Below are 134932 nucleotides of genomic sequence, written 5' to 3'. Positions count from 1 at the left end.
TCTTAGAACTTACTTATATATACAAAGCTCTACGCCTTATGGCTGGGCATGCGTATACAATTTGGGGAATGGTCTCAAAAGGTCTGATGGTCATTTGTGGGATGGCCCCCACCTCACTTCATCCTTTCATGGCCACAAGTTCACCTGAGGACATGACTTCCGAGTTGGCTGATGGCCTGCTGTCTTGGTTGAGCAACTCCTTAGTAAGAAAACTTTTTTATGGTTTATGAAACTTTAAACAGTGTGTCTCAGTTTTTCTTGTCACAACTGAGATACTGTAAACAATATGCTTTTTGAGTATTTATGTCATCAGTTTCCCCTTGTCCCCTCGGTGTCCCCAGCCCACACCCTAATGCCCTCAGTGCTCTGCCCTTGCTATCCCTTTAGCCCTCCAGCCTCTGCCATCACCCTCAGCTACCTCAGCCCCCTCAGCCCCACCATCCCCTCAGCTGCCCCCAGCCCCCTCAGCCTCTTCTCCCTTCGGCAGATCTCCAGTTCCTTCAGCCCTGACGTCCCTGAGGAGGACAGTGCCCCAGTGCCACCAGCACATCTTTCCTTTGAGTGACCTGCCTGAGAAGGTAATGCAGAGTGTATGGGGGGCCCTGGCAGGAACGGATTCAGAGCTGATGGGACATGGAGAACAATCCTGGTGCCGGTAAGAGGAAATCCCTGCCTGGCCGTGGGCATGACAGACTGGCTGTGCTCACTCTGGAGAGGCACTGGGCACTGCCTGGATCGATGGTAGCACAGACCATCAACCACTCCTCAGACCCAAAGGTCACCTCTGCCAGGTGCATCAGAGCATCGCCTCTGTCTTGGGAGCCAGTAATGAACAGTGCAGGTCAGTGACTCCAGATCTTCAGTAGAAGCAGGAAAAAAACCCAATGAGGAATGTTCTGTGGCAGAACAAAGGGAATAGGAGTGATGTAGGCACCGTAAAATGGGGTAAGGGACTTTCACAAAAGCCTCAAAGACACTGATGCTCCTAACTCAGAATGTGAAAGGGAAGTGGTGAAACATAAATCAGCAGCTGGTTGCAATGTCCTGGGCAGTTATCTTAATAACATGCAAAACAGTTGCTGGGATGTGATATGGATGACTAATTGCCTCTGTTACCATGTGATATCTACTTGCTAGGTGTTGCATATTTATCTATCAAATATTACTCAGGGCCCACAATTATGAAATGCTAAAGAAAGGCTCATAGACCCACATTTTAATGCAATTGCTGTGGGTTGATAATCAGAATCTGTTTTTATGCCTTGATAGTCCAGAAGGTCCTTAAATGGTTGTCTTCTGTAGTTGGTTTTTTGGGTTTTTTTTGCATGCATGCATGCTGACTAATTTGGGGATCAAAGGTAAATTCCTTCTATAATATGGAGTAAGAAGGAGACTGGTTTTGAGTCAGCAGTATGTCAGGGAGAGACAGATCAGCTATTATTAGTCAAAAGAGAAACAGTCTTGTAGTATGTGGGCAATCTCTGGCTGAAGTTCAATAGAACCAGATTAGCCAGCCAAGAAGGTACTGAAGAGTAAAGAGGTTAATCCTTTGGTGCAGTATTGTATGGACTTTGGAATCACTGTCATTGCAAAGTGGTTGCCTTTCCAGCAAAAGAGGCCTACGTGCAAAATAGAATGAGTGGTGGAGACAGCACTCCCACTGTCACCTGCAAATACTGTGGTTGTCTGCTCCATTTAACCTTAGCTGTGGATACTTGTGTTGGCTGTGTGATTAAAGCTTACAAAAAGATACCTACCAAACAGTCTGCCTGGGCCAGCACTTTTGCTCCTACCCTGAAAAAACTAATTGTTCTCTGGATTCACAGCAGGAAAATCACACAAACCTGAAAAAACACTACTGACTGCTGACTTTGGTCAAGGTTGCAGCCAGAGAGAAGGTGGAGGCTGCATAAACTCACAGACCGATGTTGGGCCAATTGTGTATTATGATTTTTCCTGCACATGTGGAGCAGGAGGTACAGTGGCTCTGCAGCTGGCAGGAGTGAAGTAGAGCAGCAGCCAAGATCAGCTCTGGCAATTAAATTTTACTAGAAATAGTTGTTCTTAGTTTACAAAGCAGGTGGCCTGGCACTGGGCCAGTACAGATAGAGCTTTGCTGTCCTCCCCCCCTGAGCCACATTGCACAGCTGCTTGCAATTCAGAGCCCAGCCAGTGATCTCTGTGAAGCTGATCAAAGGGTTCAACTTGCTTTTTAAGAAATAGGCCCAACAAATTGTCAGAGGTCACAAACACTATTTCATCATGCTGGAGTCCTCACATAGGAGGCGCTTTTCATCTTTAACAAAATACTTCCTTAAATAAAATAAGTGAACCAAGCAAGCTCAGTCTGCTCTGGCACAACCTCACATCTTCAAAGGCATTGAAGCATCCAATGCAATAGTCTGGAAGCAATGTCTGAGACTTTTTCTAATGGCTAATCAAAAATACCTGATTTGCAAACTGTCTCAAACAAATTGCTGCTTGCTCAGGCAAAAGCTTGAAAACTGATTCCACATTCCTATGGTATAGCTATATTTAGATTTAGCTGTGGGGGTCATTTATCATCTCAACTAAAGCAGCAGAATCAGACAGATGTCTGGAATGCTAAAGTCAGATTAACTTTACTTATACCGTAGTTCACAGACTTTCGACAGTTCTTTCTTCCCACATGCCCTGCTGCCCCTTCTTTATCATTTCACAAGCAAAATCAGAGTCACTGGTCTAGTGGCAGAAGGGTCCCAAAACCAACCTTCTTATTATAATGAGTAGTAAGCCATAGCTGTGCCATCCCTCAGTTTCTTCTATAAGACAGGGTTGGTGGCATTTTCTTATTTATTAAGGCAGTTGAGTACAGGAAGAGGTGGAAATACTCAGATGTTGTTACAAGACTGTACAAGACAAATATTTCCTTGCTGCTGTACCAGACAGAGTCTACATTTCAGGAGTCTGCAAACCTCTGAAAATCCCTTACTTCCATGAAGAACTTCCACTTTGAAGGTCTTTGCGATCAGCCACATTTGCTCTAGATGAGATAAAACCTGATAAAGATATGGTATCAACAAACTTTAACAGGTCATGTTAATGCCTAGAGGAATCTAGAGGATCTAGATAAGGCTTTGATCTATCTAACTTTCATTATGGATTGCAAGATGTGATTACTCACAAGCCTTGCAATGAGCTAGTCCTTGGTGCAGTTAGCCCAAGCCGTGCTCAGAGCATGTGCAAGAGCTGCATGCTCATCCTGCTGCTCTGCCTGCACTGCTCCCACATCTCGTCTGACCCCTGCTCAGCCTTATCAGATCCACATTTCCCCACTGCCTTCTGGCGAGAAATGGACAGGTTCATCTGTACTGGAAATGGTATAAAATTGATTATGACAGAAGGAAAAGCAAGAATCGAGTCCCTTATCTCTCCTATACTTTTGTCATTCTCTCTTTGTCCCACATCAGGTCAGTGCCTGTGGTAAGGACAGTAACGAAGCCAAGGTGCTGCCTAAGGTGTCGTGCAGTGCGATGCTCCTGAAACACCTCTGCTGGACTTGCAGGCCTCTGCCAGACAATGGTCTGGACAAAAAAAAAGCTCTGGACATCTAAGGACAAGTGACAGGGATTGCCAAAAACAAAGGCACCCCTAAAGCTTTCAGTGTTCCTGAATTAAGTACTTGAGCTGATTACAGAGCAGGTATTTGTCAGTCTAGATTGCTGTTTGCTGTGAGAAATTAAATCCTCCTGAGATGTCAGCTCTGGCCTTTTTTGCATCCTTCAGAAACTTTTTTGTTTTACGTAATTAAACACCAGTACTTTCACACTGTTCTTACTATGCTTCTGTATGAGTAGCCTTGGTCCTCTAAGTGCATGAGCTACTGAGATAACACATTCACTATTATTTCAGCACTTACATGGTCCTGGTGCCATGTCCTCGATTCTTCATAAATTCCCTCTCAAATTGCCCATCAGTGCATGCTCTATTCCTCATCAATACTGCTTTTTTTCGAAACCTCCCAGTGTCCACAGTTTTCCACAGGCAGTTAAAAAATCTCCAGATAACCAGATTCAAGTTTCATACTAAAGTGGTATCATCTGGCCCACTTTGAGAGCAAAGCAAGCAAACCTTATATATATTCCCTGGTAGGTCAAAAGGCAAATGCCACAGTGTCTGTGATAAGGGTAGTCATTTATCTGAAACACAGTTTTGGAAGAGCTAGAAATAGCCCAAAAGACTCAAGCATCTGATCCTTGAATAGAAAAGAAGCAACCAGAATTCTATCTAGCTGCTTTGGTGAGCAGCATCCGGTTTTAAAAGCCTTTTTTTCAGGCCACAATAAGAGAGGAGACCAATTAATGAGAAGATTCCTGGTGTATTTCCATTGGGAGAATCTGATTCATTGTACAGCTAGCAATGCTTCACTGAGCACCAGAAGATGTATTTCTGAAGGCAGTGGAAGGGCAGTATCTACTGTCAAAGATATAATTTCAAGTACCACCTATTCCAGCTACATGCACTAGAAATACTTCCTTGTGGTGCTGGAAGAGGGCCTTTATCTTTCAGTGATCATTCTAATGTGATATAGAGCAGGATTTTTCCTTTTCTTCTATTTTGAATAACTTGTTTTCTATGCAGTATGCTTACTTGCCTTGCTTCCTTCTTGGTAAAATTAGAAATCTTGCTCTTTCAGTGATTTTTAGTATTGAGACACCTCCGAAGCACAACATAACCTAAAACACAACAACCAGTAGCTATGCTCCTCAGCCACTTTATAGTACCCAGTCATAGTTCCTGCAAAACCTCATATTGCTATTTGTAAATTGATTGCACACTGCTGCTGTCTACTCAACTCAATGAGTCAGTGCACCTGCTTCTTTATACAAAAAAATGTTGGAGGGGAAGAGCCTGGTTAAAGTTACCAGATTTGCAGAAAGGGAAGGCCACACTCCTTTTCTAATTACAGATATATTTCTTTTTACTTTATTTTTGTTAATTCTATGTCCACACTCTTCTGAGAATATAATTACATTTCAACTATAGTTTTATGTAAATAAGACTCAGAGAAGGAGCTACCATAAAACTACCAAGAAAAGGTTGTGATGATATATGACTTCTGATCCTTTAGATTTCAACCAGAGCAAAACTGAAATGATCAGATCATCATAACATCAGCATAGATGGTTTGCTTTCCAGATATCTAAATTAAACAGCTGCAATTTGCTTTCAGCATAAAAGAACCTAATCCTATAAACACATGCATGTGTAATGCCACCCATGATACTTCCAGGTATATGCCAACTGAAGCCAATGGCAATAAATCACAGCAGAACAATTATTGGTATACATTTTTGGATGAGGATTTGTGCCTGACTCATTCAAAATTATAAAGCTCAGAGAGGCAACTCTCAAGGAAGATGTGAAAAACCTTAAAGAAATATAGGAGGATGTGAAGGATCTTAAACAAATAGAAGTAATAATATGTGGTAAAATACAACAGACTTTCCCTGAGGTTTTCACTAATTATACTCTTACAAAATTCATGGCCTTGCATAAATGAAGACACTAACAGTCTAAAAAAGATAGCATTTATCTACTAGTCTTTCCTGCATATGTAATGCCCAAGTTTTACTCCCTGTCTTGACTTGACCTAACACATATAAGGACCAAACCACAAATTTATTGCAGAATTCCTAACCTTTTTATAACTGCAAACAGATAAGAGAAAAACTAATCTGCTGCCCTTTTAGCTTTTATGTCTGTCATTTACAACTAACAAGACTTCTGCAGATACTCATACATGGAAGGTAAGGGGAAAGAAAAAAAAAAGAGGATTTCAAAAAAGAGTATTTGTTCATTTTTTAAAAACAAAAATAAGGACTACTCTTCCAGTTTCATCTAAACCATCCTGTCCATGTCCTTTTAATAAAAAGACAGTTTGCAAAAGCAGCTTACCTAGGCATTGGTGAGTTTACTCTGTATTTAACTAGACAGAAAAATTACATTATCTTCTAGGCTGCTGTTGAATTTTGTCAAAATATCTGCTGTGTCAGAAAAATATTACTTTCTCTCCCCCTCACTCATTCCAAACTACTAATAACAGCTAATAACTCTTTCTTAAAAAGGTATCGGGGATTTTGTTTTTCCTATTAACCTCAGGCAAAACAAATAATGAGTGAACAGCTGGTGTAATACGCTTTGTACACAACTTGCACTTTAATGCACAAATACATGGGTTCTGCAGCTGTTAGCTAAGAGGTCCTTCTTTTCAGCTTCAACAGCTGTAAACTTTGTTTCCTATTAAAAGCACCATGACTGAGCACAATGTTACCTACTTCTGCTAGGTACAGCGAAGCTGGATATATTTTTTTCTTTGGAAGCTTAAGTCCTGTCTGTGTTTATATCCTTGATACTTGTAAGGAGCAAAGAAATTACAGTAAAAAATCAACAGAAGAAACCAAAATCATTACAAGATTCCGAGCATTCTACAGTATGTTTTTAAAAGTATTCAAGAAAGCTTCTTTAGTCAGATAAAGTGGAAAAAAAAATACTTCCGACAAACTGTAGCTAATGGTCTTTCAGAGCAATTAAGCAACACTAAACTGAATTAGAGCTGCTGTGCTGAAGTTTGAACATTTCAATAATTTCAATAGCCTCAGTTTAAGATCACTGAGATCTGTTTACATATCAATTTACACAGGATAGGTAATCCAAGAGGCCTAGCAGCCCTAGAGAAGCCACCACACTGCTATATTTGCATCTTAGGACACTCTGCTATCTGCTCTTAAGCTTCCTTAGATCCGAGTAGGTTGCAGCCCTGGATTTTCTTGTGGCCTTCTGGGAACACTCCCTGCACAACAATTTTCTACTTTCTTCTGAGAAGTTCTCACTATTTTTACCAGAACTTTTGCAATTCTGTTATGATCATTCCATAAACCAGATATAAATTACATTTTTAATATCACATCCCAAAGCAATGCACTGTGTCAGACAGCAGGATTTCTTCTGTTCAGCACCCATAAAAATATTTTTCCTGAAGGTCAGAGTCCTCTCAGCAGCAGCAGCCTACCTTTCAAGAGTCACTTTGCAGATTACATTTTCATTTCCAAATCAGCAGTGATGAACTGTCCCAGATAATAATTTGGACCAAGTGATCATCTGTCTTATTGACAATGTCTCTGCTCCACAAGAAGCCTCAAGAAGCACAAGAGTCTGCAGCTTTCCTTGGGTTCATAGCTCATCAGAAACTACGGTCTCCCTGATGGATGCTCCTCCCAAACCGCTGCAGCTCCAGCTCAGAGCTGGCTCCTCTGCACCGCACTCGGAAGTATTCTCACCTGCTGCCTGTGGCACCTGTACTTGAGAAAGTCCAGTGTTCCTTCTTTCTCCACATACATGAATACTGCATTGTGGAGATTCTTGCTTTCCACTGTCCCACACCTGAAACAGGTCCATTGCCTGATAAAGTATAATGATACCTTTTTCCTTGTTTTAACATCCTGTATTTATTTGTCAGTTTTTGCAGTAGCCAGTTGTTCCACTTAAGGAGAAATTCTATTGCTTCAGGGTTCCTTTCTGGGTAACAAAGTGGATGTATTTATATCCCTTGACTTTAGACGCTGTATTGCCCCAGCATGCATCCACATGAAGGGTAAATGTTTAAGGCCTGAGCTGGTGGAATTCTTACAGACAACTTCAAGTAAGGAGCATGAAGTCCAGCAGTCAATCACCCACAGTATAACCCACTCATTTGTTTGACTTTAAAATCACTCTTAGTACCAGTAATAAACTATATACTGTACACTATGCTATGCAATATAGTCTATATTCTTAGTTAGCTCTATACTTAATTACTATTATTAAATTACAGACAGTAACAGAAAATGCAGACATGCAGCAGTGATACATGAAATATAAAAACTACAGATAAACCGAGTGCTGTAACAACACCCAGTCCCGATGGATCTGAACTTGGATTAATTTTTGACCAGATAGTTTGACCCAGAAGTCTTTTATCACTTGAAAATACACATAAAAAGTGCATGCTTCATTCTCTATAAAAATACTTTGCAAAAAATATTATCTTGGTGGTAAAGGAAGTAGATGGTTTTGAAAGCTAGAATTTTTTCATTTTGTTGTTTATTTTTGTTACTTAAATTACAAAATAATTTAGGTTGGAAAAGAGCTCTAAGATAATTCTATTAGTTTCTTTCCAGGCTTACCCAATACGTAGTTTGGGGACATATATTTAGGTAGGAATTTTGAAAAGAAAGTAGTTTTCATCACTTCAGTGTGAAGCAGGGAAGGGAAAAAAAAAGTCAAGATTTTAAATTATGTCAATTTCCTTTATTGCTTAAATAACATATAGCGTACCACCAACAACATAAGGCACTAGAGTATGATCAATTCTGTTCAACATTTGTAAGAGAAGTTCTTCTTTTCACAGCAAAATTGTCCATCTTAGGTGAGACACTACAAATATTAGTAAGATCATTCTAATAAGCAGATACTAGTGCTAGAAAAACACACTACATTAGCAGTACTAATAATAGGCTGTACCATCTAGCTGTTTGCAGACTTCTTCTCTTGCCCAACACACAAAGTATTCAAGCATCAAGTTGCTGAACTACCAGATACCATTAAAAAGTTTCGCATTACCCATAGGGTGTGATAGGGCTTAGCTTGAACATCTTCATATGAAAGGAGAAGAAGAAAGAAGACAGCCTGCACCTCAAAACAGGTTTGCAACATTCCCCTCTTTTAGCAACAATGACACACCACTGCACCCTCATCCAAAACTTTCATATGTGGTGTTATTAAACTAAAGCCCAGTGTTGTTGGACACAAAAAACACAATATACCCACACTATAGCATCAAAGTTTTCAGTTGTGTCCTATGTGAACTGTTCCATTAATATAAAAAAATCCCTGAACCAACAAACTATTAATTTTGAATTTCCCTCTGCTTCCAGCAGGCCTTTCTTTCACATGCAAGAATATGTGTGTATAAAAGAAAAGACCAAGAGAACATTAACTACAGATCAGTCTTCTAAGTAATACAGTGTAAGACAGAAGCCCGTATCAGCTGTGATTAGTGGTCAGTTTATGTCACTCATGCCTTCTTAAATGACATTAGATGACTGAAAACACAAGTTCATATGCCAGTACTAATACTGATTCATTTACATTGCTGACCAAAAACCAAGCACAACTGTAAAACATCTATTCCATCAATCCTTTCAGAAGTTACTGAGATCAATTTTGAAAAACCAAAGCCACAACAAGCACTGCATGTCTAGAACAGCTCCAGATTGGTCTCATTCATCTACCTCACTGAAGGGCATTTCTAATTACTTTCTATACATACACCTATTTCAGGTGGGGTTTTTTTCACCATCTTCTCAGATTCAAGCAGTTCGTTTTATTTTAAAATGTCAGCTGTGCTATTACTCTGTAAAGACACGAATTTGAAAGAAAGATTGCTTTCAAGAAAGTCAGTAAACGTGTGCATGCAGACATCACTCGTGCATCTTAAGCCAGTCTACCTACAAATAGCAGAGCCAGAGAGAATTGCTTCAGGGGTAAGCACTACCCTTCTGAACCAGTCTGGACTTTCCCAGCAGCACACTGCGTCCCAAGGCACTCTTGTGCTCTGCTGCCCTCTCAGCACAGCAGTCTAACAAGCAGCAGCAGCAGAAAAACAAACGTAGTTACGTTCATACAATTACAGATTGGCTTCCATTACTTCCTTTCCTTTCCAGCTGGTTATTTTGTCTCTCCCACTTAGCTCCATAGGAAGTGGACTCTGTCCTTCAGGTAAGGAGGAAAGACCTCTTCCGACCATCCCTGCCTGAAGTTACAAACTCAAGAACACGGAGGAGAAACGATCCTGACATGCCAGTCTGTACCCTTCCCCAACGGAGCAGCTTCCGACAGCCGAGAAGCGCTTCCCCGCTGCCGGGACAGCTGTGCCGGGGCAGCGCCCCGCGGGGTCGCGCTCCCAGCGGCTGCCGGCCTAACCTTCCTCCGAGTGCCAGCTGGATCTTCTTCACCAGCACCAACGCCCGCCCCGAGGAAAGCCCCTCGCACAGCCACAAGGGCTGCTCCAAGGGCTGAAGTGACGCCGGCCTGGCCCGGGCTGCCGCTGCCGACCCCGGCGTTCCCCGGCGCCCGCGCCGAGCCCCAAGCCACCGCACACCGGGAGAGACGCGGTCCAGGTGCCCCTCGGCCCCGCTCACGGCCGCAGCCGGCACTTGGGGAAGGCGAGGGAAGGCGGCGGGAGTCTCTCGCACAGCACAGGGGCTGCGTGCGGTGCGGACAGCCCGTGACCCACAGCACCTCTTCCCGCCGAGCCGTCAGCAAGAAGTGCCCAATGCCCTTTAGGGGCCAGCTGCTTCCCGGCGGAGCGGGCTGCGGAGCCCGCCCTGGGCGGCGATGCGCGGGAGAAGAAGACGAGGGGCTTCGATACCTACCCGAGTGTCACAGTCACGTCCGCGCCCTCCTCTCTCCAGCTGCAGGACGTTCTGGCCGGGGCTGCGAACTGCAGTCCCGCCGGCAGCTCCCCCCTAGCGAGAAGCATCTCCACGCTTCAACGCTGCGGCTGCGGGGACAATACGGCCGTGAGCCCGCGCCTCCTGCCTGTCCCCTCTGTCCGTGTCGCTGTGCCCAGGGGAGGCAGCGGCGCACGCGAGGCCAGGAGGCGGTGACACCGTGAGGCCCTTTCTCCCTCCGTCCTTCTCTCCTTGCTGAAAGACCACGGCGTCTGGGGGCAGCCCGGTGTTGAGACCGGAACCTGAGGTTCTTGGCAGCGATGCAGGGAGAAGGTTCGCGAACCCCTTAGAAATTTGGCTTCTCCCCTCCCTGGCGTTTTCCCTTTCACTTTATTTTCGAGCGTAACGGCGTTACTGTGATATCCAGCAGTGGGTGTCGCTGTTTTGCTATAAAAGTTTTTCCTGGATTGTGTGGTTTTTGTTGGAGTTAGGTAGTGCCACCCCCGCCCCGTCGTGGTAAAAGGAAAAAGAAAACCACCCAAACCCTGTTAATTACTTTCGTATGCACTCCTTTGTGTCAAAAATACACTAGGAAGGTTAATTAATATTTGAGAAGTGTTCTTGAGTTTAAAAGTACCGTGGCCTCAGCTCACTGGGTTTCCAGACTTTTTTGTGTAGGTATGTCAGTACTGTCTGGACCCAAATAATTTTTTGGGCTATCCTGCCTGGAAAGGAAGCAGATGTACCCACACTGACTGCATTCAAAGTACCATGTAGTTGTACAAAGCGGTGATCTCCATCTACATAGAGAATTCTTTGTCAGAGAATTGTTCCTCTGAGCAAGGCTTTAGCCACAAAATGTACAGAAGTGGCACACATGTTGCCTGAACCTCTGTTTGCACTAATGACTGAGAGAGGTCATCTATGACAATAAGTTCCTCATTCTTATGAGGGAATTTGATGTTACCCCTGTATGAAGGAGGAGCAAGGCTGTCTGCATGTGCCGTCAGGTGCATAGCTTACTGCACACAGTAAGTGCTTAGGCACTCAACAGGATTACTTACAGCCAAAGCGAATTCCACAGGCTCTTAATTAACATCTAGTCCAAATAGCAGAGATTTCTGGACTGTCAAATTCATTATTGCAGTGAAAGGTTGAATAAATACAGATGTGGCAACACTGCATTTGTTTAGCACAGAAGACGGTAACCATAAGTAGCTGAATACAGGGCAAATGCCAGCTAAGAGTTGCAGAAGTCTAGTGGATAAGCAGGAGAGTGACATGCAGATAGATTTTACCTCTCCTAGATGAGAGAACCTGATGACACACCAGTAATAAAATGGAGCAACAGGCAAGATTGTGCCGTTGCTCACAATGCTCTGATGGTGGCAAGGGTACTTTGGAGGGGTAAGTTTTTTTCGCACATACAAGGCAAAAGAGTATCTTTTCTTTACCAGGAGCTTTGCTGGATAACTACCTCATCTCAGTAGAAGTGTGACACTGACCACCTAGTCCTCAGCAACTTCTCACACCCATAAAAGACAAACAGTGTGTCCCACAGAAGAGGCCAACTTCAGGCGATGGCCATTGCTGCTTTTACCACCTCAGCTTCGATTTGCAGCCTTGGTTCCAGCTTCAGGCAGCACCACTAAACCACTGAACAGCTCTATGCCTGTGGCTCCGGTACAGTAATTTTTAGCTGCAACAGTGAGTGTAATGTAGCAAGCTTGCTTCCTGAACCAAATATGTGTGGTTTTGAGGAGGGAAGCGGAGAACAGGGTACATGCGGGGAAGAGGTCTGAAATAATTTCTGCATTGCTGCCCTTTATAAAATGTGTACTGGGCAAGTGTATTTTCTGAAGGCATTAATTATCAAACCAAATAAGAAGACAATGTGTCTGAAAAAACCCACCTGTGTCCCTATAAATTTGAACAACAGCTAGTGTGAACTTGGACTACTGAAGACAGGAAATTTTGATCATTCCTTTTAGCCTTTAATGCACACCTTGAATTGTTAGGTGAATCAGCAAAAAAAACCAAGTGAGTATCAATTTATGTTCTGCCATTGTAATTTCTGATCCATTTCCTATCCTGATCTCCATCAGTCTCTTTAAACTATGATATTATTCAAGAATCTGAGGAAATAACTTCAAGGATTATTGCTCAAACAAGTCGTTACCATATCCCTCATATGGTGAATTCCATCAAAATTTGACACTAAACACTATACAAGATGTTGGTCACCTGAAACTGCTACCTTGTTGTGAATGCTTTATTGTGTGTGCACCATTTTTGTTTCAAAACTGATCTGTGGAAGTAATAGGAAAACAGTTTTTAATTCCGTTTTGTCTTTCATTGGCCATCAACAAAGGCAGCAGTATCAGTAACATCAAGTTAATGCTACCAACTAGCTTGCCACTAATGCTATAAACACTAGATTTTCAGTATCTCTTGCTAAAGCAAATATTTTATAGTTAGAACCAAGTTTAAGTCTAGAGGTGCAACAGTATGTTCTATTAAACGTTATTGTTGAGCTGCTGCTTTGACGTTGAAGGCTAGAACAGATCAACCAGTGTTTGTTCTACAGGCATACCCTGTGCTGTAACACAGAATTAGGTTTGAATTTCACAGTCATTCCCAGCTGGACTGCTGTCTCTGCAGCGCCTCATTCCTTTTAAAGTCGAGAGCAAGTACAGTCACAATCCTGCTAAGTGGCTTTAATGGTATCAGATCTGGTGGTGTTAAAGGAGACCAGTTCTTTCCCCTTCAGGCATCACAACAGAATTTCGCTATAATGAATTACCTATTTGACCACTTTTTTATTTTTAACAAAAATCCAAGTCCACCCACACTTTAAGGAAATTTAAATCAACTAAATTCTCTTTAATAGGAAAAAGACAAAAAAAGCTTGTTTGGGATACATTATTCAGCATAGATATGGTTGGTTATTCTGGCAAGTTTGTCAGCAGAAACATCCAAAACCAAGGCTTTTTTTTTGTCTACTTGTTGGTGTATTCATGGATACACCAACATTCAAATCCAAATTCATGGATTTGAATTTGCCATAATAAGTAGATGGAGGTAAAGTGTACAGATAGAAGAATTTATGCTTCCCAGAGAGACACAAAATGGTCCACCAAGAAGTACGCAGGAAGGGAATGCTGTCATTTATGTGGTGATGATTAGGGCTGTCCCATTTTTTTGCATTGTTAATTATTGAACCTTTTGATTTTGGCTGTATGACTTCTTGGGTGAAACTGGAGGAAGAAGAGAAGTCTAAATTTTTCTTCAGCATTAGGAACCATTGAAGACCAGGGAAATAAATTGATGAAGTGTTTGCTACTGTTCTGAGAAACAGTCACCATGTCACTCACATGGACCAGTAAATTCAATGCCTGTGTTGCAAGGACACAATTTGTGATCCTAACTTCAGCATGTGCTATAGCAGCTTCTTCAGCTGTTTCTGACACACTCTGCCAGGACATCATCTGTTTTGGGGAAGGGTAACATCCAGCTGCAGAGCTTGAGACAGCAGTTTTTTGATACCTCTTCCATCTAGATCTCTGAAAATATGTCTGTTTTATTAACAACTAAGTTACTAAATAAGTACTGACCTACAACATCTACCATGAACTCTGATCATAAAAGCAGCAGCAGACCTTGTGCGCAGTGTGCCCGTGGCAAATGCCTATACACAGAGTTACTCATTTCTAGAACAGTTCTGCTTATAAAACATTCAGAATAAAATGTCAGCACTAGAACATTCCGGTCAAGAAGGGGTTGTTCTGTTTTTTGAACCAGAAAGTCCTACATGTTAGGTTAGCTAATGTATTGGGGAAGTACATGTACAATGGGATTTAGCAAAATTTTGAATGAGACCAGCAGAATCAAGTCAGAATAAAAACTCTCTCTAGCATAATGTTAATAGTGCCAAAAATAGATCAAGGTTTCTTCCTTGCCTTGGTCAGATGCTTTTGTGGAAAAATAACCGGCTTATATTTCATGTGGTTTTTGGCATAGACCTTGATACAGAATTAAGCAACTGATGCACTCTGGATTACTGCAGGCTCTATGTGATTTTACATAATTAAAGTGAATGCTTTAGGTAAGTCAAATTAAATACACTTAAAATAACTTGATGTAGAATGTATCTTACTTATTTGACGTTAACATTGTGCAGATAATTATCTTACAGAAGTAATAAAAGTAATTTATTACCTTTCTTACACTCCTGTTTTTTTACAATACCCAGTATTTTCAAGTTTCTCCTACATTTTAGCTGTACTACATGCTTTGAGGTCTGGATCTGTGGATCTGTGTTACTGTGAACAAAACTTTCATAATTAAATCAGTTCAATTAATATGAACAGCAACAGAGGTTGAATTTTGCAGGGTTTTCCTGGTAACACTGTCAGTGTAAAAGAGCTGAGCAATGCAGGCTGTTGGCTTTATCAAGAGTTGGTTGGTGTGAGATCTCTCTAGGGACAATGTCCCTCTACAGATTGTTTTCCCATGTATGTGTCTCAGCAAGGCACCTGCTAGAAAATGAAGCCTCATCTCAATTAGCAAACCAATTAGGAGTATTCTGTAAACATAGAATAGCATGGGGTAGCACTGTTAGGGAGTGATTGTATTGAAATTGATGATTATGATGAAGACGACAAGGCTGAGTGCCTATGGTAAGGATAGGGGGAAGATCAGCAGGGCAAAGTCATAGTGGGAGTCTGTTACAGACCACCCAACCAGGCTGAACAGGCAGATAAGCCATTCTTCAAGTGGCTGGCAGAAGTCTCATGGTTGCCCTTTTATTTGTGTATGACTGCAGCTTGCCAAATGTCTGCTGGAAATACAATATAGCAGAGAGGAAGCAGACCAGGGGGTTCTTGGAGTGTGTGGAAGGTAACTTCTTGACAGAGCTGGTGAAAGAGCCTACCAGAGGAGATGCCCTGCTGGACCTGGTTTTTTTGTGTCTGTGCTGGTTTTGGCGAGAGTAGAGTTAACTTTCTTCATATTGGCTGGCATTGGGCTGTGTTTTGGATTTGTGCTGAACTCAGGGCTGATAATAACAGAGATGTTTTTGTTATTGCTGAGCAGGGCTTGCACAGAGCCAAGGCCTTTTCTGCTTTCGGTACTGCCACACTGGGGAGGGGACTGGGGGTGCATGGGAGATTGGGGAGGTTGGGAGGAGACACAGCTGGGACAGGTGACCCAAACTGACCAAAGAGATATTCCAGACCATATGGCATCATGCTTAGAATATAAGTGATTCTGCTTGGCTTGTGTGCATGGCTTTTGCTTTCCCGATTAAACTGTCTTTATTTCAGCCCTCAAGTTTTCTCCATTTGCCCTTCCAGTTCTCTCCCCGATCCCGCTGGTGGGGGAATGAACAAGTGGCTGTGTGGGGCTTGGCTGCTGGCTGGGCCTAAACCATGACAGTGAGCAAAGAAAGACTAGTGGGTGCTGTGGTGGCTGGTGGCTTTCTTGGGCAGAGAGACCACAAAATATTAAGTTTTCAGTACTGGGTGGAGTAAGGACGGGCACCAGCAGAACTTCCACCTTGAATTCCATCTAGCAGACTTCGGCCTGTTTAGGACATTGATTGACAGAGCCTCTTTGGAGTCAGTCCTGAAGGACAAAAGAGTCCAGGAAGGCTGGATGTGCTTTAGAAAGGAATTGTTAAATATTCAGGATCAGGCTGTCTCCTTGTATAGAGAGACAAGTCATCAGGGAAGAAGATCAGTTTGGTTAAACAGAAGACTTAGGGAAAAAAAGAGAATCTATTATCTCTGGAAGAAGGGTCAAATTAACTTGGGAGGACTGTACGGATGTTGCAAGATCATGTAGGGAAAAGATTAGAGGGGTCAAAGCCCTGCTAGAACTTGATTTGGCAGCAACAGTTACAAGACAAGAAAAAAAGTTTGTGTAAATACAGTGATAGCAAAAGGACAGTTAAGGAGTGTCTTCATCATTTGTTGAATGCAGAGGGTAGTGTAGTGACAGGGCATGAGGAAAAGGCAGAGGTACTTAATGTCTTCTTTGCCTTGGTCTTTAATATCATTCCCACTTGTCCTTGGGATACACAGCTCGAGAATTTACCAGAGCTGGAAATTGGTGATGGGAAGATGAGTGAAGCCCCCGTAATGCAGGAGGAAATGGTTAGTGACCGGCTGTGCCAATTAGACACTCACAAGTCTATGGGCCCCAATGAGATCCACCCCAGAGTAATGAGGGAACTGGTAAAACAACTTGCCAAACCACTCTCAAACATCTGTCATCAGTTCTGGTTACTGTAAAAGTTCCAGCTGACTGGGAATTAGCAAATGTAATGCCCATCTGCAAGAAGGGTTGGAAGGATGATCCCGGCCACTACAGGGCTGTTACTGTCAGTCTTACCTCAGTTCTGGGCAAGCCTATGGAAGAGATCCATGAACCCCATTACGTGGCACATGCAGGGCAACCTGGGGATCAAGCCCAGAAAACATCAATTTACAAAAGGCAGGTCCTGCTTGACCAACCTGATCTCCTTCGATGACAAAGTGACCTGCTTAGTAGATGAGGGGAAGGCTGTGGGTGTTGTCTATCTAGACTTGAGTAAAACCATTTTATACCGTCTCCCACAGGATCCTCCTAGAAAAACTGCTTGTGGCTTGGATGAGTGGACTCTTCGATGGGTAAAAAACTGCCAGGATGGCCAGGCCCACAGTGGTGGTGAATAGAACTAAATCAAGTTGGTGCCCAGTCACCAATGGTGTTCCCCAGGGCTCTTTTTGGGAATGGTCAGGTTTAACATCTTTATCAATGATCTGGCTGTTGCAGTTGAGTGTCCCCCCAGTCAGTTTGCAGATAACACCAAGATGGGTGGGAGTGTTGACCTGCTGGAGGGTAGGAGGCTCTGCAGAGGGATCTGGACAGGCTGGATCATGGGCCAAGGCCAATGGTGTGAGGTTCAACAAGGCCCCATGCCGGGTCCTGCCCTTGGTTCACAACAACCCCAGGCAGTGCCACAGGCTGGGGCAGAGTGGCTGCAAAGCTGCCCACAGGAAAAGGACCTGGGGGTGCTGGTGCCAGCAGCTGAACATGAGCCAGGGTGTGCCCAGGTGGCCAAGAAGGCCAATGGCATCCTGGCCTGTACCAGCAACAGTGTGGCCAGCAGGACCAGGGCAGGGATTGTCCCCCTGTACTCAGCACTGGTGAGGCCACACCTCAAATCCTGTGTTCACTTCTGGGCCCCTCAGTTTAAAAAGAACATTGAGGTGCTGAAGTGTGTCCACAGAAGGACAACACAACTCGTGAAAGCTTTAGAACATGTCATATGAAGAACAATTGTGAGAGCTGGGTTTATTAATCTTGAGGAGGCTCAGGGTGCACCTCATCGCTCTCTACAATTGCCTGAAAGGAGGCTGCAGTGAGGTGAGGGTTGATCTCTTCTGCTGTGCTTGCAGTGAGAGGACAAGAGGAAATGACCTTAAGCTGAGTCAGGGGAGATTCAGATACTAGAAAAACTTTTTTACTGTTAGGGTGGTCAGAGATTGGAACAGTTTGCCCACAGAGATGATGGAGTCACTGTCCCTGTTCAAGAGGCATCTGGATCTGGTGATGTGGTTTAGTAGTTTAGGGGTAACAAGGGTAGTGCTGAGTGGATGGTTAGACTGGGTGATCTTGAAGGTCTTTTCCAACCTTGACAATTCCATGACTCTTCAGTTGCAACTAGTCACTGGTGTAGTTGTAGTCTTGTTTGGTAAGATGCAATGCAGGGACCAGTATTGTACTATACTGAGCTTTTAGTCTTTATTTGAAATTAAAGAATAGGCAACGAGTGGACCATAATTTACAGCTGAACATCCTGAGCAAAGTAAGCTTCAGGATGCAACTCTTCTACCTTTACCACACTTTTGTGTGAAATACCTGTTTTAATCTTGGTATCCAATTTTTATTTTAATGTTCTAGCATCTGTTACTTGGTGGGTCCTCCCCCATTAAAATAAAATTCAGCATTTCTTTATTTGAAACATAATATGAAACATACATTGAGCCTGCAACACATACTAGAGACCACATGAACTGGTAAGATTAGGCCTTCAACTATGTTTTGTGAAATTGTCAAAACATCTAACACATTAGCATATTGCAGAATATTTAGAGCAAAAATTGCAGAAGTAGGTTCTGCTGGTACCAAACTGACACCACTAATTCCTGGAGGCCAAAGTCTGCACGCCCCCTCACTGTTAGCTGCTAACTACCTAAGTCTGTAATGGAAAATTACTGTTAACACTGAAATGAATAAGTATATTACAGTCTCTATTTACTGGGAATATGACAGCAAATCAGTTGAACAGACACTTCTTAGGTGACGGTCGTCTGGACTAGATGATCTCCAGAGGTCCCTTCCAACCCTAACAGTTCTGTGATTCAATATACTTGGGGTTTTTTGCTATCTGAGGCACACGTGTTACTTAGTTCTGTTTTCAAATAAAAAAATGTGGTCTTATTTCAAAGGTGTAAATGCAGTAATTTTTCTCTCAAAATCATCGGTACCACAGTCCAAAATATCTAGTTATATAAAAACTGAAGCAATTCAGATATGTTTGTAACAAGAAAACAAATTTATTGATTTTAAAAGACAAGACACAATTTTGTTTTGAAAAACACAAGAAAGCTAGCCTGAGTTCAAGTCTGAAATATTCAGAAAAATCCTACTGTCTTTAGTATGTTCCAGTCATTTTTTATACAACACACTAAAAGTTAATATATATTTTTATAATTATAAAAGGTCCCCAGTTATTGTACAGTACACAATACAAATTGCCAACAAACTATTATTTAGCTCCTGCCAGTTTTGAGAGGACATTATATACTAAAAGATTTAGCATTTGTCACAAAAATCACATCAGGAAATACGTATTTACAAAATCAAATACATTATACAAAAAAAACCATCACGTTATTCTGTAAAGATGTCTTCTTTAAATAATTAAAAAGTATATTCAACTGTAGCCCAAAAACTGGAAAAGAACATTACATTATCTCACACATACAATCTACAAAAAGTTGCTTACCTCATTTACATAATATATTCAGTCAACTGCAAAATAAGAGTTTGAATATGTCCTAGTGTTATGATGTTTCTGTGCTGTGGGACTGGATAATGTGATCTGCCACTTACTAAGTGAAATTTAAATGATGGCACTTAAAAAAAATACAGTATAAAATAAATGCAACAAAGGAAGTTTCCTAGAAGGTAAGAAAGCCCTGAGTGATGATAAAATTACTGATTGGTAGCTCTAGAATTAACCTAATTAAAGTTTACCACCTCAGGCACAATTTTCCAAGTTTTTGAAAGGCACTCGAAGTTTCTTTAACAGCCTCATTGGTTATTAACTGTAAATCCAAATTTTCAGTGGCTATGAGTGGAGATGGGCAACTTGCTTTGGTACAAAGTGATATTTTCCCAACATACTTTAAATTGCTTAACTGGGTTACTTTAAGATGGGTATCTAATGTTCAAATACAAGGCAGTCACTTTAATATTGTATGGAAGGAAACTTTACTTGGGGAACCCATTAAATATTCTTTGTGTAAAAAGCTTTTGCTGGTATCAGTGAGTCAGAAAGAATTGAACTGAGTTCCTGCTAAAAACCAATCCATTCAAGGTTGTTCCTCTGAAGTCTAAATTCCTCCTAAAAAGACATTTATTATTTCAGAGTAAAATTAATCTAGAACTGAAAATTCCTGTAAGATGTTTGCACCATAACCAAGAAAGTGCTTAGGAACATACAAAGAACATCTTCCTGAATTAGTGTTAAGTGAGGCTCATTTGATGCCCACAGGCTTTTTCTGGGCCTTGTTTTCTACAGTGTATTTCAGCCTTAATGAGCAATCTCCAAGAACAATTCTTACCAAATATTTAACTACTCAGGGCTTCCAATCCCAAAATGCCAATTTATTTTTTTCAACAGGAGAAGGAGAAAAAAATTGGAATAAAACAAGAGTTAAAATGATCATTTTCAAACTAAGGCATATTTTACTTCAAACAAACACTAGGCAGTCACTTTGTAAGTGGCTTTTACTATTTCTTAGTTAAACTTGTAAATTAAACTCAGGTCTACTGGCACATAAAATCACTAGCAGCAATGATCAAGGCATGCAAACTCAGAAGCATTTACAGTAAATTATGAATAAAAAAAGTTGTTAAATAAAAACCCTTTGAGTATTGCATTTATGTTAATTAATTATGCATTAATTTGCATTAACTGACTAAAAATGTTTACAACTTACTTGCACTATACTACTGACGTAATTCCCTTAAATAACTTTAAATGATACCCTTTTTCTTTGCCCTCAGCTAGACTTAAATAAGTACAGCTGCTTTAGTGTTTGCTGACTGATATTGCAAGAAACCAGTAGAAAATGTACTGTATTCTCACTTAGTAAGGTGGCATCAGTATCTCTAAGTTAAAAGAATCTTTACTTGCTGCTACACTCGTTCCCTTGTTCCTGTAAGCAGTAATTGTAAGAACAAAAGGGGTTTTTAAAAATATTTGCTTGTGCAATTTCTAGGTTGCTTTTAAAATTCTGACATTCAGTAAGGGCCATCCAAACTGTACCCTTGTATGTGAAATTTAATAAAATACCTTCATCTTCTAGCTAGTCATTATTGCAGTGACTGAGTTTTAAAAGGAATATCAACATAATTGTGCACTTTTTGTTCCTGTTTCTCACAAACACTGCCAAAAATTTCAATGCAAACACATCAAATATTCTGCAAAATTTATTATTACTAAACCTTCTTTTAATCCTAAAGATTTCTCTTTTACAGTACCAGAGTATTCCAATACTAATCTATCTCAGGAGATTTTCAAAATAGCTGAATATATTTTCTAAACCTTTATCTTCTAAAGGCATCTTAAAGTAGACAACTTCCTATCTGTAGAATCATGTTTGATTTTCTTTGTATATATATGCAATTATGAAAACCAGGGAGCTGAAGTACTGTTTTCTATTACACAGTACATATCAATGGCAATGAATATTTTGCCTACATCTACTGAGCCCCCTATTAATAAAAAAACATCCCCATATAGTATGCAAGTATTTACTTTAGACATAATTAAAAAAAATTTACAACACTATAAGCTATTTCAAAGTATATGCTCAGTGGACTAGGTAAATTATCTAAAAATCTTTGTTCCCATCATGTTACTTACAATGCTCAAAGGGTTAATGCAAGGCATTATATCAAATTAATTTCCTAATACTAGAACTAAGCACTGTGTGTTTATGCTTCTATTCCAGTTTTTATTGTCAGTGTTAAATCACCAAACAAATTAGCAGAGATACTAGAATTCCATGTATCAATTTGCTTTAAACCGTATACAAAGAGCATGTCCTGTTAGTGTGACAAGGGCCCAATTTTCAGAAATTCACCTTACTCTCTCAAATTTGTATTTTAAACTCTAAAATTATTGTCGTATACTTATATTACTAATAAACCTGGGGTTTTTGTCAGCACGTTTATGGCTCTCAGTGGTTGGTTTTGTTTTGTAAAAGCATTCTGAATTAAATTGGATTGCAGAGCATCTCTAACATGAATTTTTTTCTAAACAGTGCAGATGTCAGTTGGTGAGAATGACAAAGATATCAGATCATTTCTCCTAGGAAAAACAAGATAAAAAAAAAGTGTTTCAGATATTTAAAAATACCTCGCTTTAAATTAAATTTGTATATAGACCTATGCATTCCTGAATGACAGAACATTATTTTCTTTTTTTTTTTTTGAACTAAAGGCAGTAATGCTGTAAATCATCATTTTATAGGCAAATAATTTAACATCTATTTTCCAAATTTTTATGGAACTTTTTAAAAATGAAGGTGCTTAGAGCATGCTACAGTACAAGAGAAAAAAAACTGAAAAAAAGAAAAAAGATGCTTCAAAACTGATTCACCACAAGAAAGATGAAAATGTAACAAAAAATTTTAACAAATATAAAACTTTTGAAAATTGGGCCCTGTGCTTTGAAAAGGTAGTTCAACAAGACCTCTTCCCCCACACTGCTCACTGTGCTATTCTGTGCTAATGGGGGAAATGCCTCTAAAATAACTATTCTTGATTCCATTTCAAGATTAGATAGAACACATAAATCATGTCAACTCTCATAATGTCTACCCTGTGGACACACGCTACACCTCTCCATAGCATTGACAACAGACTCCAGAGCTGGTGTGGCAATGCAGCCGCACGCTACACATTACAGAATACACACTGAGGTATCCGCATCTCTCTACTTCAATGATTACTAAAACCCAACTATTAAACAGCAAGAGTGTGCAAAATGTTTTATCTAAGTGTTTGATTAAAACTTCAGGAAAAACAAAACAAAAGACCCCCAAATCTGTAAGTTTACAACACAGTAAGATGCTCTAAAAAAATCTGGTAAAATCTTTAGAATGTAAGCATAAGAATACAGACTCCAGTCAGTTTTCTGAATGTGTGAAAGTTCCAATTTGGCTTGATAATTCATTGTTTTTAGAAGCTATGAAATACATTCCATTTCTTGTATTCAGATTTTTGTTCAGTTTTGGTTTTTACTTTGTGACAACTGAGTGGAGTGGAGAGCTAAATAATGAAAGATACTCAAGTCCCACCATATTTAGCAATCTAGATTTACCTTTTACAATTGTACTCTTTTCTCAGCAACAACAAATTCAGCATTAAACCAAGAAAGGATAAGAAAACACAAACCAACACAAAAATTGAAACAAGTACTACAGTATTAAAAAAAAAAGCTGAAAATGAAAAAAAAGTTGAATTATTTCACTTTATTTTACTTGTAAACATCTTATAATGCACAATGAAGGGGAGTAAATATTTATCACAGCTTAGTTTTAGCATTTTTGGTGAAGGGTACAGATGTGCTGATTTCTAAGGAAAAATCAGGACACACTGAGCGATATATGTGACAACAAAATCTATAATGAGATTCAGTGCATTTATGAGTTTAGAAATAATGAATATAAACCTCACTTTTACTTTTTACTGAGGCAAAAGCCATCTACTGACATTAGTAGGAATTATGCCTACACAGAATGAGCTGGATGGGTTCACAATTCTGCAAAGGAATTAAAATTTATTTTTGTGCACCAATAGTGTTAGGACATTTTAGTTTATGTGCAGCTGTATTTGGAGCATATGTAAACTCTAGCAACAAACTTGTTTGCTATAAATACACTTCCATTTTACATGCTCTTCTCCCATTTGGTATATATGACTTTAAAGTCATTTGCAGACACACGAGATAAACCAGAATAAAAAAATCCTAACTTTTTTACAGTCTTTTCTGTAAAGTCAATCTTTTTGTGTTCTCCTTCATTTTTTGGCTTTTTTTTTTCTTATTTAATTCCACTACTTTAGTGTAGCAAATTCGTGTGTCTGCATAATGAAATGTTTGTGAAGAAAAACTTGAGTTCTTTAATGTCAATTAATATGGTCTCTATAAACTGATATTATTTAACCATTAAAATGTAATATCTGGCTGATACACCACAAAATATAGAAATTGAAAACATGCACTGCATTATGTACCTGCTCATTTATTTCTTTTTAGTTTTTAAAATTAAAAGTAGGCAAGGGTTTAGAAAATATATAGTCATGCTTGGGACTATGGTCAATCTATTTTGACATTTGAAGTTGGTATTAAAGCTAGTTTTGCTTTCCAAATTCCCAAGCAAATTTTATTTGTATTAAAGTGAAATCCAGCTAGAAACGAGAAAAAATAGGTCTATTGTCATTCTAAGAGGGATATTAAAATCATTTAATAATAAAAAAATCCTTTTATTCTTTTGAAGGCTATGTAACCTGTCCTTACTTCTTAGGGAATTTGAAAATGACAGGCACACCTTGTTGAATTAATTTAAGAGTTAATAATAACAAAAAGTACTAAGTCTTAGCTTCAGTTCTGTTTAAGGCACCATGTAATAGCCGAGGTACAATGATCCCTGATGTACATTCTTAAATGGCAATGGTCCATCTAGCCACCTATTCAAATTCTACACAATTGGGAATAAGTACAAGTGAGGTGTGCCAGTTACACTGCCTTGTCTAATTTTTGTAAAAATTTAAATCCACTTTACCAACAAGGAAATGTTTTTGAAAGGAAAATGATGCAGGTTGCTACATTCCTTGCATTCTATAAATCATCTTTTCTAAGAGCAGCAGATTGAACCACTAGTAGGAAAAGACCTGGAATAGAAGAAAGTCATTCAAATGGAATGTTTTCCTGTATGTCCAGTTCAGCATAAGTAGCACATACACTTAAAATTAAGAATAATCAAGTCACTTTTTTTTTAGCTTCAGTTTCTAACAACTACAGTGCCACTGAACAATCAAAAGCATCTGTTCAGTGGCCTGACACAGAATCAGTAGTCTTCAAAACAGAGGAACTGGTATGCAAATAATATCTGAAACTGTTGATTTTAAACGAAGCTTGCATTGTTTACATCATGTTCAGATTATTAGGTACATTTATGCCATACAGATTACCACATTCTGATACAATTCTGTCACTTAAACAGCTTCTTCCTTACAGAAAGAAACTAGGAGATCTTCTCAACCCTCCAGCATTATTACAAAAAAATCCCCCTGAATACTCACAATTTTATCAAAATAGTGTCTTCTCGTAGTACGATGAAAAGCACCTTTTATAACAAATTTGATACATCTGCTGTCAAATAAGTATGCCTCCAGTGTAAATCAAAGAAAATAGTTCTTTTGATATTTCACAGAAGTGCATCTAATTAAAAACCTATCTATACGAAATCAGCATAATAACTAATAATTAACATTAAAATATTTTTAAACTATGAAAAAAATTAAATTATTTTAAGAGGACGAAACATTAACATTAAACTTTGCAAAGATCTTCCTTGCATTTGATACAAAGAAACCTCTTCATATTGAGTGGCCAATGTAAAATGATTTTGTTTACAAAAAAAATTTTTTTTTAAACAGACCTGGCAAAATACATACATCCATTCCATTGAACAACTCCAACAAAATTATGATCAGAACAGTTACATTTGACAACAGTCAACCTTCGGACTTATTCTTTTTTTTTTTTTTTCTTTTTTTCATATTAAACCTAAAAGGCTAATGCAATGGGGCATGTGTTGGAGGCCAGGGGAGGTTTCATGTTAGACTGCAGTGTATGTATTTCCAGTAGCACTGCATTGCCTGATAGTCTGAGTAGTTGCAACAATGTGCTCATTATGAATTGGGTTCAGGAGGTTCTGCTGTACTCCACTCTCAAGCACTGGCTGCATGCAGCCCACCTGGAATGCCTGGTTTAGCTCAGTTTTCTCCCTCTTGGCTTGTGGTTCTCCACTTTCATCCAGCTCTTCATCTATTTCACTTTCAACTTCGCTGCCCTCATCTGCACAAACATACCAGCATGTAACTACCACAAAGGAAAAAAGCTTCTAATACAAAGCTCTTTATTTTGCAAGTAATAGTTGAAATACAAGGGAGCAATCTGATAAAGCACAAACTGAAAATTAACATTTTAATGGCAAAAAGTCAACTATTATCTCAAATAGATAAACAGACTCAGGTTTGATCCCTTGAGCTATGCACTGTTGTTGTGGAAAAAACAATTCCAATCTCAAAAGGTCTAACAATCAATGTTAACTTCGTATTGGAAAATGCCTAATTTCCTAAACATGATGAACAAGAGTTGTTACTTTTAGTTACAGATAGGGAAACAGGGGCAAGAAGAGTTGGGGTGACTTGATCCAAATTTTGACAAACATTCTTATACTCACTAGTTGAATGTTCTGAGGTCAAATCACCTCAAATCACTCAGGCAATCAGTATAAGAAAGCATGTCAAAATATGGCATGAAGGGATTGTAAGGAACTAACTTCTCCCTGACTACTTGCATACAATTCTGCTTCTTGACATAGCAAAACATTCACTACAGTTAAACATCCATAAGTATACTCTTGTTTTAATTCACACAGCTGCTACCCTCCTCTGTCCTATTAGATAATACAAAATTTGCATTAAAATTGGATATTCCTTTGTGACAATAATAAACATCTTTTAAATATTCTTATTTTAAAACAAACCTACAATATTCCAGTCATTATTATGTGTGATATTACATACATAGCTATTGTATTATATCAATGTATCCATACAACATATACATGCTCTTTAAAGGATGATACGACTCTAAATTCTGTTTGACTGTGTTTTTAAAACATAAAGATTTATTTTGCTCAGAGACACATTAGCTCTACATAGAATTAGACCCTGGAGATACTAAAATGCTTACCTTTATCCATATTTCCAGGGGACACAGCATTTAAATCACCAAACTGCAAAATAAACAATAAGAGAAATGGACACAGTCTTAAGCAAATGTGATCTTAGAATATCTATGATGTAGGAAATCTGTCCCCCACTGGTTTGACAGTTGCATTCATTCAAATGAATAATCTTAGCTGCAGCCACATCCATAGCAGAGCAATTTCCCATTCCATTTCAGTCTTGTGCTTATTAAGACAATTATCACTAAGTAAACCCTCAAAAATTAGAATGGAGAAGAACAACCTTTTTTAAAGATTGCTTCATCAGGGCCTTTGTTGTTTGAAGTGAGCTATTTCTGAGTTTTATAAAGCCATAAATTATAATTGATATTCATTCTGAACTGCCAATATTTTAACAAAAAGCTCTTTTTAAAATTTCCCAGGCACCATTTTAATTGTGCTGGAACAAAAATGAAGGTGTGCCGCAGTGTTGCTAATCTACCTGTAAGGTAGATGAAAGGCACTGCTGAGAAAGGGTTTATAACCTGATAACTGATTTACATCAAAATCCAGACCTTTTAAAAGAAGTTGCGTGTAAGTTAGAAACCTTCTTCCCTTTCCTTTCTCCATTTCTCTTGTGTGAAATTTGGAAGAGTAAAATGCCACCAACGGATATCAAATGAAAGGAGCACATTGTTTAGACAGATACATTTCTAACCATAAATGATGGTACCAGTCTTTTCCAGAAGAATTTTGCCAATACCTATGTCCAAGGGTGGAAGAAGAGGAAGGGAGAAGTATGAGAATGCTTTTCTCAGCTGCAACCAGTTTATACTGTCTTACAGTGCTTGTTGCACTGTAATCTTCCTCATTTTATTTCAGTCACAGCCATTGAATACACAGAAACATAAGAAAACACACATTTAATGCATCTAACTTCTATTCTGCCTCTCACCTCCAAATGTTTTGCAATACTTACTTCCTCATAGTATTTCCATCTTCAGTCTCGTAAACTTTTTAGAAAACCCTATGCTACATTTATGTCTAAGATATAAAGTCTGCAGAGACAAGAAGAATGTAGTACCTATACTTGTGTAATACTTTCTGCAAATGTAAGGCAAGAAATATAACAGCATGTATACTGATGGTGGGCCTTTCTACTAAGTAGAAATACTATTTAATTTTTCTGAAACATGTCATGACACATGATATAGAATAATTTGACAAAGAAAGCTGAGACATTTTCCAATTTCTCTTGAAAGTGTATTATCTCTTTATAATATTTAATAAATCTATCAATATATCTTGTGGGAAGAATGACAACCGATGCCAAATCAACTAGCAAAATTACCTGCAATTTATAGGTAACACAGAACATGATAGAGTGACTCACAAGTGTAAAAATGCAACAAATCCATCCTATTAACAATTTAGCATATTTTCAAATATATCCATTTTCCAGCAACTTTGAAGCATAATTCTTTGGGAACAATTCATGCTTTCCTTACTGTGTCACTCAAAATTAAAGGTCAGATGAACTACTGAAGAGGGATAAGAAAGACTTCGCTTTGTAGATGCCGTAGCTGAGTATAAAGTTATTGTTATGAATTAAGACTCTAGATGTGCTTTTTAAACCAATAGTCTTTGAAACAATTGTATGAAAATCAAATGTGTTGCAAACCTCTATGTATGTCTGCACTGGTATGTGAACAGTACTGTACAAGCCAAAATTCTGCATGTAAACCAGCCTTCTAATGTCAAAGAGGGTATACATTTTGTGTGGGAATTATGTGTGCAAACGCATGTAAATGGATCCACAAAAGTAACATTTTCCTATTACTATGCTCTTTTATTTACACATAAAATATTCAGGTCTCAAAGAGTGGAAAATGGTTGTAGGTTGATCAACATTTTTCAAACTATGCACATGAATCTGTGTGCAGATTTGTAAAAGAGTAAGTTATTTTAGAAATAATTGATTTTAAGAATTCAGTGTGATTTTAGTACTCTGACAATGAACCAGTGAATCAAGTTTGAAACCACTGTATATATTTGTAACTCAGTCTACTGTTATACTGCAGAACATCCTACCATTCTATGTACATGCTTAAAAAACACTTTTTCCAAATCATCACTAAATCTATCACTCTAGTCTCTTACATATTATCTTACCTCTCCCATAACTGCAATAGGTGTCTCTCCTGTTGCCTGAGCAACACGATGCTCTACTAAGTAAAACATGTATTCATCGTAAAGCAAGCGGATCAGATGAAAAGAGCCAAAGCTAGCAGCACTGCGCAAGGTTAAATCCCGAATCACCATTGAGCTATTCAAAAATAAAAAATATATATATGTTTATGTATTATATGTCACAGCCATTTTAACATTTATCCGTGTAGACAGACATTTCACTTCAAAACCAATATTCTCAAAAGCAACAGTGTCCACAAACGTCTGATTTATGGTGTCTTTGGAAAGGGATGACCGGAAAGGGCAATCATTTGCTTCTCTCCTTTCTCTGAAGGTACTGTTGGACGCCACATAAGAAATAACCAGACTTGTTTGGTTTTGGTTTTGACCTATGCATAACAACCAATAATTGAGCAAGTGTAAAACTTAACTTGAAAGAAACTTTGTTGAAAACATAAACAACTAAAATGGTAAGAAAACTATTTGGTTCTTTAAGAAACTATTCCTTAAATGGTGTCTGTTGTGTCAATCTTTCCAGGACAAAGCTTTTAATTGCCAGAATTTAAATAGCTTTGAAACTTAAAATTCAGAAATGATAGAATTGTGTGTTCATATTATATCAACAAATTCTGGCATCTTTAGCAAGCAGTTGCTACAGTCAGGTTCAAAGAACAAGGTTTACTCTGATAACTGTTTCAATAAGCAGCTAACATGGAATGCTTGTCTTAATGTTCTTTCCATATATTAAAAACAGCTTTTGTCTTTCTTATCTCATAAACATTGATGCCACAATGTTTTAGTAAGTAATGCTAAAAATAGTGGCTTAATAATTGCATAGTTATTTAACCAAAAAAAATCATAGTATGTTTCTAACTCTGGACAAAACGACACCTGCATTCATTTTCAGATGCTTTTTAAAGCAATAAACAAGGGTCATTTAGGTCCCTGTTCATTTGCCGATAGCCCTGAGTTCAAGGTTAATAGCAGAGGTACTCTGGAAAAAACCCGTATTTTTCATGATGTACCAAGCCACTGTTTGATATTAGATTTGCCAACTTCAGTACAATGCACAGTTCAGCAAATAATAGAAGAGTCAGAATGTTTTAAAGTCTATTAAATACTACCTGTAGAAAGACCATTTTAACAGAAATTGCCGTGCTGCTTTAGGAAAGCTGGGTCTTCCTTCATACGGTTTCAATGCTTGCATCATTACATTATCAAGCCAGGCAGCCCACTGCTCCAGAGTGCTCTGCTGTTGAAGAGTCATCTTGAAATCTGTTTCTAGTCTCTGAACCATGTTGTCATCACACTGGCACACCCAGGAAGCCTGCTCCTGTTATAGCACATGGCAGATCTTGAATTGACAATACATAAGCCAAAGCACAGAATGTAGTTGTATCTCAAAGATTAGGCTGTTCAATGGATGAAAGAGACTGGACCCACTTACTAGACACACTAAGAAGTAGTTGTTATTTACAGCTATTGTAGTTTTGTTGAAAGCAAATAGGTGGGGAAAGCATAGCATAAAAGAACAGACATCAAATAAAGGAATTAGAACAAGCAATGTAAGCAACAAAAGTTTGTTGTAGTTTCCTACATTCATTTGTGAAAAAAGGCTTCCACTTTTGTCATTTTTCTACTGAAATACTTATAACTTGTCATTTTTTTCTGGGATGTCAGGCAGGGCAAGCAGGAAGAGTCAAATGCAGGGGACTAAAGTAATAAAACAAGTAGCGAGAAATCAAGTGCAACATTCCTTTTGCTCTGAAGAAGTTAAGCTTAAAGACAAATCCTGTTATATCATCTTATAAAAGAAGCTTTGTACACAAACAAGGATTGTTGTTTGCTGATTCTAGGCAGTAATAGATGACACATTACATAAACATAAGCTGCACACAAGTGGAGAAACACAGTATGCATACAATAATCAGCAATTTAGTCAGTGTTACCAAGTTTAAATAAAGCTAACTGTTCAATTCAGAAAATGAGAAAAAAATGACAGCTCACTAACTGCAAGCCATTTCCATTTAAACTCTAGCTGTCATGTGCCAAGTTAACACCTCATTCACAGACTCTGTATCCATGTCAACATATTACTGTACTTAATATATTGTATCTTTGGTCCAGAACTCTTGACTAGATTTCTGTTAAGAGTATTAACATGTATATTAAAACACTCGTTCACAAAGAAGACAAACACAGAACTACCAAGAATCTGAAACCTTTGACTTTGCTGGCCAAAAGGACAGCAGTATTTTTCCTCAGACAAGCAGAAACATATAGAGAAATTATTCTTAGTAAAAACATAATTTATGCTCTATAGGTTCTAATCATACTAATCTAATCCATTATTCAGGAGATCTTGTAAATTTTAGCACAGGCACTTAGATAAAACATACTCGTGTATGGGGTTTTAAATAATGGAGACAGTCTCTACTGAAAATGCTGGCATTTAATAACTTTAAGAGACATTCAGAAGATATGCTACTGAGATCTAATCCTAAAATATCATTTTTGCTATTAGTAAGACACGATTCATGGTACCCATTCTAAGAAAGTATTTGCTCTACATTTGCACAGAACTTGGAAGAATACGTGCACTTCAAGAGAGTAAATGGAATCAGGTAATGGTTCTGAGCTCTTATTTTCCTAAAGCAATGTCACTTTTGGACTGAATCACTACATATATGAATGAGTGAAATATTAGCACTTTACTTTCTTCATAGAATGACACCTAACAATAATGTTCAAAATCACAGAGGAAATAACACTTAAAAACCTCTGCTATTCAAAACTAAATTTTACCTGAACATTGGCAAAATCAACACGGTTGAGATCATTGAGCATCTGGTTGATTTGAGAAGTATTTTGAAGCACAGCACGAGCTGCTTGAGCCAGGTGATTAAGAGATGTGTATCTTCGCAGAGTCTGGGCAAAGGCACTTACAGCGGCAACCTATGAAGAAATTTAGTATTTTTAAATATTGTACTCTATAGATTAACTCCACAGATTGAGTATTTACTTTCATTTTAACAGTTTATATTAATGAGTCCTCATATTTGAATTATACCATGTAGCAGATCAAATAATGTTATTTCCTCTCCCACTATCTGAAGCTTGATGCTAAACATGAAATTCAGCATTAAAGTGAAAATGCTGCTTCTTTTAGATGCTACTGCCCACTTGGTTTGCCACTTGCAAGAATAATACTTCAATAGTTTCATCTACCTTGGTTTGTATCATCCTCTGTGGAATATTGTTCATGGCATTTGAAAGCCAACCTTCAAGGCTTTTTGCAAAATTGCGAATGGCTTGGGTCAAGGCACCTATAGATTGGAGAATAAAAAGAGAATGAAAAGAAAGGAGTGCACCTGTTTTGAAATGTTTTGCATCCTCAGAACTCTTGTACTCAACTTTCAGGCCTGCTGCATTTACTTACTAGACAAATTTAGTCTGGGTTCAAAATGCCTCACTGAGATAAAGATTACACAAAAATTATTTTAGTTTTGGTTTAATAAGCATTTCTGACTTCTTCACCAGACAATCTTCCAAAGAAGTTTGTGACTTAGCAGTATTGTTTTGGGCACTCCTATAGGAGAACAACACTAAATTTCCATCACAAACTTCCACTTTCCATTTTACCTAAGCACCTCTTTTAAAAAGCAAAAGTCTGGGGAAAAATCCACTTATAGGAACACTGCAGTTTCCTCAAGTAAGTCCATAGTAATCTTAAACCATGTCATAGTGCTGCTTAAATCAGTTTTAAAGAACAAATTCCATTCACATGCAGTGCTTAAGGATGTCATCAATAAGCAAGATATAGGAGTGTTTCACTGACAGAAAGTGAAATTATTCAAATGACTGTGAAATCTGTGTGCATTTTGTTTCTTTTCTATACCATCCACAGAAATGCTGAGTGGCTAACAGAGACTTAGAGAGACACTGAAGAAGTTCCTACAGTATTCTGCATTACTAAATACAGAAGTTTTAATTTTTCAAAAGAGGAAGACAGGAAGTATTGTCCCAAGGAACTGTACCTGGAAAAAATAAAATCATGTCTTCTGAGTGATAAAAACCCAGCTTTCCCACACCTAACCCTTGCACATTGACATAACAATGCAACAGTGCAACACTCAAACTGCTGCAAAAAGTAGGAGACAAAAAGAAAAAACTACAGGTTTCTGAAGACTACCAGAGAATGAATGCAACTACAAAAGTGAAGAGGAAAAAACCTAAGGAAATAATACCTTTTTTTAAATAATACCTTTTTAAAATAAAGCTTTCTACCAGAAATGTAAATTTACTAAAAAAGAAATTGTATTCTTTGTGATATCTTTTTCACATGTCTTCAAACTTGCAGTCATAAGCAGTAGAACCCATACTGGCAATTTATATAACTCACCATGCATTTGGATGCTTAGCTGACCACAATTTGATCTTACAAAGTATCTGTGTTAGCTCAGCCCTGTTATCTTTTTTTTTTTTTTTTGTCCTTTAGGGTTTACTCATGAAGAACAAGCTTTTTTCCTCAACCCTGTCAATCCTCTAGCTCACTTGTGCTGCTTTGCAAATTATTTCTGTGCACTTACTAATTGACTATGTATTCACTCATCTTTTCTTACCTACAGGACAAGATGGAAGCAATAATGTAAATACTGTATGAATGGTACTTAGACATTTAAGAAGAATATTACTGCTTTTTCACCTCTAATGTTCTCATTACTCTTTTTTACCCAAGTATATATATTACAAAATTATTTGCATCACTGTAATGCTGATCTCCTTTAAAAATAAATATAGAAAAGCAGCTCAGGCCTTTCAAGAAAGACCTTTAACTAGTAAGAAAAGGGAACAAATAAAAGGAATTCTAAGTTCTGAAGAAATAAAATAGCTAAAGTAGCTGATCAGGCATCACTATTGTATAGAACAACCATGAATTTCTAATGAGCTTTGGAGATACATTAAATACAGATTTTTTCTCATATCCTTAAGTACACATCTAGCCACTACCAAAACCTTACGTACCTACATCCTTGAACTGTTAAGTTCATCTGAACCCTTTCAAAGGATCTTTGCATGATAAGCATGGTGCAAAGTAAATGGCCTAAATCATTAAGTGTTACTACTCATACACTACATAATGTGGCAATGGCAGTTAGTGAAAGTTTGATTTGAATAAGCACCTAAAAAGCTTGACTTCTGAACCAAAACCCCTCTGACTTGTACAAAACTGAGCTTTACAGCCTTTCCAGTACTCTAATTTTTTGCCTGTCTGGAATTGTATAATATGGTGTGGAAGTGTATTTTGCATAAATTCTCCACCAATCATGGAAACTAACTCAACACCAAATTTGTTACTGTCCATTCTGCCTCTTGTGAAGATGTAAGATGCCCATTCTAAAACATAATAGCTCTGGTCTATTGTCAAAGACACTACATAATGATGGGCTTTATTCCTGACTTCAATGGACAGCATTTTGCTTTTCTTAGGAAAAGGAATTTTGTTGTTTTATACACAGCAATTCTTCACTCATTCTGTGGGTGCTAAACATTTCAGCTGACAAATTTAATACAGAGGTTAAAAATAAAACCATTTTTTCCTCAACAGTCTTTTTTTTCTACTCCAGTAGTATGTATCAACAATATGACTTGTCTAAAAGAAAAAACACTGAAGATCTAGACAAAAAAACCCAAACTTGAAAAAATTATGCTTTCTTCAAGCCCCTTTCAAATTAGTATTTTTCCCTATTTTGAGCAGCAGCTGCTGCTCTCTTCCCATTTACTCAAGAAAAAAATCATAAACATGCCTTTAATGAAGCATTTACAGTCCCAGCTCCTCTACAGAGTCCAAACTTCCCTACAAATTGCTATTTTCCTACAGAGGATGATGAATTTGTCTGCTTCACCTAGCTGCATTTTTGTTATATTCAACCTTTAGCCATTATCTCAGTCTCTTGTAATGACTGGAGATGCTTTTATTCAAAAGCAGGAGTTAAAAAAATCACAAGATTTTAACCATTTAACAGTGAAGAAGAAACCTGGATGGCCCATCATTAAAGGAAAGCTGCTAAAAAAGGCCATTTAGTTAGCTGGTTCTAAAGGATAAAGTAAGAAAATATGTTAGCTGTCTTCCAAAGGTAGCTCAGTGAGTGCAATTCTGAGCAGAAAACCACTGGACTGTTCACAAAAAGGAGGCAGAAGTCTCTTAGGATGAATTTGTCCTGGGATTAGATGACGTGTTTGAATCCAACAGTCTGATGACCATCCCCAAAACAGGAATGTCAAACACAGTAGGTATCAATTATTCAAATATGATTGGTAATTCTAGAAAGAAAGAAATAGTGTGAAAAGGACATGTTGCCTCTAATTATTGATATTAATTGATTTTGCCCCATTCCTTGAAATCTTGTATTGGCAATGCCCAATGCATCTCATGAAGCAAGGCAGGAAGACACCATGAGCTGTATAGCTGTCATCTGAACACTCCTCTAGAGACTACCAGGCTTTGCAGGAAAAGCAACTGAAAAGGAGAGGTGCGGGTTTGATGAAAAACTGTGTCTGCACTACCTTTCTATTCAGAAATTAACTTGCTTTTGCAATTGAGAGTTTTCATTCAGCCTATTAAATGTTATAATTAAATTTGTGGGGGTTTTTATCACTGCCTAATTTTTTGTGATACGCTATATTACTCTAAAATCCTACCTAATGGTATTGTCATGAGAGAAGTAAAACATTAAATATAAACCAATGCAAAATAATTTACACAAGTAATAGCTGTCAATAATTACATGCATTTGAGAAAACATTTTTCCTTTATTTTCACATATAGATGCCCAAATGATGTCAATTGCTAACAAGCACTTACTCGTTCCTTAAAAAAAAAGGTAAAACGCACTCTGTAAATGGCAAACCTTCAGATTTTGTACATTTCCAGTTTCAATTTTTTTTTTTTTTTGCATTATACATAATTTGCTAAAACCTGATTTTATTCCACTGGCAAGCAAGAAGTCAATAAAACTTTTCTGCAAGGCACTACCACCAAATATTCTTATGAAGTGCTTATTACTGCTGGAGTCACCATACCAGAAGAGGTGTTCACAGCATGACAATATAGCTTTGTTACCTGCAAAACTACTTTTTGGATTAATATTTTTTAAAATATTTTTAAACTTTCTAAAGTGAATACTGGTTTTTTTTTCATGGGAAGGAGATAATATGTAGGAGGTATGAGGTTTTTAGTGGGTTGCTAACATGATTTCTTTATTATATTTAGGACAGTGTATGTGAGACAATAAATACTTCATGAAGGAGTTCAACTTTCTTCACATAAATTTGTTTTCTACCAAAGATAGCCATAAAAATACACTGCTAGAGCAATGACAGATTCTAGTAAAATTAAATTTGAAAAGAAATCTCTGCTCCTGGTTATGGTGGCATGACTGGACAATTACTCACTCTTTCATGTAGATGTATGACAGAAAAAACAGTAGATTGGAATAATAAATTGGACTAGGAATTCTTCACTGCCTTAACAGTCATTAGAATTTATTTCAGCAGTCAGGAACAAAGGACCAACACTTCAAACATGGAATCACAAAGACCATATTTCTTTTTCAGACTAATCAAAGATTAATATGTGATGTTTAAACAGAAAACTACTGAATTTAGTGGAAGGATTGACTGATACTAGTGCACAGGGCCACAGGACTTCTTTCCATCAGGTACCCTAGAGCCAGGGTAAGGGGCAAACATTTTTACCTGAAGATATAACAGATATAGAGAAAGAAGAAATTTTAATATGACACTGTATCTTAAAAACTAGATCTTCCAACTTTTAGAGTTCAAAGCATATGTCAATTCCCAGCACAACTCCTTACACAACAAAACTGAGGATAAATTATACACAGTTACTTGTGTAACTTTCAAACTTTTTTCTTAAGCTGTCCTGTGAGGCACAAGTACACCTCCACCATATACATGCTTGCAGAAAAATCGTTACAAATGTTTCAGGTGTTCAACTTACTAGGAATAGGTCTAAGGACGTCAGGAATGAGAATCTCCACCAAAGCCTGGTACATCACGTGGTCACAGTTACACATCCATTTCAGAATTGACTCATTCTTGCACAGAGTAATCAGCTTTGCTTTAGGAAGTCGACTTTCTATTTCACTCAGATTGCTGGTGTTAAAAAAACCCGTAGCAAATTAATAAACAATAATGCATTTATGGCACCTGGGGGCATGGTTTAGCAGTTAACATGGCAGTGGTAGGTTAACAGTTGAATTTAACTTTTCTGACCTAAAGTTTCTATGATTCCATGATTTACAGCAGGTAAAAACATGCAATGGGTGTTAAAATGTATTTTTTTATACAAGCATCATAGATGTCTCAGCTCTACCCAATACAACTTATTTACACATTGTCTCACACAGAAATGGATTTAAGAAATATCTCCATAATTCTCCTACAGCTCATAAGTAGTGCAGACATATGAATGATCCTTTTGGCTTAAAAGAAGTGGATAAAATATTGGTAAGTGTCACCTTCACCATATTTGTCCATGCAAAATACCCCAATGGATGACACAACTGTTTTTAGACTGCTCTTTGGCATAAACCCAGGCTATACAAAACTGCCAGACAACATAAATTTAACTTGGGAAATAATCATAGGAGAAAAAATTATTACTGTTAAGTTAAAACTAATATAATTTTTTTTATTTCACATTCGAATTATCACGAGACACATTAAGCAAAGAGAAACATTTACTGACCTTGGTTCATTAACAGGAGTGCCATCAGGTGGAGCAGAAGGAGAATAGCGCCAGAAAGTTTGCCACAATTTTTCTATCAGGCTGAATTGAAGATTAACAACAACATCCAGTATTGCCTGAAAAAATAAAACATGAGATCATATTGTCTTTTACCCAGCTTCCCTCCACTCCCAACGCCAATTAGATCTATAGCTTTTTTCCTTCATCATGTAGTGGAACCAAGGCAAACTGTAAATTCTCAAGTTATAAATGGTATCTGTTTTAATACCTTTGATATCCATAAATTTTCCAGCACCATAAACTGTTGTGCACAGAGACTTGCATAAGGCTTGCATGGAAGCCTCCAGGAACTAGTATGGCCTATGTAAACATATCAGAGGAATTTAAGCATAGAAAATATTTACTGCTACTGCAAATAAAAGAGTAAATCTGACATTTTACTCATTTTCATAATTCCTTGTAAGTTGGAACCACCTTCAAAAATAATTTTAAAAGACATATTGTTCAGTATCAAATGTGGTTTAAATGTCTCAATATCTCTTTGATATGAGAAAAAGTTACTGCTTTTAATGTGCTTTTAATCTAACCTGATTTACATTTCCTGTTGACTAAACCAAGTATCTGCATGCACTATCTAAAGTATAACATTCTGAAAAACATACATGTGACATTTCATTCTCAGTATCTATTACATATTATTCTTTTCCCCTGTAAAGGGGATCCTCCAGAAAACCCTTTTTGCTATCCTTTTCAATGAAATAAGTAAATATCCTGGGGCAAAGTCACATACCACAATCATGGCTGCAATATATTTGGCACTATTCTCTTGTACTGGCCTTCACTAAAAGTCATGAACTTTCAAAAATAAATGTTTTTTAGGAAATACCTCACAGTGCTCTCGATAAAGACTCTGTAGTGATTTGATGTCCTCAAAGGTAGTACCATCTGGCAGAGAAGATATTTCAACTTCTCCAAACTCTGGCAGTACTCGAGATGCATCTGTTGTCATGACAACATAATGAAAGAGGTGCCAGTTACAGTATGGTTAAGAAAAAAATTTAAGGATTATACGAAGAAATTAATTCCGAACGGTCATAATATTCAAAGCGGAATGTTATTTCATACCTGTTGTATGCCAAAATAGTAAATAAATTATTACTTTTAATACAAATAAGTACAAAATTATACTTGAATAGAATAAAATGCTATCATGTACATACTACACCTATACAGAGAAGCTAACACACACTTTTTCAGACTATTACAGGGTGCAAGGAACTATCTAAGTCAGTGCAGGAGAGACTAATCCCTGAATAATTTTTTTGTTGTTCAGCTGAAGAGTTTCTATGCAGCCAGGTGTGATGGGGCTTAATAAACTCATTATATGTTTTTACTTGACATTTACTAGACTTTCAAGTAGAGCCAATGTGTGCTTTTACTATTTGTCACAAATGTTTCTGTGAGACAAGCTGATTAAGATAAAAATGCTGGATGGAAACATACCTGGAAAAGAAGATTCAAAACATTTTAATGCTACCCTTATGCTACAAACGGTTTTAGTAACAGCAAAATTAGGCCAAAGGATTTGGTGGTTGAAAATCCCAACCAAATCAACCTACACTAATAGCACACTCTATCAGCACAGCCAAGGACTCTTTTTACATAAACAATTAACTAAATTACAGTTTGTTTCCATGACTGGAATACATGCTTAACTGGACCAACAAATCCACAATTTGGATATTTTCAAACATGACCTTTGGGATTTCAGTTGAAACTCTTCGTCTCTTTCCACTTACAACACTAGAACACCCTTTCAAAACAGCCCAGGGAGTGGCTAACCTGCCTAGTAGTGCAATGCCATCCTCCTACCCTGGCTTTTATGAAATAAAAATCAATGTAATGCACATGAAGGAAACAACTTTCATGGTAGGAATTTCAATATGCACACTTAATATAATTATGAAAAGCAAATTCATTTATGTAATATGAAGTATATCTCACCCTATTTTTACTTTTATACTTACATGATGCATATTAAATATTACATAAAGCTCACGTGTAATTTAAGTGCCTTTCTGTTCTTTTGTGAGTAAGGATTTTAAAGAGGGCACGATAACTTCAGAAGAAACTATTGCACTTGTGTGGCTTGATATTCAGAGTGATAACAAAGTTCCTCTTATTTATATAGCAGTATAAAACCTGCTTTCATACCTAGAAACTGTTGATGGTGTTGACTTTGGGCAATTACGGTTTGTTCAACAGATGTGCCTGTCTGTTGACCACTTCCTGTGAAGCCATCTGCAACTCCATCCACTTTCTGCATAGGCTTATACCTGCAAAAATATCAAGTACAAAATTATCCTTTCTGTTTACTTCTTCATAAATGGAACACAGAGTTTGGTTTTTCCATCTCAAAATAAAATTTTCAGGACAAGTGACAAAAGAATCTAGTGATTCTTACTTATTTTTGTAAATAACAGAAGAAACAACCACTAAGGAAAGCTAGGGTATTAACAATGCATTACAGAATTCACAAAGGTGGTATTCCAGCAGCACTCCCAAATTTCTGGTAGAATTTAGCTTAGTAACAGCATAATACAAAACCACCAAATTTATACCAAAAAGAATCAAATATATCCCTTTCCAAACAGCTTGACATAATTTTGTAATACAAAGATAATGTTTCATTACTTTAAGAAGAAACAACATTACTGTTTGAGGATAATGAAGACTTCAAAACAAGCACTTTGGGATACTGAAGTTATGCAAATAAAAAAGGTTCCCAAATTAAGAAAAGGAAAGAAGAAAAATGATGTGTGGCACACATTCTGTCTACAGCCTTTGCTGAGGAGGACTAGAAGTGTTTATCCAATTAGATGTGTCTAATAGAGATGGTAGAATTGGTATAACTACCAAGAAAAAAGTATATTGACTGCAATTTACCACTAATTTAAAAGACAAAAGAACCACTAGAAATATTAATAAGCTGACAAAAGAGCAACATTACCATCATTCTGAAAATTACAATATTCAGTCTTTTAGTTCTCTCTTAATCATGCTAAAACTTTCGAATATGTTGCAGTGGGGACCACACGAATACACTTGGATAACAATGATAAGAACACATACAGACACATATGAAACACTGAAGTTAAATACTAAGCCTCCTACAGCACAGTATTTTTCATGTAACAGCTACCTATTGAGCATAATGATACCTTGCAGTTCCCACCCCTCATCAACACCTTCACAGATTCTCACAGCAGAGCTTAGGATTGGTGTGAATTCAGCCTGAACAGGTGCATGCTGGTGCAGGTACATGTGTGCAAGTGCAAAACATGGGGCACAGGAGAAGTGGGCACTAACTGCACATGGTGCTGTATGTGTGATTTTGTTCTGATATAATCAAGGAACATACTGACATGAAGTTAAGAAAATGACACCAAACATACCTAGGTAAGGAAAATAAGGGAACTATATAAGACATATGGTGTTACTAACTAAAATAATAAAGCAAATAATACAAAAAGAAATATCCACTCCTAACAGTTATATAATGAAATTCTAAAATCACTTTGTCATTGTGAATCAAGAAGATAAGAGATATGACAATGTTTAGCTGACTGGCACCATTTTTCCAGAAATAATTCTAGTTAGACCATTGTGGAATATGTTTTGGTGCATGTAGGAACCCAGAGTGTCGAGATTATTTCTCTGCCTGTTCTTAAGGGTTTTTACCCCCCTGGACACCACTGTTTTAGCTTTAAACCTTGGAAAAAATTACCAACAGTCAGACAACAGCTAGAAAATACAGTGGTGTGAATTAGGTTATAGACTACTATGTAAGATTGCCACAGGGTGCAAAATTTAGAGGTTTTAGGCTTCTCTTTATAGTGTACAGATAAGAGTAAAAAAATATCAAAATGGAGGATTGTTGTTGTTCTCTAAACCTTCTTCTCCTTCTTCTACCACTCCATATTTTGCAGTAAAAGTAGTTTGGATTGATTGGATAGAAAATTCTGCAGTTCCTAGTCATGTTACTGAATAATTGGTAAGAAAGTAAAAATAATGTACATTTTTAGTAACTATTGGTTAAAATGTCTTTAAAAGGCTGTGTAAATCTTGATAAGCAGTCCTTCTCGCTCTCACTCCTGCTTTTCCTCCCTCCATGCTGTACCTGGGTCATGCTAGTGGCTCAAGTTTCTCTGATAAGACTTAATAAACAACTATCTAGAAGCATTGAAACTACAGAAGACATCTCGTTTTATCTTTTAAGCGCCTTGCAAGGACTCTCAGCAAATCCTCTCCCATCAGGAGAGACTCAATTTATGGCACGCTAAAGTGTCAGGTGCACATATGTAATTTTGAGTTCAAGTGAATGAAACCTCTAAGTGAATGAGATTGAGCTTGCTGGGAGATTTTGTAAATATCTATCTCCTTACTATATAATCCTGCCATGATTTTCGTAACAAGAATTTTCTACGTGACGTATTATGAGACATCTCATGCTCCTGTATTATGCTCAGCAAAAGATAGTTAAGACCATGTATCTTAGCATGAACTTCCATTTACTGCTGTAACTAATCTGTACTGTCTGGAAATGACAGTAGAATAATTTCAGATCAAAGTGATCTTTGCATTCGAAGTTAAAGTTTGAAGTTGTGTTTTCCATATCTCAGTTGTGTCCAAGGAGACAAAATATGCTTGGTACACTATACCAAACTGTTCATTTGACTGAACTTTTTTGGAGAGGAATAATTGCTCTAAAGGTGACTTGCTTGATATGCTGCTCTTCTAATCTATCAGTGGCATGAAATTATGCATCTAATGTATTTTACTTTAAGGTAATATGGGAGGCTAGCGACACCACTCAAATAAAAATCAATTTCAAAGAAATTTACTCATTTCCATCTTTTTCACCTAAAATTTTCTGTTTAACATAGTTTTTAATATGCATATTCAGACATTCTTTCACCACCAGTACAGTCCCGTGCCACTGCTTTCAACTACTTCTGAGCTTTCACAGGTTTGTCAGGAATAACAGATACTAAGGGAACATACTTACACGTACTTAGAGGCAAACCATTGTGTTCACATTAATTCTTCACAGGGAGATGAAATAAGTATCAAGCAACTTAATAGTACGTTCTCTGATAAGAAGTGTGTACATGAAACAATACAGCAATGAAAAGAAATAGGAATATTTGAAATTAAAGCTCTTAATTTCAATTTTAGCTGCTTTTATTCAGCTTGTGAGACAAGAATTCAATATAGTTAAGAGTCTGTTCATATTACAGGTAATTCTATTATTATTTATTTTTTGCAAATTTCTAGGTAAATATTCTTCCACATTGTACCTAATGTCATTGACATCAACTGCACATATCCAGCACATTTTATTTTCACAGCAGAAAAGCTGAACTAGAATTTCAACTTGTCCATATAAGGAAAAGTAAGACTTGATGAACTAGAACTATTAGCACGTAGTTATGTTTCACACTTTACCTCTGTTTCTGCTGCATGGGCTGTTGTCTCATGGCCATATATTGCATGTCCTCTTGTAGTCGATTAAGAGGAGAGTCTGGCTTGACACGAATCCCATAGTAATGATATTTGGAGTTCCCCCTTTATGAAAAAGCAAGAATTAAAAGAGCAGTAACAGTAGTTTTACATATTTACATTACATTTACTTTACAATTTACATTGACTGGAAAATAATACACCCAAATCAGGTCTGGCTCTCCCATCATACTGGTTTTACATGAGTGTCATTTTACTACCTTTGAGAAATTAATTCACTCTCTTAAACAAATACTATCAGCATATTAACTTGCACTTCACTTGAGTAAGAAAAATAAAATGGAAATAAATACAACTTATCTAGTTATAGGCAAACAGCATTATTAGTGATTTCCAAATGGCAAGCTATAATTTATTTGTAATGATAAAAATCTGAAGTATAGTTACCAACACATAAACACATAAACTGTCAAAAGCAGAAGAAATAAAACCATAATATAATTTTGAAAAAATATAAAACTGTTCAACATGACGAAATAGAACTGACAGAAAAACACTGTAATATTTAAATGCAGGTCTTATGTATTATTTTGCCTAGCAGACAAGTTTCTTATGCATAATTATTACCTTTATTTTTTATTATAATTCAGGATTTCAATTGCACAAACCTAGTTCCCAGTCTTCTAGTCCGTAGTCCCATGAAGATTGACCGTATGAGTTTTCCAAAGGAGGCAGCATTGACTGGATCCAACTTGTGCTCCTGACAATGTCGCAAGTAATGGTTGTAAAGGGTACTTCTTGGAAGGCTCACTCCTTCTGCAGTTTCATAGTTGTCTAAAAGCCACTGAAGCTGTATCACATACAAAACAGAAAAAAACCCCTGTTATATACTTTATTAAAAATATTGTAGCCATACAGCATTAACATCTGACAGTTGGAACCACTCCTCAGGTCTATTGAAAAATTACATCCTTCCTCAGAGAGTCTTTAAACGTTAGTTATACAAAAATGCTTTAGTATCTTCAGAATTACCAGGAAATAGCAAAACTCATTGAACTTGTGACCTCAGGAAAGTGTCCTTTTCATAAAATATTTTTGATTCAGTATCACACATCAGTACGTGATAAAGGTATCTAAGCTTTGGAGACAAATTGTTAGTATCACAAAGAAATAAAGTAATTATGAATGTAATACACATAAATTGCAGAAAACAAACTCCTTGGACAAAATAGTTAATGCGTTTGTAAACCTGGAATATTACACTGTTTCTCTTTGCCTGTTATTAAAAAACATTAAGATACACATAAGAAAAAAGCTACTGCGTGACATTGGAAAATAACTGGTACATCTATAAATCATTACAGATACAAACCCTTTCAGCTGTAGCCTGCTTGACTTTGACTTCCAGAAGGAACAGAATGAGTTTCTTGGAAAAATAGTAACCCTTTCATGTAATGTGGTAGATAATTAGAAACATGCAAGAAGAGGCTTTATGTAACATCACTGGATGTTCTAAGTAGAGCACACTCATGAAACACCTCTAGCTGTTGCTAATATCCAGAAAAAGTAAAAGGGACAATTTAATAGTCCTAAATTTAATATCACAGGAAAATGACAAAATAGATCAAAACTAATATAGTCTGAGAATACATTAAAATTTGGTTGGTTTAGTTTTTTTTATAAGTCAACATTTTCCTTATTTTTCTCAGTACTTGTCATGGAACCCTAGAATTTTCTAAGCTCTAGAAAAATACAGATGAAAGATGAAAATGCTTCCAAGACATAACATTTTTAGCTTCTTTTGCAGGTAATTTTGCATTTCAAATAAACAAAATGAAAAAGTACAGTTAATCATCACTTATCATATCATTATTTTATATGTACTAACATTCACAAGTGCTTCCAAACTGAGCATCTGTCGTTTTGAAATAAAGCTGAAGAAAAGGTATAATTGCAAACATTTGATTTTTATGTGAATGTATTAAACTAATTTCACTAGTGACCTGACCTAAGCCTGTCTTGGCTTACAAACAGAGGTAATTATAATTTTCAACGGCTGCAATCTATCCATATTGAAAATCTGTTATTACATCTGTATTTTTACTAATACATTTATATAACATTTGTCATATATTATTATATCTAGAATTGAATCACAACAATACAGAATGTGAAGTACTTCTGCTTTCACCAAAAGGAAAAACTCTGTCAATCCCAAAAGACTGACAAACAAAAAATAATTATTTTGTAATTAAGTTCTGTATGTAGCATTAAAGATATTTTCCTCCAGATGGTTTCTAATCTATTATTAATCACTTCAAGTGCACTTCATTAATTATATGAATTTCTAACAGATGTTATTTCAAACATAACTTGCATTATTCAACACACAAAAAAACCAAATCGAAAGTTAAGTGCAATATAAGAATTTTTGCTCTTGGAAGGAGTTACTTAGTAGCAAGGGCTTGAAATCCTTACTTGATAGGTTATAGCCTGGAAGAAAAAATGCAGTTAATTCATGATTTTAAGAGAAAATTGAATGCAAACATTTTTGTAAGCAACTTTTTAAAGAACCCAAACATTTTTCTACCCAGCTGAAATACAACTCTAAAACTATTCAGGTTTGAGTCCTGGCTTATAAATTTGTAGTACTGACCATAATGTATTGGTAAGACGGGGAAAGGTATGAAATATTTACAGAGCCAGATCTGTTAAATTGAGTATGACTTCAATTAAGCTGCAAAGTTCATAAAGCAGTCAACTATCAATTAATTAAGTTGATCTCATGCAGAAATACATCAAGAAACAAAAGAAAACAGAGGAGAAATTACAAACTCTTTAAAATGAGAACGCATGTATTTAGGAAAAAAAAAATCCTACAAAACCTCATTGAGGTATCAAAGGGTGAAAATTTAAATCCCAAACTAAAATTTTCCCACAAATTAATTTATCATCTGCAAAGTGTATGCTAACTAAAAACACAATTTCGAATTCTATTTTAAAATCCACTATTATTTTAATAAAGGCCAAACCAAATCATTAGAAGGCAAAGTCAAGAAAAGTAAAGAGACAAAGACTACATCCACACCTGAACTTCCTCCATACTGTCCTTGAGTTTAAAGACAATAAGCATTGCTTTAAAAACAGGCAAAACATCCAGTAGGCTTGATCTATGTTTTAAATTTCTTTCAAAATGACCAAAACTAGGAAAGATTTATTGCCACAAAAATTTGTACAAGGGTTGTCAAAGGTCAAAGATATATCTCTAACACAATACTTTTCACAAAGTATTCACAGTCAAGAAAGAAATACTGTAAGCCTTAACAGCTGGAAAGACTGTGATCTTCTGTGCAAATCTCGTTATTAGGAAGACACTGTGAATAGTGCCTAGAACAAGGAACGAGTGAAACACAGTTTACCGAGGCACTCCAGCTTATCTTGTAATCTTTCTTGGTTTTATACCAAGACTATGGACTTCCTAAGAGGTTTAAGCAGAAACTTCTAGTGTTCTAAGTCTTTCCACAGATTTCTAAAGCCAAAAAAAGTTACAGTCTGTTAAAAATTACATTTAAACAATGATTTTGATATTATCGGTCTAATACTATCTATTATTATTTAAATGGTAGTTTTGATACTGTCTTATCTTCAAAGTAATTATTTTATAAACACACAAGGTGGAATCTAAATGTCCTCCTGTATATAATTTTCTGTAACTTTTTATATTACAGCTTTCCTCTTCCAATTTCAGATCTTTTTAAGAAAAAAAAAGCTTGCCTAAATTCTCCACAAAACACTTTTCATTTTAACTTTGACAAAACCAAACCCTACAGGAAAAAAAATCCAAAATCCAAACCCAAATCTTCTAAAGCATACACTTTTAATTTGATTTCCAAAAGACAATCTCTACCATCATATTCTACATTCAGACTGCAAACTAAATTTCAATTTCTTCTGTAAAGCAATAAAGGAATTTGAATTTATATCGTAAGTAAAGCTGAGAAGGAAAAAAAAAGTAAGATGAATACAAACCAATCAACATGGCAAAAATACAAAATGCAAAACCATAAATATCAACAGAAAACATTTCAGAAAAGACTAACAACTTACAAAGTAATAATATTACCTATATAATAAGTTTAAAATTATCTTGGGCTTTTTCCCTTATTTTAAAGTTACATATAGTGAACTTATCACTATATTTGGAGATCATGTTTTTGCTGAAATATCTTTTAGCTTTGTTTATGAAAAGTTCTTAACTGTAAGACTTGCAGGGTAAGAACAAAGTAAACGGCAGATGAATAAGACATTTCTGTGCACTTCAAATTAAGACAATACTTTCAATTTCTACCAGGCCATTGTAAGGATCCTTAGGATTCTTAAATAAGTAATTTCAAAATAAACACTCTAGTCAGAAAAAATGAAGAAACACCTAGGAATAACCTAAGTATATTATCTAGGTGTGCTCTTTGTTTCTTCTCCTCCTCTTCACACGCCCCAGAATTAGTAAATGGTACACACTTCTTATGATGTAGACAACTTTGTTTAAAATGTCAAAAGCCAGCTAATTTAGAATTAATTGAACCTTAGCTTGACATTTACACTGTAACCCGCAAAACAGTCAAATGTGTTAACTTGTTCTAACACAGGTGTAGAGCATAGGAAACAGGTAACACTCTGCAATATACCATAAAGACATTTAATCTGACAAAATAAAGCCATGGGAGGTGTAGTAGAAGATTACAAGCAACTAAGATGGGAAGATTAAGAGCAAAAAGTAATAATAAAATAAAACAAACATTTAGAGGCAGGCTAAGCATGCAGAACAAGCAAGAGAGAGTGTATGTGAAGAAGAGACAACTTACATGGCTGTTGAGAAGAGAGCTTCTGTGAGTGGACAGACCATCAGACTTTTGCAGTGTCTCAATCGCCATTTCAATCTGATAATAGATGTCATTAAAAAAAGGACTCAAGATGGGATAGTAAAAAAGCCTGATCAGAGAAGTTTTGACAGATTCCTTATAGATCAACAGAAATGCCTGCTTTATTCCTGGCTAGGGCATATATTTTATTAAAAGGCCTCATTCTAGAGTCCCAGTGAACACAAGCCTCCTCAATGAGGTCAGAAAGTCATTTTGCTTGTATGTATACTGCAGGATCACAGCCTCAAAGTTCATTTTACCTTCCAAGATGCTCAGAATGAGCTCAAAGGAGTAGAATTACTGGTGAGCTGCATTGAAATAAAAATAACCCAGACTGAACAAAAATATAATCACTAAAGTAAAAAAAAAGTTAAATAAAAAAATCCCTACATGATTTTGAGAAAGGCCTCCATATGTTTTCCCTTCAACTAGATCAGGAAGAGACATGCAGAGCTTGCAATAAGAATTGAATTAGAAACAAAACTTTAACTATCTGAAATCACAGATTCAAGTCCCAAACCAAAGTAATTCAATAGGTTTTTACACCATTAGCTTCACTGGCAATAGGTTTTACACCACTATTAGTTTCACTGGGACAGGACATCAACCCTTACTGCTGCCAGCACCCTTTGAAGATCCCCAGCTGTCAAAGTAAATGGAAAGTCAGGAGTTACACAGACTGCAGGATCCAGCCTTTGGAAAAGCAGATTTGTTCACAATAATTTTGCTTTTAAAAAGGAAAAGAAAACACAGTATTACTAAAATACAAAGTAGAATTTTTTCAAATGCAAAGGTATGATTACTCTCACATCCATTTTCTTTCTTTTATTTTTTAATAACAATGGATATTTTGATTTTGATCAGTTTGGTAACAACAATATTAAAGAAAAAACCTAAGTGTAATTTATCTCGGGGGCCAGAAGAGCAAAAACCAACAATGAAAATGACAGAGACAATGGAATGCACAGTAAGAAAAGGCACACAATTATTAGCTACAATGAATGGCCAAAATGAAAGCAATGGAAACCACCACTTACACTTTTTAAAAACACTTGTAATTATCTCTGTAAACATTTTTAATGAGCCCTCTCTATCCTACTTCAAATATCACAGTACTAATCATAATTTTAGTGACATAATTTATCAATTTTGGCTGAATTTACTCTCTGTATAATAGAAACTGAAAATTACTACAGCTGATATTTGAATTTACCTGTAAAATTAGTTTCTCCTTTTTTTCCAGGGCAATTGACAAGTATTTTAATGTATCTGCTGTGAGGAGTAATTTCTTTTAACTGTGTAATATTAGCTTTTCAAGTCTTTAAAAAAAGGTAAATTATTAACTATACACAATTCTTACGTAAGGAAACATTCTTGCTTGGCAATAATATTTTTCTTTTAACAGCGTGACTTCTTCACCAACTTGCTTCAGTGGCAAATACTATGAGGTCAAAGTATTCAGTCACACAGCAAATTTTAAAAGCATGCTGCAAGATAAAAACTACAAGCTGAAAAGATCATCATATGGTCAGTTTACTATATATTGTTGCCAGAGAGTTTCTCTTCCTAACAAAATGCTACAATCAAACAATGAAGACTGTACCAACATTTAAATCCTGTATCTGACTGTTACGTCACATGTACCACAGTGTTTTATCCACAGCAGTACTGTACACTGGGGTTACAACACCTTCTGCTCATTCCCACTACTGCCCTACTTTCATTTTGTTGCTGCAACTTGTGGCCTTCTTTGTTCAGAGAACCAGTATGTTAAAAAGAAGTCATTTCACTTAAAAAGAAAAGTGGCATTACAGATGACGCTCATTCCTCACTGCCATATTGATTCCATGACTTTTGGTGCTAACTGTTGGGCTTTTTGTCATTTGGGGTTTTTTTGTTGCTGGAGTTTCTTTTAGTAGATTTCATCAGTATGACCACTGAAGGCAAAAATCTGTATTCACTTTTACTGCATAACACAAGCCAAGCGACATTGGTTACCACTAAAACATGTTATTTATCACACTCAAAAATGGGATCTATATTTAAAATGAGTCTCCACCATATTCTACTAGGACAAGCTTAAAGAGAAATGGCTTTCACTACTAATTATTTTCTTCACCATTTTTAGACTTCATTTTGATAAAATGAACTTTCACCTTTATCTGACAGATGTCTCTACAATGCCAGAAACCCTCTTTGCATGTAGGTTATGAAATTACTTCTTAACTATTTCTAAGCATAAAATACGATTGATTTGAAGACAGATTTTCTAGACACGAAATGATTCACTTGCCCTTTCTGAAAACTTATGGCTACTTCTTGTTTCACTCTATTGGTACCCTGCAGGGCTCAATTCTAGGGCCAGTTGTGTTTGTATTTTTACCAATGATCTGCATATAGGAGTTGAATTCACCATTAGTAAGTTCGCTGATAATATCAAACTGGAAGGTGCTGTTGACTCTCTTGAGGGACAAGGGTCCTTGCAGAGAGAGGGATCTGGATACAGTGGAGCACTGGGCCATCACCAGTGACATGCAAATGACAAGTCAAAAAGCCAGATTCTGCACCTGGGATAGAGAAATGCCAGACACGAGGCTAAACTGGGAGAGGGGCAGCTCTGGGGCTGCAGAGAGGGCTCTGGGGGTGCTGGCTGGCAGCAGGCTCCGCGGCAGCCAGCAGCGTGCCCTGGCAGCCAGGAGGGCAGCAAACCCATCCTGGGTGCACCAAACTCGGCGTCACCGGCCGTCCAAAGAGGTGACCGGCCCTCCGTGCCCAGCGCTGGGGCAGGGCCTCCCCCTGAGTGCTGGCTGCAGGTCTGGGCTCCACCATTTCAGAATGATGGGAAGGTCCTTGAAGGTGTCTGCAGAAGGCAAGACAGATGGTGGAAGGACTGGACACTGTGAGGAGCTGCTAAAGGCTTTGGGCTTGTCTAGGTTGGAGAAAAGGAGGCTGAGGGGCAACGTCCTTGCTCTCTACAGCTTCCTGAGGAGGAGAAGTGGAGAGGGAGGTGCTGATCTCTCCTCCCTGGGATCCAGTGATAGATGTGTGGCAATGGCTCAAAGCTGTGCCAGGGGAGGTTTGGATTCACCATCAGGAAGCATTTCTTTATAGAGAGCCTGGTCAAGCCTGATGATACTCTGAGCCTGTCAGTGTGTAAGGGGCATCTGTACAGTGCCCCCAACCTGCTTTACCTTTGGGTCAGTCCTGAAGTGCTCAGGCAGCTGGGCTAAACGATTCTTGTAGGTCCCCCACAGCTGAAATATTTTATTTTCTTCTACTCTCTTATTCCAAGCTTTTGGGTTTTCAAGAGGTTTTATGTGACACAGAGTACCACATGTACAGGAAATAGAAGCTACCCAAGTAAAAAGTTCCTTATGTGAAGGATCTGTTCTTTCAAGCTTTGAAGTTCTAAGTTCTGGCCAGGGACTTTTATTTAGGCTCTAGAAAAACTGAACATTACATCTCTATTCAGAACAGCACTTAAGCACAAACACAGAATAACTACACAGGTAATACAGTGTGTATTATTATGATATTTTGTGGAAAGATGAAAGTAATTTTAACATTTAAAATTATATTCTGTGTAAACACAAAAGGAAGACTGATACCCAGGCATTTTTAACAATAAGCAGTGAGATATTCCAGGCATAACTTACTACATATATATCTGATAAGTTAAATAACAAGAATTTCACTTATCTGAATATGTGCTCAGTCATACTTCCCCCATTTTTCTCTTAATAAGGCTAAGACATTAATTTAAAAGTTCTGATAACTGAAATGTACATTATCGCTTCCACTGCAATTCCAACTAAACCATGTTAAATGTTACACTACATGTAGGAACGCTAATCAGTTTGCACAGTTACAAACATGGGCAGTCACTAAATTAAGAGCATTACAGATGAGAAAACTATGATTGTGAATTTTTTCAATTTACTTTGTTTGACAGATAAAATACTGCCTTATACTCTGACATAATCATTAAGGAACAAGGATATTCTCCTGGGGTCAAAAAATTCAGAAGTTTGAGCCCAGTATATGCATCTATAATGTAATCCTTACATGATCTATTGATTTGGAAGTTATTGACTGTTTTTCCTAGGTTATATCTTAGTACTCATTAACATGTTACTAGATAAACAAATTATACCTAATAGTCTAAGATGCATATAGCACAGACATAGCAAACACCTATCCCAAACCCACTTCAAAAAAAACTCCCTTCCTCTTAGGAAGAAGAAAGAAATAGTGCTTTTCCATATGATTCAATTAACCATTTCCACGACCAACTAACAATTTAACACTTAGTACAAAATATTTATAGTAAGTTGCTCTGAGGAGGTCAGGACAAAAAAAAAGAAAACAATTTGCAGAAATTGAAGTCCTGGTATAGTGATTATCTGGGTATCCTACAATTAATTTTCTTCATCTGTTTGCATTTGCAAACCGCCCTCCACCAGCGGCAGGGAAGGCAGGTGGTATCTTAGAATTCAATATATTGTTGCAACATGATGAAAAAAGATAGCTCCTGTCTCTTTTTCCACAGGCACCTCTCATTCACAATGCCCTTTATCCACTTCCAAAGGTTCACCCTTTTAGGCTTTAAAGGAAGTGAAATTCTAAAGCAGCTATCATCACAATGCTCCATTATGAAGGAATTACTAATTCATCGTATGTATGCAAGAAAGACTGATTTGGTACAGCTAGCTAAGTCCTGGGTACTTGTGGCAATTGTGCCTACCTAAATAAGGCAGAACTAATCTGAAAATACAGGATAAATGGACACAGGGCTTTTGAAAATGTGACACTTTCACCCTTTTAGGACGCCACAAACATGCATGATTTATGGCGCCTTTCAGTTCTATTTCAGAACAGAGTATTCATGTATGTCATACTGTTTTCTGAAACCTGTTCCAGAGAGTTGTGTTAGGCAGACAAGCTTCCCCAAGAAAGAGAAGCTTGAAAATGAAATTGTATTGACCACATGAGGAGAACTCCAATCCAGCCCACACAGATGGGAGACTTAAATCTAAAAGATTTGCATTCCTGTCAATAGAAAAAGCTGTAGCGACACCTACAAACAGGTTCTATGAAATTTTGCTCAACATATTGAAACAATACTATGAAGACAGACAGAAAGATACTTCCTTAAGTCTGTGGAATGAGAGAAATGTAAATATGCAGAAAAAGAAGAGCAAAAAAAAGATGTAAAATAAGTGCAGTATTTTACATAAAACTGACCTTAAAAGAATGCTGATAAACCTTAGAAACTTAGAAAAATATATGCTTTTTTTTTTCCTAAAAAAACCCCTTATTAATTGTAAATATGAAACTCTAATATACATAACAGATGCTGGTCCAAACACCTGCTGCAAATGCACACCCACCAGTAGTCTGTAGGTACATAAGGCCTGCATACTGACTAATGAATACAGCATGCTCTCTAGTGATTACAAAAGAATATATAGAGTCATTTGGGAGAAAAAGCACACCTAGCAGTCATAGACTGGAGAAATAAAAAATGCCTGGAGTTAAGTCAGATTACCTTTTCCTTCCCAAATTTTCAATTGAAACACTGCTGCCCACGTCCCAAGGGACCTTGACTCATTTGAGATGGGCTGATGCAAACCTCACGGTTGGGTGAAGTGTGTGAGAGTAGCCCTGCAGAGAAAACTTTGGGGGTGATGGTTGATGAAAATTCAATATGAGCTGGCAATGTGCACTGGCAGCCCAGAAAGCCAAAGGTGTCCTGCATCCAAAGCAGCGTAGGCAGCAGGGCCAGGGAGGGGATTCTGTCCCTCTGCTCTGCTCTGGTGAGATCCCACCTGCAGTGCTGCATCCAGCTCTGGGGTCCCAACACAGGAGGAACATGGAGCAAGTCCAGAGAAGGGCATGAGGTTGATAAAAGGACTGGAGCACCTGCCCTACAAAGACAGGCTCAGAAAGCTGGGTCTGTTCTGCCTGGAGAAGGTTGCATGGAGACCTCACAGCAACTTTCCAGTATCTGAAGGGGGCCTGCAGGGAAGGTGGAGAGGGACTCTTGCAGGAACTGCAGTGATAGGGCAATGGGTACAAATGGGTACAGTAATGGGTACAAACTGAAAGGGGAGAAATATAGGTTGGATATTAGGAAGAAATTCTTTACTGTGAAGGTACTTAGATACTGGAACAGACTGCCCAGAGAGGTTGTGGATTCCCCATCCCTGGGGGTGTTCAAGGCCAAGTTGGATAAGGCCTTGAGCAATCTGGTCTAGTGGAGGTGTTCCTGCCCATGGCAGGGGGGATTGGACTTTTGGATCCAGATTGGATCTTTAAGGCCCCTTCCAAACCTTTTTCAACATTCTATGACTCTATGTTAATCTTCTTTGCTAGAAGTTCTCAAACATAGGGTCAAACAGACCAATTTACCATCTTTTCCCCAGATCATCCAGTTATTTGTATACCTAATGTCTATTATATACATCTTTAAATATATTCTAAACCTTTTTCTCTGTGGTCATTTCCCTCACATTTGGAAAACAAAACAAAAAAATCCCTTGTCAATCTCATCGTAAGGACTTTTAAAATATATACATTCCACCTAACATTGAAAAACACATGTAAACACATCAGAATTACTCACACCGGAGAACCAAAATAGAGAAACTAAAAAGAAAATTCAATTCAGATTGCTATTAAACTTGAAAACATTTACAGCATGACAGCCTTAGATAGAGAGAGTGGCCATATTAGGACCAATGTGTATTTAATCAGTCGCAAAGAAAAGCAGTAGTCCTTTAGAAAGGTGATGCATCTATGCCATTGATAACTAGACTGTTTTGAGAGCATCATGTCAAGTCTTCTGGCATCCAGTTTAAAAGGCATTTTTAAATAAAAAGAATTAACAGAAATTCTTCCCATGGATTGAAAGATACCTATTTTTGACATCTTATTATTAAAAAATTGTGTTTCTTAAAATCTTTTAAAATCAGTAACTGGAATATTACATTGCAATAAAGTGAGTTTCCAACAACTTGGTTTTTTGATAAACAAATACCAGAATAAACATTAAACTGCCAAAAGTGGAAACACTATAGCTGCTACAGGGCTTTTATGCAGAAAACGAGGCTGGCTTGTATCAGAGGAGAAGCAAGGAGCATAGACAGATGAAGCCAGAATGCAGTTGGAGTAGGTGTGGCTGACCTCAGTAGCGTCATTCTCCCTTTCCCCCCACATTCCTTGTCTTGTGAAGATGACATAGTCTCAATGGAAGATTTTACAGTGGAGCAGCAAGGCAATCAAAGGGACAGAGAGAAACATAAATTGTTTTGGTGACATTGCTGCACTCAAACCTCTGGAAGAGAGGGGGAGAAGCCATGATGCTTCACAGCTCTGAAGCAAAAAACAGAGCAGAAGAAGGCAGAGGTTTATCAAGGCACAAGATCCACCTGATACCTTTTTTACACAAAAGAAGTCACTGTGCTCAGTTGCAGAAATGATAAGTAAATATCTTGCCTTTATATGATGTCAGACCAAATGATCTAATAATCCTTTTTGTATAAAAGTCTGTGCATCTTTGATTTGATCAGCAATGTTTTATTTTATGCTAAAATGGATTTAGCTAAATCAAAATTATCAGAAAAGTTGAGGAATGGAGGAGGAAAAAGCTCCTGTACCAAGAAAGAAATTAATAAATAAAACCTCATCTCAAATTTAAATCCAAATTACAACCCTTCTGCCTTTAATGGAAGATTTGATCGTTTTTCTGAAATAGTTATAATACTTCCACTAGAACTGCATTATCAGGATATAGTATTTACATTGGGCCTTCTTACTTCTTCTTGTTCTCTCTCCAATAATTACAACATATTTTTGGCAGGTACCATCCTTTCTTTAAAGTTAATATCAACTTTTGCACGCTGTGCTTACTAGCAGAACTAATAGTTTGTGGTGCTACATTATATCCATATTAATTTTGATTCTATTTTCACGCAGATTTGCACTGAAATACGATGAATTTCTGTAACAGCGTGAGTGAAGACCTCCTATGGTTGGTGATGACTGGTGAATGACAACTGGAAATTGAGGATCAGTCATAAAGCTTGTTAGAGAACAAGACTAATAGATGGGAGCCTCTCACTGACTGACAAGCATAACAACACATTTATTACTAGAAACTGTATGAATTTTTTAACCTCGTGATATTACAAAATATGGTGATTAGATCACCTTCTTTCATCACAAGAACAATCTTGGGTGTTTACATTTGGGAAAAAAAAAGGAAGGTGATTTATATTTCATTATTAACATGGAAATCCAATTTTTTGGAGAGTCCCTTCAATATAGCAGCTTCTTCTTTAATGAGAGCTACCAGTTAACCAAACAGATGACTCTTTCATACAAGTTTCAACATGCAAATTCATTTCAAATAGACATCCAGCTAGGCTAAATCACTTCTTCTTCAATGCAATCACAATATGTTCTTCACCAATCCACAAACATACTCACATGAAAATGATAATTTTGGAAAGCTGCTTATCTACTGAGCATCTTATACAGAAGTTCTTGTAATCTGAATGCCTTTCTGTTTTAGTAAAAAAAATCCTTTTTAGCATGTAGAGAAGTAGTTTAATAGGCCAGTAAGGGATATAATGGGAAGAAGCAGTGAAATCAATGGAAATGAAAAAAGTAAAGAAAAAGCCAACAAATGTTCTTAATGCATACCAACATAAACCACTACCATATATATGTTGGAATAGTTTTGACAGATCACAAGTCTTGATATTTTGGCTATAAAAGCAGTACTACTACATGCTATAGTTTAGTAAGGACAGCTTTTTTGTATGAATGTTTGACAGAAAATTAAAACAAATTAAATATTACAACCAAAATATTAGCTCTTTATTAAAATCCTGAAGCAGAACTCAGAATTACATTAAACCATAAAGAAAAAAGTGAAAATAAACTTAAGTTAAAAAGCCTTTTACTGAATTCTGCATAAAACCAATCGCATACCTGCTGAAGAGTCAATTAGATTCTTAATTTATCTGAAAGACAGTTAATAAAATTTTCCTATTTTATACATTTGACTTTTAACCTGAAACTCTTTTGTTTCTTTCTTTCTTTTAACTTAAGCTAGATGTATCAGAAAGAGATAAGCTCATTCATACAATTAATTTGCTTATTACAGAATGTAATGATTTGATCAGTGAGGGTGATAAATGACAAAACAAGTAAAGTTATCAGCTGAAAAGAGTAAACAGAAGTCATACCTCTAAGGCAAAATAAAGAGAACTTGTGATGACCACATATATTAATAAATAAATTTTTATTAATTTCTATATCCTTTTTCTCTACATGAAAATTCTCCAAACTAATTCAAAATTTGGAAAAATTTTCTGTGTATTATGCTGGCAAACCAGTCTGGATACAAGTTGTTTTGATGGCTCCAATAAATTCTCTATACAAGAATGAAAAAAGTTATGATGGTAAAGATCAAATGAGGATCACAAGTGAAACAAGCTCTACCTATCTAAGGTGCAATCCAATTAAAGTACTACATTGCTTTATTTAACTCAGTTTAATTATGCCCCCTAGTAAAATTAAAACAGACTTAGTGCTTTCAAGTGAGTTTAAACTGAACCTTTAGTGTTTCAATTAATTCTTGAATATTTCAGCTGAGACACATGAAGCCTAAAATTATGATCTAAAATCATGTTATGTCCCACATCCTTAGCAAGAAATGTACTTCTGATGTACTCTAATATATCATACCTATAGAACTATATTTTACAGAAGAAATAACACTCTAAGAAACAGAGGAAATTATTTTAGTGCCAAAATGCAATTTAGTAATTGTCATTTAACTAGCAGTATTTTTTTCTATTCTTAACACTGAATTGATACAGCAGCATAGAATTTATTTTGAGCAACTAAAACAGGCTATTTTATTGACATATAGAGCAAGAGAAAGTTGCTGCTGAAGGCATGAACTTTAGCTTTTGTTCAATATTGGCAAATTCTACTTTTAATTTTTCAAAAAAAATCAAACCAGATTTTAATTTGCGAAATATAGTGTGGAGTTCTGATATTCAAATAATTCTAGGATTTTCAACTTCAGCGTAACTCTACTACTCCTCATTTGTTTTTACTGGATACATTTAAGCCTCACTTGTTTTCACAGTCAGTTAAGCATCTGAAATCTGAAAGAGGAATGACACTTTTTTCGGAAACTCTGTTCTTCTATTAAGTCATGTAAAATACAGGCAAATGTTAATATACATTGGTTTTTGTAACTCAAGTATAAAATTCTCTTTTGCTGTGAAAGCTCCTGCTAGGTTCCAGCAAGACAGTTATATTATTCATGAACTATGACTCTTTACAATTTTTGTTTTCAGAAAATAATACTGCATGGGTTTTTTGGATAAAGTAATAATTTCTTGCATGGTACCAAAAATTTTATTTATTCATACTAACCACCTTAAGAATCAAAAGGAGAGAATTTTCAGATCATCTGAATTATCCAGTATTTTTACATCAGTTCCTAAAAATTAAGTCCCCTAACTTTATTAACTTTTTGAATACTGATGAATCTGTATTATTACTGATGCTTTATCTCCTTTCCATATTTTAAAACTGCTGCTACCCTATGTTTCACAATTCTCTTCCCCATTACTGCCAAACCTCTACATCCAGACCAGAGAACTCAGAAGAATGAGGTAAAAGTACTCCTTAGGGCTATGCAGCAAAGGTAGATTAGTATAAACCCATTTTCCTAACTGAAATACAGAGTAAGCTCTTAGGTAAGGTTCTGTGTGCTCATGTTTATGTATCCACAATATTCTATACCACAATAGTAACAGAATGCGTCTTCCCATAGTCAGATATTCCCACAATGAGCTTTTAATCTGGAACAGAATTTGGAGATACACCATAGATAAGTAAGAATAAAGCATTAAAACATAGGATCTCAGTATTCTGAACAATTAGAATTTTTTTTGAAATAACCTACCAAAACTAAACTAAATCAGGCAGAAAAACTCACTAAATGCAGGGAAGTTACAGATACTGATCTGTAACTCACATTATTTAACATTTACATCTAACATAGTTACACTCAACAACACTGTATTTTTCTTATGCATTCAGAAAAATTATAAACTGTTAAAATTTAACATACGAGATTTAATTATTTGCAAGCTGTCAAGGAAAAGGTATGCCTTCATGATTAAGTTTTCACAGCATTCTTACTCCTGTATCTTATACATATATAGTGCTTTTTTTACAAAAAGTACTATGTAGTCCTTATTCTGACAACATAATACTGCAATGCATTCTGTCACAAAAACTGTGTCAGTCTGCAAGAACATCTGAGTGACTAAGAGCCTAGTCTCAAAGGTTTGGGATCAGTCTGAAATACTTACTGTCGCTGGGGAGGCCCGCGTTGTGTGAGTCACTGTATGACCAGAATTTTCCATTGAATTGCCAATCAGATAGGTCCCTCCTGAGCTGCTAATGAGTTGTCCTCCTGTTACGCCCATCTGAATCCCTCCAGTGCCCACCATGCTATGAGACGAGACCACTGTTGTCACCTGTGCAGAACTTCCTTGAGTATCAAAATAATTTCCCCCAGTGTTTTGACTGTACATCTGGGTTTCTGTGTAAGGATAAGTTGTTGATCGGCTTCAAGAAAAGAAAATAAAAGAAAAGGAAAATACATTATTTGTATTTCATTTATCTGAGGGTGATGTTATAACTCTAGAAATTTATTTACAATAACTAAAATAAAATCAAATAAAGTTGGCAAACAGTCCCTGTCTCCTCAGAGAATATTTAATCAAATCAAAGCATTAAGTAACTAACTCAGTGTCAATGTTAAACCAAGTATCTACCATATATTATAGAAAAACTGTCAGTCTTATACAAAGAGGAAGAGAGAAAGGAATAACAAAAATTGAAGGCAGGCACATAGAGCTAATCCAATTATTAATATATTGCAAAGCAATTTACAAAGCTCTGCCTGTATCAACATTTTTTAAAATTTGACAATAGGATTTTGATTTCTAGTCAGATGTTGTATGTTTTGCATAATGTGCAGTTTACAAAATTACAAATAATTCATACAAATATCAGCTAACAGAGTCCAATGCTCAAGAATCCTACATTGTCTATTGTTTTTAAATTCACTGAAGCTATTGACTGAAGCTTGAAATTCTGAGTTTGCTGGTATTTTGGGAAATGCAGTCATTTTTACAGGGCAAATTCAAAATTAGACATGAATTCATGTAATGATAAAAAACTGCGCTTAAGAAATAAAACCAAACAGAACTACGACTTGTAAAACAGTCGCAAAGATTAAAGAAGTTACAGGAATGCAACAGTAACATTTTAAAATAATTACCAAGTGTGAAACATTCACATGTCATTAACCAGTTTACCCTAACAAACTACTCAGCTACTGAAATCTTCTATCATGTGTTTCATATTCTTATTTACTTATCTTGAATCATTATTTTTCATGCATTATAACCTATTTATAATTTTTCAATTTGTATTTGCTTCCATGTACTAAATTTGATATTAAACTCAACCTATTTCAAAACTATAAAATAAATGTAATTCATTATTTCAAAGACTAGATCATATGTTGTCAAGCATGACAACAAGTAAAAACCAGTCTGTTTACCCAACCATTAATTCTCTTATTGAAGCATAAAAATCTACATAAATCCAAAGGGAATATCGATTTGTACAGCATGTAACTAAACAAGTTAAAACAACCAGTAACCAAACAACAAAACCCCAGACACTTTTGTACAGAAACACAAGAGGTGGATGCAGCACTCACGTTTTATGCAGTAAGCTGATGATTAAGATACCTATGCAAGAACCTGATGGCAGGCTTTTCTTCTCCTTTATCTCTACAATATTTTTTTATTAATATGGAGAAAAATTCAAGGCAATTTATTGTCTGTTATTTTTTTGAATTATGAAAGCTTATATAAGACTACTTTACTAGTAAACAACAGACTCAGAAATTATAATTTCTTCTTTACCTTCAGAAAACCGTTACTTCTAAATAACTGAGGAATGTAACAGCACCCCATCAACAACCGAAGTCAGAAATTTTGCTTTATTAACTATGGCCACAACAGTTTCTCCTTTTGCCTTCAGAGACTTCCACAAACTCCAAAACTTATGTTTTAAAATTTGAAATGTTTCATAAGCCTCATACTATATTATTCGCTCTTACCCCTCTTTAAGTTACTTAAACACTTTCCATTTTATTTTGAGTATTTCAAAAGCCTCAAGATCAGCTGCAAAAAACCTTGAAGCTAATGTAGAAGAAATGCCTTGCAGTCTGCTGAAAACAAAGCAAAATAGTTCTTTTAGGGACTAATGCTCAAACAGACATGTAATCTATTAACCTTTCTTTTGGAAGTGAAAATCAGTTGATCTTTGCCTTGCAATAATCTATGTATGCACTTAGGTACTGTGCAAGTCCTGATTAATCTGCTCTCTCGAACCAAGGTATCATAGAGATATCTTGTGATACCTTAGGGATATTGTTTATTTTAGAACCGTAGAAAAGAACTACTGAGTTGTTAAGGTTTGAAAAAAATACTGAGTCCAACCATTAACTGAACACTGCCATCTTCATCCCTAAATCATGTCCCTATGTGCCACATCTAGATGTTTTATGAACATTTCCAGGGATGGTGACTCCACCACTTCCCCAAACAGCCTGCTCCACTTCTTCATCATCCTTTGCAGTGAAGAAATTTTTTCTTAATATCTAACCTAACTCTCCCTTGGTACACCTTGAGGTGATTTATCTTGTGATGAGCACAATAACCACTACCAGACTGGATGTTGCCTCTGTCTTACATCTGTGAACACTGTTACGCAGCAGAGGACAAATGTAGGGAAATGTTGTGATGTAGGCTCAGGGGAAACAGCTCATGGAAATGATCACCAAGTCACTGAACACTGTAATTTCTCCCAAAAGAGGAAAGAAAAATCTTGGTATCAGCTGTCAGTAAGGAAAGGAATGAAAGGATAAGATCATTGTTGACAGCAAAAGCAGACAAGGCTAGAGGAAATGCACTGTACAAAAGATGCAAGGAGAACAAATCTCACTTGCAAAAGTGGAATTGAATTTTGGAAGCAATGCAAATCCAAGAGAATGCTCCAAATTCTGAAGAAAATTAAGTCACAGGCTTGGTGTGGAATAGGAGATGAATTATTTGTTTGCTTTTACCTTGTTTAGGTGTATCTGTACATCATACGTATCACCTGTAGACCTGTATATCACACATAGGCTTTAAGTAAGGACTGATTGTAACAGAGCACCTATTTCTGCTTATAATAGTACTCTGTATCACTGTATCAATGAGACACATCAATGCATCAGACTCCAAAATAAACACACTCGTCCATTTGGCCCAACAACCAGCAGGTTTTTCTAGACCTGATCATTGGAGATGATTTAGCAAACCTTTCACAAGAGAGATCAACTAGGTACTTAAAATTGAGATGAAACTATTATTATTACATGCAACAGTAATTGCAACTTAGCAAAGAGATGTTTAATTTAACCAAAACTATTCCATCTGGAAATTAAAAATGCACTTGGATAAGATGATGTTATAGAAAGAAGTTTTGAGAAATGATGTTTTTAGAAAGCAGACTTGAATGTTTTAAGGTCATTGCACATGGTAACATGACCCTTTAAAATAAAGTTGTAGCAAAGAGGAAAGTAATTTCAAATAAGGAAGTGATTATCTATTTCTCCACAGCACTTGTAGAAAAATATGTAATACTTTCTCAAATAGCCTGACATATATCATAGTCAGCTCTTTTCCACTGTAAAGGTTGTAGAAACATTTTTAGGTCTTCTCTCCTTTTAACAGCTGGATATAAAGATTGCACAGGGACTGATCTCAAAGTTTTCTTGCTCTTTATGAAAACACATTGATGATTAGCTCTTGCTTGAGATAGAAGGAAGGCAACAGAACCTGACAGTTACTACTACTGAAACACTGTGAAGTTTGGTGTTTACTAGAATGTGGCATTAGAAAGTTTATCAGTTACAAGTAAATTTAAAGTCTAAGTAGATAGGCTCCAGAATCCCAGTTTCCAGAAGGCTGTGCAAACTAGATCATGTTCACCCTGAGAGCAAGTGACACAAAGTCAGGCACAGTGTGAATACAATTTAGATTAAGCAAGCCCAGAACAGGTATCTGATGTTAAGATCCCACACTAGAAATTAACGATACCAGCAAGAGTCAGACTAGCATTACAAGATACAATAATTCAAGGCATTTCCTATTATGCCTCATTGCTTGCTTACATAAATTTTATAATTATTTACAAAATATAATATATTATATTGCTAGAAATAAAAGTGACAGAGTTGTGGTAAAAAGTAGTTTAAAACACTATTTTTTTGCACATGAAAACAGAAAATAATTAATTTCTACATTCAGTAAGCCCCAGAATTACCACACAGATTAAGTGCGATGTCTTGCCCTATATTACAAACTCTAATATAATGTTACTGAGCCCAGCTTTTACAGACATTTTTGTCTCTTCAAAGACACTGACATTCTGAAAAAAGGAGACAAATAAAAGCAGTGGCTCAGAAAGAGTAAACTTGTTCTTGTCCTCCCTGTGTTTTCAGTGTGCACGTGCACATTTGGGAAACAGTTTATTCCCAGATGCACCTGTGATCAGATTCTATGTAAATACCTGATCCATTGACTACTATGTATCAGTGTTAAAGCCATCCCATCATGTTTCAGTGATTTACATTGGCTGATCATGGTCCCAGATTTTCTTCAAAATATATTCCAATAATTTCTGTATCTTGCAAAGTAAGTAATTAACTACAAAATTTTTATCACAAGCTCCATCTTGGAAAATTCAGGTGTTGGCCAAAATGCATATAAATCTAATTTTTTACTTGAAGATGCATAGCTTTTACAGTTTAGCTTGAAATACCAGCGTTCCTGCACAGTGGCCGTACACAAACAGCCTCGTAATTCAAACAAGAAAACCATTCTTTATTTGTTTTTCTGTAATTCTAATTCAAACAGACAAGTAACCCAATAACTACTATCTTACTCAGCAACTAATAGATGCAGAATTACTCCTGTGGGTTTTGGTATGGATTACTGACACAGCTTAGCAGGTAGGCATGCAAGTATTTTTTTCACTGTCATCTCTGTAATGAAAGTGAGGCTTTTATGATACTTAATTAACTAAGGTATTATTTTGTGGGATACAAATATGATAAACATTGGATGAAAATAAATATTTCAAGATACAGTTATTTGTGTGCAGAGCAGCTAAGGCTCATGATAATGCTATGGAATTGCAACATTTTAGAAAACCTCCAAACCAAGAAATTCTTTCATGCCAGAAGCATATCCTCAAACTCCTTTAAGTTTTTAGGATAATCTTGTGGTCCTTAAGCTAATAGTGAGCTTCACAGAAACTACAGAGAACAGAAACCTTCGTCTAATACTGAGGGAAGGCCTTATCACAGCCAGATTCTGCGTGTATCCTGAGCAAAGGGAAGAAAAGGTAGTGCCATACACCCTGAGACTGTTGCAAGAGAACATGATACAGCCATTAAATTATAACAGAGAGGCATTTATTAGCCATAAGAAAGAACTGAGATCTTTAACACTCAGTCCAAGACCATTTTCCACATGGAAACAAAGCAATAAAAGCACACACTATGCACAGCTACAGAAAACGCTGCAAACTGGGAAAGACAGTAAATGAAAACAAAGGTGCAATTCTATAAATTTTATTTGCAGGATCTGTACATTACACAGGTAAGGAAACATTAATTACAGATCTATGAAATTCTGATTAAGCACAGCAGACCTAAAGTCCAAGAAATATGGTATTGCCACTGTTAGGAACATGTCAAAGGGTACGTACTAAATCTGCAAGACGTCAGGAGTTGGGCTTGTCAGGCTCTCTTTGTCTAGACTTCTCTGTCTTAGCCTAGGGGTTTGTTCTAGCAGTGATTGCTGAACAATTAGATAAATGTTACTTATTCTGCTTCCATTTTAGCTTAGCTTTCTATGACTGTGTGGTATGAAATCTATAATTAAAATGCTGAGGCATTGTTCTGTGTAACAGACAATAATATCAAATAGCTATTCCGTAGAGAATAAACAATCCATGATCCTAGATTAAAACTGTAGCAAAGAGGACCATAAGCTGGCATTACAGTATTCAAGAAGTATCCACTCTAGCAGAAACAGATCACATAAAACAAATTCAGATATACTATAGAAATGGAAACCAATGAAGAACAAATAAGGTAGAGACTGTGCTAGAACACATTAAAAATAGCTGCAAGTGGACACACTGTGGATTGGCCCTCACCACCCATCATACATTGTCCACACATAACACCTGTGCTAGTGGTAAATTGCTGTAACTCTCTGTAGCTCAGACTGGAGCCATTCATCTTAGTATGCATAAGGGTAGTAAAAGGAAAAGGATAATGCCAGAGAAAAAGGGATAGATACTAGTAACTACTAGGAAGATAACAACTTTACCTATATTGGTAATAATTACTTTATTTAACAGTTAAGATTTTGATTAGGGTAAAAGTAAATTCTTGGGTCTGCATAAATGGTGTGTTTTGCCAACATAAACCCCACAAATTGCTGTACAAAAAGTTGCTGAAGAATGTGGTTTAGATCCACCAGCAATAGCAATTCTTGTACAATCCCAGCAATTAAAGCCCTTTTTGCCCCATCAGAACGACCAGGTAAATGGCTACATTTGATTCATATGTTACAATTTGTACAAAGAAAGTTCATGTCTAGTATGCGGATCCAATTGACTTCTTAACATAAGTGCAGCAATAATAGTCTTAATAGATTCTGAACAGCCAGGTAAGCCCGTACATGCTACTGCAACAACAATGCACTTTAGTTTCAGGATAGAGCGACATGCTTGACAAGCAAAACTGTTGTTAACTAGAGACAAATGTAGATAACATAGTTCAAATATTCTCGTATCATACATAACGTGTGTGACAAGTTGTGGGCTACACCCCTTGTGTTATTATATTGCCTCCAATTATAATAAAACCAAATAACTTCTAAGCATAGACAAATCATGACATAAAATGCATGGAAAGGATTGTGTTACAAGAATACAACAGTTACACCTGACAAAGACTGTGAAATCTGACAAACTTCTTACTTTTATAGTGCAAAGAATCAGGTAAGTTTTTCTTGATATATATTGTAACTGCATCCTTCATTGCTATTGTATATGGATTTAAATCAATGCTAGTTTGCAAGTGCTGTGTTTTAAAATAAAGGATAATTCTTTTGCAGAATTGTAGAATGGCTTGGGTCAGAAGAGACCTTAAGGATCATCTAGTTCAATTCCCCCCGCCACGGGCAGGGACACCTTCTATTAGTCCAGGTTACTCAAAGCTCCATCCAGCTTGGTTGTGAACACTGACAGCGATGGGGCATCCACAACTTCTCTGGATGACCTGTGCCAGTGCCTCACCACCCTCTGAGCCAAGAATTTCTTCATATATTTGATCTAATCTAATCTAAAGCTCTCCTCTTTAGTTTAAAACCATTCCCCCTTTAGCCTACCACTACCTACATAAGAAGGCCCTCTCCCACCTTTTTTTAGGCTTTTAATTACTGGTAGGTCACAATAAGGCTTTTCAGCCTGACCTCATAAGAGAGGTGCTCCAGCCCTCTGGTCATCTTCATAGCCCTCCTCTGGACCTGCTCTAAGAGGTCCATGTCTTTCTAATTGCTGAGGACCCCACAACTGGACACAGCACTGCAGGTGGGGTCTCATGAGAGCAGAGTGGAAGGGGGAGTCTTTTATCAGGCATGCTGTGACAATTTATTCCAGAGATTCCCATATGAATTAATATCTTCACCCTAACTATGGGTTGCAGACTTCTTATGCTATTGCTAGAGCAGTACTGTTGCTTGATAGATTATGGAAGAATCCTGTATTTGATTCTGAGTTAGAATTAAAATTTTGATTTATCATGATCATAAAATACGTCAAACATACAATCATAGAAAGACTACCCAAAATCTGGGGTATAAAAGCATATGGGAAATCTGCTTCACTATATATAGTTTTCAAAAAGTCTGAATAGAAACACAGACCGGTCCATTCTCCATCAATGAAATTACTATCTTTAGAAAGGCTAATCTTCCTGTAAGTATTGAACAACAAATTGCCCATCTACTACATTGCTGGTCACAACAACATGGATAAAATCTTCTTTGTAGGAGGACAAAACAATCTAGATTTGGCTCACATGCTAAGAAGAGCTTTCTTCTTTTATATCCTATTTACTGATTTTGCAGAAACTGACAGAGGGATTCAGATATAGAAACACAATAAAATAATGGAAACCTGAAGGTTTATAAGCAGTCAGTCACATCTGCTTCTGTTTTTCCCCAGGACTGTAATAAGTAGTGTATTACACTTTTTATACACTGCCAAAAGTCCCAACAGCACATGTAAGAAGTTAAAAGTAATAAAAGAAAAGAGAAACTTGAAAAATAGCTTATTCAAGAATGACCTCTTTTGGAAGTTAACAGCAGACTATCATGATCACAATGACGTTATGCTGCTGTATGTGTGGGCTGGCTTTTCCTTCAGAGTAGATAGTATCACTGCCATTTGTAGCACAAGTCCAAAACACAGCCCTGTACTAGCTACTAGGAAGAAAATTAACCTATCCCAGACAAAATCAGTATAATAGGGAAGTCTAATGCATATTTAAAATACATTGTTTAGGATTTACAAGTGGGGAAAAAAGCAGAGAAGACAGTACATGAAAAATTAATAAATCAAAATGTGCTAGTAGAAATGACCAAAGAACACTGTCAAGTGTTAGCATCATATGTCTCTGATCCAAATAATATTACTCTTTTGAACTGCTTTTGGATTACCATCAATAAATAAGTACCTTTAGACAATCAAAAAGCTTTCTAAATTGTAATTCTTTGTAAAGCCAATTACAAAGCAAAAATGGTAAATGAAAAAAAACATGTTGAGAAGATCCTTTCCAACCAACAGTCTACTTTGAGGTTTGAGCCAGTTTCAAAGCTGGTGGTGCTCCAAGCCTGATATTTGACTAGATTATGTCCAGAAGCCACATGAAATCTGTATTTTTTCTTTAATCTTTCTTAGCTTGTGTATTGAAGAAAGAGACTTGATGATGGAAAAGCATGTTCAGGAAAGCAGGAAATGCACAATCATGTGCAAAAAAGGTGTTAAAGAAGCAGCAAAAAGAGACTGTTAATTTCCTTCCTCTGCCCTTCCTCATTCCTTTGGAAAAATAAACTGATCTCATTTTATGAAATACAGGCATGAAATTGCATTACTACTTTCTTTAGAGAATAACTACAGCTGCTGCACTTTTCTATCATTTGCCACTAGGATTGCAGCAAGGAAGACAGAAGGCCCTGCCTTTTGTCCTAAGGACAGAAGTTTTACAGTATGTCTTTCAGACAGAACTTACCCATGAACTAGAAGATACTTTTTCAAACAACACTATGCCATACAGGGTGGAACAAAAACAACCACATGAATTCTACTTACACAAAAGTTCTGCCTTAATAAAAACAGTGTGAATTCACAATTTCATCCAAAAAACCTATTCTGACACTAGAAGAACTGTAATCGAATATTTTTTCTTTCCAATTTTTAATATAAAGTAGTTGATAGAATCTAGTTGAAAATATACATTTAACTTCTCATTTTAATGAACATTAAAATTCAGATCATTTTCCAACTTACATAGCTCCATTAGTGTAGACTGTGTCACTTCCCTCCACATACTGAACCTGGGCTGGGTAGACATGCTGTACCTGTTGCACAGTCTGCACTTGCTGTACCTGAAAACAAGAAATCCAGAAGTTTGGGATATCATAAAGAAGTACCAATGCTCCAGTGCACCCAGTGGCTTCTAAACAACACAGAGTGTCTCTGTTCTCAAAATTACTAAAGGTATATCACAGCACTGGCAAAGAAAATTACTGTTCTGACACAATATTTGTGCTGTAAGTTTGGTAAACAGAGCCCTAATACTGAAGATGCACGCTCACGAAGCATACATATCTTCAGTGCCAAAGACATAACTAACTGGAAAGCATAAGGATGAGATGAAGTGTAACTTTGCTTTGCACCAAGCTGCAGAATTACATTTACTACAGAAGAAAGTATCATTTGATTATATTTATGCTTTTTCTTATTCCACTTAAGTCCTAAATAGTACAAGCCTTAAAATCATAGCTCAGATATGTTCCAGTAAGTTTAGAAATAAACATTCACAGTAACATGCTTTAGCTCTTGTTTAACTGGAGTTAAATTACACTGATACAAGATCTTTTTTTGCAGTAGTGCTTTGACCCAGTGTACAATTATGGGCCAAACCCCATAGTTTGAGTAACCGCTTTCCCAGAATATTATCAGCTATTAAAAACTTCACCACAACCCGGTTTTACTTCCATGATCAAAACAACAAGAGGCAGTAAGGCATTAATTATCTTCACATATATTGCTAAGGACAGTTACTCATCAATTCCTTTGATTCATACACTATTGTAGGAATGTTTCAGGTTATGCAAATTTTCTCTCCAGTCTTAATTTTTTGTCTTCTGCCACAGTAAAGATGAAGACTTTCATCTTTTACACTTTCCATCTTTCAGAGAAGCCGTATTTTGGTCCAAGAGCAGTCTAGAACCTAAAACATGCAAAAGGGACTTACAGAGACTTCACAGATTGACGCAATTTTACCCAAGGAATTGAATCAAGAAAGTATCAATGCACTTATTTAGTAAATAGATATAACATTAAGTGACAATAATTTTTCTCATATTTATTGTTATAATGCTACTCCAATCTAATCCAGTTCGTTCTAAGGACTGAAAACACTATAATCCCAGATCAGTCTGGGTTTCATGCACTTGATGAACCCCCTTCAAGAGCTCTTTAAAAATATCCTAATCTAATACTTTCACCTGTGTTGTGTTTTAAGAAGTTCTGCAAATAAGCACGTTTCCTACTTTTTCATAATATTGACTCTGACTGTGAAACAAATAACCTAGATTTTCACAGAAACCTTCCCTTAGGTTGACATTAAAACCTAAAGTCTGAAAAAGAGACAAAACAGCCAAAGTTTAGAATGCAGCTATACTACCATGATGAAAAATCAGATGCTTCTGTCCATTAACAGCAACGAGACAGAACATGATGACTAAAATATCTATTACAATCCAAATTATTCTGACTTCCCACATGAATCATTACATGAATTGAGAAATACACCTAAAATACAATTTCTCACTTCAAAAAGTATACTTTGAAGATGTTTGCTTAATTATTAAGGTAAGGTGCAACTGTGTACATTTCATCTCCCAGCAATAATTAGTTATTTTACAGAAAGATTCAGTTCTCAAAGTCAACACAAAAAACTCTGATCAAAATTATGCACATTACTAATACCTTAGAAAATTCTTTGAATTAAAAAACATAAATAGCTGTATTGTGCAAACATCTCCAAAATTAAACTATTTCTATTTCCATCACTTTTGACTTCATAACTTAAATTAATTAAAGTTTCATGGAATGGGCTTGGATCCAAATCCACTGTAAGAAAGAAAGACCTGTAAGCTTGTCAGTAATTTGTACCTCTCAATATTCAGATCTGCCAAACTCTGACAAATGACCCATTCATGCAGTAATTGGCCAAAATATGTATGTGCTTTATTGTGAAACATATATGCAACTTACTGTGATATTTTTTAAGTTTAACTCTAGGCGTATTTCTTCCTTTTGGGTGAGTCAATTCTACAATCTTCAATCAATGGGAGAAGGGGAGTCATTGTTGATCAGTCTATTACAGAACACCAAACTGATCTACTTGACCTCTACTGCGAGAAAACATCTTGAAAACAGGCTTTGTTCTTAAAACCAGTAGCTTGTCACCTGACATGTAATGGATATGCCCCATTTTCTCTCAGTAGCACAGCTGGGGAAACACTGTGGAAATGATGCTGTTGTCAGTATGAATTCCATGTTCTCATCCAATTACTCCCAAAATGCACTTTGTTCCCTATTCACACACATTGAATATGGCTTAGTTCCTATTAAAAATAACCCACACTATTTTTCTATTAATAAAGGAGATGTGATTTTCTCCCTGTAACCTGCATATACTGATAAAATGGAACTCTGTATTGTGTACAAACACAGCATTAAAACAGAGAGGTCACATTCCCGTTCTATACAAGGCATTACATTCTCCCATTATTCTTGAATACAAGCTGCTGCCCTTCTCAAAAACATCAGATTCTGCACAGTGCAAGACCTTTCCCGCAGAACTGAAATGATACTGCAGGGACAAGGTGTGTACAGTGCATCAACGTTTGCTGTCTATTGGACAGGAAACTGTAAAATTTCAATATGTGCTTATCTTCTAATTTGGAGTGAGAACAACGAAAAATTAATTTACCATGAAACAAAATACTAAGATCTCTTAAAATTAAAATTTTCATCGCTTAATTTCAATTTTCCAGCAGTTTTTATGAAAGTTCTTTACTAGCCTAATATGTAGTACTACTAGAAACTTCAAGACTGTTTATGCATAGAAAGTAACTTTTTAAAACCAACATTTAAGAATGGATATGCTACACTGCTATTAAAACATTTTATCTAGTTTTGAAAATCAAAATGTTCTTCCTTTAACACTGAAGTTCAATAAAAGAGGGCCACTGAATTAGTTTAATTTCTTTCCAATACAGTAATGAAAAAAGTTTACAAAAAAACTTACTTTGCTTCAGCTTCTCTGAAACTCAGTACTGCTACAGTTAAATTCAATATCCTGCCAAAGGAAGCTGTAGTCACCACATGGTATTGCAATGTACTAACAACTTTAGGGTGGAGAAGGTAAGAGGCAAATATTTTTCCTGTCAAGCTATGATAAATAAAATAAATAAGGAGCCTTTGGGATAGCCTTCTATTTGAAAATACTGCCATGCTGAAAATCTTTGTTATATGATATTTCCACTACTTTTATTTCCTATTTTACTTCCTTTTAAATATTTTCATGAGAATTAAATCTAGTGCCTCTGAAATTTCTTTTTAATCTTCAACAGAAAGAAATGAAATGTGTATATTTACTCTCTATGACCACAAAATTATTTGAGAGAAGCTGGTTATGAGGAAACAGAACACCAGGAAAATCTGTGGAAAATATGAAAAAATTCTTTCTCTTCACTTCCGTTTCATTTGTCATTATCCTTTCACCATTTATTATGCTGTTTAAGGAGTGATATCAGCTAAGTCATGTAGTTTTTGAGGCAGAGCAGAAATTGTTGACTACTCTCCCAGTGTTTTCCAGAGACCTAAACCCAAATGGCCTTCCTGTATTAAAAAATACTTCATTAATTAATTGAAGTGGGCTGAAAATAGAAAACACAATAAAATATTTAGTAAAGAGCAAGTTCAAAGTACGCAAGTTCAAAATTTGTATGTTGTAGGGTGGACTGGTGAACTAGCCATGGTAATTTTCATTATTGTCTGGCTGGAAAACAGAAAATTAACAAACTCTTATAGGAATTTTTGACTTAAATAAGGTCAGACAGTAGATCTTTCAACTCTCTTGCTTCCATGACTCTAACCTGAAATAAAAAGCTGGAATAGGATTAGAATCAAGCAGCTGAAATGTTGCAGGACAACAAGGGGAAAATTTACGAGCTGAAGAAGAAGAAAAAAGCAAAAATAAATTATATTCTTAATCATACTACCTCAGAGGAACAAATGAGGGACTAAGCTATATTTTATCTATGAAACTTTGTCAACAAAAATAAAGTGCATAAAAGCATACTGAAATGCTGAAATTACACTGAAGCACAAAACAAAGTATAAAAAGTGAACTTTGATTTCCAATAAAAAGTGCTTCTGTTCAAAGTACTACTAAGCAAAGACTAGAACAACAGAGCAAGATATATATATATAAGGATTTTTAAATTCCATTTTAAAAAGAACATATAATTATCCACTGTGTCTTTGCAAACAGCTTGGATGTACAACATTTTCTCTCCTTGGAGATAAAAATAATTTTTTTCCTTCATTAGTATGTATTACTTTTGGCAAGTAACATATAAATAGCACATGCTGTAATATTCTAAGCACATTCATATTTATATAATGGTTAATGTCAGCTCATGATTATGTGTTTCATATGCTAAACATGATTTTGCATTAAGAGCAATTTTGATTAGCAGAAGTCTGCAGCTCCAGTTAATGAATGATAGAATGCTTTGTGAAAGCAACGGCCACTGAGTACACTGACTATGAGGAAATGCTTTGCCCAACTTCAGACGTATGAATACATTTTTATAAAATAGCCTATTTTTAGTTTTATTTCTCCAATTCTTCCATATTACATGGCATAAACTACAAAGTGAGTTTAATTTTGAGTCCTTAGAAGCTTACTGCACTGTGCTGAAGACTGCCTCTTGAAAAAGCACTGATATATGAATGAAAAATCCCTGTATTCAAGGAAACAAAAGACTAAGATAATTCTTCAGGCTATTTAAACAGAATTTAATTACACTCCCACATTTTTGGTTTTACTGTTGTTGCTTTTTGCTTATTATTGCCCTCTATCCCATCTCAACAGTGACTTCTGATATGTTGCATGAAACCAGCTGCCACTAGTGCCACTTTTACAAGAGGAAAAATCCAGGTTTTCATAAATGGTACCTGTATTGTTCCTATTCTTGGAGCATTAAAGCAGACTTTTAAGAGATTCCATATCAATAACAGCTATATGGAAATTAGGGATTTGTTTAGCTGAAAATATTAAAAGTTAGTATTTTGTTGTTTGTTCAAAAGACAGGATGCCTGAGTACTAACACAGCTGAAGAGAGAAGGCTCTTAGTCTACCCTTCCACTTATTCAGCTTGCTCTTCTTCAGGGCAAAAATATTTCATTTTGAAAAAAATGTATGTTTTGTGTTCATAAAAGAAACATGATGTCATGAAATCAATCCCAAATTAATGCATTCACAAAATGTCATTTAAATATGGTGTATATACAGGAACAGAAACACAGCAAACAGAGACCTCCCCAGAAAAATGAAATTCTATACATTGCTTTAATATTCACTAAAAACAAATTCATCTAAAATTGCATTATTCACTAGAAAGCACTAATAAATTACAGCAAATCATAATATGGAAGTTTCAGCTTACATCAAATTGTTCTATGTACATGGATACTCATGCTACAGTATCCTTGAATTTAACAAAATCCCAGAAGTGTCCCACTGTTTTTAGCAACGTATATTCACAAGATAATATAATAAAATTTTGAATATTCACACATAATCTGGATACAGCTGAAATTAAGCACGTCCCTTATAAACCATAGGGAAAAAAAGAAACCATACTATTGCCTAAAACCTTCTCTCCAGCTTTCAACATTGGTAACTTTGAATGTGCAGAAATAGTAAGGCCTCCCTCTGCCATCAAAAGAATGTCTTTACTAAAATAACCAGTATAATGGCTCTTTCTCCTAATTTTTTTTAGGCAAATTGGCCCATTCCTACCAAATGCACATAGTGACAGTATTAACTTTAGTCCAATGCAATCTATACACAGATAATTCCTCAGCACAGATCATCATCACACCTGCAATTTCCTCAACACAGCAATTGTTTTTATATTTGCTATTCCTTTTTTTTTTTTAAACCCTACAATTGAAATTACCTATCCCACCTACATTCTTCATCACGTTTCCTGCTGGCATACCATTTTCACATCTTCACTCTTCCCTTCATCCTCAGTACTTCCATAATCTAATTATCTCTCTACACATATCTCCCATAGTGTTTCAATCACTGCAGTACTGTCTGCATTGGATTTCCCAATATTCTTATTGGATCTTCAATCTCTGATCCTTTCGATTTCCTTTCTCAAACATTATGCCAATTATACAGTCGGTGTTAAGAGTCAGCCAGAAAAGTATAATTTAGTATGTACACAGGGAAAAATAATCCAATATAATGATGGTGTATTCAATGCAAGGTGATACTCAGAAGTAGCAGTACTAAAGGAACATATGTAAAGGTGTTCAGGAACAGTTTTACACACTCAGGGCAACAAAAAGTACTGTTTGCTGTTCTCAATAAGGTATAATCAAAGAAAAAAACCAATCTGGTCCTTGGCTTCTATGTTTTGACACAAGTGTAACATTATTAAAGGACAACTACCATAAATTCAGAAAAGATATAGACAGTTGGTGACAAAGATTAATGCATTATTTATGTGGGAAAATATGTTAAGGAAACTTCCCAGTCTGACCATTCATGAGACTCTCTGTCAGTGACACTCCCAATGCAGAGATTTCAACTGCTGGGCCTGAGGCCCCTTCACAGTGGGCAGCTCCAGTCAACGAACAAGGAGCCTATTCTATCCTAGAAGTTTTCAAAAAGGTAGAAACTTTGCACAAACAAAGTTTACAAATGCCAAAGTCCTGGTCATTCTTCATTTTGCTCTAAGAATAGAACACAAATGCATAGAACCTAACCTTACAGTTCAATTAATACAATTACTAGAACTGCTATAAAGTGTCCTATATGGCACTAATTGGTTTCCAGTTTTCAGTCCCTCACACTGACCAGTACTTCACAAATTCAGTATGCAATATTAGCCCATTGGATGTATATCTGATATGCTGAAAACAAGCAACCATGTAGCCCTAACAAACTGCCATCTTGTATCTGAAAAAGTGAAATACAGGAATAGCAAAGAACAAGTCATATAAACTACGTCTATTAAACATCTGTCATGAAAGAAGATAAAAATCAAACAAATTATCCAGATTGTATTTCACAAAGAAAAAAAGTCTTTTACTCACAAACTTTACAAAAGTTATAGACAAAATCTCCTAGAAAGGTTAGCTAAGTTCAAGCATCATACTATAGAGCAATAGAACTACGAGGCATTACAAACTGAGTCTACACAGCAAGAAAAAAATATTAGTGAAATGTATGAGACTGTGAGACACATATAAAAATGCACTGGAATTTAAGAACTCAACAAATGCTGAAGAGTTTAATTTAGAGAAAAGTGCTCCACCAGCACAGAAACAAATGGCACTATTTAATAAAATATGTCTAGTTCTCATATTACTGATTAGGAAAATGTGAAGTCAGTTTTGATGAAAAACAACATCAGATGTCATCCAGAATACCCATCACATGGACAGCTAATTTCCGTGTTTTCTGGAAAAATCCTGGACAGCCATCATGACTTTCACATTGAGTCCCCATTTTCTACCTCCACACTTTTCCTTTTTAGCACCCCATTTTCTTCTGCCACCATTTCCTCTAAAGCCCATGGGTGCTGCACAGGACTAACCACCTCATGTAACAGAAGAGTGCACTGTGCTGACTGCTACACAAGTCTTCTTCCTTCCCTGGCAAATGTACATTATGAATTATTGATTGTCATACCATAAAAATCTTCATGACATTGTGCAGCAAGTGACACTCTGCGGGGAGTCAAGCCTAGAGGTGCAAAGGACAGTGCTTTTCATATTTACATTTGTATTGCACTTACTTGGACATCCAAATGGATGAAGAAATTATGTAGTCAATAACTTCAGAAACATATGCATTTTTTAAAGGAAAAAATGTAAATAGTAACATAAAGCAAACTTCTGTGAGCTACTGCATGAATTATATAATAAATAACAGTTAGAATCATGTATGAGTACTACCAGAGCTTGTCAGATGTTCTAGTTAAGGAACAGATCCTGAAAATAGCTTGCTTTTCTCTGGTTATTTTAATTTCAGCAAACTAAAATTGCTAAAAGTAGAGCAAAAGTTCCTTTAGCAGTCTTGCACAAAACCAAGTTCCTCATTATATTGCAAAGAACTATTATTTGGAATTTTTTTAAATCTCAAAATTAACAGCCACGTACCTGTTGCTGAACTGGTACTTGCTGTACTACCTGTGTGGGCACTGCTGCCTGGCCAGCCACAGATGTCTGTAAAGTCACAGTCGAACCTGTATCTGCCCCAGTCTCTGATGTCTGCATGGTGATCTCTGAGTAAAATTAAGACATAAAATCAAAAGGTTAGTGCATAAATGTTTTTATTTTGTCACTTACATTAGCATACTATTTTGTCCTTTATCTCTGTTAATATTTTAAAATTAGCTAATACCAACCTTGTTATGAGCCCAAAGATTTTTTTCCCCCTACTAGCACACGAGTTTGTATAAACAGGGTTTTATATTACTTTTATCTTACTTATATTTGAAATATCTTTTGTTTACATATGAAGAAACGTCACTTATCTGAGCTTTGTCACTTTAGGAATAATTCAGAAAAATCAGCAGCAGATCTTCTCTCAGCTCATAAATAACTGCTCAGCGTTCAAAACCATTTTTTTTTCTGGCTTACTGAATTACACTAAAGTCTCTATACAATAAAATTCAAAGCTGAACTTGAAGCAGGCCACAGAATGAAGGGCTCTACTCTGGAAAGCAAACTCTGAAAAGCATCTAATGAGTCATAGTGAAAAAACAACTCAAATAACATTCTTTAGTAGAAAGCATTAAAGCAATCACTGTATTTAAAATCTAATAAGAAACTTTTTGACACTAAAACCACATAGAAATACATAAACGGTAGAAAAGTACCTATGATCATGGCCCTGACATTCAAATGGAATGACAAAATTTGGGTAGAATAAAGAAATGGTTCAAGAATCAAGGAAAATGCCTGACATTAAGAAAACTTATCAGAAAGACAACCAAGAGTGACATCCCTTCATAGGAAACACATATTCTGAGTTGCAGAGTCCTCAATTTTGCACAGCCAAAATGACAATACAATTGACTGGTGACAAACCAAAATGAATTCAAAATTGTGAATCAGCCTTTTATTCCCCCCTTAAATTTCTTTTAAGCAGTGGATGATTAACCAGTGAAAATAATAAACAGAAGAGGCAGGTTCTTTTTCATCTTCAAAACAGAAGGCTGTATGTTTCTGTGAAGAACTACAGTGAACAAACGCAAATTACTAGTCTGTAAACCAAATGTTCTGTGAGAAATTTCACTGCCTTTAGTCACTATTAATCTGTATTAGCTACAGAATACTTTGGCAATCTGAGAACCACAGTCACTAAAAATGAGTAGCTTTATCATGCACAATAAGAGAGATTTATATGAAAAAAAATCTAATAGGTACTTTGAATGACCTATGCAAGTGATTTTTTTTCAATTTAACTCATGAGACCCAGATGGCTGACAGTGAAGAAACTGGACTTTAATGCCTACCACCACCACCACCACCAAATAACAAGCTCCCCTAAAAATCCTACAATATTTTTTGAAACAAAACCATAATAAAAAATTCAGGGACATGCCACTAGATAGCAGGAGAAATTAATTACTGTACCAAAAAAATTTCAGTGTTCTCCTTGTTTGACAACAGAACCAGCTGTCAACAGCAAACTTTCCTTTCAAGGCTGGGTTCCACAGCAGTTTAAGCTGATTTAAGGCTGGGTTTCTGCAGTTCCTCCCTCCAACTATCTCTAATTCACTTTGAATTCAAACGTAGCCACTGCAGAGCAGAAAACAGGTATATAAATATGGTATGAGGTCAGGCAATAGGGCCAGGACCTCACCAGTTGGGACCATTCTTGGTTTAAACTCCAGGAAACCATGCCTATGGCACACCTGATTGATTTAAATGCTTCTTCCGAAATATTCAGAAAGACTGATAAATCCTTGAAATTTAAATTCTGATAAAGTCTGATTAATCAACAGACTCTCAAGAGTTTCATGTTAACTGAACCCTCTACTTTTAAGCAGTGGATGCACTTCAGGATCCAGCACACCTGACAAAAATCAGGATACAAAAGAAAATAATTCCCCTCTGCAGCTGGAAGGGAGGAGGTAGAGAATCAGGAATAAAGTTAAGCCTGGGAGGAAGTGGAGGGTGAGGGGAAAGTGTTTCGAAGATTTAGGCTTATTTCTTACTATCCTACCCTGATCTGATTGGCAATAAATTAAAATAATTTTCCTCAAGTCGCGTCTGTTTTGCCTGTTGTGGTAATTGGTGAGTGATCTTTCCCTGTTGTTATCTGAGCTTTTAGTTGTATTTTCTCTCCCTTGTCCAGCTGAGGACTGGAGTGATAGTGCTTTTGGTGAGCACCTGGCATTCAACCAGGACTGCTTCCATTGTTCTGGTTTAGGTCTCCATCCTAAATGCAAAGTTTTATTATAGTTCAGTACACTGTACAGATTTTTCTGCCTAGGTACCATACAATATGGTTTGATGGTTAACCTTAAGTATATTCCTATTTACTGGAAGTTTTTCTAGCATCACATCCGTGATGCAGTCAGTGTTATTCTTTTACACTGCATCAATACGGAGAACACAATTTTATAATAGTACTGGTTTTGGCTGGGGTAGAATTAACCTTCATTACAGTGGCTGGCATTGGGCTGTGTTTTGGATTTGTGCTGAACTCAGGGTTGATAATACAGAGATGTTTTTGCTGTTGCTGAGCAGGGCTTGCACAGAGCCGAGGCTGTTTCTGCTTTTGGTACTGCCACTGGGGAGGGGACTGGGGGTGCTTAGGAGCTTGGGAGGAGACAGAGCCAGGACAGGTGACCCCAACTGGCCAAAGGGATATTCCAGACCCTGTGGCACCATGCTCAGTGTATAAAGTGGGAAGAAGAAGGAGAAAGGGGGGGGGACATTTGGAGGGATGTTGTTTGTCTTCCCAAGTCACTGTTACGTGTGATGGGGCCCTGCTCTCCTGGAGATGGCCGAACACCTGCCGGCTCACGGGAAGCACTGAATTAATTCCATGTTTTTTCCCTTGCTTGTGCGTGTGGCTTTTGCTTTCCCTATTAAACTTTTTTTTATCTCAACCCCTGAGCTCTCCAGCTTTTTATCCTTCTGACTCTCTCCTCAGTCTCGCTGGTGGGAGAGTGAGTGAGTGGCTATGGGGGCTCGGCTGCTGTCTGGGATTAAAGCCACAAAAATAATCTAAATGAAGACTCTCCCATTTTTTCACTGACAGTCTATGTAAGTAAAGGAAGTGAATATTACACCAGAAAAGACGTCATCCTTGCCTAATTGGACCGTCAGGTGTATGACAAGCAACAGATCAATGTTTGACAAGGCCCTTTTTATTCTGCCTAATTAAGCAGTTGGACACACCCGTCTGCTAATGGTATTGCTTTGTATAGCCAGCGCTTGTTGGACGATGTGACTGTAACAAGCTAAACAGGCCACATTCTGAAAGAAGACTAATTAACCCCTCCAAGTGGGAAAAGATACTGTCGGGACCCAGCTGCTGAACGGAACAAGGTTAGTATTTCCTCAGTGTAATGGGCAGAATTTAGGCAAAGCTGCTATGCTGAAAATTACTCCTCTCCTATATATTCTGTGGAGTTTAATGTTGTCTGTTAAATTCCTAAAGATTTTTTTTTAATATAACCGAATTCTCAGTTGGAATCCTTCTGTTTTCTAGACTTGAAATATGAAGACAGAATGATTTAAGAGTCTAACTTGCTCTATTACTTATCAAATGAGATTGTTAAAATGTGTCAGATTACTGTTTATTTTGTTCCTGGACTACTTCACACTGAACTAATTTACTTTTTTAAGCAACCAGAGTTTGCAAAGTTTTGTTCAGCTACATATGCCTTATTGTCTAGATCAAATAATGTAGCAGGCTTTAATTCAATGCAGAAAATGAAAGCCTGTAATTTACTTTCAAGTGCAGCAGGAAATTTCTTTTTTCTCCTCCAGAAGCCTAAACAAAACATCACAGAAGGTAAACTGAACTAGATCTCGTAATCACATGCAGTAATGGCAGGCTTTTAATAGTCAGAATAAAAGGCTAATCTTAAGATCTTATCTATTTATAATGATGAATAGCCAATATACTAATTAAGAATTTGCAGCAACATAATGTGTTTCACAATAAAGGAAAACTTCTCAGAACATTAAGTTTCAACAATTAATACAGAATCCTTGGTTCCTGAACAAGAGTATAAATGGAAATAATTTTCAGTAATACACTAGTTTCACATAAGCATTCCTTTTCAATTTTTGTATAAACAAAAATTTTACGAATAATTGCCTTCATAATTGTGCGGTGTTAGCTACAAAGCAGAAAACAGATTACACAAGCTATTCACAGAGGAAGAACAGAATATTACAAATAGTTTCTAGATACTAACGTATTTTCATGTTAGAACCCCAGTTTCTTACTAAACACTGCTTGATTGTTTGTCATCTCCCAAGGTTTTTTGCAATACCAAAGTAGGCAGCTGAACTCTGCCTGATATTAGTACTAGATGCTAAATATTGCAGTTAGTAGTACAAATGTCTTTACTCTTTTTTTCAGCTTTTCACAGATTTATGGAGGAGTAATAGTTAACTGAGTGGCACAGATAGAAGCAGTCTCTCGGGATTTAGGTATATACTTTCCAGTAATAAAACCCTGTAAAAGAGTAACAAACAGAAGGGTGAAATATAGAGATACACACTGGAAGGGACCTGTTCAAGTAGAAACTCCTGGCAATTCCTTCAAAAAAGTTCATAACATAAAAAGCATTGTCTTGACAATCAGTTTACTAAGTACCTAGGAACAGTACTAGTCAACAACAGTCATAATGAAATTCCGTATTACCAGCAGACCACAGCACATGGCTGCTTAGACTGAATGACTACTTCATGACTCTCTCACTTTGATCTACCTAATTTTACCTTCAAAATCATCAAAATTGTATTCACTCTTGCAGGAAAATTAGTCAGTATTACACAGGAGCCCTACCCACCAGTACACACCAGCAACAAGATTACATTCACAAACAGGATAAAGCTTCTCAAAATTTTTGTTGTGAGAAAACTAGCAAACCATCAAACAATTACATTTATGTTATTCTAAAACTAAATTAGTTTGTCCACTAGAGATTCTGTGAGTAGAAGAGTCCAAGTGGTGTTTTCCTTCATCCTGGGTGAAAGGGTGTGAGGAAGAGGGCACTGATACTGCACATCAACACTTGGTTGTAGAACCGGAATTGGCAAACACGGCTTTGGTTTTTATGACCACAGGGCTTTCTCTGAGGTCAACAACAGCTTAGGAGGGATGGGATGCACCTCATTAATTGGGGCAGAGATATTTTTGCCAGCAGGATGTGATATGGGGAGGGAAAGAGTTTCCAGCAGCCCTATGAAGGTTGGACAAGCAAAGGCCTGGGGTGACATGAATGAAAGGCAACACATAATCAAAAAGGGAGGCTTAAGCAGGGTCACCTCAAGCATGTGCATGTGAACAAGGAAGCAACCACAGAGCATGTTTATGAGGAAGCCACACAGACCTTCCTTCAGAAATCAGCATGCTGAAGTGCCTTTCTGAAGAGCTCATATGCGAAGGGGTGTACAATGGCCTCACACTCAGCATGGTGAATAAACGTGAGGAAGAGAGACCTCTGTGCACTTGCAGGACTATCGTCTTGTTGGGATGACAGTGATGTGCTGGGATAGCAAACATAACTGAGTGACAGCAATGGAGGGACATAAGCGATCTGACCTTAGTTTGTTCTTTCAGAAATAAAAATGTCTTTAGGAAACAATCTAGGATGAAATTCACAGGACCTTCTTGTTGGCATGGTGTTTTGTAGTGTTTAACCAGAAACAAGTTTAGATAAAGAATTAAATAAATTACAGAACACTTCTACAAGTTTACTGTGCTTTCTAAGCTGATATTTACACTGCTAAGTCTAGTATATTATGGCTTTTAATTCACAGTTAGTTGAGTATTATCCATCTTTAATAGTACTCAGATACTTTTCAGATACTGAGGCATTTGTTTTTATTATATTAGCATAACTGTCATCGGCTGGAATGAGCATGTTCACAATCTCCCAAAAATATCTGTATGCAGCATTATACTTACAATATCAAATGAAATTTCTAGCTTGAGCCAAGATCTTATTCTAAGGCACTAACGATAGCAGCAGAATTAATTATAAAGTCTAACATATATAATGCTACTTCTTCACACCTTTCAGAATTATTGACAACAAAATGTATTTTGATTACTTTCTGAGGAAGAATATGAAAGCAGGAGAACTACCTGAACAAACCAGCTTTTTTTGCTTCTGTATCGTTTATACAGTTATGAAAGGAGATCTCTAGGTTGCTTCAGAAGTGAGTTATGGGTATTTGGGTGGGGTTTTTTCTCTGAGTATGATATTGTGCTGCAGTCCTTTCATCGAAAGACTGAATGTGCAACTGATAATAATGAAATAAAGGGAGGAAAAAGTGATGTCAAAATGGAGATTATATTTATTTTGACCACTCAGTAGATCAAAACATAAAATTTAAAAGTTAAAACATTATATCTGGAAAAATCTACTTTATTAACAGAATGAGCAGTATTAAAGGAAACGGCTTATGCTCTCCATGTGTCACCTCTGTGTTACAAATTTTGTGATTCTTACTGTTGGACTTTTGCCAAATGACAGTACAGTCCCAGAGACTGGAAGGGATCTGCTCAAGCAGTGCTACCTACAGGCTTCTACCCATCTGCCCAGGACCACATCCAGGTGATTTTTGAATATAGCCGAGAAAAGGAACTCCACAGCCTCTATGGACAACCTATGCCCATTCTTGGACAGCCTCACAGTAAAAACCTTTGGTTCAGGTTGAGAGAGGACCACCTGTTATTGCCTCTTTTACCTACACTTGGCACCACTGAAAAGAGTCAGCTCTGCCTTAGTCCACATCATAACTTAACACTTAAAATGTTGTGATATTAGTAATACACTGACACGTTTCCAATGCTTCATTTAGCCATTTCATCACCAGGTACAAGAAGAAGGAAACAATTCATGCCTGAATTATTGCCCCAATGGCTGTGTTATTAATTTTCTTCCTTTGCCCATCACCTCAGCAGAAGTTAAACAGAGAGACATGTGACAATCCACAGTTCCCCTATGAATAGGGATGGGGGAAGCCAAGTAAGAAAAAGAAAAAAAAAGGAGAGAAAAAAAAGAGAGAATGGTACAAATGGAGGGAAACACATAGGTTTCACCCAGTAGCAACCTTACCACATCATATTCAGGTTACCATCTGTTGGGGTCCCTCCCCTGCCGTGTAGCCCTGGGAGAGGGGCCCTGAGGGCACAGACACGGGGTTTCCCTGCCCCTGCTCAGCCTCGTTCCCATTGGTTGGTTTGTGTTCCCTGCGCGGGCAGAAGGACCCTTGGTCTCGTGACTGGGACAGTTCCTGGGCAGAGCCCCGGCCATGCGGCTGGAGAAATAAACATCTCTCTGAAACATCTACCAAGAATCGGTCCATATATATTTCCTTTCCACGGGACTCCTGGTTTGATATAGGCATGTTACAGTATCCACACTGCAGCAAATGGTGGAGAATTGAGAGCAGAACATCCCCAATCCCTAAGCGACTGATTTGTGTGAGTAAACCCTAGAAACTCTGGATTCCTCTTCTTGGTTTTGTTTTGCTATTCCATATCTAAACTATGGAAGAACCGTGGGAAGACTCTTGGCTCTCAGAGCCGCATATGGACATTTATCTTAAAATGATTCTTGAACAATGATTTGTAAATTTTAGCTTGATTCAAGCTCAAAAAGAACTGAAACACTTCCTGGCATGGTTGTTTAAGAACTTTTTCTATGTTTCTTGGGATTCAATTCTTACCAAGGACTTTTGGAAAACCGTTTGGACACAGTTAATATTGGAGTCAAAATATATGCCGATGGAAGAATATTTTCGTGAATATTATTTAATTACCGAGACTGTTGAGCAATGTCAGCTGTGTCCTGGCGAAGGGAAGCCTGGCGCAGGGACCGTGCGGCCCAGGCCACGTGCGCCGAGCGCTCTGCGAGCAGCAGCGAGGCAGTTCCCGCGCGCGGGCGGAGCCACGCGAGCCGCAGTGTCGGTGGCGGAGCGAGGCGCGGCGGGACCCGGCGGTGCCCGAATGGCCCCGTGCAGCGCGTGGTGGAGCGAGCCCCGTGAACGCCCGGCCGAGAGGGGCGGCGCGCGGGCGGCGGCTGGCGGCGGTGGCGGTGGAACAGAGCCGCGCCCAGCCAAGACGCGCGCTGGAGCAGGGCACGGGGGGGTCGTCGCTCGGGGGCCCGGCCGAGACGTGGGTGCAGCGCCCGGCAGCGGCAGCGAAGCTGCGACCAGAGGAGGCGACGCACGGAGAACTGAGCGGCACGGCCGGGCCCGGCCCGCGCAGCCCCGAACGCGACCCCGGGAAGAGCGCGCAGGCACCAGCAGCCCCGACAATTCCAACACGGGAGCGACTGAAAGAGAGAGCAAAGACGCAGCGAGACAGAAAACAGCAGCCACTTGGAAAAAGGAAAAGATCATAGTAGCTAAGATCTTAGGGATAGTAAAATGGTATAATGTTAAGCAAAATTATGGGTTTATAACAAGGTGTGACAACCAGCAAGACATATTCGTGCATGGAACTGCTATTAAAAAGAATAACCCTGAAAAATGCATCCCAAGCTTGGGAGATGGAGAGGTAGTGGAATTCAAAATTATACAAGGTAGAAAAGGGTTACAAGCATCGCAGGTCACTGGGCCTGATGGTGTTCCTGTAAAAGGCAGTATATATGCAAAAAACCGTAGTCATGTTAGACAATATCTCCATTGTAAGTCCCCCCTACAGTCTCCCTTTCCTAATCCCACCTTTCCCTTTTACCCTATGTCCTATTACCCCCAGTGTATTCCCAATCTGTTTTTTCATCCATGGTTTCCCTCACAAAACCATGCTTTTGCCAATTGTTTCCCCAAAAATCCCTTTCCAATGCCGAGTGGGGGATGAAAAGGGGGAGGAAAGAAATTAATCCCTCTCCTGCCTCAGTTTCCCCATAAAGCATGCTCAGAGAGTTCTGTCTCCCTTCTGTCAGCCCTAAGATGTTCCACAGAATCTGTTTGGACATTTAAAGACTCAGGAGGGTGGCTTGTTTTGTTTTGAAACTGTTCTTGTTATGTTTATCCAGTAGTTTTCATTCTCCTTTTATTAAAATAAAACGGGTGAGGTGTTGGGGTCCCTCCCCTGCCGTGTAGCCCTGGGAGAGGGGCCCTGAGGGCACAGACACGGGGCTTCCCTGCCCCTGCTCAGCCTCGTTCCCATTGGTTGGTTTGTGTTCCCTGCGCGGGCAGAAGGACCCTTGGTCCCGTGACTGGGACAGTTCCTCGGCAGAGCCCCGGCCATGCGGCTGGAGAAATAAACATCTCTCTGAAACAGCTAGCAAGAATCTGTCTGTCCATATATATTTCCTTTCCACGGGACTCCTGGTTTGATATAGGCGTGTTACAGTATCCACACTGTAGCAACCATCAATATTTGCCAAACTAGAATTTACAGTCACTGGATAGGAAAGAGAGCTTAGGATAAAAGCGGATGAAAGCTCTTAAAGGGCTATTTACACCTCTCTAGAAACTAAAAGTGGTCCAATATTAATATATCTTTCAATTTTGGAACATGTACAGAATACAAGGTTAAACAGCATGGTCCTGTCTTGCTACATCATATTAGAGAACAACAGTTCTAATGCAGGATTGTGCATCTAAGGGAAAAAGAAAAGGAAGAGAGACATCTTTTCTCTTATTCTGAACTACAGCAAAGTTTGCATCAAAATCCATACATCACAAAATTATCAGATTCCAATGACTGACATTTTGGGTTGTTTTAGTTAGGATGCATAAATCTTAATATTTAAGTTTATGAGAAGTTGAAGCAGCTCAAAACATTGGAAGCAATGTTATAGGCCCACAAATATTTCACATTATTTTCAATGCAAGACAGCATTGATACTGATATATAATCCTAATCCCCACAATATTTAACTGAAGTGGCTAGTGTACATACTATAGTAACTGGATAACTATGTGATGGCACCCTGTGTATACAACACCTTTGAGTTAGATTAAATTCTATTTTTGCTGGAAGAATTGCATTATAGTACAATTAAAATTTTACATTCTTTTGAAAGAAAGTGTTTTGGTAGTAGCACACAACAAAACTAAGTTTGTGCTAGAAAAATTTACTAATGTGTATATGTTAAGCAGAAGTTTAAATTTAAAAGTATTACATTTTCTGACAGTATTATACCAGGTTTTGGACATCAACTCTCCACAGCTTCTGTTTCTACCACATGATACTCTTCCTTGACTAAGATACAGAATACTGCTCTGAGATTTGAGAATTCTAATAAAAAATATTGTTAGCACACTGAAAATTATTTGGAGAAGTATGTTCTAAGCATCTCAGGCTTAGGCTCTGAAAAATGATGATAAATTATCACAGAATCATAGAACCATTAATACTGGAAAATACCTCCAAGATCAAGTCTGACCTTTGACCAAACACCACCACAGCCACTAAACCATAGCACAAAGTGCCGTATCTGCTCATTGTTTGAACACTCCCAGGGATAGTGACAACTTCCCTGGGCAGCCCATTCCAATGCTGAAACACAGTCAAAAATTTTTCCTAATATCCAACGTGAACCTCTCTAGGTGCAAGTTGAGGCCATTTCCCCTTGTCCTGTCTGTTGTTGCCTGGGAGAAAATGCTGACCTCCATCCTGCTACACCCTCCTTTCAGGCAGCTGCAGAGAGTGGTAAGATCCCCCTGAGCCTCCTTTCCTCCAGCCTAAACAACCTCAACTCCATCAGCTGCCCCTCATGAGACTTGTATTCCAGACCCTTCCCCAGCTCCATTGCTCTTCTCTGGACACCCTCCAGCACCTCCATGTCCTTCTTGTAGTGGGGCCCAAAACTGAACACAGGATTTAAGGTGTGGCCTCACCAGTGCCGAGTACAGGGGGACAATCCCATCCCTGGTCCTGCTGGCCACACTGCTGCTGATTCAAGTCAGCATGGCTTTCTTGGCTAAATGTGAAATCCATTCGGTTACTAAATACAGAAGATACAGCTGTCTTTTATCTATGAAAGTACAAGGAAGGAGATTTCAACAAGAATATAGTAACTCTGACACCAGTAAAGAACTATACTGGCTTAAAACAAAGAAGCAAACTAAGACAAATGCTTTCCCTATTGACCTGGGAAACATGCTAATAGGCTTACAGCTGGGATATCTGCAGGCTTACTTCAGGGATAACTATATGTAATCTACTTAAACAATGAATGGAGTGGATAAAATCTCATCAGTTTCTCCCACTCCTGTCTTCCTCAACCTGCAATTTTATTTTGTAAGAGAAGGATGTATATCGTGCATGTCAAGAGACAAGCTAGTGACTATTTTACTTTGCTAATGACTGAGGCACCAGCTATACCTTTCCTTGGAGCTTTCCTTCCCTATTTGTGAAAACATGTAATTTTATTCTTTATACTACACTGCTTGTTTAAAACAGAAAAATTAAATAAATTCTTGTTCACCTTATACCCAGACACCTAAAAGAATGAATTAGAATCAGAAGTACAGTATTTTATCATATTGGATTGTGTGCCAGTCTGTAACTATTTGCAGGAAACAGACAAATAGAAAGATGTCTGAAAATAGATATTAACCCTCTGAAGAAACCCGAAGACCTATGTCTTTGATTAATGCTTGACTCTTAGCTTGTAACAGACTAATCAACTAGGAGTAGATGCGTGCCTGAAATTTGGAGATTTGATCAGTGTCTCTCAGAATATTCCCATTACAACAGTCCCCAATTACCCAGTAATAATAGCTGTAATAATTCACACCTTAGCTGCAACTGGGACTCTGCTTGGTATCGTGTCAACTCACTTGAAAATGAAGAAGAAAGCACTGGGAATTCAAGATAATTCTGAAATACAATGCAATTAGAAAAGAATTAAGATCTCAACAGGCAGGGAATGTAGAAGATGATAAGGACACACAGTGTCCAGATGAACTTCATCATACTACTTACATCTGTCATTCTGCACCTAGCAGCTGTGTAGCCAAACAAGCCTTGCTTATCCTTATACCTTTCTGCCAAATTACCCTCCTATCCTAAGTTATTCTTACTCTTGCCTGTGTTCCTGATGAAAGAAAGGGAAGGGAAGGGAAGGGAAGGGAAGGGAAGGGAAGGGAAGGGAAGGGAAGGGAAGGGAAGGGAAGGGAAGGGAAGGGAAGGGAAGGGAAGGGAAGGGAAGGGAAGGGAAGGGAAGGGAAGGGAAGGGAAGGGAAGGGAAGGGAAGGGAAGGGAAGGGAAGGGAAGCCTATAGCTATTCTGTAATTTTGGCTGGAAGAGAGTTAGTTTTCTTTACAGTGGTTGGTGTGGGACTATGGGTTGGATTTGTGCTGAACACAGGGCTGATAAAATAGAGATGCTTTTGTTATTGCTGAGCAGGGCTTACACAGAGCCAAGGCCTTTTTTGCTTTTGACACTGACATGCTGGTGAGGAGACTGGGGGTGCACAGGAGGTTGGGAGGAGACATGGCTGGAACATCAGCATATAAAGTGGGGGGAAGAAGGAGGAAGAGGAGGCAATTGGAGCAATGGCACTTGCCTTCCCATGTCACCATTATGTGTGATGGGGACCTGCTCTCCTGGAGATGGCTGAACACCTGCCTGCCCATAGGAAGCACTGAATTAATTCCTTGTTTCTTACTTTGCTTGTGTGTGTGGCTTTTGCTTTCCTATTAAACTGTTTTTATCTCAACCCATGAGTTTTCTCACTTTTCCAATTCTCTCCCCAGTCCCACTGGCAGGGAAGAGAGTGAATAGCTGCATGGGGCCTAGCAGGCAGCTGCAGTTAAATTGTAACAGTCCGTTTTGGTGCCCAATGTGAAGCACAAAGGGTTCAAGATAACAACAGATTTGACTGGACTGTACTAGATCGAATTTATAACTAATGCCAATGGCTAGTAATGAGCAGGCTCCTGTGCTTACCATGGGGCTTGCTTGCCTGACTGAATATTAGTCTAGTGCTCATTAGTGGCCACTTATTGCTTTTGCTACTCACTGCAGTCCTGTGCTGCTGATCACCTCACTGTGTTGTGCTCGACAGCATTCTGAAAACAGCCATGGCAAAATGCCTGGGCTGGCAGGTGGCCAGGGTGTTGCTGCTGTTTTCCGTGCTGTTGTACTGGACAGGCTGGAACACCAGTGTGAACTTGAGCAGAAGGATGAGTCCATCCAGGAGCAGGCATCTACTTGCAGTCCATGGAGGACCCCACAGTAGAGCAGCTGGATGCCTGAAAGCAGCTGTGACCAGTCTGTGATAGGCTCATACAGGAGCAGGTTCCTGGCAGGACCTGTGGACGCATGGAGAGAGGAGCCCACCCTGGAGCAGGTTTGCTGGCAGGACTTGTGACCCTGTGAGGAACTCGTGGTGGAGCAGTCTGTCTCTGAAGGACTGCACCTTGTGGAAGGGATTCAGGCTGGAGCAGTTCATGAAGAGCTGCAGCCTGTGTCAAGCACCCACACTGAAAAAGTTCGTGCAGAACTGTCTCCTGTGGGTTGTACCCCATGATGGTGGAGGGGAAGCAAGAGATTCCCCAGCAGCCTGTTTTGGTGAAGACCATGGTGAGGCAGGCTGTCTCTCTGCAGCCTATGGAGGTTCAGCAGGAACCCCTTGCTGCTAGGCAGGGTAGGAACAAGTGAAAGAGTTCACTGCAATGTTAAACCATAAAACCTGGCCCAGAAGGACAAGGGACAGAGACAGTAATGGATATACCTTTAAACTCTTGTTGTAAGGCATTATTTGAGTTGCATGTTATAGGAATTACGATGACAGTAACCACTCAAACCAGCGGTGGAGAAGCCTTACAAGAATCAGTTCCAGTGCAGCAGTGACCTGACCTAAGATGGCTTTGGTGCCCAGTTATTCCATGTAACACACCACTTCCCCTGTCCTGAGTGACCACCAGAACAGATGGAGCCCAAAGTCATGGACTGAATGAACTCAACAGATGTTCTGTGGACATTTTATGAACACTTTGCTGAGGTGGTCCACATGCTAAGGGAATGCTATCTCTGTATTATATCAAACAATGGAAAGGGGATGGTGGTTAATGAAGTCATACTGAGTAGTATGGGACCTGAGCACGACGTAAATGCTAGGAAATAAGGGCTGGAATGCGCCAGGTTTAGCCTGGGGTAGAGTTAATTTTCTTCACAGTGGCTCTTATCAGGTTACGTTTTGAATTTGTGCTGAATACAGGGTCAACCATATGGAGATATTTTTGTTATTGCTGAACAGTGCTTGCACAGAACCAAGGCCTTTTATGCTTCTTGTACCACCCTACCAGTGAGTCACCTGGGGGTGTGCAAGAAGCTGGGAGGGGACACAGACAGGACAGCCGACCCCAAATGACCACAGGGATAACCCTTCTGATTCTCTCCCCCATCCTGTTGGTGACGGAGTGACTGAGCACCTGCATGGGGTTTAGGTGCCAGATAGATTTAAACCATACGTAACACAAAAAATATTCCAGAGAATAAAATGCAGTGCTTCTGCAATCTGTCAGAAGCACTGACAATGAAGCCATGAGGAATGATCCAAAGTTTTGTGAACACTTCGGTGCAAAGCTCCTTTACTGATCACATTCAGTCATGAATTACGAGGAATGCTCTAGGCAGAGTATGCAAACTCTTCCTTAGCACCAGAGTAATTAACTCTGCCTTGAAGCCTCAGTCAGCCCTGAACACTGGCATAGCTTGCTCATTGTCTGTGCAATACTGGGCAGATGTATCCTCTGAACTCCCCAAACTGAAAAAAATTTCTAAAGTTTCTTGGGGTTTTAGTTTAGCCCTAGTTTTTTTCCTGTTAAAGGAATTTTTTCCCATATGCATGTTGCTAGGGGACAAATGGCTGTACTTAAGAAAGACAAAAGAGCTGCCCATTGGGAGTGGGGTGGGCCTGGCTACTCCTTTGTTTCACCTGGGTGTGGGGGCAGTTCGCTCTCTGCATTTCGGAGAGAGAAGCTGCAGAGAAAGGAGCTGCTGGTTCTTTTTTTGGCCGTTTTTCTTTCTGCTGGAAACAACGCCGGGATCCCAATGCCGCCTTCCCTGCCCCACTGGAGGCCAGGCTGTGGCCGCCGCCCCGCTGCTGCTTCGAGCCTTCGCTATGCTGTAGCCGTGCTCGCCCTGCCTGCCCAGACCTCCGGGGGGTTCCCCGCTTGGATACATCGCGTCTGCCACCCGGGATTTGTGCTCATCCCTGCTGCTCCAGCCTGCCGTTCCAATCTGCCATTCCAGCCTGCTGTTCCCAACGCTCCAGCCGGACACCGGGGCCAGCCGTCTGCGGTTTGTGAAGCCTTTGTTCCATCCTTCCCCGGGACCCCAGGCCGCCATTGCCGCGTGCTTCCCGAGCTCGCTCCGGAGCGCCCCCTGCAGCCGCGGGGGAACCATCGCACCTGCCCTGCTCACCGGGAGCCGCCAGCGCCCCTGCCGGCTGCGAGCGGAACTGCACCCGAGGGGAAAGGGCCCGACAGCCGAGAGGGCTGGGGCTGGGTTTGTGATTGCTGTTACTGCCGCAGTTATTGCTGTTTTGTTTGACTGGTTATATATATATATATATATATATATATATAAAATAGTAAAGAACTGTTGTTCCTATTTCCCACATCTTTGCCTAAAGGCCCTCGATTTCAAAATTGTAATAACTTGGAGGGAAAGGGGTTACATCTGCCATTTCAAGGGAGGCTTCTGCCTTCCTTAGCAGACACCTGTCTTTCAAAACCAAGACAAAGTTATTTCAAGGAAATCAAATTTTTGGACCTAAGAACTGACCAAATAATTCACATGAAGCTGTGGAACCTGAAAATATGGAACCAACAATAGAAAAATTTTTTTAAATGTAGTATTTTGAATAACTTCAGGTACTAGATCAACCACAAATTGGTGGCTTAGTACTTCTGATTTATCAGAAGGCTTGTACTTTCTTAAGCCATAATCTGATATATTTTGTTATCAATGGATAACATTCCTCTCTCTTCTTAAGACTACTTAAGACTGTTCCTGTCTTGACAGGGTTTGCTATAGTAGAACATTAATCTTTCAAGATACTTTGACAACTTTATTTTATATTGCAAAGAGAATCTGCAAGGACTAAATTGTTTAAAGAACAGACAGTGGAAGGTATATTAATTTATATCTGTGATTTTTAAAAGATACAAATCCCAGCATATTATGTGCTCTCTATTTTAATACTAATCATAGAAGAAAAATTCTCATATGCTCTATTTATGCTGATAGTTTTAATCATGTATGACATTAACTTATTCCAGATGTCTTTCTGATATCCCTAAACAACAATACGCTGTAATACTAGTAAGTGTTGACACATTAAAAATGACTAAGTATTTAGACATAACTGGAGTAAAGAAAATGAGAACTGCAGATTGATATATCCTTGCAGTAAAGACAACCAACAGCAGACTTGACTGTAACAGGAAGGGGTAGCCAGCAAGTGCCTCAGTTCCAGCCTTTAGACCCCATCTGGAATGCTCCATCCATCTATCCATCTTTGGACTCTGCAGAAGTCAAAAAAAAAAAAAAAGCAGCAAGTATATTTGATGTGGGAGGAAAGGCAGACCAGAAGGGATTTGTTCAGCCTTAATAGAAGAAGTTTACATACATGTAATTTCCTGAAGAAGGATGCACAGATAAATTGCTTGCCTCCTGAATTTCGTGACATACCTTTATAACTTCAGAAACATCCAAACACTCGTAGTGGTAAATAAGATTATGGCATTACCAGAGTTTCTCTGAGATAGCCTCCCCACATACTCAATCTTAGAAGCGGCCAATTTCCAGATGACATGTATTCTAAATGCTAAAGATGATGCTTAAGCTGCAGCACAGTGACTATAATTCTCAAATAAATCAGTAATCGAGTAGTTTTTCTAAGACAACCTAAACCTTGATTAAAAAAAACAAAACAGAGACTTTAAGCAAAGAGCTTAGATTTCTTAATTCAACCTAAAAAAACCCTAACAATCTTCCTCCCATAACTCATTCATTTCTTCTTAACCCATCTAACATCTTGGGGAAAAAACAAACCAGTAGCCACTGAATAATTAACCTATGTTCAAGTTAACTAGACATTCTTGTTTAGCTATTGGTATCTTCCAGGCATCACAAGAACACAGATTTTTATCGAAAAACTGGAATGTTTTAGTTTCTTATCGACAGGTTCACTTAAATTTAAGAAGTCTGTACACAGAAAAGTAAAAAAACCATACTGACTGGCTGCAGCAACTGACAAATTGGTTACAGAAAGAATGGACTCAAATCAAACTAAGACAAGTTATTGACAGTATGGTTCCAGATTGAACAGTCTGCATCTGATCCACTGTGGTCATACACAAAAGAATAGTACGACCCAAAAACAATGCAAGCAGACTGGAAGATCAAGTTTGAATCAATATACATAAGAAAAACGATGAAGGTTTTTGAGGTAAGAAAACTTCCTATTAAGAATGAGCTTGGATCTGTACATCTTCTTCACAAATAAGAGAAAAAAAGAAAGCTCTCAGATAAAAACAGAAATAAGAGTCAAATTTCTCCACCATCTGACAGGTGGAAATAGTAAGATACAATTCAAACGGTTGGTCAGGTGTAAGAAGTAACTTGGCATACTTCCTAGTTCACATAACTTTGCCCTACTAAGAATGAACTGCACCATCCACTACATTATTACTTGCCTGGCTTGGATTACTGCATGATACCTGCCTGTCTCCAACTAAGAGACACAAAAATTATTTGCTCTTTCACTGCTTACATCCTTGCATCATTACAGCAGCAGGCTTTTTATCCTTACTGAAAAAAACTGTTTGATTCCTATTACAGCCTTTATCCCATAACGCTTCATCCTACACTCTCAGTCTTCCTCACTTTGCAAAAATTACACTGGTGCTACTATGCTGGTTTCTTTTCACATGGAAAGAGAGCAAACATCCTGAGGCCAACATCTGGAAGTTGCACTGTATAAACCAATGTATACTGCCTTTCAGTGCAAACTAGTTTTATTGTTATAGAGCTAATATTCCAAGTCTGTCTACAATTTCACAACAAATAGTTCTTACTTCACCTGCAACATAAAATCAGCATGGATTTTTTTTTTTTTGGTAACTTTAGAAGGACAAGTGTAGCATGAAGAGCTGAAAGCCTGAACTACTCTCAACTATTCACTCATTTAGCATATAGAGAGACAAATATTACAGGCAGTTCTACTACAGTTCAACGAGGCAAGCAAAAACTATCAATCATTGTAAGGCAAGTTCCTTGACTGCAAAAGAAAACTTGCCTGTCAGACCTCACATAATTAGCTATGTGTTTTAAACAAGTTTGCTGAAGTGTTACTGTTCACGGCACATACGCCAATGCAGCTATTATATTTACATTTAATATCTGAGATGAATTGATAGGTATCACACTGACTACATCATGCTTAGATAAGGGCTGATTTTTTACTTCTGGTAAAGAGCAGCTTTCCTTTAATTCTGTGGATTGTGGTTCAAATTTTTTAGTACAAAGTAGAAAAATGTTCCAAGCTACTGCAAGATTTATTTTCAGTATAAGTGAGTCAACATTGGTTTGCTATGTTGTATTGTGTTACTTCTATGTAAACAACACTACCCACATACCAAGTATTTATTTTGTCTTCATTCTAAGAAAAAAAAAACAAAAAGCCACAGAACTAAGTATTAAAACACTTACTCAGTTAAAATGTTCAAATCTGATATGTTTCTAGTGATTTTCCATTTCTGGTGAATCAAGATAATGGCACAACTACCTCAATTGCTTTGAGAAGGTAGGACAAAGAAACGTACTTCAACTCACACCAAAGATAAAATAAGATCAGTGGAAATATAGGAGTTGAAAAATGGACAGATTTTGTTCCGGTTCCTGCTGTATCCACTGTATTTTCACAGTATATTTGCAAATAAGCACAATCTAAATGGTCTACTCACATCTGAAATTCCAGGGCTACTTACTAATCAATGAAGCAGACTGTCATATTTGCTGCTTTTTTCAACTACAGTGTTTAAATACTACAGGCAAGACACAAATTTCCTTATGAAATACAAATCACACAAATTTAGAACACCAGGATGAACTGCACACTTACCACACACCACAAGAAAACACACCTAACAAAATACTAATGAAATATTCTTCCCTTCTTTTAACTTGTTTACTCGAAGAGACATAGTGTATCTCCTAGAATAGGAGGAACCCACAACAGTATCCTTATCTGATCCTTATCTTTGTGATATTCACAAGAATTGCTGTTTTTCTTTTCTTTCCCTTCCCATCTCTCCTCACACCTTCCCAAGATCCTCACGCTCCTGGACAGAAGTTCTCTCTACACTGTAGAAGAGTACCTGTATGTTAACTCTCATCTAATGCAAACCTTTAAAAATGCATTAGACTTGCACTTTGAAATGTGCCATATTTTATATCAACAGAAACAATTCAGCATTTGTATGGTTTTCACTTAGAGATGGTGCACATAAAGAAACTATTATACAATTACCACCTAGCAAGACACAGCACAATAAAAGGAAAGGTGTCTGAAGTTCTCAGTGCAAGGTGTATGTGACAAAGTTAAAATCTTTGTCAGGTTTTGCTGTAGGAGCAGAAATTTGCTTTAAAATATAAATAAATTTCATGTATTTTTACATGCCATGAATATAACAAGTTGTTACACAGAAAGCTAAAATACTAAAAAGAAGAACCCAGGAAGTTCTGTGCAGACGTAACAAAAATAAGTTCCTGACCTACAGGACAGAAAAAATAACTAGCAACATTTATATACACGTATACACATGTACTTACCTAACCTAAAAACAACACCAAAAAAATTATAAAGTTATTTTAAAAGTTGCTTTCTCTAACTAATTCTAAGATAGTCCAGATAAGCTCAATAAAACCATCTTCAAAACACCAAATATTTAAACTTAACCTCACTACAGCTGGATGTCATGTAACCTGAGCAATGCATGTGCCAAGGAAACACTTTCATATTTAAACTATTGATATGCACGTGTATATGCACAATACGTTCCACTCTGAATTTTCCCCATTGAAAGAAGATAGCTTGTATTTTGCTACAAAAATCCCCAGCTGCATTACACAAAGTACTGAAGACAAGAAACGGGAGGTGATCACTGCCTTCTGCTCAGCAATGGTGAGGCCACACTTAAGAGTGCTGCGTCCAATTCTGGGCTCCTGTATCAACTGGGTAGCAGGGGGGCTACAGGGTTGGCTTCTGTAAGATTTCAGAAACTTCCCCCATGTCAGAAAGAGCCACTTCCACTTGGCTCCAAGACAGACTCACCACTGACCAAAGCTGAGTTAAACAGCAATGGTAGGTAGCAGTGCCCCTGTGATAACATAATCAAGAGGGGGTGAAAAAAGCTGTGCAACAGCAGCTGAGAAAAACAAGCAACCCTGTAGGCATCAAGGTAAGTGAAGAAGGAGGGGGAGAAGGTGATTCAGGTGCTGGAACAGAGATTCTTGAACCTTAAGGTAAAAACCTCAGTGACACAGTTTGTGCCCCAGCAACCCAGAGAGGTCCACAATGGAGCAGATACCCATTCTGCAGCCTGTGACTGAAATACAGGAGGTCCTTGTTGAATATCAGGAAATTCTTTTTTACTGTGAAGTTGAAAAACCACTAGAACGGCTTGTGTTATCTCCATCCTGCAGATTTTCAAAAGCCATCTGCATATGGTCCTGAGCAACTGACTCTTAAGTGGCCCTGTTTGAGCAGGGGTTTGGAAGTAATGGTCTCCAGAGTTTACTTCCCACAGCTGAGGTTTTCTTACCACAAGCAAGAGGTCCTTCTTCCCTGCCAGATCTCTAAAGAGCCAAGACAGGGTGCTTCATAGGCACCAAGAGTTCTTTGCCTGCATTGTTGCACAGCCTGTTGCTGAGTCCTTACACTCAGGGGCAACAGTCAGTCATTATGGGATCTAAGGAGACTTCGGGGTGTTTGCTGTCCTCCTTAGGTGCTGGTTGTGGTGCAGGCCCAGAGACTTTTGTAGTATCACTGTGGGACAAACAGCCCCAAAATCACTGCACTTCAGTAGCCAGTGCATTTGGTCCTGGCTCCTGTGAGTGATCACGGGTCCAGGGCACCACTGAGGGCTCCCAGCCACTTCCTCCTTCCCCGACCGCCTCCTGCAGGTACCCTGTGCCAGCTGAGTCCCACTGCCCGGGCGGGAGCAGTGTGGAAGGGGGGTTTCTCCTGCAATGGGGGGCAGCGTGCCTGCGGGGAGCGGAGGGGGGGAGGCACCTGTTGGAGGCAGCTGAGGGGCCGGTCGGCCACTTTCCAGTCACCTGCACGGAGACCTTCGGGAGGCCCCTGTCTCCCCTCCCTGCCCCACAGGGAGACCTTCGGGAGGCCCCTGTCTCCCCTCCCTGCCCCACAAGGAGACCCTTCGGGAGGCCCCTGTCTCCCCTCCGTGCCCCACAAGGAGACCTTCGGGAGGCCCCTGTCTCCCCTCCGTGCCCCACAAGGAGACCCTTCGGGAGGCCCCTGTCTCCCCTCCCTGCCCCACAAGGAGACCCTTCGGGAGGCCCCTGTCTCCTCTCCCTGCCCCACAAGGAGACCTTCGGGAGGCCCCTGTCTCCCCTCCCTGCCCCACAAGGAGACCCTTCGGGAGGCCCCTGTCTCCCCTCCGTGCCCCACAAGGAGACCTTCGGGAGGCCTCTGTCTCCCTTCCCTGCCCCACAAGGAGACCCTTCGGGAGGCCCCTGTCTCCCCTCCCTGCCCCACAAGGAGACCTTCGGGAGGCCCCTGTCTCCCCTCCCTGCCCCACAAGGAGACCCTTCGGGAGGCCCCTGTCTCCTCTCCCCTCTGTGCCCCGCATTGAGACCCTTCGGGAGGCCCCTGTCTCCCCTCCGTGCCCTGGGGCCCCCTCTGCTGCCCGGTTCCTGGCGCCAGAGAAGCTCCGGCACTCCGCCCGTCTCTCGGCAGCACATGGCGCCCGGTGCCGAGGAGGCTCTGCAGGACAGCGGCTCCGCCACGGCGGCCGGGCTGTGCCCCATCTGCCTGGACGACGTGGACGACGCGGCCCACGTGGACACCTGCCTGCACACCTTCTGCTTCGGCTGCATCCGGCAGTGGGCTGCCGTGCGCGCCGCCTGCCCGCTCTGCCGCCAGCGCTTCGGCCGCATCCTGCACGCGGTCCGGGCGGACGACGACTACCAGGAGTACGTGCTCGGCCCGGCCGGCTGCCGGCAGAGCGCCGCGGCCGCGCCCAGGGTGCGCGGCACATCCCCGCACTGGCGCTACCAGCTGCGCCCCCGGCCCCGCAGCGATCCCGCTGCCGGGAGAAGGGGGCCGCCGGCGGAGGGCCGAGGGAGAGATCCGAGGACCTCTGACACCTCTGCCTGATAGGCTGCGCTCGACCGGCCCTGCCGGGGGACCTGCCATCCTCTGGGAGCGCGGCCTGCGGCCTTCACGCACTTGGAATGAATATCCAACAGCTTTCCAGAGTGCGCGTCTCTCAAAACCACTTGGTATATTGCACACGCCTCTTTTGGTACAAGTTCTAAATTATATTTTTTCTAAATTAATTAAGTGTTTTTACCTCAATCCATGAGGTTTACCTTTTCTCCCCTGCAGTGGGTGGGTGGGTGGAGGCAGTAAGTGGGAGAGCGGAATGAGCGAGAGGCTTCATAGTGCTCTAGTTCCCAGGTGGGGTCAAACTATGACAGTCTGCACCTTTTAAAATGACTCATGGTGGCTCCCAGGGACAAAAAGGAGGAGTGGGATAAAACTGTGATAATTTTAGGGGGCATATTAATATTTGCAAGAATTCAGTCTGTCGTCTTAAAAGAACTTCCTATGCGCTGCAGATACTGAAACGAATTGCACTCCAAAAGTACAGTCTATTTTTGCCTTTTTTTTTTTTTTTTTCACACAACTATTCCTTGCCTTGTATTAGATTGCCTTATACAGATAAGCTGCATAGGTTAACAAGAAAATGGATTTTGTTGGTTTGGGGTTTTGTGACGTTTCCTCCAAATGCTAACAAGTTTCTAGGTATATCTAAGCAAGAAAAAAAAGAAAAAAAAATCTCAACAACAAACTAACAAGAAAAAACCCAAGAGCTATCACTGAAGAAAAGGACGATTTTAACAGAAAGTATGTACACAAGTAGTATACAAAGTGCAGAAGCAGAATGTGACCTCAAGCAAATAAGGGTATACTTCCTTTAGCAAGCTGTCATAAATTAAACTGTTACTGTTATCATACTCCGCAATAAATGTCAGATAAGAATATATTCAGGAGTTAATATATTATATTAAAGTCAAAATATATTAGCACTTTATCATTTCAGTCTTAAGAGTTATTGTCTAACCTTTGCATTTTATCATTTCAGTCTTAAGAGTTATTGTTTAACTTTTGCATGAAGATTGATGTATCTTCATGATAATCAAATTATTAAAAACTTCTGTTGTGTATTAGTTTAGGATAAGCAGCACATTATTTGAAGCACTGTTCTCTTAGAGCCAGAAACCAGACTGACAAAATGGAAGGAGAAGGTAATAACTAACAACAAATATAGACTCTGAAACAAGACAAGTAGCAACTGTATCCTCTACAACATGTCTCATGGACTAGAGAACATGAAGTGATCTTTACCCAGATTCTTCCAGACTGTGCAGGAAGAACAAAAGCACAATAAAATCTAAATAAAATGTAATAGCTTAAGAGCTGATTCTATCATCAAGTTTATAGGATATTTGGTCACTATCAGCAATTCATTGTGACTGATTGTTTTGCTTAGATCCCAAATCAGATTTGCAATTTATTGCCACATGCTGTAGGAAGAGCTTTAAAATAAGAAATAAGGAAAGTTGAGCAGGATTTATGTAATTTCATGCATTATTTTAAGTAAATGAGATAATTAGCTAATAAATTAATAACACAAAAAGGAAAGGGAAGAATACTACTACTGATGAAAGCACAAGGCAAGGAAAGTGAAACTTAACAAAAGGATTGTCTAATCTGATTAAAAAATGGATTTGGATAATTACAATCTTATGTGTCAAAAAACCCCAAAGATTTAGTACACTCCCGCCCTTTCCTGCTCAAAACCAAAGTACAGTTACTTTGGGGAAACACCTGAAACCTGGTACTATTGTATCATCAGGAACATAGCCATCATTAGAGGAAAAGAAAAAAAACAGTGCTAAAATACAAGATTTGCAAAAAGACAGCAATTAAAATTATAATCAGCCTAAAACATGTAGTAAGAATTTGATAGCGGTGCCTGTCATGTAACCCCTATGAACCAGTCAGTGAACCAGGGAACATACAACTTTGAGTATGTCCTGTGAGTGAGTCTTTTTACACAAGCATACAAGTACAAGATTAAGGCCCGAGAGAGAGCCTGCCCCACTAGTGACTTCTTAGGAATAGAAAGGATGCATATTAATGTTTCTGAAGTTCTAAAAGATGTATTTGCTGATACCCACATTTCAAAAGAGCTCTGAACGGATTTTATCAAGAGAGCGTTGTCACCAGTGGCACAAAGTTCAAGGATCAGTAGTGGGTACAGTACTATTTAATGTCTTCATTAATGACCTAGAGGATGGAACACAGTGCACCTCAGCAAGCTTGTGGTTGATACAAAACTGCAAAGACTAGTTTGTAGATAGTGGTTGGTAGTGACTAAAAACCATCAGGAAATCAATCTCCTTTTAAATTATTTTAGCAATTTACATTCTTGCATTGACAAACAATGATAAGGATCAATCTTTGTGAAATAAATAGATAAGATTAAAAAAAACCGCTTATACTTGAGTTCCAAAACATTTTTTTCTGGAGACTGATAGATGCTAAACAACTTTAGCCGTCAATTTAGCCTCATTTCTTCGCTGCTGATTAGAATATTGTCAATTGTGTACCAATATATTATTTTCCTCAGATAAAAGCTCTTCAATCTGATTGAAAAATACTCTATGTAAAAAGTACTAAAAAATGAAAAAAGATAAGACAGGCATCTCTTAAATCCTAGCCATTTCCTTCTAAATTCCACAACAAATTCAAGGTGCTAAACCTCAAGATGTAAAGTATATTGACACACTTAGAAAAACTCACAATTCTGAGAAAAAAAGAAGCAAAAATAACTAAAAAAACCCCTAATAATTAAAAATTCTGACTAAGGATCAGCTAAGAGGAATTAGATTCCTGAACAACTTTAGGTACGTAGGCTAAACAATTAGTTCTGGACAACACATACAGAACTAGCAACACAGGGAACAGACTGCAAGTTTCCAGAATAACACCCTTATTTCTGGATCTTCTTTCCTCTTTAATAGACATGAGAGATACTAGAGGTAAGCGTACAGTTTAGAAAAACATGTTATTGTAGATCATAACCATCTCTCACACAGTAAAACCACAAGTTCTAAATTATTTTATATTAAAACTGTATGTTTTTAACATATCAGTTTATTTTCCTGTGTCTTCCATGTACCTATTTGGATTTGACAGTTTTGACATTGGTTTATTTCAAACGCGATAAAAATGTTATTTCAGAGTATAAAATAAATTTTCTTTTCTCTGTAATTTCCGTTACTGATACTGCTGACATAATTTAAAAAAGAAACAAAACGAAAACAACAAAACCAAACCTAATTTTCAAAGTAATATTTAAGCAATTGTTATTTCCATACTAAAAGCAACCCAAAGTAGCCACCATTTTTCAAAGCTAACTTCTGAAACCTGAAGTGTTAAGGTCTATACATTTAGGACATTCCTTAGGCTCTACCACATGCTTTTTTTTTCTTTTTTTCTTCAGAGAGGAATGTAGCTGTCAATCATGCTTTCTCTTGCAACACAAATGTTTTGCAGCTTTTACTTGTCACTTCCATTGCATGTAATGTAGGAAGCTTAGTACTAAAAACAACTGAAGAACCTGCATAAATTAAATACATAAATTATTATTAGAGTGACAGAAAAGGCAACAAGTGTCTTGTGACTCCATTTGTTTTGTTTGTTAAGGAAGAGAAAGCTAATTAACTGCAAATGTCAACCACAAAGACCTAGACCTGTTTATGTCAACATAAGCTTTGAAGAACTAAAATATATTTCACATTTAAACTTCATTCCTCTCTGCCCTGTCTCCTTTCTGGAAAGCAGGATGTTATTACAAAACAGTAAGTATCTACAAAAGAGTGAACATATCAGACATAAAATCTAGAATAATTTATTTTTTAATAAACAATTCCCTGTATTATTTTAAATATGCCTATGCTATATGAAATGAATATCTTCATTTTTTGAGTATCATGTCTAGGATTTTGTTGTAAAGAATCACTCTGTATAAAAAATCTAATCTAAAAATCACAGCAAGAATAGTGGTTGCAAATTTAAACTTTATGTGGCCCTGTTCAACCTTTAGACTAGAAAGGCTGGTTATTTCACAAAAAAATAGAAAATTCTTCAATTTTTATTTCATTTCAGACTTCAAAGAGAAACCTAAAGTCTTGTTAAAGTATGAATTTTAAGGACACTTACACAAAGTGTGAGCTTTTAAACTCTTCTTTCACTGTCGTCTTCTATCACAGTTTCTTGTCTAGCACAGTATAAGAAAGGGAAAAAGGCAGGAAAGGGGAGAAGGCAAGGGCAGAGGAAGGGGTGGTAGATAGGAAGAAAAGGATGAAAAGTGTACTTTCTGTCTTCACTTTTCTAACTGTTTAAGGTACAGAAGTGACTGCCTCTAGAGCTTTCATGAAATCTTAGTTTTTACTACGTATTTTTCAAAAACTAAAAATTACAATCTTTTGTAGAAATCCATCTGTGCTATAATAGTTCTCAAACTTTTCCTTCTCTATTCTTATACTGAATGTCTCGATCCTTTTCCACCTCCATCTACAGCACGTGCTTATTACAACATGCTTTCTCAATCCTCCATGCTATATTCAAGGACTGACCAGTTGGGCTTACCTTCCTTAATGTATGCTATCCTGCACCAAAAATATCTTCCTTTTAGAAACTGCTGTAGCAGTCAACTGTCCATAGAGAAAGGTGTCCAAGAAGAGGACAACAAATGAAGAGACCACACTGTCAATCTGAAAATTGAAACTCCTGGCCACTTTTAATATCTTTGTTCTTAAATTGACAACATGTGCTACACAAAGATAGCTGAAAAAATAACATGTTGCTAGAATCCTTAGAAATTCCAGCCATTGATAGCAGAAACTGTAGTGATCAGGATTCTAAGAATATTAATGTTGAATTTAAAGCATTAGGAGGAGTTTTGTTCAACTTCAGATCTGAAAACAAAAATGAATGGAAAAAAACTGCACAAAAATCCATGTAAGACAAAACGTAACTGTTCTTTTCTAGTAAATAAAGGAAGAATTTATTCTAAAAAAAAAAAAATTGGCCCACAGGGTGGCAGAAAAGACACGCGCGCGCGCGCACACACACACAAATCCAAGAAAAACTTCCTGACTCACATTTGAAGACACGTATCTAGTGTTAGTAGCATTTCATCTAGTAGCCTCATACACATACACAAAAGTTAGGTGTATAAATGAGGTAAGGTACCAATTTATTCACATGGCTTCCTCACACATTCATTGTAGTGTGGAAAACTAGGTAAGTAGTATATTATAATGTTGTAACCACACAATGTTAAGAATACTTCCTATACATTTTCTACAAGAACTAGTATCTAGAGATGCAGTTTAGTAAGCATAGCTCTTTCCCAAAGTATGTTCTCTCTTACCCTTAAATTAAAAAAAACTTGTTCACGTACTCCAGGGTTTCTGCTAAATCTTTACTACAGTGAATGCTGCCTAGTTTTTGTTCTAGTTTAGCATTTGTATAGTGGTATTCCAGTTCAGCCTAAAAAGTAATCAGGGTCTACATGTTTTCAAGCAAGGTCAAAGAAAAAACCCCAAACATAAGAACTTAACATTTCCTAACTAAAATGCCCATCACCACTATTGCCATAGTATGCAAATGATGTAACTACAGAAGCAGTTCAAAGAAAGCAAAACAGTTACTTACGTAACCATCCTTAAACAGTTAATGGCATGGAAGTTGAAGTCTTTAAACTCCCTGAAACCTTAAACACCAAGTGCATAAAAATAAAATTAGCTAGTGTAGAGATATTTGAGATCAGGCTGAGACACCAATCCTTATTTTTATAAAAAGCACCTACCAGAAATACCACACACACCTTTTAACTCCAAATGCATGCCTGTGTGAAATCCACCACCTAATTTTTTCCGACCTTCTCATGATTGCCAATGGAGACTGACTGATACCTACAGAGAATCTGAAGCCATATGATAAATATTTATTTAACTTTGCTTGGTTTTGATCTTTTTTGTTGTAGTATGCAGAAATTTCTTTAAAACATGAAACATCTGAAATTAATGAAATATAATGGAAAATTACAATATAATCACTGGCATGCTCTTTCTTACCCACATGTCATTTTAAATGCTTTGAGTAGTTATCTCTCCCATACTAGATCATATTGATAAATCAGTTATCTGACCATCAAGATAATGTACTACATTAAGAGTTTCCTACAGTGACTGAGTTTATGAAACTTACTTTTTAAAATTTAGTTAATGAAGATGTTATTAGGTCAATTCCAATAGTATCATTGAAGACAAACTGATAAACCAATGTAGCTCTATTATCTTACAGTCATGAACAAACAAACTTCAAAAAATTACTTTAATTACATTAGCTTCTGAAATTCAATTATGAACATGTGAATTACACAGACCTTAATACACTAAGAATGTTCCTAAACTGTGGCTAATCCTAGAAGTTCTAGTCCATGGAAACACTACTTTGGCTGTTTACAAACTTCATTTTAGGACAAATTGTGGTGGCTTATTATGCCATTTGAGTAGATTTGCTGATTTGGACAACTGCAAGATCATTACAGAAGGCGTGTGCTGTACAACATGACAAAAATAAATCTCAGGTGATGTTAACCAATTTCTTCAAAATGCAACTAATGTACTAATCCTCTTGCTTTTCTCACTCCTTTTTAGAATGTTTAGAATTCAACCCTCTAATAGGTGATACGTAAGTGTTTATATTCATCTCATTAGAGGGCTGAATTCAGAGCTAGCAGCAGAAATGAGTCTCTTCAACTCCAGACTCTAGAAATATACACAAAATGAACATCTATCTCCATTTATCCATTTACTGTTTTGTATGTTCTAAGTATTTCACTAACTTAAGCATAGAAAAAAAATTTCTCAATATATCCAGCAGATGTTTCATTCTCTATACAACCTCTAGCCAAGAAAAGCCAAAATAACTGTCAGGTGTCCTGGCCCATGCAGTGAAGATCCTTGTCTAAGAGCTGAGAATCTTTACATTCAGTACTCTGTTTTCCCCCACTCCTTTCCATGATCTTTGATATGTCTCTTTGCCTCTTCAGCCATTCAATCCTCTCCATCAACCTTCCCATCTCTGAACCAGTAATATCCAGTATTAAAGAAATGACAATATACAGCACAAAATGGATTATTCACAGATTTGTAGGACTGAAACTGTTGACTGTAACTGTTGACTGTAATTGAGTCCTGGCAAATATTTCCTATGGAAATAAGATCTGGTTAATGTTTATGACCAATAAAGCAATTCCCAAATACCTAATCATTTTAATTCAAATATTCCTTAATAGACAATGATAGCAATTGTATAACCTGCAAAATTTAGATTTCCCATTTAAAAGCAAATCACGAGGAATAAGCTCATTGCTGAACAGCAGGTCACACAGTAAGTTATGCAGTGACAAAGCCACAGGAACGTTGACATGACATCTTTTTAATCATATCAGCACAAATGAAAAGCAAGGAATAGCTCTATGCAACTTACTTTAGCAGCTAGACTATCACTATGCTCTGGCATTTAGTTCAGATTTAGCTTAATTGATTAAGGTATTTAACTGACTAAATTAATGAAATCCAACTCATCATGAACAATTCCATTCTTTAATTACTTCCTTACATTAGTCTTTTACTAGCAGAGTCTAAACTATCCTAAAGCATCTTTAATAAACCAGATAGCAAAACAGCACTGAAAGCATATTAACAAAATCATATCATGTTGCATTCAGAATAAATTTTATGAAACTGGTAGCTGAATAGCTCAATTATCCAGTGCTAGTATGTTTTTAATCAGTATTGTACCAAAAAAGAAAGTACAATCCTAAGCAAAAGTGAACACTTGACAGATATCTATTAATTTGAAAAAAAAAAGGTTTAATAAAATGGAGTAAGACATGTGGAAGAAAGTGTAGTTATTTTTAGTACGAATATACATAAAGCAACTAAATTTCTGTGGTAATTGTCTACAAACAGAAGCATAGATCAAAAATGCAGCTAAACACATATCCCCAGCCCCACACCTGGAACCTCCCCTGACCACCATGACCTTTCAAACAATCAAGAATGATCTCTCAGTGACATCGGCCAGCTCCTTCAGCATTCCTGTGTGCATTTTCCCTCAACCAATGGACTTTTGTATGTCCTGTTTGTTTAAATAGTCATAACTGGATACTCCTCCACAGAGGGCAAACCTTCCATGATCCACAAGTTTTCCACTGGTATCTGCAACTCCTGAAGGCAGATCTTATCAATAAAGACCAAGGTGAAGAATGTACCTGGGGTACCTTGGCCTTTACCATGTCCTTTTCTACTAGATCTGCCCCAAATTCCATCTAGAGAACTCATCTTCGGTTATTATCTGGACATTTCATTCCCTATCCTCCCTTCCACACATTTCTATATTTAAATAATCCCCAAAGAGAGTGTTGAAAGCAGCTTATTTTTCACAGTGATCAGCTGTTCCCTTGTGATCAAACTCACTGCAGGGTATCAAGACCGTGACATCACAACTGTTTTTAGTCATACAACTATAGTTTGATATTTTGTTGAGTCAGCTCAAAATTAAACTACTTCCTTTTTTCATTACACATTTGTCTCACATACTGATCAAGAAATACAGAATGGAAGTAAAAAGTGCAGCAAAGAACTGTAGGGTGCAGCCAGACATGGCTGGGAGTCAAACTCTCCAGATTTAAGGAATCACTACCTGGTAAAAGATATTTTTTCAACACTACAATGGTTTTGTTTCAGATATTAAAAACAGTAATATCAGAGAAAGCTGCAATAGTAGTAAATTTATTTGGGAACACCCCTTTTCCCCCTTCCCCCAAACTCAAATATGTAGCACAATTGACATCTGTCTTGGGGTGACTTTATGACATGTATCCCATATCGCTACCCTATGTCCAGAAATTAATTTTGTGCCTTTAAACTGAGCCTGAGAGGGGAGAGAGAAAAGTGTACTTTTTCAAAGCAGTTTTGCAGCTTGTTCAAGGTCACACAGAGATAGAGACGGCTCTCTGCGTTCAGCTGCGGCAGGAGAGCGAGAGCAGAGGGAAGCACTCGGCTTGCTTGCTTTCCAGCCAGATTTTTGGCTTTCTTTTTTTCCGGACAGAGACGGAGAGTTGAACTTTTGTTTTCTTGGGACTTCGTTTTTTTTTCATGTTCTCTGCTGGACTGTTTCAACATCAGAATATATCAGGAGGAATTTCCACTTAGGTCTTGGCCCTGGAGGTGGGACCACTACCCCATCCCAGCTCCAAGGAGGGGAGAGAGAGAGACTACAGAAGAACTCTGAAATTTTCCCAGGTTTTCTCTCTACAGCAAGAGGTTTCATTATTTAGCATTAGTATCTTTTTCCTGTGTATTTGTTAAATAAATAGTTTTATCTCTTTCACTTTCCTTTGAGGAAAATTCTTTTTTTCCCCAAACCTGGTGGGGGGAGAGATGGTCCTAACTTGCCTTCTCTCAGAGAAGGCAAATTTGCCCAAACCGGCACAAATAATTAGTGGCGCCCAATGTGAGGCCCGTTGGCTCCGCTGGCTCCACATGGAGAGGAGAGGGACCTGCCAGTCCCAGGAAACTGCGCCGGACAGGTTTAGCTGTGAGCAGTCCATGGCTGGTTTTAGCTGCCTGCGGCTCTGGAACAGATTCCCCTCCGCAGCGACCCAGGGTCCGTGCCAGAGTTTTGGGAAAGGGCGGGGGGGGGGGGGGGCAGGAGCGGGGCCCGGAGGCTCAGAGGCCCCCCCACCTTCCGGCAGGTGAGCTCAAATGAAGGGCAATTCCCACCTTTCCGTGTGGTTTAAATATGTAAATTGTGAGAAGCATCATTAGCCTAAAAGATTATCCATCAACTCAGGTTCAACCCACTACAACATGTTCATAAATTTTGATAAAATAACCTAGTCAAACACATTAAGAAACTGAAACTTTTTAGAAGAACTGACGTACGTCCGAACCTCTAACACTGTGTTTTTACAACGAGCATTACTGCAGTTATAAATTAATATTATTTTGAAATAACAGCACCAGATATGTCCTATGTTTGCCACTTTTATAAGAGCACTGGAATGCCAATTAATTATTCAAAGAAACTACACTGATTTTAATGTCACATTTGTCATGTCAAAGCAACCTTCAAGTTCAAAAGAGACTGTCTTCTACAGAAAAGGAAAAAACAGGCCTAGCTACTGAAACTTCAAGTAATTACAGTATTATTTATCTAATGATTAGAGGCTTAATATATTTTATTTCAATGAGGTAAATGACTGTAAGGTGGTATCACCACTATTCTTATATTCACATAAAAACTGAATGGTATATTATTTCAAGGAAAGAATAACTTCATGTTACTGACTGATTTTGCCTTGGTAGTTATATTCCATGATCAAGTAAGAGAAAATTAAAATAAGGTTTGCTTTATAGGTCAGCACCTTCAATGACTGTAATAGAAAATTTCTGTGCTTCTACAAAGACCTAGAAATTACCCAAGTTCCAAACACAGGGCTTTTTGTTCTAGCATGCATGAGAGGCAGCAATTCACACACAATATCTGTAAAATCCTTAAAAGAGAAGTCCTTAATGACATCTTTCTCATCAATAACTAATACAATATAGGCAGCCCCAAGGGCTACATTCAAGACTGTATGATCATAGTCAGCATTTTCAGAAGTCAAAAATTCTATTAAAAACATGAGTCAAATGAAACACAAAGAATTAGTACATGAAACTATAAAGGTAAAGCTGTATGTAATATTTAGCAATACTATTTAGATACTCTCCTATTTATTACAACATAAAATGCATTTGGAAGAAAAATGGCAAAAGCATATTTTTTTCTCAGAATACCACAGAAATCTTAGATTCTCAATTGTCAGAAACATAGGAAAATACCTAACAAAATTTGTAAATCTTAGGCAACTCAGAATTTTCCAATAATGACAGCTTTGTAAAAAAAAAAAGTAAAACAAGAGCATTCTCAAGAACTACTTTCCAGAAATATAAAAAGACATAACTCTCATATAAACAGACATAAATCTCATAACCTGAAAATTCCATCTATCTCTTCAAAAGGTCAGCATCAAAGATTATTTTTGTACATCTTTGTCCACTCTAGATAAAAGCAGGTCTGATTCATAAGAATACTGCACAGTAGCTTCCTACACCTACCTCTCCAATACAAATAACTTTAAAATCGTCAAGGGTGTATCAAAATGATGGATACACCCTCGAAGATTTGAGAACACACAAATTCAGGTCCAATGCACAAACAGCATTCTGTACTTATATCTGATTAAAGGCTGTTTACATGATGTAGACCTATTAAGCTGGGTGTTAAGTATTTAATTAAGCAGAAAAACATCTCATTGACATTCTTCACTCTTCTTGGCAGATAAATGTGGCATAAATAACAATATACAATCAAACAGTGAATATTGTACATGGGTAAATTCATGCAAGAAGAGTATCATACATGCTCCAGTACCATATAAATAGCAGTTAAGTCCAAAAAATTAATTAGACCTTGTAGTCCTCCACACAACAATTACTTTTAATGCTAATAGAGCTTTTTGCTTGGAACCATTCACTACTTAAGCCTCTTTCTTTACCCATTAAAAAACTCTGCATTTTTAAACATGTAATTTTACATGGCATTTCAGTAACACTACATCAACCAACATTATTGTTTGTATTTGTTATTTTAGTCATAGTTAGTGTATAGAGAAAAGGAAGACATCACTACAAAATATAAACAGAAAGCAGATGAGACATTTGTTTCAGAATTGGTGTCTGGTCAATTATACCAAACTGTGCTTTTCAACTTACAGACACTAAACAAAAAAATAATTGTTTTGACTTCTTACACTAAATTGTAGTGTAATTGTTACAATAAATCAACATGAGAATAGAATATGTTTATATGAAATGGAAAATTCTGAAAATAATTTTGCATATCAACAGCACTAATTTAAAAAAAATAGGAGTAAACACACAATGCCATGCCGCAACATATTACATTTCATGGCAATTCAGTAGGAGGATAAATGTACAGCACAAGAGACTACACAGATTTTTTTGCCAAATTTCTTATTCTCTATTGTCTTTTAAACTTCAGAGACCTACTTCCTCCCAGTCTTTCTTTTTACATTTCCAAACACTTGAATGAATTTCCTAAAATTACATATTCTTACAGTTATAAAGAAGTAAATAAAATCTGAAGTATTTTATTTTCTCTTTTGCTCATCTTCCATTTTTGTTCCTCAAGATTTTCCATTGTTACATGCTACAAGACCCTACAATAGGTTTTCTGTCCTCTCAGTTTTTAGTTATTATGTTAAATAATTTTTTTCTCTTTCACAAAAATTGTAAATGAAAAGTATCTTTTCCTGATGCAAATTTCACTTGAACTCTCCTAAAAGCACAGGAAGCAAAGAAATACTGATTTCCATTATATCTGGCACAGTGTCAAATATCTAACCTCTGCTCTTTTGATTTGAATGGAAAACGGGTTTGTTTTTTTTAAATTATGAGGCAAGCAGCCTGATAGATTAGGTCTGGATGAAGTAGAAGCCTTAACCCACAAATCCAGTCATTTAGGCGTGCCCAACAAGAACAATATTAGTAAGTAACTATTCTAAGCAACATGTCTGGTCTAAAAGTAAAAACAAGCACTAATACAACATACAGAAATCAGCTATGTAGGAGATAGGGCAGGAGCTGAACAACGTTAGTGACTGCACTTCTGGAAAGTAAACTACATTCTTACAGAAATTCTGATTGTAATCTACATGATTTAAGAATATGTATTTGCCATAATAAATACTAGATACTAGTTGTTATAATGTAAGGTTAAAATGCTTTTGACTTCTCTGAAAATATCACAACTGTACTATACAAAACAATTCTTAGTAAAAATACAGTCTATGAACACTATAAAAGGTATGTTCCTGTATTTTTAAATTTCTTTAATATGTGGTGGCCGGTGAACATACATTACAAGGGACAGAGAGCTCTCAGTAAGACAAGTCCCTCGTACCACAGGAGCCACTTTGTATCGGGGTGGCCAAGAGGGCTCCTCCCGAGATGCTTGTTCTGTTCTGTTAATCTATCCCAGTTTGGATTCCCTGGTTGGCTGTCAGCCTCTACCCCTCGTCACCCCCCCAGAGCTTCCCCACTGGTCCCTGTTCCCTGGTCCTGCCTTTTCCCCGCCCCCGGACAAAACTGTGAACTTTGGGATCATGTTCGTATTTGCCTCTGCAACCTTCGCCAGTGTAGCAGCAATGAATGCTCCTGCCGGAATGCACCCAAATGCCCTTCTGGACTCTTTGCTACCGACTGTAACACTGAACCCACCCGTGCATCTGTGGGTGCACGCGGGACCCCATGGAGCAGGGCAGGGACAATACTATTTCTATATCCTAGCTATAGTTTCATTATCAGTTTTTAACCTTATTCTAAGTTAAAAATCTCTAATTCTGCTAAATCTTTCAAACTCTCCTAGCTCTCCAGCTGTGGCAGTAGTTACTTTACCACATAAATACCTCCATAGAGCATAAAGTTAGTAGCAATCCACAAACGTTAATCAAACGCTTTTTCTTAGATGTCATACTTAGACTAGATTATACTCCTAAATAATTTTTTAAGATTTAAAATTTAAGAGTTTAAATCAGTCGATAGTCTAAATTACATCATACAAATTCAGAATGTTGTTCAGACTACCGCTTAACTCACAATTCAAATAACAGAACTCAATACAATTGTTCAACTAAATTGTTTTTTAATACAATCCAATAAAAAGCATCTTGTTTCATTGAATATATCCAAAATATCTCTGTCACCATACTAAGACCCTTCACCATGAGAAATCTAATGTCAAATGAGGAAAAACTTAGTAAGAAATTCTTTACTGTGAGTTTGATGAGACACTGGCACAGGTTGCCTAAAGAAGTTGTGGATGCCCCAACCCTGGCAATGTTCAAGGCCAGGTTGGACAAGGCCTTAAGCAACCTGGTCTAGTGGGAGGTGTCCCTGCCCATGGCAGGGGAGTTGGAACTAGACAGTCTTTAAGGTCCCCTCAAATCCCTTAATATTCTGTGATTATATCAAAATGGTGAGATTAAGAGTTAAAATGGAAAATACCATATGTAGTCAGACCTAAGAGGTCCACTGAAAAGCTTTTTTCAGAATTCAATTTTTAAAATTCCTGCAATAAAACACTACTGATAAACACCTGAACATACTGAAACATCAAAATCCAGTGAAACATCTCAAGTCACGTCCGTAACTTCCAAATAACTTATTTTCCTTCAATACTGCGCAGCCCCTAGAGTTGCCCCTCTTATCAGTAACTAAAGATGAAAGTCTTGTACTCATCTGAGTTCATCTATTCAGAAATAGAGCAGTGTTCATCTATTCAGAAAACAAAGTTCCATCTATTCAGAAAATCTTAATGGAATATGGCAGATTAAAAATAACTAATTTGGGCTTTTTGTTAAGGTAACCGGCCTTTACTATACTGACTCTTCAACACCATCCCAAAAACAGATACAGGAACTGAGAAGAGGTGTTAACCTAGTGTCAATCTACACCTTTATTTAACAACCAGTGTTACACTTTTCAACTGCTAGCCAGGTCAAAACATTTAAACTGAAATGTAATCATCCAGAATTACAACTATTACTATTTCATGAGGTGATTTCTGTCTCTTATTCCAAGTCAATTCCTTATGCATGTATTTCTACCTTTCACACATAATAGGTCTGGAAAATATGAAATACTGACAGATTATTGACATAAAACAAATCTGTTACTCAGTTTTATTCATTTTTAACAGTATACTGACAAGATATTTCCAAACTTTTCTAAACAACATGTATATTGGTACAGCTAAGGGTTTCTATGAAGATCCAGTACAGGTCAATTTATAAAAGAAGTTGAGATTTAAAAGCAGTTTAAAGTGATTACTAAATACTCTTTTTCCTTAACAACTAATTCAATGTTTCTTTGTTTTCCCCAATGTTCCAAACTACTAGACATCAAAGTCATTCATTATAAGCAGCTTTGTCAGCGTTTTGGCACCACAATTTTCAATATTACTTTCATTTTGCAAAGAGGTTCACCACTTTGAGAAACAGAATCTCCCTAAATTCAACACTAGTTTACTGTGAAAAGAAAACCATGACAACTGTTTGTACTCTTACTTTATTATTACATCCGGCCTGGTCACTATTGGAAATTCAATCTATTATTGTTGCTAGGAGCCTGTTGCTATGCAACCTAAAAGGGTTATGCGGCACTTTCAGGCTGAGAAGTCTTGAAAATACCACAGGCCTTCTCCTATGGCTTTAACCAGTTTATTTAAATACATTAACATTCTCCTTAGTCAACCTCAATTCCAGGCATACCCTTAAAAAATGTTACAATGACAGATTTGTATACTGTAAACAAACACAAACCCCAAAAAATTACACAGAAGCAATATATCTGACATATACTGCATGCTACAACAAAGCAGACAGCACTATTTCCTCTAATCCATAATTTAAATTAGCAAAATTAAAATCAGTAAAGTCCAAACCCCTTCAAAGTTTAACCTTCACATACTAACCAGCTAGTATAATGGAGTTGCTCAACATGCTCTGCAAAGATATTTTATAATAAATTTTTGACAGAACAATATATTTTCATACAATTTTCATACTCTAGATCGTAAAAGCGGGACTTCAAGGAAAAAAAAACTTAATTAACTCTAAAATGCCAGAATAACTTTTATTTATAATCTATATCAAAAGATGTCCAACAAACCTCTAAGCAGATTTCAAGTGAGTTCTTTGTGTCTTTGTCACCTTAACACATTCTACATATTAGACATCTATGTAAATCTCTGCAGATTAATTTCTTTCAGCAATATTTTTGTAAATCTGCTGAAGAATGGCTAAGAAATGACATGCAAAAGAGCTTATTATTATGGCTTTTCTTTCTAATAATCTGAGGCTGTTCTACTCTGCACCAAAGAACAAGTTGTTCTATGGCATCAGAGTTAAGACAACTGCATTTCCTTCAGCTTGGTCCTTTAAATGGATCTGTACAACACTGTAGCATGGATTGTGAGTGTTTCCTGCCTGACTCTCCAGAATGCTGGGAGTGCAAAATAAGTTGCAAATGCCTCTTCTTCAGTGGTAGCACCTATTTTTGCTTACCTTTTCAAGCTAATTATTTGTATTATTAGTATGTTTTTCTGAAACTTCTAATCCTCTTTTGAATAAGATGGACAGGCATATCAGCAAAAAAATCAAACCAACTTTGTTTCCCTAAGGGTACAAATTTAAGAAACTCATGCACTGTCCCAAAAGTTATTGGAAATGTTTAGATTCATTATCTAGACAACAGCTGTAACAGACAGTGCCACAAAATGGATTCCAGAGTCAGGTAAGGAAATGCTAGGGTTTATCCTTTTCAAAATGCTTTGTACTACTTAGTGGCTGATGTTTTTAGGGGAACTTTGAAAACAATAACAAATATGAAGCATGTTCTGAAGACAAAAATCTCAGAGGGTTGGGGGTAAAACAGCAAATATCAGCAGAATGCATTAACAAATTCAAACTCTTCCAACTACAACTTTGCTTCTTTTCCATAACTTGGAAGTTTGCAAAATCTTTTTCAAAGGCAAAACTGAACTTTTCACCTCTGTCTGGGTAACACTCAAACAAAAAACTTGCCTTACCCCCTGTACTTGAGGGATTTAGCCTAGAACAGTTGATAGCCACTAATCAAGTAGAGCCCACAACCAAATGCCAGAATGAAACACATTCCACCGACTTCCACAGTCAAATCCATAAATCTAAAGAATTGCTGTGTATAACCACCATTGCTAGTTTATTTTTATGATTTTATAAAAAAAAATCACTGTAATACGTTACCCTAGTCATCATGACCTCAAAGATGACAGGCTGCTTGGACAACACCAACAACTAGATATAGCTAAAAGTGTAATAGAGGCACATTATGCTGTAAAACTACCTACAGGTTTAGAAGTAAAAAGTAGGTATTGATTATCTGAATTAAGTTCTGCAGTCAACATTTTGTTAAGTACTTCTGTGTTGCTCAAGAATTTATTAGAGACAAGGAGGACTTTGACAAAGAGAACAGATACAAAGCTATGTCCCCCTACCATTTTTCCTTAAATGTTCTTCTGTAAGTATATTTACTTTAATGTTACTGAAGCAAAATAATTTTGTAGAGATCAGTGTTTCTTTACGAAAAACAGAATAGGGCCTTGATTTTTTCAATCTGGTGAGACACTCTGGTTGTCTCCACTGACAGTTTAGTAAAAGAAATTTGACCAGAATCTCACCATAATTAGCTTAAGGAGGAGCCCTAGATTCCTTCATCCTTTACTACAGAAGGTAACTCACTTGTAAACTGGCCATTCAAAGAAGGGGTGCAAGCTGAACGTTCCCTCGGCTCTAAGAAAAAATCCTGCATTAGTAAGATGACTTAAGAAGGTAATGTTTCTCACATAATTCTAGAATCCTATTCTTAGGATATAATTCACTACCACCAAAATTAGACCAGACCAAATACATGCACAACTGCTCCCGAGTTCCCTGAAACAACAACAAATATACCCCTAGCACCAAAACCCCCAAATAACCAAAGATCTTATTTTAAGATATTCTTCAAGCATTCCTCTCCTCAATAAGTGGGGTTGTTTTCCGCAGAGTCTGAAGATTTACCTGTTCTCATGTAGCTGGTAAAAGAAACAGATTCTGAATTTCTCAATTCAAGTTCTTTCCAATTACGTCAAACTGACTAAAAGAACATTCCTCCATATTTTTAGTGTCAATTTTGTATACACTGCCATGAAGCAGGCTAAAGGATCCCAAGAGAAAGCTAGAGATTAGCAAACATTAAAGCAAAGTGACTGTTGGCAAATAAAAAATCAGGCAGGCCCTGAAAGTCGATCTTGGCACCTTGTAGGTTATCCCTACAACCAACTGGGTATATGTCAGCACAGTGTGATGCTTAGCAGACTTGTCGCACCCCACTATCTCAGGTAAACTGTTAAATATTAAACCACATGCAAGCCAGGCATCCAACAAGGAACAGGGAAAAAAACCAGACAAACAGTGGATACTGAAGTGCAGAGCTTAATAACCAAAAGTGAGTGCCACAAAAGTACTGAAAAAATAATTGCAAAATATAAGTAGAGCAGATATCACTGTCACCAATGATAATATAATGAAGTAGCAAGAAAGGACTACATTCTAAACTGCAAAGGAAGGAAAAAATGCTGACATAAAAAAAAAATTTCAAGACTGGCATATACTTTAATTTGACATAAAGAAAGACAGAAAGGAACATTTACAAACTTAGAAATTTAGAAACACATTTACAGAAAGCTGTCTCATTATAAAATACTGCTTTATGTCCTAAAGATATCCTTTACCCTGCCCCACCATCTGAATTTTAACTATTTTTTAGAAATCTACCACTTTGCTTTGTAAACATGTATTTGAAGTACTGTAACTGTAACAAGGCAACTAATATTTCACTATGTTTACCATGTTCTTTTTTTATTTAAGAAATTTATACTCAATTTAAGAGCAAAATCAGCACCAGCAATTCTACAGGAAATACACAAGAAATGCATTACATTGAAAGCAATGGCAAAAAAATCTCTCACTCCAAAAATACTATTTTACCAAACATGCTTGAAATTTACTATTACACTTGACAACATTATTTAAGATATTAATTGTAACTTTGTTTGCCTTCCTGTGTGACCTTTCCCAATACATTAGCTTTCACAAGCACATACTTATTGACAAGACATTGTTACTACTGGTGTTGTTTTTGATGTCACATGAAATGAAATATATTTTTACATTTACAATACATACAAATTCATACACAAAAATTAAACCAAAAAAAATCTGTAAGCCAAACATACAAAAAAATCCCCCACACAGCTTTTTGTTGACCTCACTGTAAAAGATACTCAGTTCCAAACAGAACATTCAGTTCTGCTTTTCCAACCTAACAGTACTGAGCACCTGAAAAGATAGTGATTTGAACAAGCCACAGCTTGTATTTCCTGGATAGATACCAATATTTTATTTTTATTCCATGTGTTTCTTAGAACAAACCACTTAAACCTATATTTTCAGTTTACAGGCATTTATTTATAAATAATATCCAAAAATTATTAAATCCTCTTTACTTACCACTACCCTTCTCTCAAAGAAACAGTTCTCCAAGCACTTAGCTAAGACTGACTGTAGAAAGCATTTGAAAACATGAAAATGTAAAATGAAAACACACACAATAATTCTTATTAGCTAGGTTTATCTAGAATGGCTTTTTTGCCCTCAAAAAAACTCTGAGTTAAAAAAAAATTAAGAACAATGTAAAACCCAAGTGAAATAAAGAATAATGAAAAACATACCAGCACACAGAAATGCAAATAAAAAATAATAAAAAAGTAAAAATTTAAAGGAAATTCATTCATTATAAAAAAAAAGAGGAAAGAATGTCATTAATTAAGCTGGTACTGTATAACAGTGAATACTTAACTAATCTCTATGTTCACAGTAATTGTACTTCTAATACAAATTGAATACTGAAAATTGCACAACTGGATCCAAAGCATGTTTGTTTATTTGTTTTCTGGCTTCTAAGGTTATAAGACATTCCTAACAGAAATCTTCATATAACCAGACAAAAAGCTTGATGCCCAGAACGTTTAAGTAATATTACTTTCAAAAGATGGTTTGACAAAAGGTAATGGTGACTGATTTTTATAATTATTTGGTAATTTTTTTTATTAGGTCCCAACCTACTGCACCTATAGAGAATAAAACACCAATTCAATATAAAGAACATTCAGCAACAATTATTCAAGATTTATGTCATGAATAGCAGAAACTGAATTTGATTTCTAAGTCTTAAGATAAAGACAGATGACTATATAACATACCATTTCATTGTTCTTCCATAATTGCCAAGTAACAGTAAAAATAATATCAAACAGATACCATTAGCTATCTCATTTATAATATGGAAACATAGAAATCTAAACTATGACAAGTAGAACACCAACACTGAACACTAATTATATAATTTTTGAGATATGCTCAAGTTTATTTCACTTGTTTTCCTTATTGCAGCTCTTTATTTTGCCCAGCAAGATTTCTACCACTTGAATTTCTTGATATTCATTCTAATCACTGATTTTGAAAAGTCAGGCAGGACTTGACAGGAACATTCTAAAAGAAAAGCACAATAAAATAGAGGTACTTGAAAAAGATACTGACTATGTTATGGTGTTATATCTTGCATTCACATATTCAGTTCAATCAGAAGGATTTTTTTTCTTGGAAAAAATTCACTGGAAACACTTTATGGAAATCCTACATCCCTCTTTAACTTAAATTCTCAAATTTGATAGAGGCAAGTTTGACAAATTATTAATAAAATAAAAACCACAAGTTCTAAATAATGTATTTGCTTATCCAGGCCTTAATCATTCGATTCAACTCAGGTTATTAGCTGCTATGAAACATCTGCATTTAAACAAAGGGATTACTTTCTAATACTGCCACGATTATCAAGACTACATTAATCATAATTAGTAATGTATACGTATGTTTTTGCTTTCCCTCAAGCAGTGCTAAACAAGAGTAAGAGAAATCAAAATACATTAATTTAGCTATGGATATGAATGTCCCACCATGATAAACTCCAGCCAAAACAAACAAAAGACCCCCAAAGAGAACCACTTCAGTCAACAGAAGCATTGATTATCAACCTATTTTTTATGATTTCACCAATTACCAGTTACTGCAATACACACTTCTTTAGATCCTCGCTCTTGATCTCTATAATTGCTATTAATTTTATATTTGCAGCTATATGATAAAGCATTTTTTTTAAAACATCTCTTTACAGACACTCAAAAACATTGTCCTTGCTTCTGAAATCCTTTTTTTTGGACACAATCCAGTTCTTATCAAAATGAACAGGGATATAGGCAAGTTACAGGAAAATATTTTAGATATCCTCATCACAAAAAAGAATCCCTCTTCAGATTGCTAGCTGTTATGTACATTGAACACCACTTACAAATCACCAGGCAGTTAGCCAAATGCAGAATATTCATCAACACCCCTGAACTTGTTTCAGCAAAGAAAGGAAATTATCCAGTTTATTTTATTATTCTAAATAATTTCCAATAAAAAACATTGTTTGCAGTTCTTCCTCTTCTAATTTATTCTTCTCTTTTGCTGCAACAAAAGAATTAAAAACTGCTGATTAAGACTTTGATAAATGCACGCAAATAAATGTCCACAGAAATCAGCAACTGGGGTTTGGTTTTGCCAGGTATTCAACCAAGGTCCTTTCTTCTTTTATAAAACCTTTTGTTCATCATTGTCTTCTCCTGAAGAGACTTTAAAAAATTTCTTTTCCTGCTACTGCAGTTTACTGCTTTTATTTTTTTGCCTCTGCAGGACTCCAGTGAAAGTCTCGAGGCTTCATTCTAAAATATGGTATAAATAAATGTGAGAAATTCAGTCTATGTCCAGTCCTAAGTTTGAAAAATCCACAGAATGAAGTGTTGGACCAAAATAACAGAAGTGTAACACACTGAAGAAAAAGAGGAGCCCAAGAGTTCTGCATTGTTAAGGAGATCCTCTCTTGGGCACCCAATCCAGGTCTTTGTGATATATGTCACAAGTACTACTTTGTTACTCTAGCTCTATCCCTCCACTTTTACCTCCAGATGTGAGGATTCAAATTCAAATGTAAGGATTCACTAAGAAACTGAACTGGCCAACAAGACTAGAAGACAAACTAGATCACGTCTAGGAACTTCTGGTGTAGAGCAAGAATCACAAGTAAAATCATAGTATAGCTTGGGCTGCTTGGATTTCAGGAGTTCCCAAGCCCAACTTCCCTTCCAAAGCAGGTTCAGCCTTGGCATTAGACCAGCTCCCCAGGGCTTCATTCAGCCAGAGCTTGAAAATTTACAAAGACAGAGATGGCAAAGCCTCACTTGGTCCAAGCCGCATTGTTGAGCTGTCCTCATGGGGAAAAAGGTTTTCCTTGTCTCCAATCTAAACCTCTCTTGTTTCAACTTTTTAAATTGTCTCTCATCCTTCCACCATGCACTTCCATATGAAGTGCACTTCTAGAGAAGGCTGCTGTTAGGACCCCTGAAACTCTCTCTTCTCAAGACTGAACAAGTCCATGTCCTTCAGTGCCTCCTCACAGATATGTGCACTCTAGTTTCTGACTGTTTAGCAGCCTTTTGCTGAACTTACTCCAACCAACAGCTTTCCCTCAACCACAGAAGAGTGAGGGTAAAAGCAGAAATGATGCGAAGTTGTATAATAAATACAAAAGAGAGCTGGATAAAGATTTCTCTCAATTTCCTGCCTATAACTATGTTCATACAGCCCAAGAGACACATTTTTAATCTTCCTTACAGCCAAGGGACACTGCTAGCACATGTTCAGCTCCCTGCCCACCATGGACCTCATGGCCTCATCCAGCCTGTAGTCCCAGCCACTCTGTTCCCAGTATGCAGACTAACAGCTACAGGGCTGTGAAGCCCTAGAGAGCTTCACAGGACTGGCATACCTCTCCCTTTTGGCCAGTAGATTATTGTAGAAGTAGGTTAAAAGAGTATTTTTTTCAGTGACCGCTTTGTTCTAGATTTCACTAAGACAACTGTGTTTATAATAAGTAATCTGCATATTTGCTGTAAAAAAAGATAAGCTTTCTAACACCCTGTGAAGGATGGTTAACAGATTATTTGAGAAAATATGCTCAATACAGAAATGACATACCAGTCAGTGATGTGAAAACCACCAGTTTTACCCTTTGCCCTAAAACAAGTAACTCTATTTGACAAGGTTGAACCACCTAGATTAAAATAAAATGTCCTGCTAGATGACTCCTATTCCTACAAAATTATCTGCCACATTTCTTTCACTTTTCAAGGGAAAAAAACCCCAAACAATCAACCAAATACAAACCAACCACAAACTGCATGCCTACTGCACTGAGTACCCTAAGCATCTCCTGTTCCTTTGGTTTAATTAGTGCTTTAAAGATCTAGAAATAAACAACACACTTTTGAGACAATACTGGTATAGGAGGTAATATAATGGCTGGTCTTTATTGGAGGCCTCTAAGGGGCAGGTATGGAAAAATGCCCACACTGCATAGGGTGAACACAGTTTTATAAGTTTAGCAAATTAGCAAATAATTGAAAAGAATCCCCAAGTACAAGCAATGAAGTAATTCCTCCTGGTTCTACCCTTTTATTAATTCCCCCCCTGCCCCCACCTTAGATAGGAACTAAACTTTGTTTATGAAAATGTATCTCAAAGAGCTGGTTTCAACCTTGGTTTCCAAGGAGAACCAAGACAGGATAGGGGCCTTGGACCCCTGGGGCTTGGAGCGTCTAGAATGTGTTTTGTCTTTCTGCCTATCAGGGTAGGGAAGAGTACTGGCGCTACCTAGGAACTATATAACTATACAACAATAGTCTAGAGAGCTACAAATACATATATATGAAGGAAATACCGAAGAAAAATCATTCTGGCATCATTATGGTAAATTTAACCATTTCTATACTAGCAAGTTAAGTGCTGTAACTAGAGTAGATAAAAGGCTTTTGAATCAGTATATGGAAGACAGAAGTACTTCATACAGAATGAACATATTTTTAAAAACAAAATCTAAATATTAGCCAAGGAGAATAGATCACTGGGAGGTCAGAAGCATATCTATGTAACAAGTTATACTTGTGACCATGCAGTTTGTTTTATGGAGATGACACGGGTAATTTTATTAGAGGTCTTAGCATATTATGAACCAACATCCCAATTCCCACTATTAATAGCCAATTACATCTTCAAGCCATTTTTAATGGCTACAACCTGTAACTTTCCCCTTCTTATACTACAAACTCTGGGACAAGTACTAAAGCATTTCTGACCAAAACTTACACACAGGTACACCGCTTTATCACAGATGACAAAAACATAACTTCTGTTTTCCTATCTGCAAGATCTGTTTTTCTGACTTGGACATTGTATCTTTTCCCATTTTATAAAATATGGGAAGAAAATGCTTGTATTTTTTCAAAATATTAATTATTTTCAAGTACAGGGAAAAAAATGAACTGCTGGCTCTAGCTTAACCTTTTTTTCAGTAGGCTGCAGATGGTCAGTCTGTTACGTTGAGCTTTCAAGAAATTCAGCTGTGTCTGAAGAGTTACCATCCTTGGATCACAGCATGTAACTGAAAACACAACTATGCTGACACAAGAACTTTTGAGTATCTCAGACTTACAACTGTGCTAAGGACACAAGCCATTAAAAGCTGCTGAGACTTACAGCACTGAGTTGTTACAAGTCTTAGCCAAATAACCTAGTATTTCATCTGAAATCAAACAGTGGGAACCCTTATGCGGCAGTATTTCACATGCAAAGTAATCCTAAAACTCCTCTTCATCTCAGTTGCCTGAAACATGTTTGTGACAAACAAACTCGTAACCTGTGATTTGAGACCACAGGAAGACTCCATCTTCATCAGGTCATGGAAGTTGGTCACTGCACTGAAATCATGCTCCTGTGTCCAGCTCTTCCCTGAATTCGAGTAATGTCAGTTTCTTCAGAATTCAATAAGGAGAAATAAATACTAATGTAGGACAAGCAGTGAAGATACTGAACACCTCCAAGCCCTATTAAAGACAGGAAATTTGACTCAGTGGCTCATATCAAGATCACCACAGAAAATTTTAATATCTGAAATTTAAACTTTAGTAGGACCTGCCTCCACATGGATTTAAGACAGTAACATAAAATCTGGATATCCCAGACCACACAAGTTCATAAGGTTATACTGTTTGACAACTGACCATCTGAATGACCTGAAACAACAGCATTAAAAAAACCACCAAACCAAACAGATACAACTGAATCAGCATAAACCCACAACTTTTAAAACACTGGAAGGTCTGTTTCATAAGACAGAATCACTACTTGCATGATAAATTATGCTATTGCTTTGTAGGACCATCTCTAATTCTGAGTTTACTGCAAATAAATCTTTCCTCGGTGTGAAATAAGTTTGCTAGGACAAAACCTAAATTCTGTGAACTAGCCTAAGGTTTGCAAAACCCTAAGCATTTCTCATCTCCACACCACTACAGACCAAGCTTACTGAAATCTCTACACATTTACTTGCCCACTAGTGTTCCATGAAATACCCTCTCAGGACTGTGCTCCTTACACTAGAAAGGAGTTTCAGAGTTGGAGAAAACCAGAGCAACTCATGACAACCTTCAGTCAGAAAGCACCTGAAAAGAGACAATGCCATGAAGAGCTGTGTTTTTATCTTAATTAATTCACTCTTCCCTCACTTCAAAACCCAGACTTGGAGCTCAAAAGTATTTCCACAAAATAAGGGATTGAAGCCATATTTCTGTCCCTACTTACCTCCACTTATTAAATAATAATTATATTAAACTTTAAATCTATGACTTAACACTAAGCATGTTTTACTGTCTAAAACAAGGATGATATAGCTCAAAGAAGAGCTTCCATGCCTTTCAGAAAGTCCAACGAATAATATTCCTAGAAGTTACAGGGAGTTGCTATTACTATTACCCAGAATCAACTCTGAGGAATTAGAAACATACTGGATTCTACATTTTTTCATTTACTGAATCTGACAGGAAAACAATATAATGAAAAAGGAAGAGTTATTTATCAAATCCTTTGCGAATTGCAACTCAGTTGACGTGGTTTAACACAGAGTGAACAAAACAAAATAGGAGCAAACTAAATGCTAAACACAAACACAAATGTTGACATGATCTTAGCTACTACAGTGTGTCAACTCACCTCATGGCTAACAGTCAATTTGATAAATCAGCTACTACACAGGTGGCTCAACGGCTCCTCACTATCCACGGCTAATGTAACTTTGAAAACAGCTGGACTTCCCTGCAAAAGTAATCTAAATAGTTTTCATCAATCATGTATTTTTATAAATTATTGTAATAGTCCATTGAACTATATATATCTAAACAATAACTTTCTATAACTTAACTGTAAAATGCGTATCATCTGATCATTAAATTATTCTAGATTTTTCAATCTGAAATTTTGAGAAAACTTAGTTTTTAAATGGTGATTATAGAGCAACTATTTTTCTTAAAAACACTGAAAAGGAAGACTGGGATTTTAATTAAAGAAAGTAGTTCTAAGGCAAGGTTAATTCTTTATTGTATCTTCTAAATTCTCTGAGATACAAAGTAATTAACACTTCCAATAATAAACACAATATATAAAACCTTAACTAGAAAGACAAATTAACAATCCTTTGTGTATAACCTCATGTCCTTCCTAATGGAAGAACTACAATGTGCATCTCATCAGCAAAAATGCGAGGTAGGAAATATTCCTCCTTCATTAAATCTGTAACTCTTGTGTCTACTCTCAAGCCACAGAACAATAAAGAGATAAGTATACAGCAGACATCTTACCGTGAAAACAAAACAGTTAGGATTCTAAATGGAGAATCCTGAATACTTTTTGCAGCATTTAAATAGAAAATAAGTCTTCAAATTTATGAGACATTTAATGTAAGCCAGAAATCCTGACACTGGCCACTGCTTCCAATGGCATGAGAACTACAGTTATTTTGTTATTTTTGCTTTCCCCTACCAATAATGAATAGATTTTGTCCTCCTCAGAAAATGCTAGTTATCGTTTTACCATTCAATTCTGATACTTTCACTGTTAACTTCACTCCCGGCCCTTTGCAGTGCAGAATGTTACCATGATGCAAGGAAGAAAAAGCTCAGCTGGTAAGACTCTAATTTTGTTAAGATGAGGCTACACAGTACAACAGCAATATTTTAAAATGCTTTGTGGATAATCTGCAGTCTGCAGATCACACCAAAAGACAATAGTACAAATTGACAGTCCTGGTCATCTAACCCACTAGAAAGGAAACAGCTCAAAAGTTCAATAAACATGCAATATCATTGTCAGATTAAGAGAGATACATAAGCAAGACTGGTCTCCCTTCTTCCCACCCCACATTTAGGCATTTTTGGGGAGGGGGAAAGAAAAATCAGACCTAAGGTATTAAAGAATCACCTGAAAATTCAGCAGACGTGAACTAGCTCACTGGAGCCAAAAATGAATTTTTGAATAAATAAATAGCTATCTGTAACCTTAATAACTGCCTTGTAAGTAGTTCTGTCACAGAATCCTATTATACTTCTAAAGTTCTTTGTAAGGAAAGTATAGTTAACAGCAAATAAAAAAGTAATCAGACAAAAAACCACAAAAACCCCAGAACACCTTAACTGAGGTAGAATAATCTGACTCGATGGCACCTGCAAAGTGACACACTTCACCTTTTAACAGACTTGCTTGTTTCTGTTTCTACTTTGCAATGTTTCATGATTTAACTATACTGATTTTCAGTTTAGAAAACATCCCTGAGGTGGTATGTAAGAGAAAGCACAGTTAGATTAAATATAATGAGAAAGTAAAACAGAAGAGAGAATCCATTTACTTGGTACATAAACAGTAAACACAGCTTTGAGTCATTAGTTGTAGCAGCAGCATCCAAAGCCTGAACAAAATCTAAATATATGGTTCTTGCCTTAAAGACCTTATAAACTTACTTGAAATCAGTCTTCAATAAGAAGAAAATGAAAGAACTAAATATATTTATTTCACAGTTCTCTGTTTACTCAGAGATGGTCTAAGAAGCTGAGATGTACTGAACATACTGAGTCTATGGGTAAATGAAATGACCTTTAAAAAATGTGCTTTCCTCTCTTTGATGATTGAATGAAGTTATAAATGCTACAAGTACACTCAAATTCAGTTATTCATATACAATATTTGGCATTCTCATAGCATTGCTATGAATGTCATGCAAGAATTTAAAGAAGACAGGTTAGAAATAAATTAGATACTCAAACAGGAAGTCTGAATTGCTAGAAATTAACCTAGTCTTACTAAAATTTATATTGTAAAACGTGAAATTTCCCTATCAAATAGAATTTACAATATATTCCATCCACTACCTCTTGATTTTAGGACACTAAAACTGAAGTTCCTAACTAACCAAACAACTTGCAATAGTGGAACAGGTAGAACAATTAAACTGTTTGCAACAGTGTGTAAAACCAAGCAATTTAAGGTGTACAACCCTAGACACAGCCTGCATATTTTCTCATGTTTCCAAAGGGAAATTACACTAAACTAGACTCCATTAACCACCTACACACAGAAAAAAAATACTGCCTTATTAATCTTTTGGGGTATGATAAAAAAATAGATATTACTAAACTACAGAAGTTATTACAATTAATTTCTAACCTGACAGGTTCATATAACCATAGAGAATTTTTTAAAATAAAACATAATAGTACTTATAAATATGTAGAGGCTGGGGCTGGTTTGGGTTCTTCTTTTTTCTTTCTTTTTTTTTGACGGGGATATTGAGGAGGGAGCTGGTGGCTTTCTTTCCCAGAACTAATGATTGATGGAGAAAAATATCCTGTCCTTTTTGCAATTCATCAGTACATGGGTATGCTGCAATCTCAGTTTCATCTAGGAAGAGCTTCAGTGAGAAAGGAAAAAAATTCTATATAACGCCGTGCATTTTTTAAGAAGTGTTCACATATGAGCAAATAAGCTATAAAAAATGTGAATAAAGACTTATACATGAAAAATATAACATGCAATAAGGTCACTCCAAAATGCATGTGTATCTCAGATAAGTTAATGTAGTACTTCAATAAGTATACAGCTTATATAGTTTCAGCTATATGTGATACAGACATAATTCACATATAAATATTTGTTTTCTTTTGATGAACAGAAACTGCATTTTAAGTGTGTGTATCTACACCCACAGACATAACCAGATACAGAACAGCCAATTTCCTCTATGATTTTTAACATAATATTGTCAAAACAGCAAGTTTGTTATATTGCATTGCACAAAAAAAAAAAAGGCGTGAAAATTTCAGTAACATTTATTCAAGTCCCATATGCATTATCAATGCATTTCAATGAACAAACTTTCAGGATTTTCTTTCTTTTTTGTATTTCAAATAGCATAGCACCCTCTGGTGCATCTGCTAGAAAGAAAACAACTAACAATAAACACCAGTCATTGCGATAAAAAAGTCAACATAAAAAAAAGAAAAAAGGAATCCTTAGAAACAAAATGACAAAAAAATTATTAGAAGACCAATTTCATTATTTCTTATTAAAATCTTTTAAATTTTAAATAAAAAATTTTAAAAGAAAACTGCAGATGTGCTAATACAGCAGGGTGCCAGAAAAAAAGAAGTTAAACATACATAAGTTTGAAACGAATCCTGTGTCCTTAACAGTAATTCATTGTTATTAAAAAATATTCTAAAGTGAAGTAGTATTTAAGTAAAAAAGATAGTGAAACAGAATGTTACACCAAGCAATATATCTGCTCTTGATCTTGCAAGAATAACAATTATTAGGTCTACAGCTATCCACACACTCAAACTGCTGAATTTCACACCAAAATAATCACATCTCCTTTAAAAGTCCAATGAGGAAAGAAATTTTTAAATTATTGTATTACATATTAAACACTTCAAACTCTGCAATGACATTTTAACTATTAAAGTATGAACTCATTAAAGCATAATATGACACATCAAATTATTAAAATACACCTAGTCAGTGGGAAAATAATTTCCTACAAAAGTATATTTTTCTAATCACGGAAGTGGAGATCACCATCTGCTTTAGGAAGCTCTTTTGTAAACCTCTGGAAGTTTCAACACAAGGCACAAGAAATGAAAGTGACACCTGTTTAAATCAGCCATCTGTCCCTAAAAACTAGATTTAGCCAAATCAGTATATATACTGATCCTTAAATTTCCAAAATATGGGTATGCATAGGATCTGTGAGAAAAAAGAAGTATTGTTTTGATTGACAACCAACTGTAGGCGAAATACATGAAAAATAAACTTGTGGCTAATAGAAATAAAACGTCCAAAATATTACTTATTCATTTTAAAAGCCTCATTAATTTTTCAGCCCTAACTCTTAGTTAAAAAAAAAAAAAGCATTTTCATTGATAATTTCAAAACATTCTTCTTTTTGTACTATAATACGCTCATTTGACAGAGAGTTCAATTTTGAAATGGAACTCCAACCACAAGGACACTTCATAGCCACTGAAAGCTTATTTTTATTCTGTATTTGTAGAGCATTCATGTCTTTTCAACTGACAATGATTTAAAAAAAACATTTTAATAGTCATACATATTTTTTAAAGCCTGTTCATTTTTTAAGCATTCTGTATGACACATACCTGCAGATGGTAAGCTGTTGAAGACTACAGGTAAAAAATACAACTAATACAGGATATTTTCAGAGGGAAGAAAGCCTTTCAAAGTAAAGCATGAAAATGAGAAACACTAGCTATAACACTAAAAGGAACTACAATGATAAAGTACTATTGCATTTTAGACACTGGCTTATGTTTCAAGTAAGAGAAGAAAACAAAAGCAAGCAGCCTTACCTCTCAAAAGTTTAGTAAATGGAAAGAAAGTGCAACATGTATTTCTGGAGGCAGTTTTTGACTAACAAACTACCCTGTCAGGCAGAAACAAGAAATGGGATAGTGCTAACAAAGCTGAACCCAATTATCAAATTAAGCATCATGAATTTAAAATCTTTAACAACTTTTAACAGTATCTTTGATGCTTATTTCATTTACCTACACTACCTCACTGAAAGGACTTCTCCAAACTAGTACCATGTACGTTAGCTTACTAGTAACAGAACAAAGCACCTGATGCTGTTCTGCTTGGATATGTTGAAACAAAATTAGATAGTCACACTCTTTCATAGTCATGAAAGCCTATGCATTTAAAATAAATAAATACATAAAAATCACAAGCCATGTCATTGTCGAACACAGGCTAGCATCACAAACTCCAACTATTTTGTCAGCTGTGGGCATTAGGGAATGAGAATGCATGATGCAGATCTCATTTATGGTCACTGCAGTATCTCAGAGAGAATAAAAAGTCAATACTTTTCTCAGTAAAGTCCATAATATTAAAAGCAGTGATTATACCTCCTTTACTAATTTCCAAATTGTAGTCACTGGCTAAGGAAAATGCAGCCTAATAGTACTATAAAGGTCTTTGGTTTAAGACAAAATCATGTATTTGCAATATGACTTTTAAGAAACACCTGTATACATCACTGTTGGGAAATGGTTAGAGGATCCGGGACATGGATCATTGATAGAATTATGGGATCAATAAAAGAACTGTACAAGCAATAGGCCTGCAAGCAAAGGTTAGTGTGAGAAACTGTCTCTATGAGAAAATCCCTCTGTGAGAAACAGGCCTGGGGACAAAAAGGGAGTGTGAGGATTTGCAGCTGTGCAGATAAGACCCAGAGAGGGGAGGGTGAACTCTGAATTCTTTAATCATAACATAACTAGTAGAAGCTTGCCAATGTAGTCTAATTACGTAGAAGGAGAAATGCGCTTGGATAGGTTTAAGCCACTTAAGAGTTAACAAGCTGGGATACTATATAAGTGCCTCTGGATTGCTAATAAACGGAGCTTGCTTTTATCAACCATATTGGCTGGACTGCATTTTCTTCCTCCTCCCGCCGGAGTCCACGGACCTTTTCCAACACATCACCCCATGGAGTTAGAACAGAACCTTTGTCTCACACACAGCCACACACTTTCCTTTGCTACCCAGGGGCCTGGATACATGTTCTGCAAAGACAGATTTCAACACCCAGGAATGATCCCATCCTGAGCAGTATTCTGTCCTGCTGCTCTAGGACAGCTACTCAAGAAAGGTATGGTGCAGAGCTGACATCTTCTCTTTTCAACAACAGCAGATGCCGGAATTATTTCAAAACCAATGAATCACAGAAATTAACAACAAATTCATAAAGACTTCGATGCGCCATATAACTGATACCATACTAGAACTCACACTGAAAATTCTTAATGTATTTAGAACTTACTTACACCAGGACCTATAAAGTTACCGAGCAGTGGTTTCATCTTGGCATAAAAAAATAAAACGATGATGATGTAGAGACTTTTGGTCATCATCCAAAATAATTTATTTTCTAAGTTCTTGTGAACTACGAAGTATTAAAACATGTTAAAAAAAAAAAAAAAATCCAATATGCTTTACCTCAAGGAATATCAGTATCAACAATGCACTAACTAATTAGTAGATTTTGTAGTTAATACCTGCTTGAAAAAATTGCCCCAGTCACATTCATTGGTAGTTCCAATGTGAGACAAATCTCATATCTTACACTGGATATCTAAAGATATAAAAATTGAAAAGGTGTATATACAATTAAACAGAGGCTTCAGATTAAAAACAAGAGCATTATTTTTTTCCTAATTATTTTACTAAATAAATAAGGAAAAAAATAAGCCACTACTTCAGAAAGAAGAAAGCCTGCCAAAACATCACATGATTTGACAAGTCAAAGGGGGGAGTGCAGATGTTAAATGTTTCATTGCCATAAAAGATGCCAAAAATTCACTTCATCTAAAGAATTCAAAAAGTATATCAAGTATGATTTGACATCAATGACAACACAAATCTTTAAATCTTAATAAGCAATCCCGAAAAGGATGAAGAAAGCAAGCCTTTTGGATTAAAAATAAGAAGCAAACCATACTCATTAATAATATGAGTCCTACTACATCTCTTCCTCCCCAGAGGTAAAGAGCTGCCCCTTTCCTCTTTCACAAAAGTACTCTCGAAAAGCAGCCCCAATAACAAAATGATACAGACTTCCTTTTAATACTATTTTTTTTCTTCTTTCTTTGCTGCTCGCACTGAAACCCACAGTCCGTGTCTTGAATTTCCTTCATCGTGGAGAGTTTAAGGAAACAAATGGATTCTCTCCACATGAACGTAACTCACTGTGCAATAAACTAGACCTACACATGCACTGTTCCATTAAAAACAATTCCCTGCAGAAGTAGTGCAATGAGAAAAAAACCCCAACCTGCTACTCTGTGTGTGCATTGGTAGGGGTATTGAATAAACAAAACCCCACTTCACAATACAAAGAAAATATAGCTTGCACAAAAATAAACCGCAATTATGAATAAAAGAAAAAAATTACACAGAGAAAGCACCAAAAAAAAAAAAAAGGTTGATATGATCAATAGCACGAGAGTATCATTAAAAGATACAGCAAGTTCACGAAAACCTGCAACATATAGTAGTCGTATCAAATCAGAACAAGGCCACTGTAAATGAAAGGGGGGAATCAACCCCTACTCTTGCTGTCCAACAGGATCCGTCCCCGGCTGCATCTTTCCTCCCAACCCTACGGCTTTTTTTCAGGTTTAAAGCCAGTAACCTTTGACTGCGGCCGCAGGCGCGTCCCCCGATTTCTCCATCTCCCGACCCGTACAAACGAGACCCAACTCAGACGCACACCCACCGCATCCCAGCGATTGTCCTGGAGGTCCCGCAGCGTGCCTGCGTCCCCGGCATCGCCCAGCCTCTCCTCCTCCTCAGCCCGCACGACGGCCGGCCCTGCTCCCCGCCCGACATCCCCGTGTATCCCCGCCGCCCCTCTCCCCTCGACCGCACGGTGCTCCCGGGAGGGCCGGGGGGGTTCGGCGGGGAGCCCCGCGTCCCCTCGCCGGCCCGCGAGCACCGGCGCAGCCCGAGGGCGCAGCCCGGGCCCGGATGCCGCGCAGAGAAGGAGGAGGGAGGGCCGGGGTGCGCCCGCCGAGCGCATTCACCTGTGCCGGGGCGGGCTGCGGCGGCGCTCCCGCTGTCGCTGCTGCTGCTGGCGGCGGCTGCGGTTGTTGTTGTTGTTGTTGTGGTGGGTGACGGTGAGGCAGGGGGTGCGGAGCAGCGGCAGGAGGAGGAGGAGCAGGAGCGGGAGCGGAGCGGCTGTTGTTGATGGGTAACAGTCGCCAGGACTACGGTGACTATGGCGCTCGACTCACAAGGCAACGGTTGCTATAACTCACAAAAGGAGAGCGGGAGCGGGAGGGAGGGACCGACGGGCGGACGGAGGGAGGCGGGGGCGGCGGCGCGGCCGAGCGCCCCGGAAGGGGCGGGGCCTGCGGTAATGGCTGGCGCGCGGCGGCTCCCGCGGCCCCGCGGCCCGGGGCACGCGCCCGCCCGGTTCTCCGCCCGCGCCCGCCCGGTTCTCCGCCCGCACGGGGGGGGCGCACGCGGGGGGCCCGACGCGGGACGGGGCGCGCGGCGGCTGCGCCGGGCCCGCGAGGGGGGCGTGGCCGCGCGGGGCCGCCTGACGCCACTTCCGGCGGGAGGCCGGGCGGGAGGGGCTCGGCGATCGCCGTCCCTCCCGCCACAAGATGGCGGCGGCCGGGCCTCTCCCCCACCGCCCGCGGCCCGCACTGCCATTTTCCGAGGCGGGGAGGAAGAGGAGGAGGAGGATTGGGTCGCCGGCGACAGGCGGCCATGGAAGGGGGAGCGCGGCCGCCACCGCGCCTCTCGTCCTCCCCGTCCCGCCGGCTCCCCCGTGGCCTCGCGGCAGCCCTGCCGACCCTGGACTTCTGCGGAGGGCCGAGCCAAGGCCCCGGAGTGCCCGGTGGCTGCTGTCAGCACACGTGGCTTTCCAGCCCGAGTGCGGGCGTTGGCCCGTTGTCCCAGCTGGTACACCGACTCACAGAATCGGTTGGGCTGGAAAAGACCGCTGAGATCGTCGATTCTAATCTGTGACCGAACGCCACTATGTCATCTAGACACGGCACTGAATGCCGCGTCCAGTCTTTCCTTAAACACCTCCAGGGAGGTTACCGCTGCGTGTGATAACCAGATGCTCTCCTGTCAGGCTTTGTCTTCTCCTTCCAGGTGTATACAGAGTCACAGGGTTGGAAGGGATCAAGGCAGGGTCACCCAGAGCAGGTTACAGAGGAACATGTCCAGGTGGGTTTTGAATGTCTTGAGAGAGGAGAACTCCACGACCTCGGTGGGCAGCATGTCCCAGTGCTCTGCCACCCTCAAGGTAAAGAAGTTCGTCATGTGGGTAGATGACCTTGAGGTTATGTACAGTGCCCCCGCATCTACTGGCTGGTACTATGTCTCCCTGTAGTCTCCGCGCCGCCCTTTACTAACCAGAAAAGTATCTCTGAAGCTTTATACACAGTTGGCAGCAGTCTGTCTGCCCAGTAATGCTTGCCTGTAATCCATGTAAACCATGGAGCTCCCTCTTGACCTGTGTAGTGGTCTGTGTTGTCACAT

The 134932-nt window shown here is 37.7% G+C and overlaps 1 protein-coding gene across 4 annotated transcripts; it reads right to left on the bottom strand.

The window, feature by feature from the left end:
- Positions 1–19053: 19053 nt before the first annotated feature.
- On the bottom strand, positions 19054–133672 carry RFX3 (regulatory factor X3). Of its 4 annotated transcripts, none has more exons than XM_048291153.1 (17): positions 133459–133672; positions 77186–77310; positions 68990–69087; positions 59584–59842; positions 48122–48196; positions 43928–44109; positions 43245–43364; positions 39951–40072; positions 38623–38735; positions 37737–37852; positions 36987–37141; positions 32192–32289; positions 31769–31918; positions 30088–30296; positions 28946–29099; positions 26800–26842; positions 19054–25896 (listed from the first exon to the last, which is right to left on the bottom strand). In XM_048291153.1, exons 2-17 carry the CDS (start codon positions 77300–77302, stop codon positions 25658–25660), a joined length of 2250 nt encoding a protein of 749 aa, XP_048147110.1. In that variant the 5' UTR covers positions 77303–77310; positions 133459–133672; the 3' UTR covers positions 19054–25657. The 4 variants fall into 4 exon arrangements, with proteins under 4 accessions (XP_048147110.1, XP_048147108.1, XP_048147107.1 ...); XM_048291151.1 differs by lacking the exon at positions 133459–133672 and adding an exon at positions 133152–133184; XM_048291150.1 differs by lacking the exon at positions 133459–133672 and adding an exon at positions 125516–125647.
- Between the last annotated feature and the right edge of the window lie 1260 nt (positions 133673–134932).

The sequence above is a fragment of the Corvus hawaiiensis genome, chromosome Z (genome assembly GCF_020740725.1).
Source record: "Corvus hawaiiensis isolate bCorHaw1 chromosome Z, bCorHaw1.pri.cur, whole genome shotgun sequence".
Lineage (NCBI taxonomy): Eukaryota > Metazoa > Chordata > Aves > Passeriformes > Corvidae > Corvus > Corvus hawaiiensis.
Note: the sequence above shows the minus strand (reverse complement) of the source record. Positions and strands in the feature narration are given on the sequence as shown.

Coding starts and splice junctions, on each gene's coding strand:
- RFX3 (XM_048291153.1), bottom strand. CDS start 77,302: ATGCAGACATCAGAGACTGGGGCAGATACAGGTTCGACTGTGACTTTA. Junction 43,365..43,927: donor ACTAGAAGACTGGGAACTAG/GTTTGTGCAATT, acceptor TTTTTCATAAAG/GGGGAACTCCAAATATCATT. Junction 37,853..38,622: donor TTTATCGAGAGCACTGTGAG/GTATTTCCTAAA, acceptor TTATTTTTTCAG/GCAATACTGGATGTTGTTGT.